At 41.9% G+C, this 113,792-nt stretch overlaps 4 protein-coding genes across 4 annotated transcripts; all 4 read right to left on the bottom strand.

The window, feature by feature from the left end:
• Nucleotides 1–1,634: 1,634 nt before the first annotated feature.
• LOC134506890 (cytochrome P450 2K6-like) lies at nucleotides 1,635–26,549 on the bottom strand. The gene is made up of 9 exons (XM_063317274.1): nucleotides 26,252–26,549; nucleotides 14,906–15,068; nucleotides 13,433–13,582; nucleotides 11,460–11,620; nucleotides 10,531–10,704; nucleotides 6,325–6,469; nucleotides 5,261–5,445; nucleotides 4,820–4,961; nucleotides 1,635–2,708 (listed from the first exon to the last, which is right to left on the bottom strand). The coding sequence occupies exons 1-9, from the start codon at nucleotides 26,432–26,434 to the stop codon at nucleotides 2,521–2,523; spliced, it is 1,491 nt and encodes a 496-aa protein (XP_063173344.1). The 5' UTR covers nucleotides 26,435–26,549; the 3' UTR covers nucleotides 1,635–2,520.
• A 4,842-nt stretch (nucleotides 26,550–31,391) lies between these two features.
• On the bottom strand, nucleotides 31,392–48,492 carry LOC134496091 (cytochrome P450 2C15-like). The gene is made up of 9 exons (XM_063301881.1): nucleotides 48,030–48,492; nucleotides 46,235–46,384; nucleotides 44,312–44,433; nucleotides 37,943–38,047; nucleotides 37,303–37,476; nucleotides 36,785–36,932; nucleotides 34,242–34,426; nucleotides 33,704–33,845; nucleotides 31,392–31,920 (listed from the first exon to the last, which is right to left on the bottom strand). Exons 1-9 carry the CDS (start codon nucleotides 48,220–48,222, stop codon nucleotides 31,736–31,738), a joined length of 1,404 nt encoding a protein of 467 aa, XP_063157951.1. The 5' UTR covers nucleotides 48,223–48,492; the 3' UTR covers nucleotides 31,392–31,735.
• A 4,713-nt stretch (nucleotides 48,493–53,205) lies between these two features.
• LOC134506899 (cytochrome P450 2K6-like) lies at nucleotides 53,206–78,290 on the bottom strand. Its single transcript, XM_063317286.1, has 9 exons — nucleotides 77,819–78,290; nucleotides 66,483–66,645; nucleotides 65,011–65,160; nucleotides 63,004–63,164; nucleotides 62,075–62,248; nucleotides 57,885–58,029; nucleotides 56,822–57,006; nucleotides 56,381–56,522; nucleotides 53,206–54,280 (listed from the first exon to the last, which is right to left on the bottom strand). The coding sequence occupies exons 1-9, from the start codon at nucleotides 77,999–78,001 to the stop codon at nucleotides 54,093–54,095; spliced, it is 1,491 nt and encodes a 496-aa protein (XP_063173356.1). The 5' UTR covers nucleotides 78,002–78,290; the 3' UTR covers nucleotides 53,206–54,092.
• A 3,646-nt stretch (nucleotides 78,291–81,936) lies between these two features.
• Nucleotides 81,937–84,717, bottom strand: LOC134496005 (cytochrome P450 2K1-like; the record flags this gene model as incomplete). The annotated part of the gene is made up of 3 exons (XM_063301771.1): nucleotides 81,937–82,333; nucleotides 84,150–84,291; nucleotides 84,688–84,717. Coding segments are annotated over 3 exons (357 nt in total), but the record flags the coding sequence as incomplete, so codon positions are not given.
• Between the last annotated feature and the right edge of the window lie 29,075 nt (nucleotides 84,718–113,792).

Below are 113,792 nucleotides of genomic sequence, written 5' to 3'. Positions count from 1 at the left end.
ATGAGAAATGAAGAGTACTATATATCCATTAAACCTTTTATACAAATATACAGCTTTTTGTCTCTATGTACGCATGTATTCTTACCCAGAACCCAGGAATATGATTATTTCATAAATTGAAATTTTCTCTTAATTAGCTTTTTCCTCTATTACGCCTTCTGCAAGTACAAAGAAAAACTAGAGAAGAATACAATGAACCAAAACAAAGATTTACACAGTAAAATTAGCTAAAAATTCAAAAGGATGTTAATATAAGTCTGCAATTTGAAAATGTGTGTCAGTATGAATATGTCATTATTTAAAAGGGGTTATTATGCAGTAATTAACATCTAGTATAGCTCAAATCTTGAATTATACATTGCCATCATTCCTGCCTGGTCTAAGATGTTTGCCCTGTGCAAAGCCAGTATACTGAGTATACTTCTGGGGAATACAGACGTTAGTCATCATTGATAAAAAGAGAGAGCCACCTGAAAGGAAAAACTTGCTTTTAAGGTAGGTTTCATGCTCTTATTAATCATGGTCCAATATTATTGGGCTTTGTAACATTGCTACCAAACATGGGGAAAAATTAATCATCATCCTTTATTATTGTATTTCCAGCAATGCAATAGAGAATGAATTGTCTCTTTTGGCAACCAACACTGGAGTAATATACCATCAGTGGAAGATCTTATACCAGTCTTCTCTGAATATAGCCTGACTGTAAATTTGATGATTTCCTTCCATTTCTATTCTTATATATTACTTGTTCTCTTAACATTCTGCACCAATTAATCATACCGTCTTTGACTTGTTCACTTTCTGAATGATGTGATCTGATTTTTGTGTAATACTTTGTTCAAGTCCTGTCAGGTCTCTACATATTGCACCTGGGTTTTGTAATTCCTTTTGGACTCTGCTACTGAATTGTAGGTATTGCCACCAACGAGGGGATTCTGGCCACTCAGAAGAGAGAGCTTTGAAGGATTTCTTCCTTGTCTTATTAACAATGAAGTCTTGTAGCCCATATAAATTATAATTATAATCCCTCGCCTGATCCTTTGTGTTTGTATATGAAAGTAAATATTTCACATTGAGGTAAGAGGTGATAGAGCTGGCCTGATATTTTTTCTATGTTTGTGTAATCTATTTAAGACACCCTTTATTATTGAACGATCCTTTATCGGTTGTATTTTTCTACATGTAGCAAATCAAAGGTATTTGTGCAAGTTCCCTGGAAGTCCTGCTCCGTTCAGAGAGACAATCCAGCCGTAAGGTGTTCTAATCCGTCTCTTATCCCAGTTAACACAACTGGCCACCCGTCCACCTCATTCTTTCACCTGTTATAAATCTTTAGACCTTTTACCTCTGGGTCTTTTACTAGACAGTATAAAATCAGTTGTGTATCTCTGCCAGTGATTTAGTGTGGATTCTTCTGTCTTACTGGGATCCTCTGGAGCAAAAACTCAAGCCTTGGCAAGATGTTCATCCCAACTGGGACAGTTACAGCTTTGTCCATCTTGAAATATCTGCCATTCTGTTTCTCCAGATGAGGAAATAATTGTTCTTAAATAAATCTTTTTTTTTTACTTTTTGTGAAATAAATTCCCAGTAATGTTTGCTATTGGTACTGCTTTTTTATTTCAGATAAGTTCTGTGCCATCGTGCATTTTTATTGGTACAAGAAATCAATTTGGTTAATTATTCTTTCTGCACAAGGGCAGAAATCTAGTATTTATTTTAGTCTATCTCTCATTTCAACACGTGGATCCCGTATGTTTTAGGAGAAAGCATACGTGGCCAATTCGACTTAAAGACTATGCCAATTTATGCTTGATGAAGAGACAATACAGGTAGAAATCTGGAGGCTAAGCAGTCTAGAATCTGGACTTTTTCTGTTGTTGTTCTTGTTAAAACAACAACACTGGTAACTTGTAATGAACAAATACATTATTTATTTATTTATTTATTTATTTTCTACCCCCCTTTATTATTTTTATAAATAACTCAAGGTGGTGAACATACCTAATACGCCTTCCTCCTCCTATTTTCCCCACAACAGCAACCCTGTGAGATGAGCTGGGCTGAGAGAGAGTGACTGGCCCAAGGTCACCCAGCTGGCTTTCATGCCTGAGGTGGGACTAGAACTCTCAGTCTCCTGGCTTCTGGCCCAGCACCTTGACCACTAGACCAAACTGGCTCTCCTTTATATGTATGTCGAACTATTGTAGAAAAATCTATATTGCTTAAAAATGAATGGAAATAATTAAAAGAAAAAAAGAAAAAGAAAAGAAAATTGAGGGGGCGAAAAAATAGTAAAAGATAAAAGGAAACAAATGGCTCAAAAAGAAAATAAATCAGTAGTAAGAGTACAAAGTACTTCACACGTCATGACTTCCCTCCTTTTTTCATTCTCAGAATCAAGATTTATGTGCATGCAAATCACTACAGTTCAGTTTCAATCAACCTATTAAGCCAAGACCATACAGAATCTCTTGTCCAAGGCTGAGAAATGGTCTGTTATGAATGTCTTGTGTCTTATGAACGTGACATGGCACAGGTCCTGTAGGGCATAGGAGGGGTTGTAAACCCAACCGCAGGGGTCAGGTCCAGGTCATCTTTAGATGTTCCAGGGGGTGGCTGGAAGGTAAATCTCTGCAGGAGGCTGGCAAAGAAGAGGAAGAGCTCCATTTTGGCAAGGGTCTCACCAGCGCATACTCTCCGACCTGGAAGGAAGCATACGTGTCAAAAAAGATGTTTTTATTGGTTTCTTAAACTATTTTCTATAACTTCCCAAAGTCCTATGGCCATGGAGAGATTAGCAAAAAGAAAAGTTATGACAGAACACTCTTATGCACACAAGCTAAAATGCAACAATAAAATAGAAATGGACCTTTTCAGAATCATGCAAATCTTAAAAGAAGGATGAACCTTCATCAGGACCCGTCTACACTGATGCCCTTAAAATCAGGTTGGTTCAGAATCCCACTCTAGGTAGAGATACTCACTACCACTACAGGTACACCTCTATTTAACAGATCATTTGCAGGGGAACAGGGGACTTCTTTTAAATCTTGGTTTAAAATCTTTTGCTTGTCAGAATGATCTCCTGATCCATGGGCTGGATGATTAATCTTGAAGTTTTTGGGGAAAAAAATGCATCTAGCAAGATCATCTGTCACCATGCGATGAGGTATCATCAGTATGCTGATGATACCCAATTGTATATCTCCATCCCGGGTGAAGTACGTGATGCTGTGACTACCCCCTCCGAGTGTCTGGGGGCTGTGGGGGCCTGGATGGGGAACAACAGGCTTCAACTGAACCCTGGCAAGACCAAGTGGCTGTGGGTTAATGGTTCTTCTGTATCCGGAACATTAACATCTCTGGTTCTGGATGGGGTTGCACTGCCCCAGACAGACCCGGTGCGTAACTTAGGGGTCCTCCTGGACTCATGGCTCCTGCTCAAAGAGCAGGTGGCAGCTGTGTCCAGGATAGCCTTTGTGCAGCTGTGTGCTGTGCACCAGTTACTTCCCTTCCTGGATCAGGAGGCCCTTCGAACAATCACCCATACCCCTGTTATCTCTCACGTAGACTATTGCAATGCATGGGGCTACCCTTAAAAAGTATCCAGAAGCTTCAGCTGGTCCAGAATGCAGCCATGCGAGCTGTTTTTGGTGCCCCTAGAAGGGCTCATGTAACACCGTTGCTGCGCAAGCTGCATTGGGTACCAGTTTGCTTCTGGGTCCAGTTCAAGGTGTTGGTTATTACCTTTAAAGCCCTACATGGCATGGGGCCAGGTTACCTGAGGGACCGCCTCTTCCCCATTACATCAACCCGTCCCACCCAATCGTGCAGAGAGGGCATGCTGCGGACCCCGTCTCTGAGACAACTTCATTTGGTGGGGTCCAGGAAGTGGGCCTTCTCTGCAGTAGCTCCTGCTCTGCTGCCCCCGGAGGTGAGATTGGCCCCATCGGTCCTGGCCTTTCAGAGGAGTCTGAAGACCTGCTTCTGCCGCCTCGCTTGGGGCGGAGAGGGGAATAGATCTACATGTGGATGGCTGCTATAGACCACTCCTCCCACACTCGGACTGTTTTAGATTCTTTTGCCACTTGGACTTTTTATCTTTACTCTTATTTATGTTATTTATTATTGTAATTTTATACTTTATAATTTATGATCGTTGTTTTAATTGATTGTTGTAAACCACCCAGAGTCCCCCAATGGGAGGGGATGGGCGGGGACAAATTAGATAAATATAAATAAATAAATAAATAATCTATGTTTTCTACTATTCATGCACATTTTTTTTCTCCAATGAATAAACTAGAGCATTTTCAAGAGTGCCTTCATGTTCTCAGCTAATATTTTGAACCCCTCATTTTGATAAAGATTGACTTCAGATATCTACTGGCTGAAGAACCTTGAAAAAGTAATGAGATAAAGAATGCTAGGAACTGTAGTATATGACTGCCATAATGTCCTCCAAACTCTTGGACATCTGCAGTATGACTGGTATTCATCGCTGAAGTTCATAAGTGTTTCCATAACCTATCAAAGAGACCTTTCTAGAGCATTTTTCTGCTGCTGCTGCTGCTGTTTTATGCTCAGATGTCTGACTGTTTTTGGAAGCTGGATGCCAGAACAGTGAGGTCTCGTTGGCATTGCTACCTTTGTGGCAGCATCAGATATTCTTATGTCTAAAATGGAAGTTTATTAAATCATGTCTTTATTGCCACTTTTTCACATGTTCCATTCTCTCTTGTGAAAGTTGCTTTCCAAAATGGAAAGGGTTGCCTATTACTGGACACATGCACACACATACAGAGCATATTACCTGCGGAGAAAGGCAGGAATGCCTCTTTTTTCACAAATTTCCCTTCAGCATCAAGGAAATGCTCAGGATAGAATTCCTGAGGTTTCTCCCACTGAGATTCGTCATGGAGCACCGATGATAGCAGGGGAACAATCTGCATGCCCTAAACATTGAAAGGGGAAGAAACTATATTAAAAAGGGTGTGTCTGCTGAACACATCGCTATAGACATTATTACAAAGAACTTCTAAAGGTGGTATTGCAAATGTGTGAGTTTTCAGACAATGAGAGGTAAATACTAGGCACGGGGAAACAGACAAGTTCAAAAAAACCTGGGAAATAGATAACCAGTTAGACCCAGCACTTGATAACTCGTAAAACCGCATTTTACTTACTGAAAAGTGTTTATACCGCACTAAGAAAGATTGGCACCTGAACCATGCAGTTACTTCAGACTGATCACCTTGGGAATGAAGAAGCCTTTGAAAGTTACGTCCATGGTGGTTGCATGTGGCAAATTGGTTGGAACAATGTCAGCAAACCTTTGAACTTCATGAATCACCGCATCGGTGTAAGGCATTCTGGCTCGGTCTTCCGTCCTTGGCTGACGAACCCCAATCTCTTTTGCAATTTCTTCTTGGACTTTACCTGGGAGAACAAAACAACATTTGTGTTTCAAGATGATTGTTTGAATTTTGTTTTAAATGGAAGTTTATGCAAACATTTCAAATGTTGAAAGATACAGTAATCATCAACTGAGATCCCTGGACATTTTGGAGAACTGGCTCTAAAACATGAAGGACTTTGGTTGGACGTTAGAGAAGCACAATATATATCTCTGAAGAAAATATTATAAAGATACAGAAAATATTATTGACAATTTTTAAAAATGATAAGGATCCTATTTGGAGGTTTAAACTTGCTTAAGTACATTGAGAAATATTTCATCTGCAAGGTTAGAAGATAAGTCTGGAAAGCCAAATACATTTCTGGTGCACACCTAGTAATACAAAGCTATGATCTTTTATGTGAGCATTTTCCCCTTCTTTTTCCTTCTTTTTCCTTCTTTTATGAACATTTGTATCCAGGGAAGAGATGGACTAAGGATTGACTATCAGTTTATATGTTCAAGCCCTAGAAAGAATGAAATGTTGGGTGGAGCACCTAGAGATGAGTCAAGGTCTGATCGTGGTTGGAATTCATTCTTTTTAACAGGAAAGTCTCTTCAGTCTTGGCTCATATTAGGGTATGATCTGCTATTCCTCTAAGAAATAGCAATGGGGGTGATGACAGCATAAATTGAAATGGCTGAAATGTGTATGTTTGTGAACCCTTAATCCAGAAATATCTTATACCTCTCTTTGCATACTCTCACATCCATGAGTTCCTTAAAATACAAACAGGAAGGACTATGTGTTCCTGCTTCCCATTTTCCCCTGGTTCAACGAACACTCGCATCTACCACAAATCTTCTTTTAATTACTTTTATTTTTTTGATTGGAAGCCAATAAAACGAAACATGCGTACTTTGGATTTCCGGGTACTTCATCATCAGGAGGATGGCCCAGCGCAGAGTGTTTGAACTCGTTTCTGTACCGGCAGCAAATAAGTTTGCCACCACAGCTTTAAGATTTTCATTATGGAAATATCCATTAGTTACCTTCTTATTCTCCTGAAATGCATTTAAAAAAAAGAAAAGAACGATCAAGGAAACTCAGTATACTCATATAACCTAAATTCTAGAAGGCTAGGAGGACGCTTTATCCATGGACCATACAGTGGCCTCCAGATTTGGGGACATCATTTACCTTTTACAAAATGGTAAAGGACTATTGAAGGTGTAGTCCAAAAAGTAGTGAGAGAGACTGTGCTTCAGACATTTACAGGAAAGTAAAGGAAAGGTTGAATATCTAGAAATGTCATCTATATTAAGACAGGAATATTGGTGGCTATATAGAGAATAATATTGGCACAGTGCACTATATACTGCCATATATTAACTTCCTTTCTTGTTTGTTTGTTGCATTTTAATTTCACCCTTTTCTCTAAAAGAAAAGCCAATAGAGCCTGATAAGACAGTCTCTGTCATCAGTCTAAAATACATGATAGACAAAATAAAGGAAGAAAGAAAAGAAGGGGACCATTTCCGAAGGATTTAGACTTTAGAATTATAGCTGGGGTGGAAAAAGACTGCCAGGAAACTATGGGTTCCTGTATTGATTTGTTTAATTTGTTGTTGTTAGGATTATTATGATCATTAAATTGACAACCAAACTTTATATTAATCAAAGCAAATATTTGTAGCTCAGGGTTGAACTGTGGAGTCCTTGGTGCTCTCTGAGCCTTGTTGTTTTCTTGCAGACATTTCATTGCCAGACTAGGCAACATCTTCAGTGCAAAGAGGGAGTGGGCCTTGGTCTCAGTGTATGTACCGTGGCTTGCCCTGCTTGTTTTGGTGGGGGTGTTGTTCTCTCCTTGGGAGCTCTTTGATTGGGCTGTTTGCTGCTTGGTTGATTGCCTGAGTTAATAGTTCCTTGATTAGGGTGTATGGTGCTGTTTGATGGTTCATCTGGTCTTAAGCCTAGTGTTGATTTTTGCATATCTGGGTGTTGATTGCTGGCAAGGGAGTGTACCGGTCTTTTGGCTTTTCTATTGTCTCTTTTGCCTAGTCTGGCAATGAAATGTCTGCAAGAAAACAACAAGGCTCAGAGAGCACCAAGGACTCCACAAACTTTACATTTATTTATACACTGATAGTGGTTTGCAACAAGACGAGAAATGAAACAAAAGATAAAGATTCTGAATGTGTCATTATACTGCATAGTCCTCCAAGATAGTGAATTGGGAGGCAGCTGTATATTGGCTTGCCAGGTAGACATTAGATTAGACATTCTAGTTTGCACAATATGCTTGGAGAATACATGCAGTAAAACTGGCTGTGGCTGTGTTTATGGGATAGTGGTCAGAACTGAGGAAATTAGTGACAGATACCAGAGAGATGAAGCAGTAAATGCAGGGGTTTTGAACTTGTGAGATGCAGGGCAACATTTACCTCCACTGTGGCATGGCTGGTAAACTAATTTTTCTTTATCTTATAAAATCAGTATGTGAAAACTTTGATTGGCCCAAGCCATGATGGACAATATTCAACAGATACTCAATAGTCAATATCTGTTGATGACCACGGCTTATGCAATATTGCAACTTGGAATATAGGAGGCATAAATGGTAGGGATCATGAATTAATCCACAAAAAGAAACTAAGTGAAACTTCGTGAAACTAATAGAAACGGAAAGATGTAAGACATCTCAATGGAAGTTTGATCTCGTGAAGTGATGAATACATGCAGGAAAGCAGAGGTGTAAAATTAACTATGAATGAATAGGTTAAACTGTATATCAGAATGTTTGAATTATTCTTATCTAGATTCTTGCATACTGTGCTGCCCGTGAATGGTGATAATAGAAAAACCATCATGAGTTTTGGGGCAAATTGTGAATGTGATCCTGGGGAAAACGTTATTCTTTCATCTAACATGAATGAAGGGGTGTGAACAAGAAAGTGGTTTCTGAAAAGAAATGAGAACTGCAGTTGTTTGCTGAGTCCTGTATCTGCATAGACAAAGTTGTGTTTGTTTTGAACATACGCCATTTATGAAGATTGAGAAAATTAGTGACAGATGAAACAGAAAAGACAGAGATTTTCTCTTCCACAGTTCCGCCAGGGTGACACCTCTGAGATACTGAATTCCAAACCAGCCTAATACTAGTATTCAGCTGTAGACTTCATGGATTTTTCTCAAATGGGCAAGGACCATCATCCTATTTCTCCTCCACACTAACTCTCAAATTTTGTCAGGCCTACACCCACGTCAGCAGTGCGTATGTCCATGTGGGGATGGCTCTGGGGAGTTCCTAAGCCCCGTGTTCCTTTCTTGTTCTCTTTACAGGGAATCTCAGAAGACATTCATCTATCCCATCTTAAAGAAATACCCTGGGAGACAGCGTGATGCTTATGTGTCACTTATTCTATCTGACCAAGACTCTGATGGATCGTTTCAGGCTGCCCAATCCTCTGTTTGTTCTATTCGTTCCACCTATGACTGAAGATTAGCACTACTCTTGGTGATCACCATTGTTCTTTGTATGATTGTTATTAAACTATTTTTTTTCTTATGTAATTTTATTGCATTTTATGCCTACTTTTTAGTCCTATCAATAATTTTAGATATACAGTATGTGCTTCTATGCAGTGTTTTCTGGCCTAAGATTTATTGTTGTTGTCAGCCCAGGCTTCAACAATATTTCCACAGACACTGCTATTTTTCAGGGGGTTCCTATAATAAACCATTTTTCTATTCAAGCCACAACATGAGGTTCATTAGTCTGCTCGGGTTAGATTCCAGTTCCTCAAGAATATACACACATTGCTTCATCTAACACATTGGAAGGCACACCAAGTGTTCCTTCTGAGCTGTCTCAGCTACCCTTGTGCAGAGCAAACATTCAAACTCAGCAGATTGTCATCACAGAATCACAGTATTGTAGAATCAGAAGGGATCACAAGGACCATCTTTTCCAACCCTTTGCAGTATGCGGGAATATCAATTAAACTATCCAGGAGAGGTTGCTATTCAGCCTCTTCTTAAAAACCTCAAGAGATGGAGAACTCACAAGCTGCATAGGTAGATTATTCCACTCTTGTACAGATCTTACCATCTTTTCCCCATATTTAAACCACACTTAGATAGCTGCACCTTATATCTGAAATTTCTAGTCCTAGTTTCTGCAGCTGTGAAAAATTGTTCTCATCCACCTTCTGTGTAGCTTCTTCTGATGTACCTGAGTGTAGCTATCCTGCCTCCCCTAAGTCTTCCTCTCTCCAGATTGAACATCCCAACTTCCTTCAGCCTATCCTCATAGGACAAATACTCAAGTCCCCGAATCATCTTTGTTGCCCTCTGCTGAACCCTCTTCTAGCTTATCATTAGCCTTTTGAAAATGGGGTGCCAGAACTGAACACACTATTCTTTCAGATGAAATGTCTAGTCAGTGAGATAGAACTCCTGTGGACTTCAGCCTATAGATTTCATTCATGATCTACCTCTCTCTCCCAGACCTCCACAATAAATGCCAGGCCAGTGATTTCACTCAGAATTAAGTCCCAGACAACTGATGTTTTACCTACAGCTAATTTGTCATGAAAAAGAAGGACCTTTAGGTTGGAGGGCACATCTTGATTTTCTTAGGCTATAGCCAGAAAAAGAAGGGAGACCCACCAATAGTTACCCTGCTTCCCCTGCAACAGCCAGCTTGCAGTTTCTTACCATCTCTCCCCCAGCCTGAAGATTTTAATATTTAGTTCAGACCATGCTCCATTCTACATTCTCCCCCATTTTCCTGACACACCTGATTAGAGTCAACCAAATGGTTTTACAGAAAAATAAATGGATTGGCCCATTGAAGACATGACCAGAATGGGCTGTATATTGATGGCATTTTTCATGCAAAAAAACAGTCTGTCTGTAATTTTAGTAGCTGCAGGCTCTGAAACAAATAATCAAGAAGGAAAAATTAGAAAGTGCTGAAATTTGGTTACCACTCCCAAGCGCACACTTTTCTAAAGCAAGGATTTCCACCGACTGCATGTAATTTACAAGCAGGAACATTTTTTTTAAAAAGCATGTAAAAAAAACACCTGTACTTCCTGAGATATGTAAAATAATCCATCACCTCTCTTTGCCGAACAAGAAATGAATCGATAAAGCTCCTCTGGTCATTTTCATCAAGATCTTTGAGATATTCTATGAAGGTGGCCTGGATGAAAGCATGGAACTCCTTTCTGTTATTCATTACTTTTTTATGAGAACCCAGTAGGAACCCCAGCAATGGAAACATGTTATATAGCTGAAAGAATGGTGAAAGAAAACATATATTAAGGAAGTTCAATACTCTGAACCCATTTCTCAGGTGGACATCTCAAAGCATTTTTATCAAAATAATGTTCCATTCATCTATAAACAATAAGCCACGATCGTAAGCAAAAACACATGATTGAGGGAGCTATGGAGAGTCAAGATTTCTATTTCACAAGGCCCAAATCCCATGGATTAAATCCTCACACAATTCTTGGGAGAGGGAGTGCTCATCTTCCATCATACCATTGAATGAGCTCCTCCTGCTCACATCCCGTTGATTCCCAAACAAGCAATGGAAGTGATCAGTCTAAGAAACCAAGCGCAAGTCTGAGTCAAGAGAGCTACTTAGTACATTCAGAGTTGTGGAGTAGAGGGAGAGGGAGGGAAGGACACTGGAAATGGCATTTTCAGTAGAAGGCTGCCAACCCTACAATTTGAGTGCATTGGCAAGTAACACGGACCTTTGCCTTTAGAAGGAAGGGAGAGACAGTGATGAAGCATGCATCCTGGTGTCACAACATGAAAAAGTGACTTGTATACTTAAATCAGATTTCTGGATGCAAGTACATACTGTAAGAGTGGAATTTGAATCCTGATATCATCATGTTCATATTGTCATTTGAACAAAATCTTGCTATGGATAACTATGACAAGCAATATGCTCTTTTTTTGCAATAAAGCATAAATGACACACACCATGCCTATATTTCATGCTTTTTCCCTTCAAATGAAATATTAGATTACCAATATATTTCGGCTTCCTGAAAGCTGAATATTTTCCCTTATTAGCTTCAGTAGTCGTAGAAATGTGGCATCTTCATAGTCATAGCGCTTCCCAAGAAGAATAGAAACTATGATGTTGGAAACAGCAGCTGTCATAACTGTTGTGACCTCAAATGGTTTTCCTGGGCAACAAACAATAAATCAAAACAGAAGTGTGAATGAATGCCACTGCATTTAGACTCAAAAACAGTTTACATAGAGGGAGCATTTATCATAAAAAACTTATAGCCAGTGCTGGCTAAGTTGAAAGTATTTAGGTTAAGAAATGTGAAACAGTATTTGAATGGGAACTGTTCGTCACAGAGTCACAATTGCAATTTTATTGATCATACATCAGTAATGAATTCTTTGCAAATGAGGAAGTCCTTGAGGGCAAGTGCTGGATATTGTTGTTGTTCAGTCATTAAGTCATGTCCGACTCTTCATGACCCCATGGACCATAGCATGCCAGGCCTTCCTGTCCTCCGCTGTCTCCCAGAGTTTACTCAAATTCATGCTCATTGCATCGGTGATGCTATCTAACCATCTCATCCTCTGCAGGCCCCTTCTCCTTTTGCCTTCACTCTTTCCCAGCATCAGGGTCTTTTCCAGTGGGTCCTCTCTTCACAGTTGGTGGCCAGAGTCTTTGAGCGTCAGCTTCAGTATCTGTCCTTCCAGTGAACAGTCAGGGTTGATTTCCTGTAGGATTGCCTGATTTGACCTCCTTGCAGTCCAAGGGACTCTTAAGGTTCTTCTCCAGCACCACAGTTTGAAAGCATCAATTCTTTGGTGCTCAGCCTTCCTTATGGTCCAGCTCCCACAGCCATACATACAGAAGGAAATGACAACCCACTTCAGTATCCTTGCCAAGAAAACCCCATGGACAGTATTAAAAGGCTAAGATCTCGATACTTCTTCATTAAATGATTGCCATTTTAAACAGCAAATGGCTGCTGAGTTTCTGAAATATTTTAATTCAGATTATTGTAGGGTACTGGATGGGAAGTGTGGGCTCATACTGTATTGGATGGTTTTTTATATAGGCTGGAGTTTGGCATGAGAGGCATGTCATTTTGGAAGAGACTCTGGAGCCTACCTGGTTTTGTTTGGCACACGCTGGTGGAGGGCTTGATTGCCCCAAGTCATGCTCTGGGCACAATCAGCTGGACTACTAGACTCGTGCTTCCTTTTGAGCCATTGGCTATGAGGGGAGAGGGCCAAGGTGGCTAAGGCCTTGGATTGGATTGCACCCATGTGACCTTTCTCCTCCTGTGCATCCTGTCCCTCTCCATGTTTCACAGAAGAGCTGAGGGACATGAAATGGGATAAGGGATGTCTAGTGCAGTGCTGGAGGTCAACAAGGAGCAAACCTGACCAAAAACAAGTCAGAGCTGCTATTAAGGCCTACTTCATGGTGATAAGTGCAGTGAAGCATCAATATTTCTCCACCTTTTTTCTGTGCAACAGCAACCCTGGGTAGAAGGGATTCTGGGGTCCACCTTCAGGGCTGAAGGGAGGAATTTGCAGAGCACCTGTCAGATAAAGTAGCTCAGATTTGCTCTAAGTTTTATACTAGCCTTGGTAGAGTTCCTGTGGAGATGCCTGGGGCATAGTCTTGCCTTGTTATCTGGGAACAGTTTGAGCCTCTTGGACCTGAGGAAGTGGAGAGGGTCCTTGTGATTGTGAGCTCAACCACCTGCTCATTAGGTCCGTGTCCCTCCTGGCTGCCTAAGGCTGCCCAGGAGTTGATGTGTGGTTGGGTTCCAATGGTGGTGAATTCTTCCTTGAGAGAGGAGATTGTTCCTCTGCCCCTTAAAGAGGAATGATGGGTTTAAGAATTGTTGGAGAGAAGGTTCTGCAAAATCAGTCCTTGTTCATCTGATGAAGTTATTTCAAATTCTGCATCTGTCCTGAAAGGTACTCTGGTAGAGCATTAGGAGGAAATGCTAACCCACCTGCATAGGTCTTAACTGTTTTTGTTAAGACACTACACTCTTCAATGATTTTGTCTTCAATGGTCCTCCTGCCCATTCCGTAGTCCCGTAATGTGGATAATGTAAACCGTCGCATCACTTTCCAGTTCTCACCCTGACCAAAAACAATGCCTTAAATGAAGAGGTAAAGACAAGAGGTCAAATTTAATATCCTTTTGTATCAGCAAAATTCCACTGTTATAATCCATATAATCTATTTTGAAGTTATTTCCAGAATTGTTAAATTATCAGAAATTAAGGATGTAGAAAGCAGTTTGTTCCTATGTGATCTTTACACCAAACATTTATTGATCTCTTTCCAAGAGAACTGGCAATGCAGTGGATATGCTCTGAGCAATTGATTAATAAGATCTGAAGGTGAGTTAAAAGTGGTAGGTAAGGAAAAAAAAATATGATGGTTATAATGAGTAAGCATTGCAGCTGAATGTGTAAAATACCCAGGTGTCTCTTGCCAGGAGAGGTGGCAAGAGATTATCTAAATGGGGCTTGGGAGAAAACAGCCCATCCTTCCTTACACAGACCAGCCACTTCCCACACTCACTAGAGGCTCTACAAATTTTCAATTTCCATAGAGGTTGGACCAATTGTTTATCAGGGAAGAGAAACTAGCAAAAACATTGCACAAAGGAAAGGTAAGTATAACTACATATATGACAGGAAAAATACAGAAAAATGCATACACAATACTGGGACTCCCCACACCCAAAGTTTCAAAGAAGCAGAATCAAACCTGTTGGGCATGTGCATGGAAGTGGGTGGGTGGGATGTATGATCACTTTTACTACCATATTGCCATCTCTTTTTATTTCCCAGCTTCCTCCATTAGCACTTGGGGATCAATAAATATTCTCCTCTATCCTGTTTGGACTTGCAGAAGCTGTGATGGTCCTTTGAGGGGAAAATTTCTACATAATAGATTTGCCTCTATTTGGCAACCACTTTTAGACTATTTGCTTGTGTCAGAAAAAAATGAAGTTCCGATTTTGGGTTTGATCATTAAATGGTTTCATTTGGTACAATAGAAATAATGTTATTTATTTATTCTATGGCACATTCACATCACAGTTCAATGGAATAAAAACACAGGAGATAAAATAGAAAATACAAAATGTCGAATATAAAATTATAGACATATGTCTATATGTCTATAGAAATAATGTTACTAAGTTTTAACTAATGGTAAGAGATTATATTTGTAAATGCATTTATATCTTTATTGGATGAGGTTGGAAGTCAATTTCTATTTCTGTTTTCTCCCTGACTTTACACTTTTATAGCTTTTCTTTTTTCTTTAGTTCTGTACTCTATCTTTTATATATTCTACATTTTGTATTTTAACTATACTCTGAAAATTAATAAAGTTCTTTAAAAAAAATAATACTGATCACGCATCAGAAATGATTGTAAACTACAATCCAGAATTAAATAACTCACCAAAGCCTTTTGATAGATCATCAAATATTGGGACGAAGGGCCTCCCTGCAAAAGCATCTGCCTGGTCCACTAGAGCCTCTTTGACCGTCTCATAGCCAGTCAGCACCACCATTTCCTGGAATCCCAGTTTGAGACGGAAGACAGGACCGTATTCTTTTGACAACTGGAATTCAGCAGAAGGAAAACGAGAGGCCATTTTGATCAATAATTAATAACTGATCATATGCAGGATTTTGTTTAACATATCACGTCTCACATTTCCAAGGCTGAGATCATGTTATTTTCTTATTCTGTTTTATGGCATATTGCAATGCTGTTATTTTTTATTATGTTTTTAACTTTTCTTTTCATTTCATTTACACAGTATATTTATAAATATAAATGAAAAGAACCCTTGGGTCAGAGCTTTCCAAACTGTGTGCCGCAACATGTTAGTGTGTCAGCTGCAGTGCGCAGGTGTGTCATGTGGCCGAGGGATCATACAGGTACTGCACATGCGCAGTAATCATAATTGGGTCAAAACAGCAGATTCCACGTGACTTCCGGTGACGCGGCCACACCTGCAGTGAGTTAGTGTGTCACCAACACGAAGAGTTTGAAAAGCTCTGCCTTAGGTAATAAAAGGCTCCTTGCACACCAGATCACCACGTGAGACTGATAAATGTTTCTCATAAATTCTCCAGAAGTCAACTGCAGAGAACTTTGTGTGAGATGAAGCCTGCACCAGAGATACACTTGTATTCCAGGATCTTGCGAAGCTGCCTTGCAGCCTTCAGTGCCGGACATACAGTGGAAGTTTAGCTAAAAGAGAAGCTGAGCCTCTGCCACGTCGTTGAAGGGATCACACAGAGACTTTCCAATTGTGCCCGTAGTAGTTTTGTTTTGTAAGAATTTTAACAGATTTAGAACAAAGATAAAAACTACACAGAAGGAAAAAAAAACTCCTATGGCCTCTGGTGGAGACTTTACTGGCGGAAGGACGATCTTAGCTGGGCTCCTTGGCTAGGATTGACAGGGTGACATTTATCTGGTGGCTCAGGCAAATTTCTGAGCCCTGAAATATTCTCTGGGAAGGAGAATTCAGGGAATTGCTCCTCAAGTCTTCTGGACAGCTGCAGCTCACTGGAGGATCGTAAAACTGTGATCTAACGATGAGTGGAAGGCTGAGAGGCAGGAGAAACATCTTGTCCAAGCCGCATCTGAAGCCCTTTTAAAGGGACATTAATTCCGGCCACCCCATGTCTCAAATCACTTTAGTGCTTTATGATTCTTGGATCTCAAGAGGCTATCCCTGATACAGAAATACTACCTCCACTTGGTAGAGTTCCATTACTTTGGGGATCTATTTTCTTCATGTGTTTTACCTACTTTAATGGATTGTAATTCAAGCAATAAATCTGAAAGTTATACTGTTTTACTGAAACTTTTTTTTAAAAGGGAATAAAATTGTTCTCTATTTCTTATTTTTTTATGCAAGAGATTTTCTGGTTAAATAAGAGACTTTGTTAGATTTGAGACTGAAGCTGTTTTTAGACTGTGTGGCAAGTTTTGTTGTGGCTAGCTTTCAAAGCTGTGACTGGATACTGTTTCAAAAGACTGATATTGAAAGACTTTAGTTGCAACCCAAGGCTTGTGATTGGATAATCCCCTCTCTCTATCTCTTACCTTGCAGTTTTGTCTTTTATAATTACTACGGTGAGACACTAGAGGGAGATAAAGTATTAAAGTTTAAAGTACTGGAACTTTTTAAAAGATTCAGCCACTGGAATTACACAATTTTTATATATCTTTTATATATATATAAAAGAAAGGGAGGGAAGAAGAGGAAATTATGACTACGAGGAAGCAAACAAAACATGATCCTGGTGAATTGGACTTTTTAAAAGTGATGTTTCAGGATTTTACATTAAAAACTACACAATCTATTGCCCAATCTTTTGAAGAATTAGAGAAGAAGTGGGGGGGGGGAAGGAGGATAAAAGATCTGATGAATTTGAAAAAAGACTTGAGTCGAAGTTGGAAAAGTTGGAAATGAAATGGGAAGGAGGAGTTAAAAAGTTTGATAATAGAATAAATGCATTGGAAAGGGAACGGGAGAAGGGACTTGGTAACATTTCAGTATGGGAAATTAAGAGATAAGGAGTTTTGTTTAAGATTCAGATGAATCCCTGAAGCAAGAGAGGACAATCTTTAAGATAAGATTATACAGGCTTTGGCAGTTTTAACTGATTGAGAGGGAGATAAAATGACAGAGGAAATGGGAGAAGTTTCTTGGATTAACTCAAGATATGCAGACCGTAGCAATAAGCCGAGAGATGTTCTGGTTCAATTTGCTAGGAGAAAAACAAGGGATTTGGTTCTTCAAGCTCACTTCGATTCTCAACTCAGTACTGAGAACGTGGATAGAACTGTGTGGAAGCAAATTCCTGTGAGAATACTAAGGAAGAGGAAAGGATACACTTTTTTGACAGATGGCCTGAAAAAGAACAAGATGCCTTCTTGCTGGGAGGAACGGGAAGGGGTGAGTTTTGCTTTTCAACAACAAACATGTAGATTAACTTCGACCCTGAAGGCCAAGGCATTTCGGACCAAATACGGAACTGCCTGGATCAGGGGCTATCTGGATTGCGACATACGGATTTTACAACAGAAGTTGAAGAGATGGCTGCAACATCTCAAGACTGTGGTGAGTTATATTCATGAAAAATGGCTTTAAACTGTCTTACATGGAATAGAAATGGGGTAAATGCTCCTCAAAAGGGAAAAAAGTTGTTCACTATTTTAACAAATTGAAATGTGATGTGATGTGCTTACAAGAAACACACGTAAGGAAAAAGGATATAAAAGATTTGATAAACAAGAATTTGGGACAAGAATTTATTTCAGCAAACGTAAAGAAAATTAATGGACTTGTATTATAAATCAAACCATATTTGCAACCACACTTATTATTAACTGATTAACATGATAGATATGTAGTTGCTGAAACTGAACTTTAGAGACTAAAATCTATTATTGTGGGAATATATGCACCACATGAAGATAGGAGTAAATTTTTTATCCAACTTTTGAATGATTTGTCAGCTTTTTCATATCAAAGTTGGTGTTTAATGGGGGGTTGGAATGGAGTTACTTCCCCATCAATGGATAGAACATCTGAAAAACAAATTAAATTTAAACAAGGGAGACTACCAAAACCTTTTTTTGATTTGATGGATAATTTGTCCTTAGTGGACTCATGGAGATATAAAAATGGTTTGGCAAAAGATTATACTTTCTACTAAGAGAGACATAAATCTTTTTTCTAGAATTGACATGATTTGGGTTTCAAAAGACTTAGTGAATAGAATTTCTAAAGTGGATATATTGCCAAAGACTTTTTCTGATCAAAACCCTGTTAGTATGATAATAACAAGAATTTCTAGGTCATACAGATGGAGGTTGAATGAATCTATCTTACAAAAAGAAAACGTTGTAGAAGATTGTAAGAAGAAATTAAAGGATTTTTTTGAAATCAATCTCGGTAATGAAACAGACTTGAAGACTGTGTGGGATTCCAGTAAAGCGGTTATGAGGGGACACTTTATCTATCATAATTGTAACCTTAAGAAAAAAATCTCAACAAAAGTTACAGATGGTTCTGGAGCAGATTAAATTGAAAGAAATTGAGTTACAGAAAAAACCATCAGATAATAATATTGTCTATTAACTTAAATTATTACATCAGCAAGTGTCCATGTTGACTGTGAAAGAAATTGAAATAAAGTTGAAACAGAGACATTTGAATTTGCTAATCAACCAGGAAGATGGTTAGCATGCAAATTAAAGAAAGAAAAAGAAAATGATATTAAAGATTCAAGAAGGAGACATGGAATTTTTGGATGATGAAAAGATTAAAAAAGCATTTCATTGTTTTTGTTTTTGTTTCCAATTTATATAAAAACCAAGAAGCATTCTGGAAAAGATAAATGAATATTTTAATAGACAAGATTTACCTAAACTTACACAGTCACAGAAATTAATTTTGAATAGTCCCATAACTACCTTTAAAATAGTTGAAGCTATAAAAAGAACAAAATTTCTTTTTGGGAAATTTTGTTCTTTTTATAAATTGAGAAAAGCAGCAGGACATAATAGTTTATCTGCATTGTATTATAGATGTTTTAAAGATCAGATTCCTTTACCTTTTAAAAGACTGGTGAATTCTATTTTGTTGGGTTCTTCAGTGCCAGATTCATGGAAAGAAGCTAACGTTGCTTTAATACCCAAGGAAGGACAAGATCCTTGCTCAGTCAAAAATTATAGACCAATATCATTGTTGAATGAATAATGATTATAAAATATTTGCATCAATACTAGTGGAAAGAACGAAAAAGGTTTTACAAGAACTTATTCATCACTATCAATGTGGATTCTTACCAAAAAGACAGTTAAGAGAAAATGTAAGAGTGTTCTCGGATATTATAGAATATCTACAATATCATAACGAACGTCAAGCAGCTCTTATCTTCCTAGATGCAGAAAAAGCCTTTAATAGTTTGAACTGGAGCTTTATGTTTAAAGTTTTGGAAATCATGGACTTTGCGGAATATTTTATGCAAGGAATTAAGGCAATTTACACACCACAAAAGGCAAATATTATTGTGAATGATGAATTAACTGAACCATGTCAGATACAGAAAAGAACAAGACAAGGATGTCCTCTATCACCTCTGCTATTTATCTTAGTACTGGAAGTTTTAAACAGAGACATTAGAAGTGACAAACGAATAAAGGGACTAAAAATTAAACAAGAGGAATTTAAATTAAGAGCTTTTGCTGATAATTTCGTCTTGGTATTACAGGATCCCTTGGATACTGCAGAACATCTGATGAAGAAACTGAAAGAATTCAGGTCATTGGCGGGTCTTAAAGTAAATAAAAAAAACCAAACCCAAAATGTTAATTAAAAATATGACCTTGTCCAATCAAGAATTACTGATGGGTAAGATGAGTTTTAAGACTGAAAAAAAGGTTAGATATCTGGAGGTGATCCTGTCAACTAGGAATAGTATGTTATTTCAGAATATTCATTTGTTTATTTATTTATCAAATTCGTCACTGCCCATCTCCTCCCATCAGAGGGACTCTGGGTGATTTAATTAGGTTTATAATTATGTGAAAATTTGGAAGTATGTGAAAAAATATTTGATAAGATGGGGGAAATTACAATTGTCTCTCATGGGAAAAATATCTGTGACTAAATGAATGTTTGCCTAGGATGTTGCTTCTTTTTCAGACCTTACCTATTTTGTCGACAGCTTTACCATTTCAAGAATGGCAGAGAGATGTTTCAAGATTTATTTGGCAAGGCAAGAAACCAAGAATTAAATAAAAATCGTTGCAATATACCAAAGAACAAGGAGATTTGGGTCTGCCTAATTTGAAATTGTATTTTGATGCTTGTTGTTTGTTTTGGATGAAGGAATGGATTACTTTGAAGAACAAGAAATCACTACAGCTTGAAGGACATGAATTAAGATTTGGGTGGCATGCCTACTTATGGTATGATAAAGTTAAAGTTAACTAGGATTTTAAAAATGGTTTTGTTAGGAGTAAATAGGAATAAATGCAAAGTAAGACTGTCTCCTAATATACGGTTATGGTTGTCACCTCAAGAAGAATATGTTAGAAGAGAAAATGCAGGAAGACTAAGTTAGTTAAAATATAAAGACTTGTTAAATTTTAAAGATGGGGAACCAAATCTTATAACAAGGGAAAGGTTAGAGTTGGAAGGTTGTACATGTCATTGGTTCACCTATGCACAATTGTTAGAACATTTTAAAGTGGATAAAAATAATTATAAATTTGTTAATGAAATAACTCAGTTTGAATTGGAACTTTCTATAAATGATGAATGTCATGAGTACTGATGGTGAGCAGGAGGGGGCCCCTATCCAGGGGGGAAAACGCATGCGTAGTACTGAGGAATTAAGCAGCCATTCAAAGAGACACAGATCAGACCCGCCTTGACTTTTGGGGTTTATCTGTCTGGGTTTTTCCCATGCTTCTTCAGTTTGTTAGGATTTTCTGTCGAATGTAGCAGTAATAAAGCACTAGAGACCTATTCCCTGTCTCAGCGTGGTTCCTGACTGTTAGGACAATGAACATGTTATTACTAAAATGTACAAAATCTTGTTATAGATTAATCTGGAAGATGAACAGGTTAAAGAAAGTATGATTAAATGGGTTAAGAACTTCAGATATAATATTAAGTTGGAGCAGTGGGAAAATATGTGGAATAAAGGTTTGAAATTCACTTTGAATTACAATTTAAAAGAGAATTTTATAAGATGATGTATCGTTGGTATTTAACTCCCCATAAGTTGTCAAAAATGTATAATGGTGTAACTAATGTTTGTTGGAAATGTTTACAGGGTGAAGGAGCCTTTTATCATCTCTGGTGGACTTGTGAGAAGGCTAAAAAGTTCTGGGATCAAATATGTATTACTATTCAAAAGATTCTTAAAGTTAATAGACAAAAAACTTCAGAACTGTTTCTTCTGGGCTTGATGGAGAAGGAGTTAGAGAAACAACATGGAGTTTTGCTTTTATACATGATTACAGCTGCAAGACTTTTATATGCACAATGATGGAAAGATTCGCAAATACCTACGGCTGAAGATTGGATTGTTAAATTAATGGATTTGGCTCAAATGGCTAAATTAACAGCAATAATTAAACAGCACTCTGTTTCTGGATTTATATCTATTTGGCAACCACTTTTAGAATACTTGCTTGTGGGAGAAAAAAATGAAATTTTGTTCTTGGGTTTTAGTGATTAACTGGTTTGTCTTATTAGAAATAATGTTTCTTTGGTTTAAGCAATGGGGAGAGATTAGATTTGTAAACATATTTATATCTGTATTGGAGAAAGTTGGAAGTCATTTTCCGTTTCTGTTTTCTGTCTGTTGACAGTTTTATAGTTTTTTTCTTTTTTCTTTAGTTCTATTCTCTATCTTTTCTATTTATTTATTTATTTATTTATTTATCTATCTAATTTGTCCTCGCCCATCGCCTCCCGTCAGGGTACTCTGGGCCGTTTACAACAATCGATTAAAAACAACAACCATAAAATACACAGTATAAAAATACAATAATAAATAATATAAATAAAGGTAAAAATAAAGAATCCAGGTGGCGAAGAATCTAAAACAGTCCAAGTGTGGGAGGAGTGGTCTATAGCAACCATCCCCATGTAGATCTATTCCCCTCTCCACCCCAAGCGAGGTGGCAGAAGCAGGTCTTCAGACTCCTCCAAAAGTCCAGGAGCAATGGGGCCAATCTCACCTTCCGGGGGCAGCATGTTCCACAAGGCGGGAGCTACTACAGAGAATGCCCACTTCCTGGACCCTGCCAGATGAAATTCTCTTACAGACGGGGTCCACAGCATGCCCTCTCTGCACGATTGGGTGGGACGGGTTGATGTAATGGGGAAGAGGCGGTCCCTCAGGTAACCTGGCCCCATGCCATGTAGGGCTTTAAAGGTAATAACCAACACCTTGAATTGGACCCAGAAGCAAACTGGTACCCAATGCAGCTTGCGCAGCAGCAGTGTTACATGTGCCCTTCTGGGGGCACCAAAAACAGCTTGCGCAGCTGCATTCTGGACCAGCTGAAGCTTCCGGATACTTTTCAAGGGTAGCCCCATGTAGAGCACATTGCAATAGTCTATATGAGAGATAACAAGTGTATGAGTAACTGTTCGAAGGGCCTCCCGATGCAGGAAGGGGCATAACTGGTGCACAGCATGTAGCTGCACAAAGGCTATCCTGGCCACGGTTGCCACCTGCTCTTTGAGCAGGAGCCATGAGTCCAGGAGGACCCCTAAGTTATGCACCGGGTCTGTCTGGGGCAGTGCAACCTCATCCAGAACAAGAGATGTTAATGTCCCGGATATGGAAGAACCATTAACCCACAGCCACTCGGTCTTGCCAGGGTTCAGTTGAAGCCTGTTGTTCCCCATCCAAGCCCCCACAGCCCCCAGACACTCGGAGAGGATAGTCACAGCATCACTTACTTCATCCGGGATGGAGATATACAATTGAGTATCATCAGCATACTGATGATACCTCATCCTATGGTGATGGATGATCTCGCCTAGTGGTTTTATGTAGATGTTAAAAAGGGGAGGGGAGAGTACTGATCCCTGTGGCATCCCACAAAGAAGGGGCCGTGGGGCTGATCTCTCCTCCCCTATCAACACTGACTGGGATCAGCCCTGGAGGAAGGAAGTGAACCAGTGTAAAATTACACCACCCACCCACAACTCCCTGAGTCACCCCAAAAGGACACCATGGTCGATGGTATTGAAAGCCACTGAGAGATCAAGGAGAGTGAGGATGGATGCATTGCCTCCATCCCGCTCCCGCCAGAGATCATCCATAAGTGTGACCAATGCCATTTCTGTCCCATAACTGGGCCTGAAACCTGACTGAAAGGGGTCTAGATAATCTGTATCCTCCAGGACTCTCTGGAGCTGTAAAGCCACCACTTTCGGAACCACCTTCCCCAAAAAGGAGAGGTGGGAGACTGGGCGAATATTGTCCAGAACAGTAGGGTCCAGCGATGGCTTCTTGAGGAGGGGGTGCACCAACACCTCTTTAAAGGTTGCCAGAAACACCCTCTCTCATAAGGATGTATTGACCATCGTATGGACTCAACCACATGTCACCTCCCGGGCTGCTTTTACTAGCCAGGAGGGGCACGGGTCTAGATGACATGTGGTGGTGTTTACTGTCTGTAGGATCCTGTCCACTTCCTCAGGTCCAACAGGATCAAACTGCTCCCAGATAACTGGGTAAGCCCGTTCCCCTGGTATCTCTCCAGACCAAGCCTCATGCCTGGAGTCCAACTTGGAGCGGATCTCAGCGATTTTGTCCTGCAGATGCTCAGTAAATTCCTCTGCACAGCCCTGTAGATGGGTCACTGAGCCTACCTTCCCCAAAAGGGATCGAGTGATCTTAAACAGGGCCATCAGGCGGCATTCTGTGGATGCAATAAGAGCAGAGAAGTATTGACATTTTGCCGCTTTTATCACTACAAGGTAGGCCTTAATAGTGGCTCTTACCTGTATTCAGTCGAATTCAGTCTTTGTCTTCCTCCAGTGGCGCTCTAGGCATCTCTTAACCATCTTCAGAACCCTCAACTCCCCCGTAAACCACAGGGAGTGCCAGGTTCAATGGGACAAGAGGGGGTTCACAGGCGCAATCCTGTCCAAGGCCCCGGCTGCCTCCCTATTCCAGGCTGCAGCTAGGCCCTCCACTGGACCATGCAGCAGATCACCGGGTGTAACCCCCAACTCCCTCTGAAACCCTACTGGGTCCATCAGTCGCCAGGGGCGGACCAATCGAATGGGTCCTGCCTCCCTGTGGAGCGGGGTGGCAGGACAAGAAAACCAAGTCCGGGGTGAGGCCACTGTCTTGAGTCAGGTCCCAAATTATCTGGGAGAGGCCCATGGCTGCCATGGTAGCCATGAACTCCCAAGCTGCCTTGGAGGCACGCCCCAGGGATGGCAGGTTGAAGTCCCCCAGAACTATGAGCCTGGGGAACTCCACCGCCAGCCCGCAGATGGCCTCGAGCAGCTCAGGCAGGGTGGTTTTCACACAGCAGGGAGACTGGTACAGCAGCAACACTCCCAGCTGTTCTCGGGAGCTCAACTTGAAGAACAGGGTCTCACAGCCAGCCACTTGTGCAGCAGGGCCCCTGAAGGCCACAAGAGACTCTCGGATGACAACAGCCACCCCTCCTCCCCTGCCCTGGAATCTTGGCTGGTGCCATACCATAAACCCAGCTGGGCACATTTCCAAAAGGGGCACCCCCCCTTAAGTGCCCACCCAGGTCTCGGTAATACATGCCAGATCTGCCCCCTCCTCAGTGATCAAGTCACATATGATGTGGGCCTTGTTATTAACTGACCTGGCATTAAAAAGCAGCAGCCAGAAACCAGGGCCCCTATGGATCTGCTGACCAGGGCCTGGGTCTGAGCGCAGAGGCCCGGAACATGCCACCGGTAGCAAACACCGGGAGGGTCTTCCCCAAAGATGGCTCGCCCTCCAGCTCCCGCCATAACATCCCCTACCTGTCACCACCTCAATAATGTGCCCCGCCCTACAGCCCCCAGTGACTCCTGATCCTTTAGCCCCCACTCCTGGACCTCGGCAGTCTCTGGCTCTAAGTAGGGCTCCCTCCTTCCATTCATACATCCTTACTCACAGTCAATCTCCCACAGGGCGATGGTAGGCCCTCCGGCGCACCAGCTTCTGCTCTCGGTGCCATCAGAGCCCAACCGTCACCCCCCCATTCGCTATGCCCCCCCTCGAACTCTCTCACTGCTCAACAGGGGGCACTCATTCATTCCTCACCCACCCCCTGTCTCCCACTCAGGGGCTGAGTGCCCTTTTACACCAACACACTCCCAGACTCCCCCTCTCGTCTCTCACCCCACTGCCCTTTTTCAAAAGGGATGCAATTGCAAGAATAAGTAGTAATAATATTAAAATTGGTCCAGTCCAGTCCATCTCCTTTTAGTAAGCAGTTTTCAGTAATAATTACAAGGCATCCTGCAGACTGAAGTGATACAATTCTATACTTTCTACTTTGTATTTTAAATATACTTTAAAAAATAATAAAGCTCTTTTTTAAAAAAAGGATAAAACTACAAAAGAAAAAGAAAAAGAAAGGACTAAAAAGATGTGAAAACACACAAGAAGAAGAAAAAATTAAAGGTTACGGAGAAAGATGACTTCTGACTTTTAACAGCAAGAATATACAACATGCCCATAGGAGTTTTTGAAGAAGATCATGTGAATTCCTTAAGGAAGAACTTAAAATATATTTTCATGCAGGAAGCTGAAAATCCAGCAAGTTACTCCCCTCTGCTTCATATAAAACTGTAAGAGAATCTTGGGCAGGGTGTTCCTTCCTGAAGATATGGTTTTAATGGCTTATTTTTCTGCTTAAAATGTGTAAACATAAGAATCCCTCTAAGTACATATATCAAGTCATTCACTTCAATTGCATTTATATTTCCCCATAGGCTCATTGGGATTTCAAACCATCTCTACAAATCAGAAAAACAATTAGAACAAAATTTACAAACTAAAAGGTTTTCTTGGAATAATCCTTCCCGGACATTTAACTGTATTCAAAATTTACCAGGTAAATCCCCCCCTTTTAAACATTTCCATAGACACTGAAAAGCAGCAGGGAACACAGGAGACTTACCTGCACAAGTTACCAAGATTTTGTGCTATGTCAATAAAGTTTGGCAAAGAACCTCCATGCTTGTTAGTCTCCAGGCTTTACCTGTATCATTGTTCTGTAAGGCCTCTTCAGATCCATCACATGCAGATTTCCCAGAATGGGTATGGTCCTGGGTCCCGGGGGAAGATTTGGGGAGCTGTTATTCCAGGAACTGCCCTTTTTCAAAAGGGATGCAATGGCAAGAAGACATAGTAATAGTGTTAAAACAGGTCCAATCCAATCCATCTCCTTTTAGTAAGCAGTTTTCAGTAATAGTTACAATGAATCTTATAAACTGAAATGATTCAAGCATGTCCTTTAAAGAAATGCATTAGGCATTGCCTGACCACTCTTTCTGCTGAATCACCAGAGTGCTGTGGACAATAAAGTACTTCCAACCTTTTCCCTAGTTTTCTCTCTCCCCACCAGGAATCTGATCTGAACTTGCCTAGGTATGGGCGGGATCTACGAACCTTGTCAAACAAGTTTAAACTTCTTTGAGCTGTGTAACAATCCAACCTTTAGGACAGGTGTTAATAATATTTTACAGAGCCTTTGGGGTAAACGTTTCACTATTCAGTGAAGGAATCCAGCAAATGGAATCAAATTAATCAATACTGGCCCCAAAGAACCACAGAGATGTGCCTTCATGAGTAATTATTTAGCCAATGATTTAGCCAATGTTTTCACACAATGAAAAAGAATTTTCCACGTCTCTGCTGGTAGGAAGAGGGGAGTATTTTCTTTTTTCTGCATGATCTCTTCTTTGGGCCAAACAGGTTTCTGTGACCAACTTCCTCTCTGCTTGTGGCACTGGGGTCTTGGAGGGTGATGTATGCAAATGTATGCAGCCGTGTATGGCCATTTCATTTCCTCCTCCTTCCACGCTGAGGAAACCTGTCAACTGGTCCAAGAATGCAGCAGTGTGGGCAGTATTGTGCATGCCTTCCAATGCCCCTATAACATGCCTGCTCTGCCAGGGGAACTGGTTACAGTTTAGTTTCTGCATGAGGGTCAAGGGGCTTTTGTGACCAATAAGCCCTTACATGGCATAGGTCCCGGTTATTTGAGGGACCGCCTATCGCCTGTGGTATCTGCCTGTCCGATATGAGCCGACGGGGTTGGCCTGTCCCAGCTCCCTAATATCAACCCACGTCATCTTTCAGGCCCCAGGAAGTGCGCCTTCTCTGTCACAGGGCCTGAGATTTGGGTGGCTTCCATGCTAATGGTGCCATACAGGGCCTTAACGACCTGGCAGTTCTCCTTGGCCTTGGGGCAGGGTAGCTGGATCCCCCTGTGAAGTACAGTATATCCATTAATGCTTTCAGTGTTGTTGGCTGGATTATTATTATTATTATTATTATTATTAGTTCTCTATTTATCTTGGGGGTTTTTTAATCTCCTTATTAATATTGTATTTTATTCTGTTTGTTTGTTTATTTATTTATTTATTAAATTTTTCTGCCGCCCATCTTGCTTACAATGGCTCTGGGTGACTTACAAATAATAAAAATGGCAAATCAGTAAAACAATTAAATATAAATACATGAAAATACAAATACAAGATATAAAATATAAACATAGAATATAAAATATAAAATTCAAGATGGGAAGCTTTTAATCCTGGCACCTTCACGGGGGCCAACCACCCCCATGAATAGCTGTCCCCCCTCCTATCCCAGGCCAGGTGGCATAACCATGTTTTCATTCCCTTCTGAAAGGCTGGGAGAATGGGGGCCTGTCTTACCCCCAGGGGATAGCTTGTTCCAAAGGGTGGGTGCCATGGCAGAGAAGGCCCTCCCCCTGGATCCTGCCAATCAGCAATCCGTCATGGTCAGGGTCCGTAACACGCCCTCCCTGCCTGACTGGGTGGGATGGTTCAATGTAACGGGGGTGAAGCAGTCCCTCAGGTAACCTGGCCCCATTCCATGTAGGGCTTTAAAGGTGATGACCAACACCTTGAATTGGGCCCAGAAGCAAACCGGCACTCAAAGCAACTTGTGCAGCAAAGGTGTTATATGTGCCCTTCCAGGGGCTCCTAAAACTGCTCGTGCAGCTGCATTTTGCACCAGCTGTAGCTTCTGGAAACTCTTCAAGTGTAGCCCCATGTAGAGTGCATTGCAGTAGTCTATGCAGGAGATGACCAGGCCATGAGTTACTGTGCGGAGGGACTCCTGATCCAGGAAGGGACATAGCTGGCACACAACATGAAGTTGTGCAAAGGCTTCCCTGGCCACAGCTGCCACCTGCTCTTTGAGCAGGAGCCGTGAGTCCAGGAGAACCCCCAGGTTCCACACTGGATCTGTCTGGGGCAGTGCAACCCCATCCAGAACCGGATACCTGGGAGCTCCCAAACCACAGCCATTCCGTCTTGCCAGGGTTCAGCTGAAGCCTGTTGTTCCCCATCCAAACCTTCACAGCCTTCAGGCACTGCGAAAGGGTGGCAACAGCATCATCTATGTCACCCGGGATGGAGATGTATAATTGAGTATCATCAGCATATTGATGATACCTCACCCCATGGCAACGGATGATCTCATCCAGCGGTTTCAGGTAGATGTTAAGAAGGAGCAGAGAGAGTACTGAACCCTGCGGCACCCCACAAAGGAGGGCCCGGGGCCAGGATTTCTCTCTCTCTATCAACACTGATTGGGACCAGCCCTGGAAGAAGGAGGTGAACCAACGCAACACTACACTACCCACCCCCAACTCCCTGAGCTGACCCAAAAGGATACCATGGTCAATGGTATCGAAAGCCACTGAGAGGTCATGAAGAGCCAGGATGAATGCACTGCCCCCATCCAGCCCTCACCAGAGATCATCCATAAGCTTGACCAAAGCTGTTTCCATCCCATATCCAGGCCTGAAACCTGACTCAAAGGGGTCCAGATAATCCGTTTCATCCAGGATCCTCTGGACCTGCAATGCTACCACTTTCTCAATCCAGTCTCCCACTTTCTAAAAAGGGATGGTGAGAGACTGGATGAAAATTGTCCAGAATGGTAGGGTCCAGTGATGGTTTCTTGAGGAGGGGGTGCACCAGCACCTCTTTAAAGGCTGCCAGAAACACTCCCTCCCCCAAGGATGAATTGACCATCACCTGGACCCACCCACACATCACCTCCTGAGCTGCCTTCACCAGCCAGGAGGGACAGGGATCTAGTTGGCAAGTGATAGCATTTATAGACCCAAGAACCCTTTCCACTTCCTCAGGCCCAACAGGATCAAACTGTTCCCAGATAACTGAGTGAGTACTCTCCCCAGGCATCTTCCCAGGCCCTGCCCTGCACCTGGCATCCAATTTGGAACAAATCCGAGCAATTTTATCCTCCAGATGCCAAGAAAACTCCTCAGCACAGGCCTATAGATGGGTTTCTAGATCCACCTTCCCTAAAAGAGATCGGGTGATCCTAAACAGGGCCATCAGGCGGCATTCTGTGGATGCAATAAGAGCAGAGAAATACTGACATTTCGCCTCTCTTACCTCCACAAGGTAGGCCTTAACAGCCACTCCAGCTTGTGTTTGGTTGAGTTCAGTCCTTGTCTTTCTCCAGCAGCACTCTAGATGTCTCTTGATCCTCTTCAGAACCCTCAGCTCCTCTGTAAACCATGGAGAATGTCGGACTTGATTGACCAAGAGGGCGTGATCCAGTCCACGGCCCTGGCTGCCTCCCTATTCCAGGCAGCAGCCAGGGCCTCTGCTGGACTATGCAGCAGATCCTCAGGTATAACCCCCAGCTTCCTCTGAAACCCTGCTGGGTCCATCAGTCACCAGGAGTAGACCGATCGAATTGGTCCTGCCTCCCTGTGGAGGGAGCAGCATAGGAGAATCTCAAGGTCACCAGGGTGTGATATGACCATGACAAAGGGGACAGATGTAACTCGCCCCTCAGATAACATTGCCATTGCTCCAACAAGAAAACTAAATCCAGTGTGAGGCCACTGCCTCGAGTCGGGTCCCGAATAATCTGAGATAGGCCCATGGCCACCATGGTGGCTGTGAACTCCTGAGCTACCTCTGAGGCATGCCCCAGGTATGGCAGGTTGAAGTCCCCCAGAACCATGAGTCTGGGGAACTCCAGTTCCAGCCCTGAGACAGCCTCCAGCAGCTCAGGCAGGGAGGTAGCTATGCAGCAGGGAGGCTGGTACAATAGCAACAATCCCAACTGTTCTTGGGAACCCAACTTCAAAAACAGGGTCTCACAACCAGCCACTTGCAGAGCAGTGCACCTGAGGGCCAACAGAGACTCCTGGATGACAACAGCCACCCCTCCTCCCCTGCCCTGGGGTCTCAGCTGGTGCCATACCATGAACCCAGCCAGGCACATTTCTGAAAGGGGTACCCCCCACCCTTCAGGGCCCAGGCAGGTCTCGGTAATACATGCCAGATCTTTATTCTGTTTATGTTTATTCTGCAGATTCAGTTTATGTAGAGAGCCACTCAAGAATTATTCTGGCATCGGGCAGCACCTATATCAAGTGAATCAAATTAAATTAAAACAATTAAATATGTTTCACCCTTACTACCCTAAGGTAATCCTTAATACAGGTTCTTAACTGTTCTTAGCCAGATTCACTCCTCATATCTTTTCAGAGGTATTCTAGGAACCTCCGCAATGATGGTTTCATCTCTGAAAACAGGGAGCTCTCTAGGACACACATGCATAGACAGTTCACATGGGAAGAATCCAATTCAAGGCTGACATCATTTGTTCATTCTCACTAGCGACTAAGGCCCCTGAACTTAGAACCAGAGCTTCAGAAATTTCCCCAAGTTCCTCCAGGTCTTTCAAGTGTCTGGGGAGGACCAGCCAAATAGGTCCCATCTCCCTCTGGTGGGAGGAAGCCACAGAAAACTCCAAGGCTAAGAGAATCTGTCCTTGACAAGGGACTAATGCTACATTTCTGAATTCTAGATGGTATTCAAGCAGCAATCCCATCCGACCTGCATGGCCCACCTTTACAGATAGGATCTTATGTCTAGTTATTTGTGGAACAGCTCCCTGGAAGCCACCAGAGTCTCTGGCTGCACACACATCCTGCCCTGGAATATCAACTGACGACTCAGCCTTAAACCCAGGTGGGCACATTTCCAATTTTTTTCTTTAAGAAAGAATAGAATTGATAACTAGGTACAACAAAGGAATACATAAATTTGCACTTGGGACTATTGCATAAAACATGATATTGCTTTTCTAAAAACTACTTAAAATTACTCTTTTTAGGTAAAGCAAAACAGACCAAAAATACTAAACAGAAACAGAAAGTCAAAGAGGAGGAAAAATAGTAAAAGGCAAAGGAAACAAGGGCCCCAAAAGAAAAAGTCAGTAAAAACAATACAAAGCTTTTTGCTTTTAATCATTTCCAGACTATTCTTCCCTATCAGCATCTACATTTTATGTATCTATAGATCATTACAATTCAGCTCCTCAACAAGATCTTAAACTTAGACAATCTGGCATCATGTTGTCAGATTTTGCCAATGTGTCAAAATAAAGCCATTTCAAAGGCTGAGAAAACAGCTTTTCATATTTTTTTTCTGTTGGATCAATGTAAAACAGCACAGGTTTTGTACAGCATGGGAGGGGCTGTAAACCCAACTGCAGGGGTCAGGTTCAGATCATCTTTAGATGTTCCTGGGGGTGGCTGGAAGGTAAATCTCTGCAGCAGGCTGGTAAAGAAGAGGACGAGCTCCATTTTGGCAAGGTTCTCACCTGCACATGCTCTCCAACCTGGAAGGAGGCATAAGTAACAAAAAAAAAAAAAGTGTGATTGGTTTCTTGAACATGTTCACATGGCTTCCCAATGTCCTATGGCCATGGAGAGGTCAGCACACTGAAAAGCAATGGCAGAGCATAGATACAGAATGAAATTAAAAGGCAGTAAAGGAATGCAGATGGATTATTTTTCTATTAGATGGCAGCAGATGTTCTAAATGTGAAAATAATGTCAAAAAGACATAAAATTAATGCCCAACAAATAGAGTAATGCCCCCCTTTTAAATATGTAGGCATCACCTTTCATTAGTTCTTTATATAGGGAACACATGCGGGCAATATCCTCAAGTTGTTTGATTCCAGAGGACGGCAGTTAAAATATTGTAGGGTAAGGTGATAGCCCAGATGTTGATGGAACTGAGATCTGGATGGGGTGAGGAGGTTGATTCTCAGTTAGACATAGCCCAGAATAACTTCATTGGGATGATTTTAGGCCTCCCTAGAGCACCCCTTCTGTACATCTAATTCTCTGCTCTTTGCGGGGAACTTAGTTCTCAGACACAGAATACATTAGAGATAGGCTTCTTGAAAAGGATGCTAATAAACATGCTGCTGGGGTACAATGGCATCAAGATGAAAATATATCCTGGTACCATTATTACGAAACCTCTGAAGCCTCTCCCAGAATCTGATTAGTATTATCAGTGCCCCACTGAGAAAGGCCTTTACGTCCCATTGGCTGCAGACTATGGCTTTGGCTTAGCTTGAAGAGAGATTTCATAAGTGCCCTGTTGAACAGCGTCTCTGTCCCTGTGCTGTCAGTCAAGGGGAGGACATTACTGGCTCTGTCCTCCACTGCCCAGTTTACATTGAAATCAGGGCCAAACTACTGATTGTAGGTGAACTCAAGGGCTTGGACCACAAAATGACTGAATTAGATTCTTGCAGATGTGTTTCAAAAAATTAGTAATCAGGTTGCTACTTTTGCTTTGTTCTCATTTACACTTAAAAGAAATTTTTAACTTTTTAAATTGTAACCCTGGTTTTATCTTGATTTATTTTATTTTATTTTATTTTGCTTTCTTGTATTTTATGCTCTGCTCCATTGTTGTGACCTAAACATAATTCTTTTTACTTATAGAGTCAAGCTAAGAATACCGAAAGCCTGCATCCTCCTGAAGGCCAGAGTCAGCCAGGAAGGCTGCAAGACAAGATTCATCCTGGATTGCCAAAATGCAGATGTGGTGAGGCCAACACAGCAGGAATAACAGAAACTCAGGCACAGAGTTGATGGGTCTCCAGAGTTTGGAAACAACAGACTAATCAGTCAATGAGTGGTGGGTTTTTTTGTTTTTTGTTTAATTGTATGGCATAGCATTTTGGTGATCAAGCTGCTTTTCTTGCTGGGAAATCCTTGTGAGGTCCAGCAGCCAGATGTGTAGATTGTTTAGCTGTGAAAAGTCACATTCCCCTGGGTGCACCTTGAGGAGGCTAGTCTACATTGCACTGAGTTGGGCTGAGAGAAAGTGACTGGCCCAAGGTCACCCAGCCGGCTTTCATGGCTAAGGTGGGACTAGAACTCACAGACTCCTGGTTTCTAGCCCAGCGCCTTAACCACTAGAACAAACTGGCTGACTTCAATGAGTGGTGAAGTCTGGCCACAAATGTTGCCCATTAGGTTTAAACTCTGTAAAATTAAGGCCTATGAAATTGAGCTTTTATCATTTGTTTTCTTTTCAAGTAAGGTGTGAAGGCTTGCCTATTAATGGATGCATGCTCACACAGCAGAGAATCTTACCTGCAGAGAAAGGCAGGAATGCAGCGTTTTTTGCAAATTTTCCCTCAGAGTCAAGAAAATGCTCAGGGTAGAATTCATGAGGTTTCTCCCACTGAGATTCATCATGGAGCACAGATGTCAGCAATGGAGCAATGTGCATGCCCTAAACAACGAAAGGGAAAAAACTGTATGAAAAGGAGTATGTCCATTTAAGAGATTACTATATAAATTATATAATTTATTACAGTGAGTTTTTAAGAGTGTTATTGAGAAGTCAATAGTGGGCCTGGAGAAACACTCAAATTCAAAAATAAAAAAATAAAAAATATTACAACTACATTTTTAAAGGGGTATTGCAAATCCAGATATACTGCTATAAATACAGGGCCTAGAGAAATGGACAGGTTCAAAAAGTTGAAACATGAGGCATATTAATAGAATATCAGCTGGACCCCTGCTCAATAGCTATTAAACTGCATTTTGTTACCAAGAAAATTCTACTTTACATTGTCCAAGAAAGACTAGATCTTGCATAATGCAGTGATTTCAGACTGATCACCTTGGGAATGAAGAAGCCTTTGAAAGTTATGTCCCTGGTGGTTGCATGTGGCACATTGGTTGGAACAATGTCAGCAAACCTGTGAACTTCACGAATCACTGCATCAGTGTAAGGCATTCGGGCCCGGTGGTCTGTCCTTGGCTGTAGATCTCCGATTACCTTTGCAATTTCTTCTTGGACCTTCCCTGGGAGAACAAAACAGTATTATGTATCACCCCTTCAAATAGTCCCTCATGCATTGGTCACTTTATGAACTACAGTAATGGCTGTACATGTGGCTGCCTTGAAGACCACTTGGTGGTTTCAACTGGTCCAGAATGTGGCAGCAGGGGCAGTGGTTTCCATGCCTCATTGTGCCCACATGAGCCCACCAGAGTAGCTGTAGTAGGCTTCTTAGTGCCATTCATATGCTGGTGAGATTGGGCAAGTAGGCTCACTTGGGGTCCATTTATGTCATCTAGTGGGACTCCAGGAAGAGTGCCGTCCCTCTGGAAAGATCCCACCCCCCCAGAGATACAGTTTTCTGCCACTCTGACGAAGTTCAGAAAACTACTGGAAACCAGGTTATTCTCCCGGCCTTGCGGTAGGTTGAGTTTGGAGACCTTGGTTGGGTGGCTTTTGGTTTTTGTTTGTCTTCAGGCCATTGATGAGTCTTTTTTTGCTTTTGCTTTTGCTTTTTTTCTTTTCTTTTTTGTCCTGTTTTTTTTTATCTGTAAGCTACCCAGAACCACCAGGTCTCAAGTAGCCCCAAAATTGCTGACTAAAAACAAAATAATAAATATTTGGAGAACTGGTGCTAAAGTCTGAAGGAACTTGGTCACACATTAGAGAAACAAAACAAATTAATATTTGAGGGAAATATTACAAAGATACAGAAAATATAATTAGTATAATTTTCAAATATAAAATTCAATGGAGTATTTAACTTGCTTAAGTACATACAGAATATTTCATCGGCAGTATTAGAAGATAAGCCCATGAAGCCAAGTATGCTTGTAGTGCATATCTGGTGGTACAAATCTGTGATCTCCTGTGGGGTACTTGTAAGATTTTTTGGGGGGGGGGTTAAATATTTTTTCCCCCACCTTTATTATTTTTATAAATAACTCAAGGCAGGGAACATGCCTAATACTCCTTCCTCCTCCTATTTCCCCCACAACAACAGTCCTGTGAGGTGAGTTGGGCTGAGAAAAGGTCACTGGCCCAAGGTCACCCAGCCGGCTTTCATGCCTAAGGCGGGACTAGAACTCACCGTCTCCTGATTGCTAGCCGGGAGCCGTACCCACTAGGCCAAACTGGCTCTCACATGCTAGAACGTTTTTCTCTTCTTTCTCCTTCTTTTATGAATATTTCCATCCAGCGAAGAGATGAACGAATGATTGACTATCAGCTTACAGCTTCAACCCACAGAGAGAATGAAATGTAAAGTGGAGCACAGGGAGATGTGTCAAAGTCTGATCACAACAGAAATACAGTACTCTTCACAGACAGTCACTTCCCTCTTGCCTCATATTAGTGGGTATAGGGCAACTCCTGCTGCCCCCGGTTTTATTTGTTATTAATTTAATTTCTTCAAAGTTTTGCAAGTTTTTCTGTTATTTCCAATTTTGGATATAGCAGTTTTTTTCTCTTTCTTTTTTGCTGTTATCATCCTCCTTTTCTTCCCTTTTCTGACGTGATATGTCAGAGGTTTCCCTGGTTTGTTTGCATTTCCAAAATATTTTATCTCCTTTTTGAAATGATCTGCCCATGTCACTGAGCAAATCTGCACTTCTGTGAGAGATGGCGCGAGAGCCATAGAGATCCAGCACATGGGAATTCCTGAGTACACTTGGTGTCTTGCCGAAAGAAACATACCTTCTCTTGGTGTTGGATTTCTTGATCTCCAAACATTGGTCAAGGCCACGATATCCATATTCTGAAGAACCTTTCCTGGAAGTTGTCCTCCTTCCTTTCCCTCTAGGATGATGTGCCTAGATCAGATCTCGCACTTTATCCATGTCTCCTAGGATAATCATTTTCTTCTCTCAAATTAACATCCGGAAGAAGCCTCCATAGAATTGTTCCTTATCTGTCTTTGGAGTCTAAATGGATGCCAGTGTTAACATCTTACCTTCTTTTCTTAAGTTTGAGATCAAAGTTCTTCCTTCTTTAACTTTTAATTTTTTAGTACTTCCCAGGAAGGTGATTTAAGATAAATTACTATTCTGTTTTTCTTTCTATTTCCTGATGTTGTATATTGCTGGCCTAGTTTTTTTTTTTCAACAAATTGACATTGACAAAGTTTTGTTTTCTGTGTGTTTCTTGCAGTCAAACAGGATTGGCTTTCAATGTTTTGAGTTTATTAAAATTCACTTTCATTTATGAAGTAAGTTACTCTGTATACATTTACTGAGATCAATGATGTCTTGTCTATTTTGAGGGGAAATTATTCTTGCTTCATCTCTTTTCCCTTCATTCAAGTATCATTGACACCAAAAATCTTTGTTCTCTCATTTTTATATTTTTGGTTGCAAGCCAATCACAAGAAAGTCCTTACTTACTCTGAATTTCTGGGTGCTTCATCATTAGGAGGATGGCCCAGAGCAGACTGTTTGCAGATGTTTCTGTACCAGCACCAAATAGGTCACTTATAAGAGCTTTAAGGTTTTCATTATGGAAATATTTGCCATTTGTCATCTTCATATTCTCCTGAAGTGTATAAAGAAATTTCTAGTAAGGAAACTCAACCTACTCATGTAACCAATATTCTCAAAGGCTAAGAGGACGCTTCATGGGTGAGTACTATCCCCCCCACCCCCAAGAGGTTAGACTTGCCCACCCCTACTGGATTTCTATAAGGGAAACTCTAAGAAACAGTCCAGGCGTAGCTTTAGTAGCTGCAGATTCTGAAATAAAGTAATGAGGAGGAAATGTCTAGAAACTGCTAGAAACTCGTTTCCTTCTACATTTCTGAAGGAAGGTTCTTAACCAACCTGCAGGAAGTTTATATGGAGCCACGTTTTAAAAATATGTAAAATAATCATCAATAATTCCAGGCATGTATAAAATAATCCATTACCTCTCTTTGCCGAACAAGAAATGAATCAATAAAACTCCTCCTGTCATTTTCATCAAGATCTTTGAGACGTTCTATGAAGGTGGTCTGTATGAAATCATGCAACTCCTTTCTGTTATTCATTACTGTTTTATGAGAACCCAAAAGCAACCCCAGCATGGAAAATACATTATATATCTGAAAAAATGATGGAAAAAAAAACCATAAAAGCAATCAGTCTAAGCAACCGAATGCAAGCCCTAGTCAAGGAAACTATTGAGCACAGTTAGAGTTGCAGAGTATTCTCCAAAGATTAAAAAGATGGAAAAGGTATTTTCCGTGAAGGCTCCCACCCCTCCAACCTGAGTGCATTCACGAGAAATGTACAAGGAAGGGAGAGGAAGTGATGAAGCATGCATCATGGAGTCATGATGCTCAGAAGGGATCTGCATGCTCCCACGTGATGTTTCCATGCAACTCCTGTATGTAAGGGTGGACTTTGGATCCTGATAGCATCATGTTCATGTTGCCTTTTGGATGGGATCTTGCTGAGGATGCCCATGAGAAGCAACATGCTTTGCTTTGCTTTGCAATAAAGCTTGAATGCCACACATTCTGCTGTGTTTTTTTCATGACATTCTTTTCAAATGAAAACTTAGCTTACCAACACAACAGGAGTTGCTGAAAGCTGGACGTTTTCCCTCATTAGCTTTAGTAGTCTTAGAAATGTGGCATCTTCATAGTCATAGCATGTGATGGTTGCCTTATTCTACAAAAACACAGACTCACCAGCCAGGGCTAAGGATATCTGGTTTATTGAGAATAGAATGCAGACACTGAGAAAGATGGGAATGAGCACATGGCGTGCGAGGTAGCCGGTAAATACCTGCGGTGCGGACCTGATCCTTCCCCACCCCCCATTGTCCCAAAGTCCTGCCTGACGGCGATTCCGGAGTCTCGATGGGCGATCAGGGGGATTAGTGCTGATTACCTCTGTCCTCTTCCTGTGTCCGGAGCAGGTGTGTCCCCCATGGTAATGCAGAGATGTCAGGGAGATAGGATGATGGCTTCCCGGGTCAGGGCAAAGGTATGGCTCCTTTGTCCCTTATCTGCATTGTCCCTTAGTGCTTATAGGATTAGCACTGATTCCTTCCTCCCCTCTTCCCTTCACCGGGAAGGCATGTTCCCTGTTGTGATGTATGTATACATCGCAACGGGGGACATGACATACTGCCTCCCCCAAAAAAACTTCAAGGCGCTGATTTGGACGGATACGCTGCATGGAAGTGTGCGACTAGCCTTTGCGCTGAGACATCCCGGGCATGCACCCACTCAGGGTGGGGGAAATGTCTCCAGCGGACCAGGTACTGAAGGGTGCCCCATAGCCTTCGGGAATCTAGAACCTCCTTTATTTCAAAGTGCTGCTGCCCATTGATCATGATGGGAAGAGGCGGGGGGGTTGTTATGCCACTTTGAGGAGGTAGCCAGTTTCAGTAAGGCAGAATGGAACACCGGGTGTATGCGTTTCAAGTTGTGTGGCAATTCTAACTTAAAAGTTACCGGGTTGATTATTTCCACGATTGGAAAAGGGCCAATGAACTTGGGGGCTAACTTCTTTGAGGGCTGCGGAGACTTAATGAATTTAGTGGAGAGGTAGACCTTATCTCCCACTTTGAAGTCTGGCTGCGCAGCCCTGTGGTTGTCCGCATAATGCTTGTAGGTTGCTTGGGCTTCGGAGAGAGCCAGCTGAATGATTGGCCAAACGTTGGCTAGCTGAGCAGCCCAGTCATCTGGGGAACAAGGCGAGGTAGCTGGCTGTGGCAACTCCAGGATCAGGACGAAGTCTCGTCCATAGACTACCTGGAAGGGGGTGTGGCCCGTGCTCTGGTGCACTGCATTGTTGTATGCCACCTCAGTGAAGGGGAGTAAGTCTACCCAATCGTCTTGCTGGTAGCTTATGAAGGAGCGCAAAAATTGCTCCAGGGTGGAGTTAAGGATTTCCGTAGAGCCGTCCGTGTGGGGGTGCCAAGCAGTGGACAGTGCCTGCTTGGTGCCAATCAACTTCAAAAATGCTTTCCAGAATTGTGAAGTAAATTGTGTACCCCTATCTGTGACCAAGCGGGAGGGGGTACTGTGTAATTTGTAAATGTGATTTAAAAAGAGGCGTGCCAGCTGTTGAGCGGAGGGAATGGAGGCGCATGGAATAAAATGGGCCTGTTTTGAAAAGTAGTCCTTAACCACCCAGATGACCGTTTTCTGCTGGCTGGGTGGCAAGTCTATGATGAAATCCATCGAGATTTCCTCCCAAGGGCGGGAGGGGCTTGCCATCAGCTGCAATAGTCCCTGGGGCTTACCCGCTTTTCGCTTGGCCATAGCACATGTAGGGCAAGCAGCGACATAATCTTTTACATCCCTCCTAAGTGTGGGCCACCAGAATTGTCGCCTCACCAGATGTAGCGTTTTTACAAAGCCAAAGTGCCCTGCCATTTTGTCATCGTGAGAACGTCTCAGAACCTATGCTCGCAATTGCTCTGGCACATACAGGCTATTTTGTTTCCAGGCCAAATCACTTTCAAAAGAAATATTGTTTTTGTTGGTCTGCAACCATGTATCCGTTTTTAAGGCTTGTACGAACTGCTGTTGCAATTGCGATGAAATTGACATGCGTCTCCCTCCCCTTGCAGGCAGTTGTGCTGGAGTACGCTGCGTTCCAGTTTGGCTGCACGTGACAGCTTGGCAACCCAGCTGTGTGTCGGTCCACACCGTACCTATAATATCTGATGCCTGACTGGCATCCTGGGGCCGCCTAGAGAGAGCGTCAGCTAAGATGTTCTTTTTTCCTGGTATGAACTTCAGCTGAAAATTAAAGCGGCTGAAAAATTGAGCCCAGCAAACCTGCTTGGGGCTGAGGCGTTTCAGGGTGCTGAGCACTTCCAGGTTTTTGTGGTCCGTCCAGACCTCAAAGGGGCAAGTGGCCCCTTCCAGGAGGTGTCGCCATGCCTCTAAGGCAGCTTTGACGGCAAAAGCCTCTTTCTCCCATACATGCCATCTCCGTTCTGTTTCAGAGGACTTGCGGGAGAGGTAAGCGCAGGGCTTCAGCTGATCATTTGGATCCCGCTGAAGTAAGAGCGCCCCAATTGAGAAATCGGAGGCATCTACTTGGACTACAAAGGGCTTGGTGGGGTCGGGGTGTTGTAGAACCAGTTCGGCTGTGAACAGGCTTTTGAGATGATCAAAAGCCCTTTGGCATTCAGGTGTCCAGTTAAGTAGCGCTCCCGGGTTTCTTGCCTTGCGCGTGTCTCCCAAAGCCTTGATGCGGAGTAAATTAGTTAGGGGCAAAACGATTTCCACTAGTCCCTTGATGAACCCCCTGTAAAAATTAGAAAATCCCAGAAAACTTTGTAGTTGCCTCCTAGTGCGCGGGTGCTCCCACGCCAGGATGGCCTGGACTTTCCCAGGGTCCATTTCAATGCCCCTCTCAGAGATTCTGTAACCCAGGTAATCTAGCTGAGATTTATGAAACTCACATTTAGAAAGCTTGGCAAATAGCTCGGCTTTGCGGAGTTTCCTGAGCACCTGCTTAACCAAGTGCTCGTGCTCCTCTTCAATCTCAGAATATATCAATACATCGTCTAAGTACACAAGGACCCCCTTGAACAAGTGTTCGTGCAAGTCCTCGTTAATCAATTGCATAAATACCCCTGGTGCCCCTGCCAAACCAAACGGTAACACTTTATATTGGAATGATCCCAGTGGGCAATTGAAAGCCGTCTTCCACTCATCCCCCTCCCGTATGCGTATGTGGAAATAGGCTTCTCGCAAGTCCAGTTTAGAGAATATTTTCCCCTTTGCCAGATGTGCTAATATGTCTTTGATTAGGGGCAAGGGATATTTGTTCGATATGGAAACCGAATTCAATCCGCGGTAGTCCGTACAGAGTCTTAATGTCCCATCCTTTTTTTCTCTGAACAACACTGGGACTCCAACTGACGAGTTTGCGGGCTCGATGAAGCCTCGTGCTAAGTTCTTGTCCACAAACTCCCGCAATGCTGCCAGTTCTTTCTGGGTCATTGCGTAGATTTTTGGCTTTGGCAATGGTGTGTTGGGGACCAGTTCTATCGCACAGTCGGTCTTTCTGTGGGGTGGGAGTTTGTCTGCTTCGTTCTCCCCGAACACATCTGCAAACTCAGCGTACCTGTCGGGCAAGCCTTCCAGGGCTGCTGCAGCCAGATGGGTGGTTGTAGACGCCACCCTCCCCACCACAGCACGGGGAATTCGGTCCCCTGTAGATGCTTGGTAGAAGCCTTCTGCAAATGTGATCGTCCTGGTTTCCCAATTTATGTATGGGTTCCTTCGTACCAGCCACGGAATGCCTAAGATGATTAAAGGGTGGCCCACTGGTGCCACAACAAATTTCAGTCTCTCCCGGTGGCTGCCTAACTGCAGCGCCAATTCTTCGGTAAATTGGGTGACGGGGTCCCCTCCTGCTGCCAAACCGTCCAATTGCATGAAAACTATGTGGTGCTGAAGTGGAAAGCAGCAGAGATTTAAATTGGCAACCATGTCCGGGTGCATTAGGCACCTAGAACAGCCCGAGTCTATTAGGGCCCAGACTTCAACCGACTTCTCGGTGGACCTTAACTTAACTTTTATGTACAGGGTGGGACAGTTGGCACTCACCCAGATGTTGCTGCGCCCATTCTCCTCCTCCACCTGTCCTCTGGCGCTTCTCAGGGCAGGTGGCTGGCGTTTCCCGCCAGTTCTTCCTGGTTGTTTTCCTCCTCTTCACTGGAGTAGGGTAGTTCTTTAGCTCCGATCTCTCCCCTGGCCGCTGGCATCTTTTTTGGGCCCCACAGGTGGTTTGCCCAGCGTTTTTCCTGGCCTGTCAACTACCTTTGTTTTCGGGCATGCCGCCGCTTTGTGGTCCTCTTTCCTGCATCGAAGGCACTGCCCCTTGGCGAACCGTCGCTCCCTCTCCTCTCTTTGAAGCGTTCAATTAGAATAGACTGCGACCAGTCCCACACCTTTCCAGCCAGTGCTTTAAATTCCATGGCATAATCTGCTACCGATCTTTGCCCTTGGCTGATTCCCCTTAGGAATCTCTTCGCTCTTTCTTTTTCTAAGGTTTCTCTGAAGTGTAGATCTAGTGCCCAGAGGAACTCATCGAATTCATAGAGCTCAGGGGCTTCTGCCTGGCATAGCTGCACATACCAGTCAGCCACCCTTCCTTTAAGTTTGTTAGCAATGGCATTAATTTTGCCCTTTTCAGAGCGGAAATATGGCCCAAAATCTTCCATGTAGTTCTTGGCATTTGTTAGGAAGAAGGATAATGTTGCTGGATCCCCGTCAAATTTGACCCCGAAGTCTTTCACCCCTGCTCCTGGTGGGCTCCAAGCCACATCTGGTTGTCTGGACATACCTCGGGCTGCTGGGGTTCTCCAGTCTTGGTGTGGGGATTCCCCAAGCTGGGCTCCGTACGACGTTGCCTCAGTTTCATGCCGGCTCCAGCCACTTCCCAGCAGTCGCGTCTCCAGGGGGGTGGGGGAAGATGACCTCCTGGCGGATTCCGCGAGGTGAACTCTGCCCGGCGCTGCATCAGCCTCCTGCCATCTCCTTCCTCTCCCTGGCTGTCGCATCTCAAGGGTGAGAGGGGGGGTGATGAACTTCTGGTACCTGGTGTAATGGTTGCCTACTCCAATACACTCAGTCTCACAAGCCCGAGCTTTAAGATAACTGATTTATTAAAGGAATAGTGTGCAGATACAGACAAAGCTGAGAATAAACCAAAAGCGTGCGAAATACAATTCAAATACTGTTGCTTCAGTCCAACTCCGCCCCGTGCCTCAACGTAGCAACCACCCCATCCCAGATGTCAACCATCGTCATACACCGGCCTGGGAAAGTAACCTTGAATAGAGTCACCAACCCAAACATGCATTCCAGAGATTACAGCCTCGCAGGGCTGGAAATTTCCAACAGGGAAACACGGATTAGAAGAGTGACATGTGAAACGTTACGATGTATACAGGACATTGAAATGGAGAACATGACACCTGGTTCCACTTCGCCCCTTCCTTGGGATTCCCATGCCACCGACCATCACAGGAACAGCTGTTCAATTGACTCCAGCCTCGCCTCCATTATACTCAGCCGCTCAGCTGTCTGGGAGCCTTCCCTGGTTCATCCGATCTGGCACCTTCCCTCGGCTCCTTCGACCGTCGAGGACAGCAGGTCCCACGGCTTCCTAGATGCCCCGAGTGTCCCTGGCAGGGATTCCGGCATTTCATCCAGGGTGACCCACTCACCCTGTGACTCTCTGGTGGCTTCAGGTGTCCTGCTCCTTCCGGGCTCCTCCTCCTCTGAGCTTGATCCGGAACCCTCCTGGATCTCATACCGTCTGGGAATAGGGTTCTTACCGATCGCCCGTGCCGTGGAGTCGGGTGCCCCATCGCCGCTCCTCTGGTAGCCACCTCTTCATGGGTTGGGTCTTTCCATTGCCAGCTGTGATCCCTCACAGATGAAATCTGGAATGGTGCTAGCGGAATTTTTTTTTCCGATTCCCGTCTTTATGTGATGGTTGCCTTATTCTACAAAAACACAGACTCACCAGCCAGGGCTAAGGATATCTGGTTTATTGAGAATAGAATGCAGACATGGAGAAAGATGGGAATGAGCATATGGTGTGCGAGGTAGCCAGTAAATACCCGCGGTGCAGACCCGATCCTTCCCCACCCCCCATGGTCCCAAAGTCCTGTCCGACGGCGAATCCGGGGTCCCAATGGGCGATCAGGGGGCGATTCCGGAGTCTCGATGGGCGATCAGGGGGATTAGTGCTGATTACCTCTGTCGTCTTCCTGTGTCCGGAGCAGGTGTGTCCCCGTGGTAATGCAGAGATGTCAGGGAGATAGGATGATGGCTTCCCAGGTCAGGGCAAAGGTATGGCTCCTTGTCCCTTATCTGCATTGTCCCTTAGTGCTTATAGGATTAGCACTGATTCCTTCCTCCCCTCTTCCCTTCACCGGGAAGGCATGTTCCCCGTTGTGATATATGTATACATCACAACGGGGAACATGACATAGCGCTTCCCAAATAGAATAGAAACTATGATGTTGGAAACAGCAGCCGTCATAATTGTTGTGACTCCAAATGATTTTCCTGGGCAACAAATAAATCAAAACAGAAGTGTGAACGAAACCAGGATTAAGTCTTCTCTTCAACACATTTTGACTGAAAGTCAGCTTATACAGTATAAAGGGCGTCTTTATCACAGAAACCTAGAGCTCAACTTTAGCATGTGTAATGAAGCAGAGGGATTTGATGCATGCCACGGAATATCAGAAGAGATTGCATTTTGAGTCTTCTATACTAAAATAAATAGATTGCTTTAAAGTCCCTTTCTGGCATCTTGGCGAAAACTAATGCATGCTCTCCTCAGTGTTAATAGGGACTACTGCATGTGGCATGAGGGCAAGTAAAGCTTGGAATCTCTTTAACCCCTTCTCTGTATCCCTATAAAGCAATATGCACAAGCCTTGATTGACCAAAGCCATAATGGACATGGAGGTAACTGTTTATGGAACATTGGTGATGGCCAAGCAATATGGAATCCGTGACTTGGAATGAAAGAGAAGTAAATTTTAAACCGCTTGAACTAATGAATAAAGGGAAGGAAGGAAAGAAAATTAGATCTATTATATGGGAGGTAGTTATAATAGATCTGAATGCAGATACTTATGGCGGTATCAAACCAGTAGTTACCAACAGGCAGGACAGAGTGATTATGACAAGACTGTGCAGGTGCTTCCCACTCTCAAATCTGTGAACAGAACAGCCAAAACAGCATTCATCTCAGAAGGCTGGAAAGTGCTAGAATTCAAGCCCTGGAATGCAGACACCCACAGTATATATACTGTGACTCCTGTGTAGTGGGAGTAAACTAGATATTGCTTTTTTTCCCAATGATCTCATGCCTCTCTTTACTGCAACTGGCTTACCAGAAAGCAAATAGGTTGATCAGTTGGTAGGTATGTAGGAATGCTCCACAAATGGCAACTCATTTGTCAGTAAGACAAAGAAGCTTTAATTTTCTAGATCACTGTTATATCAGAGGGCATCTCTTTTTTCTTCCTCCTCATGTCAATGAATGGTCAGTTTTATCCATATCATTTCTGGGTTCCAAAAATGCAGAGAACCGTAAATGCCAACGATTATCGCTCTGTGTATCGCTCTGCTGCTATCCCATGGTTATCCAGATTTTTCCAAGCACTGTGTGCTAGGCAGATATGACACTGGAGGGCCTTAGGGACCACGATTGTGGAAAATATGGGACTCCTTCTCCTGCTCTATTGGCTACCTGTGAGGTGTGCTGCTGAATAAGTGCACCAACTGCAGTTTGAGCGATATGATTGTGCTAACGATAACGGGGGATTCCAGATGGACAATGGAAAGGTAATAGTTTCGTAGGAGAACTTCGGTAAAATATGTATCCCTTAATAAATGTGGATTATGTCTTTTTGTTCTCTGGGAAACTGCAATATGATTATCATTGGCCAAGAGCAGGGAGGAGCAGTAACTCCAACACCTTTTCACGCTCAGATGGAGGGCTTGCAGCCCTAACTCCTCCCTGTATTGGGGATCTAGAGGATTCTGAACAGAAAATCAAGCCTAGAACTGTTATTCACAAGGGATCGTTGGACTACTGTACTGTAAATGAACTTTTCAAGTCACATGGAATCCATTTGACACCCAGACATCACATTTCTGTAAATATAGTTAGCATAAATTGGACAAGGAAGCATATTTATAGGAAGAAAAGGATGGGTTGGAGAATTGTTGGAGAGAAGGTACTCCAGAAGCACTCCTTCTTCCCTTGATACAAACTGAGGAATTTGTTTCCCGGTCTGTGTTTGTCCTGGCAGATGCTCCGGTAGAGCATTGGGAGGAAATGCCAACCCACCTGCATAAGTCTCAATCGTCTTTGCTAAGACGCCACACTCTTCAATGATTTTGTCCTCAATGGTCCTCCTGCCCATCCCGTAGTCCCGTAACGTGGCTAATGTGAACCGTCGCATCACTTTCCAGTTCTCACCATGAGCAAAAACAATCCCTGAAGAGAAAAGATAGAGAAAAGGGGTCAGATGGAGATGTGTAATTTTACCAAGAAATGTCCATGATTTTGCATATAATTTTGGTAGACGTTCATCTGAGTATTTTTAGAAAACCAGGAATGAATGATGTACAAAGCAGTTTGTTTCTATATGATCTTTATGCCAAACATTTTTGTACTTCTTTCCAGGAGCCCAGAATTTTGTGGATATTTACTGAGCAAGTGGCTGTAAAGACCTGAGTTTTTTGGTTTTGTTTTTATTGATGCCTCGATGGATTCTGAGTAAGTCCTGCAGTCCCCCATTTAAAATTCCCAGGTCCCTCTTGCAAGGAGAGGGGGGAGGAGATGACCCTGATTGGGATCATCTGTGCCCTGTGACTAACCTGCCTTTTTCCATTAAAACCTGGAAGAGAGGCTGCTTAGACAAGCTAGCTCTTCTTCTTTCTTCTTGTAGCTGTAAGATAAGAAACACCTATTCTGACCCCAGTTGGATAATTATTCCCACCTTTGTGGTAAGGAGTGACCCAATACCTGCTGCACTTAACAGTGTAGCTCATCCTCACTAATAGGTAAGCTTCCCTTGCTGAGGCCTAAACTGAGCTACTCCAGGGGCAGTTTGAAGGGGTCTAAAACTTGCCCAATGAAAACAACCACTTTGTCAGTCGATTCCAAGGAATTGCCTTCTCGCCACTACTTTGGAACTCCTCAGTGGGAGGAATCTCTCTGATGCTGTAAGTATTGGGAATTCATTAATCAATGTGTATTGATGCTGATTATTCTGGTATCTTTCCCGGGGCATACTCTCTTCAGTATCCAATGTGAGGAGAGCAAGCTTCCAGCTGGATGGGAATGATTAACTCAAATGGAAATATAAGGCATTTGCAATAGCCTTGTAGCTGGTTCACACCAGCCTGTTGTAACCCGCATCAGAACATTCCCATGACAACCCATGAATCTGTCGCCAGGATGCCAGAGAAGGACGTCTTCTTCCTGGCATTTGGCACCCTAAGTTGCCACTCCTTCTCACTAAGACAGTTGTTTTCTTTGAAGATAGTAGATATCAGAAGGGTAGGAAGGAACCCAAGACCTATAACATATGAATAGGTATGCCTGCATCATTTCCCCCCTTTTCTGAAATGTATAAATATCAGTGCAATTCGTTTGTTTGCAGGGGTGTCTCTCTAAAACTAATGCATACTCTCCTCAGTGTCAAGAGGGACTGCTGCATGTGGCATGAGGGCAAGTAAGGCTTGGAATCTGTTTAACCCCTTCTCTGTATTCCTATAAAGCAATATGTGTAAGCCTTGATTGACCAAAGCCATAGTGGACATGGAGGTAAATATTTATGGACCACTTGTGATGACCAAGCGATATGGAAGTCTGTGGCTCGGAATGGAAGAGAAGTAAATTTTAAGGAGCTTGAACTAATAATGAAAAGGAAGGAAACTAGATCTATTAAATGGGAGGAGGTTATAATAGATCTGAATGGAGATACTTATGGTGGTATCAAACCAGTAGTTACCAACAGGCAGGACAGAGTGATTATGACAAGACTGTGCAGGTTCTTCCCATTCTCAGATATGTGAACAGAACAGCCAAAATAGCATTCAGAGTTTGGCAAAGAACATCCATGCTTGTTAGTTGCCAGGCTTTACCTGTATCATTGTTCTGTAAAGCCTCTTCAGATCCATCCTGTGCAGATTTCCCAAAATGGGTATGGTCCTGGGTCCCGGGGGAAGATTTGCGGAGCTGTTATTCCAGTGACTGCCCTTTTTCAAAAGGGATGTAATTGCAAGAAGACATAGTAATAGTGTTAAAACAAGTCCAATCCAATCCATTTCTTTTTAGCAGTTTTTAGTAATAATTACGATTAATCCTGCAAACTGAAGCGTTACAAGCATCTATTTCAAAGCATTGCATTAGGCATTGCCTGACCACTCTTTCTCCTGAATCATCAGACCACTCTATATGAGAGAGGACTCTGTTTTCTCTCTCCTCCCCAGGATTTTGATCTGTTTTTGCATACCCGTGGGGTCTATGGAAACGTTGCAAACTGTCTTGTACTTGAGAACTGATCTGTTTATCTAAAGCTACAGCTTATCAACAAATATTTTCTTTTTTTAATAGTAATTTTATTAACCATTATAATTACAACAGTAAAAAGTTAAACAAACTAAAAAAGACAGAAGAATAGAAAGAAAGAATAGAAAGTGCAGAAAAGAAAGGAAAAAGGAAAAATAGAAATAGAAGTAGGAAAAAGAAGAAAAGTAAGAATATAGTGAAGAAAAAGAAAAGATTACATATATATATAAAGATTACATATAGATATATAGATATATATATACACACACACAGAGAGACACATAACCATATACTGGGAAGGCACAATAGAGTGCCAAGAAAATGTCTGTGAAAATGGCATCCCCCAAGGAGTCAGAAAATGACTCGGGGACCTTTCTTCTTTCTTCTTTTCATACATAACCATACAGAAGTCACCTTCCACCTTCATCACAACTAGTATAAACAGCTTCAGCAACTTATCACCTCCTCTTACAGGGCAACAAATGGTCTCTTCTTCCCATATCTGATCTCTTATCGATAAACTAATCCGTAAAGCATTGTCATTTCAGTCCTGGTGTCAGCAAAGTCAGTTAAGGGTTAGCAGAGTTGACAACATATTTACTTTAACCTTGAAATAAACCAGCTTTGTATTCCTTCCTTTCAATTCTAACAATCTTAGTCTTTAGTCCATTCAAATAATGTCCTAGAAATTGATTTCTTTTCACTTTTCCTTTGTCCCTTCTCACAAGATTCTTCAAAGATTCTTCAAAGATTCTTCAAACAAGCCTCCTTTGTAAATCCAATATAGGAAAATTGTCTAGATCACTCTCTTGGTTTATTGTTTGTATATGCCATGTAATTACTGAAAACCTCAGCCGGTTTCCTTTGCCTGTCCAGTGTAGCATCTTTTTCCATGTCATTCCTGTCACCTGTCACCTGTACATTCGTTTTCAGCTCAGCTCGATCTTGTCAGGGAGAGCTTGTTCCTCTTCCATAAAAACTTTTGGAGACAGTCTCTCCCTAAAGGCAGATGTCACTGTTGACGCTGTTAGAACCAGCTGCTGAGTCCATGGTTCAAAAATACCCGTCAATATGCTCAACGTTAGAACAGTTTGCTTCGTTCTGTAATTGTCAGTTGAGTTTCTGTGTTCTTCTCCTTTAATTGTAATCTTTAGTTCCCTCTCATTCCCTCTAGTGTCCAATTTTTAAAGCTTTATCTTATAATGTTTTTTTTAATTCAAAACAAAAGCATTTTACCATGGAAAGGATTCATTATAATTAATTCCAAAACCTTATTTCAAATTTATCTGGACCCTTAGTCCATTTGTAACTTTCTAAAAAAAAAGTTTTGATCACCTTTTTACTGTTTATTCCTTAATTTTTTTTAAAGTACTTAAATCTGTAGTTAGAACTTTTGCTAAGGATTGAAGGAAACTTACCTGGTTCTGTCAAACTTGTTGATCCAAAATTTTCTAATAGCTGAAAAGCAGTTAGCAAGCAATTTCTGAAAATGATTAGAAAAGGAAGTATGAGAACCCAGTGTCCTTAAAGGGACTGACTGTTTGGTTCTCCAGACTTTTCTTTTGAGTTTTATATGTCCGTATGTCCTATCATTTTGTCTTTTGGTTTGCTTTGGCTTGGCTTTTTGTAAGCCACCCAGAGCTGTGATAGTTTGGGGTGGCCTGTAAAATTTGTGAATAAATAAACTCATTCGGATCACTGTGATTGGTAACCTCTCTCAGCTCTTGAGTATAACACACAACCTCAAATTGACCCATTTTCTTAAATTTCTTGCATGTAAGACATTCCGTCTGGATAAGTTGAATACATCATTTCCCAGACCAAGTACATCTGGAACCCTTCACTGTATTGACCCAAATCTCCTTGCTCATGGTTTTCTTTTACTTTGATTTTGATTTTTCCCTTAGAAGTCCTTTAGCAACCCCATTACAGGTAGTCCTCAACTTACAAATATTCATTCATTCATCTCTTGCATACCGACACACACCACCATGCACCCTCCCTGACCATGGATGGGATTGAATGGAACATCAGTCTTGCCCAAGACAGAGGGAGAGACATTCTTCTCTGCTTCAACAGCTAAGGTGAAAGCTTGAAAAGTTTGCTATGCCTATGTCTTCAAAGAGGGTGCATAACTGGGGTGGGCACTGATTTCAGCAGTTCCATAAATATGAAGCTCCCTGGGAATGCGTGGCTAACATATGAGCCCAGGAATGGTTGCAGCTTTAAGAAGGTGACCGTAAGTGTGTTCCATATGCCTTTGCCCACTTCAGAGCTCTTTTTCAGCTTCCAGTCCCAAGTGTATCACATCCATACAGCATTATCTTCCTGGAAAGAACTACACATTGCATTTACAAAAGCTTCCAATCAACTTGGAGGTTTTCACCCAATGGGCAGTCCAAAACCCCCTGCCTATCAGCCAGGTGGACATTAATGTCATTCTTTCCATTTTTGCAGAATGGAATAGTTATGAGACTGAGTACTTTCAGAGGCAGGCTCCCTTTAGTTCCCTCAGGACCTCCTGGAAAATCAGTCCATTCTCATCCTTGTATCTGTAGTTTACTCAGGAAAACCCAGTTATTTCGCTCTCTGGTTGTTAAGGGTTTCCCTCTTGTTCCCAATCCTTCATTCTGCGCCCTGGCTTTGACTGGCACAATGCCAGCTCTACTGAAAACGAGAGAGGTTCTGTAACCCCAAGATCAGGGAACTCTGCCCCAGATCAGTGGTGAGCAACAATATTCACCTGAGGGGCACTTTGCCTCTTGGCAGACCTCTGAGGTCCACATACCAGCAGTGCCTGAGCAAAAGCTAGATCGTGTTACTTCCTTTCTTTGACTGATTCCCACACATTCACCAATACGTTTCGAAATGCCTCATACCTAGGAGTTCTCATTAATAGTTATTGCACCCTTGCAATTCTACACGTGAGGAGGTAGAATGGGATGGACCTTTGCCCCATGCTTGCTGTGTTTATGGTCCCTCTGGCTGTACAGAAGGAGTCTGTGGGCACGTGAAGCCCTGTTGCAGTCACCCTCTGGCAAAGTAGGTTGCGAGATTATGAAACCTACTTATGCTCCCCTCCCTCCTCGTGTTTAGACATGACTCAGAGTAATGAGAAATGAAGAGTACTATATATCCATTAAACCTTTTATACAAATATACAGCTTTTTGTCTCTATGTACGCATGTATTCTTACCCAGAACCCAGGAATATGATTATTTCATAAATTGAAATTTTCTCTTAATTAGCTTTTTCCTCTATTACGCCTTCTGCAAGTACAAAGAAAAACTAGAGAAGAATACAATGAACCAAAACAAAGATTTACACAGTAAAATTAGCTAAAAATTCAAAAGGATGTTAATATAAGTCTGCAATTTGAAAATGTGTGTCAGTATGAATATGTCATTATTTAAAAGGGGTTATTATGCAGTAATTAACATCTAGTATAGCTCAAATCTTGAATTATAAATTGCCATAATTCCTGCCTGATCTAAGATGTTTGCCCTGTGCAAAGCCAGTATACTGAGTATACTTTTGGGGAATACAGACGTTAGTCATCATTGATAAAAAGAGAGAGCCACCTGAAAGGAAAAACTTGCTTTTAAGGTAGGTTTCATGCTCTTATTAATCATGGTCCAATATTATTGGGCTTTGTAACATTGCTACCAAACATGGGGAAAAAATTAATCATCATCCTTTATTATTGTATTTCCAGCAATGCGATAGAGAATGAATTGTCTCTTTTGGCAACCAACACTGGAGTAATATACCATCAGTGGAAGATCTTATACCAGTTTTCTCTGAATATAGCCTGACTGTAAATTTGATGATTTCCTTCCATTTCTATTCTTATATATTACTTGTTCTCTTAACATTCTGCACCAATTAATCATACCGTCTTTGACTTGTTCACTTTCTGAATGATGTGATCTGATTTTTGTGTAATACTTTGTTCAAGTCCTGTCAGGTGTCTAAGTATTCCACCTGGGTTTTGTAATTCCTTTTGGACTCTGCTACTGAATTGTAGGTATTGCAACCAATGAGGGGATTCTGGCCACTCAGAAGAGACAGCTTTAAAGGATTTCTTCCTTGTCTTATTAACAATGAAGTCTTGCAGTCCATACAAATTATAATCCCTCTCCTGATCCTTTGTGTTTGTATATGAAAGTAAATATTTCACATTGAGGTAAGAGGTGATAGAGCTGGCCTGATATTTTTTCTATGTTTGTGTAATCTGTTTAAGACACCCTTTATTATTGAACGATCCTTTATCGGTTGTATTTTTCTACATGTAGCAAATCAAAGGTATTTGTGCAAGTTCCCTGGAAGTCCTGCTCCGTTCAGAGAGACAATCCAGCCGTAAGGTGTTCTAATCCGTCTCTTTTCCCAGTTAACACAACTGGCCACCCGTCCACCTCATTCTTTCACCTGTTATAAATTTTTGGACTTTCTACCTCTGGGTCTTTTACTAGACAGTATAAAATCAGTTGTGTATCTCTGCCAGTGATTTAGTGTGGATTCTTCTGTCTTACTGGGATCCTCTGGAACAAAAACTCAAGCCTTGGCAAGATGTTCATCCCAACTGAGACAGTTACAGCTTTGTCTGTTTTGAAATATCTGCCATTCTATTTCTCCAAAGGTGGGAATAATTGTTCTTAAATAAACCTTTTTTTTTACTTTTTGTGAAATAAATTCCCAGTAATGTTTGCTATTGGTACTGCTTTTTTATTTCAGATAAGTTCTGTGCCATCGTGCATTTTTATTGGTACAAGAAATCAATTTGGTTAATTATTCTTTCTGCACAAGGGCAGAAATCTAGTATTTATTTTAGTCTATCTCTCATTTCAACACGTGGATCCCGTATGTTTTAGGAGAAAGCATACGTGGCCAATTCGACTTAAAGACTATGCCAATTTATGCTTGATGAAGAGACAATACAGGTAGAAATCTGGAGGCTAAGCAGTCTAGAATCTGGACTTTTTCTGTTGTTGTTCTTGTTAAAACAACAACACTGGTAACTTGTAATGAACAAATACATTATTTATTTATTTATTTATTTATTTTCTACCCCCCTTTATTATTTTTATAAATAACCCAAGGTGGTGAACATACCTAATATGCCTTCCTTCTCCTATTTTCCCCACAACAGCAACCCTGTGAGATGAGCTGGGCTGAGAGAGCATGACTGGCCCAAGGTCACCCAGCTGGCTTTCATGCCTGAGGTGGGACTAGAACTCTCGGTCTTCTGGTTTCTAGCCCAGCACCTTGACCACTAGACTAAACTGGCTCTCCTTTATATGTATGTCGAACTATTGTAGAAAAATCTATATTGCTTAAAAATGAATGGAAATAATTAAAAGAAAAAAAGAAAAAGAAAAGAAAATTGAGGGGGCGAAAAAATAGTAAAAGATAAAAGGAAACAAATGGCTCAAAAAGAAAATAAATCAGTAGTAAGAGTACAAAGTACTTCACACGTCATGACTTCCCTCCTTTTTTCATTCTCAGAATCTAGATTTATGTGCATGCAAATCACTACAGTTCAGTTTCAATCAACCTATTAAGCCAAGACCATACAGAATCTCCTTGTCCAAGGCTGAGAAATGGTCTGTTATGAATGTCTTGTGTCTTATGAACGTGGCATGGCACAGGTCCTGTAGGTCATAGGAGGGCTTGTAAGCCCAACCGCAGGGGTCAGGTCCAGGTCATCTTTAGATGTTCCAGGGGGTGGCTGGAAGGTAAATCTCTGCAGGAGCCTGGCAAAGAAGAGGAAGAGCTCCATTTTGGCAAGGGTCTCACCAGCGCATACTCTCCGACCTGGAAGGAAGCATACGTGTCAAAAAAGATGTTTTTATTGGTTTCTTAAACTATTTTCTATAGCTTCCCAAAGTCCTATGGCCATGGAGAGATTAGCAAAAAGAAAAGTTATGACAGAACACTCTTATGCACAGAAGCTAAAATGCAACAATAAAATGGACCTTTTCAGAATCATGCTAATCTTAAAAGAAGGATGAACCTTCATCAGGACCCGTCTACACTGATCCCCTTAAAATCAGGTTGGTTCAGAATCCCACTCTAGGTAGAGATACTCACTACCACTACAGGTACACCTCTATTTAACAGATCATTTGCAGGGGAACAGGGGACTTCTTTTAAATCTTGGTTTAAAATCTTTTGCTTGTCAGAATGATCTCCTGATCCATGGGCTGGATGATTAATCTTGAAGTTTTGGGGGAAAAAAAAGCATCTAGCAAGATCATCTGTCACCATGGGATGAGGTATCATCAGTATGCTAATGATACTCAATTGTATATCTCCATCCCGGGTGAAGTAAGTGATGCTATGACTACCCCCTCTGAGTGTCTGGGGGCTGTGGGGGCCTGGATGGGGAACAACAGGCTTCAACTGAACCCTGGCAAGACCAAGTGGCTGTGGGTTAATGGTTCTTCCGTATCCGGAACATTAACATCTCTCGTTCTGGATGAGGTTGCACTGCCCCAGACAGACCCGGTGCGTAACTTAGGGGTCCTCCTGGACTCATGGCTCCTGCTCAAAGAGCAGGTGGCAGCTGTGTCCAGGATAGCCTTTGTGCAGCTATGTGCTGTGCACCAGTTACTTCCCTTCCTGGATCAGGAGGCCCTTCGAACAATCACTCATACCCCTGTTATCTCTCACGTAGACTATTGCAATGCATGGGGCTACCGTTAAAAAGTATCCAGAAGCTTCAGCTGGTCCAGAATGCAGCCATGCGAGCTGTTTTTGGTGCCCCTAGAAGGGCTCATGTAACACCGTTGCTGTGCAAGCTGCATTGGGTACCAGTTTGCTTCTGGGTCCAATTCAAGGTGTTGGTTATTACCTTTAAAGCCCTACATGGCACGGGGCCAGGTTACCTGAGGGACCACCTCTTCCCCATTACATCAACCCGTCCCACCCAATCGTGCAGGGAGGGCATGCTGTGGACCCCGTCTCTAAGACAACTTCATTTGGTGGGGTCCAGGAAGTGGGCCTTCTCTGCAGTAGCTCCCGCTCTGCTGCCCCCGGAGGTGAGATTGGCCCCATCGGTCCTGGCCTTTCAGAGGAGTCTGAAGACCTGCTTCTGCCACCTCGCTTGGGGCGGAGAGGGGAATAGATCCACATGGGGATGGCTGCTATAGACCACTCCTCCCACACTCGGACTGTTTTAGATTCTTTTGCCACTTGGACTTTTTATCTTTACTCTTATTTATATTATTTATTATTGTAATTTTATACTTTATAATTTATGATCGTTGTTTTAATTGATTGTTATAAACTACCCAGAGTCTCCCAATGGGAGGGGATGGGCAGGGACAAATTAGATAAATATAAATAAATAAATAAATAATCTATGTTTTCTACTATTCATGCACATTTTTTTTCTCCAACGATCAAACTAGAGCATTTTCAAGAGTGCCTTCATGTTCTCAGCTAATATTTTGAACCCCTCATTTTGATAAAGATTGACTTCAGATATTTACTGGCTGAAGAACCTTGAAAAAGTAATGAGATAAAGAATGCTAGGAACTGTAGTAGATGACTGCCATATTGCCCTTCAAACTCTTGGACATCTGCAGTATGACTGGTCTTCATCGCTGAAGTCCATAAGTGCTTCCATAACCTATCAAAGAGACCTTTCTAGAGCATTTTTCTGCTGCTGCTGCTGCTGCTGCTGTTTTAGGCTCAGATGTCTGACTGTCTTTCGAAGCTGGATGCCAGAACAGTGAGGTCTCGTTGGCACTGCTACCTTTGTGGCAGCATCAGATATTCTTACGTCTAAAATGGAAGTTTATGAAATCATGTCTTTATTGCCACTTTTTCACATGTTCCATTCTCTCTTGTGAAAGTTGCTTTCCAAAATGGAAAGGGTGGATGCATGTACACACATACAGAGCATATTACCTGCGGAGAAAGGCAGGAATGCTTCTTTTTTCACAAATTTCCCTTCAGCATCAAGGAAATGCTCAGGATAGAATTCCTGAGGTTTCTCCCACTGAGATTCATCATGGAGCACCGATGATAGCAGGGGAACAATCTGCATGCCCTAAACAACGAAAGGGGAAGAGACTATATTAAAAAGGGTGTGTCTGTTGAACACATCGCTATAGACATTATTACAAAGAACTTTTAAAGGTGGTATTGCAAATGTGTGAGTTTTCAGACAATGAGAGGTAAATACTAGGCATGGGGAAACAGACAAGTTCAACAAAACCTGGGAAATAGATAACCAGTTAGACCCATCGCTTGATAACTCGTAAAACTGCATTTTACTTACTGAAACGTGTTTATACCGCACTAAGAAAGATTGGCACCTGAACCATGCAGTTACTTCAGACTGATCACCTTGGGAATGAAGAAGCCTTTGAAAGTTACGTCCATGGTGGTTGCATGTGGCAAATTGGTTGGAACAATATCAGCAAACCTTTGAACTTCATGAATCACCGCATCGGTGTAAGGCATTTTGGCTCGGTCTTCCATCCGTGGCTGACAAACCCCAATCTCTTTTGCAATTTCTTCTTGGACTTTACCTGGGAGAACAAAACAACATTTGTGTTTCAAGATGATTGTTTGAATTTTGTTTTAAATGGAAGTTTATGAAAACATTTCAAATGTTGAAAGATACAGTAATCATCAACTGAGATCCCTGGACATTTTGGAGAACTGGCTCTAAAACATGAAGGACTTTGGTTGGACGTTAGAGAAGCACAATATGTATCTCTGAAGAAAATATTATAACGATACAGAAAATATTATTGACAATTTTTAAAAGTGATAAGGATCCTATTTGGAGGTTTAAACTTGCTTAAGTACATTGAGAAATATTTCATCTGCAAGGTTAGAAGATATGTCTGGAAAGCCAAATACATTTCTGGTGCACACCTAGTAATACAAAGCTATGATCTTTTATGTGAGCATTTTCCCCTTCTTTTTCCTTCTTTTCCCTTCTTTTATGAACATTTGTATCCAGGGAAGAGATGGACTAAGGATTGACTATCAGTTTATATGTTCAAGCCCTAGAAAGAATGAAATGTTGGGTGGAGCACCTAGAGATGAGTCAAGGTCTGATCGTGGTTGGAATTCATTCTTCTTAACAGGAAAGTCTCTTCAGTCTTGGCTCATATTAGGGTATGATCTGCTATTCCTCTAAGAAATAGCAATGGGGGTGATGACAGCATAAATTGAAATGGCTGAAATGTGTATGTTTGTGAACCCTTAATGCAGAAATATCTTATACCTCTCTTTGCATACTCTCACATCCATGAGTTCCTTAAAATACAAACAGGAAGGACTATGTGTTCCTGCTTCCCATTTTCCCCTGGTTCAAAGAACACTTGCATCTACCACAATCTTCTTTTAATTACTTTTATTTTTTTGATTGGAAGCCAATAAAACGAAACATGCGTACTTTGGATTTCCGGGTACTTCATCATCAGGAGGATGGCCCAGCGCAGAGTGTTTGAACTCGTTTCTGTACCGGCAGCAAATAAGTTTGCCACCACAGCTTTAAGATTTTCATTATGGAAATATCCATTAGTTACCTTCTTATTCTCCTGAAATGCATTTTAAAAAAGAAAAGAACGATCAAGGAAACTCAGTATACTCATATAACCTAAATTCTAGAAGGCTAGGAGGACACTTTATCCATGGACCATACAGTGGCCTCCAGGTTTGGGGACATCATTTACCTTTTACAAAATGGTAAAGGACTATTGAAGGTGTAGTCCAAAAAGTAGTGAGAGAGACTGTGCTTCAGACATTTACAGGAAAGTAAAGTAAAGGTTGAATATCTAGAAATGTCGTCTATATTAAGACAGGAATATTGGTGGCTATATAGAGAATAACATTGACACAGTGCACTATATACTGCCATATTTTAACTTCCTTTCTTGTTTGTTTGTTGCATTTTAATTTCACCCTTTTCTCTAAAAGAAAAGCCAATAGAGCCTGATAAGACAGTCTCTGTCATCAGTCTAAAATACATGATAGACAAAATAAAGGAAGAAAGAAAAGAAGGGGACCATTTCCGAAGGATTTAGACTTTAGAATTATAGCTGGGGTGGAAAAAGACTGCCAGGAAACTATGGGTTCCTGTATTGATTTGTTTAATTTGTTGTTGTTAGGATTATTATGATCATTAAATTGACAACCAAACTTTATATTAATCAAAGCAAATATTTGTAGCTCAGGGTTGAACTGTGGAGTCCTTGGTGCTCTCTGAGCCTTGTTGTTTTCTTGCAGACGTTTCATTGCCAGACTAGGCAACGTCTTCAGTGCGAGGAGGGAGTGGGCCTTGCTCTCAGTGTATGTACCATGGCTTGCCCTGCTTGTGTTGGTGGGGGTGTTGTTCTCTCCTTGGGAGCTCTTTGATTGGGCTGTTTGCTGCTTGGTTGATTGCCTGAGTTAATGGTTCCTTGATTAGGGTGTATGGTGCTGTTTGATGGTTCATCTGGTCTTAAGCCTAGTGTTGATTTTTGCATATCTGGGTGTTGATTGCTGGCAAGGGAGTGTACCGGTCTTCTGGGTTTTCTATTGTCTCTTTTGCCTAGTCTGGCAATGAAATGTCTGCAAGAAAACAACAAGGCTCAGAGAGCACCAAGGACTCCACAAACTTTACATTTATTTATACACTGATAGTGGTTTGCAACAAGACGAGAAATGAAACAAAAGATAAAGATTCTGAATGTGTCATTATACTGCATAGTCCTCCAAGATAGTGAATTGGGAGAAAGCTGTATATTGGCTTGCCAGGTAGACATTAGATTAGACATTCTAGTTTGCACAATATGCTTGGAGAATACATGCAGTAAAACTGGCTGTGGCTGTGTTTATGGGATAGTGGTCAGAACTGAGGAAATTAGTGACAGATACCAGAGAGATGAAGCAGTAAATGCAGGGGTTTTGAACTTGTGAGATGCAGGGCAACATTTACCTCAACTGTGGCATGGCTGGTAAACTAATTTTTCTTTATCTTATAAAATCAGTATGTGAAAACTTTGATTGGCCCAAGCCATGATGGACAATATTCAACAGATACTCAATAGTCAATATCTGTTGATGACCACGGCTTATGCAATATTGCAACTTGGAATATAGGAGGCATAAATGGTAGGGATCATGAATTAATCCACGAAAAGAAACTAAGTGAAACTTTGTGAAACTAATAGAAATGGAAAGATGTAAGACATCTCAATGGAAGTTTGATCTCGTGAAGTGATGAATACATGCAGGAAAGCAGAGGTGTAAAATTAACTATGAATGAATAGGTTAAACTGTATATCAGAATGTTTGAATTATTCTTATCTAGATTCTTGCATACTGTGCTGCCCGTGAATGGTGATAATAGAAAAACCATCATGAGTTTTGGGGCAAATTGTGAATGTGATCCTGGGGAAAACGTTATTCTTTCATCTAACATGAATGAAGGGGTGTGAACAAGAAAGTGGTTTCTGAAAAGAAATGAGAACTGCAGTTGTTTGCTGAGTCCTGTATCTGCATAGACAAAGTTGTGTTTGTTTTGAACATACACCATTTATGAAGATTGAGAAAATTAGTGACAGATGAAACAGAAAAGACAGAGATTTTCTCTTCCACAGTTCTGCCAGGGTGACACCTCTGAGATACTGAATTCCAAACCAGCCTAATACTAGTATTCAGCTGTAGACTTCATGGATTTTTCTCAAATGGGCAAGGACCATCATCCTATTTCTCCTCCACACTAACTCTCAAATTTTGTCAGGCCTACACCCACGTCAGCAGTGCGTATGTCCATGTGGGGATGGCTCTGGGGAGTTCCTAAGCCCTGCGTTCCTTTCTTGTTCTCTTTACAGGGAATCTCAGAAGACATTCATCTATCCCATCTTAAAGAAATACCCTGGGAGACAGCGTGATGCTTATGTGTCACTTATTCTATCTGACCAAGACTCTGATGTTGCCCAATCCTCTGTTTGTTCTATTCGTTCCACCTATGACTGAAGATTAGCACTACTCTTGGTGATCACCATTGTTCTTTGTATGATTGTTATTAAACTATTTTTTTTCTTATGTAATTTTATTGCATTTTATGCCTACTTTTTAGTCCTACCAATAATTTTAGATATACAGTATGTGCTTCTATGCAGTGTTTTCTGGCCTAAGATTTATTGTTGTTGTCAGCCCAGGCTTCAACAATATTTCCACAGACACTGCTATTTTTCAGGGGGTTCCTATAATAAACCATTTTTCTATTCAAGCCACAACATGAGGTTCATTAGTCTGCTCGGGTTAGATTCCAGTTCCTCAAGAATATACACACATTGCTTCATCTAACACATTGGAAGGCACACCAAGTGTTCCTTCTGAGCTGTCTCAGCTACCCTTGTGCAGAGCAAACATTCAAACTCAGCAGATTGTCATCACAGAATCACAGTATTGTAGAATCAGAAGGGATCACAAGGACCATCTTTTCCAACCCTTTGCGGTATGCAGGAATATCAATTAAACTATCCAGGAGAGGTTGCTATTCAGCCTCTTCTTAAAAACCTCCAGAGATGGAGAACTCACAAGCTGCGTAGGTAGATTATTCCACTCTTGTACAGATCTTACCATCTTTTCCCCATATTTAAACTACACTTAGACAGCTGCACCTTATAACTGAAATTTCTAGTCCTAGTTTCTGCAGCTGTGAAAAATTGTTCTCATCCACCTCTGTGTAGCTTCTTCTGATGTACCTGAGTGTAGCTATCCTGCCTCCCCTAAGTCTTCCTCTCTCCAGATTGAACATCCCAACTTCCTTCAGCCTATCCTCATAGGACAAATACTCAAGTCCCCGAATCATCTTTGTTGCCCTCTGCCGAACCCTCTTCTAGCTTATCATTAGCCTTTTGAAAATGGGGTGCCAGAACTGAACACACTATTCGTTCAGATGAAATGTCTAGTCAGTGAGATAGAACTCCTGTGGACTTCAGCCTATAGATTTCATTCATGATCTACCTCTCTCTCCCAGACCTCCACAATAAATGCCAGGCCAGTGATTTCACTCAGAATTAAGTCCCAGACAACTGATGTTTTACCTACAGCTAATTTGTCATGAAAAAGAAGGACCTTTAGGTTGGAGGGCACATCTTGATTTTCTCAGGCTATAGCCAGAAAAAGAAGGGACCCACCAATAGTTACCCTGCTTCCCCTGCAACGGCCAGCTTGCAGTTTCTTACCATCTCTCCCCCAGCCTGAAGATTTTAATATTTAGTTCAGACCATGCTCCATTCTACATTCTCCCCCATTTTCCTGACACACCTGATTAGAGTCAACCAAATGGTTTTACAGAAAAATAAATGGATTGGCCCATTGAAGGCATGACCAGAATGGGCTGTATATTGATGGTATTTTTCATGCAAAAAAACAGTCCGGCTGTAATTTTAGTAGCTGCAGGCTCTGAAACAAATAATCAAGAAGGAAAAATTAGAAAGTGCCAAAATTTGGTTACCACTCCCAAGCGCACACTTTTCTAAAGCAAGGATTTCCACTGACTGCATGTAATTTACAAGCAGGAACATTTTTTTTAAAAAGCATGTAAAAAAAACACCTGTACTTCCTGAGATATGTAAAATAATCCATCACCTCTCTTTGCCGAACTAGAAATGAATCGATAAAGCTCCTCTGGTCATTTTCATCAAGATCTTTGAGATATTCTATGAAGGTGGCCTGGATGAAAGCACGGAACTCCTTTCTGTTATTCATTACTTTTTTATGAGAACCCAGTAGGAACCCCAGCAATGGAAACATGTTATATAGCTGAAAGAATGGTGAAAGAAAACATATATTAAGGAAGTTCAATACTCTGAACCCATTTCTCAGGTGGACATCCCAAAGCATTTTTATCAAAATAATGTTCCATTCATCTATAAACAATAAGCCACGATCGTAAGCAAAAACACATGATTGAGGGAGCTATGGAGAGTCAAGATTTCTATTTCACAAGGTCCAAATCCCATGGATTAAATCCTTACACAATTCTTGGGAGAGGGAGTGCTCATCTTCCATCATACCATTGAATGAGCTCCTCCTGCTCACATCCCGTTGATTCCCAAACAAGCAATGGAAGTGATCAGTCTAAGAAACCAAGCGCAAGTCTGAGTCAAGAGAGCTACTTAGTACATTCAGAGTTGTGGAGTAGAGGGAGAGGGAGGGAAGGACACTGGAAATGGCATTTTCAGTAGAAGGCTGCCAACCCTACAATTTGAGTGCATTGGCAAGTAACACAGACCTTTGCCTTTAGAAGGAAGGGAGAGACAGTGATGAAGCATGCATCCTGGTGTCACAACATGAAAAAGTGACTTGTATACTTAAATCAGATTTCTGGATGCAAGTACATACTGTAAGAGTGGAATTTGAATCCTGATATCATCATGTTCATATTGTCATTTGAACAAAATCTTGCTATGGATAACTATGACAAGCAATATACTCTTTCTTTGCAATAAAGCATAAATGACACACACCATGCCTATATTTCGTGCTTTTTCCCTTCAACTGAAATATTAGATTACCGATATATTTGGGCTTCCTGAAAGCTGAATATTTTCCCTCATTAGCTTCAGTAGTCGTAGAAATGTGGCATCTTCATAGTCATAGCGCTTCCCAAGAAGAATAGAAACTATGATGTTGGAAACAGCAGCTGTCATAACTGTTGTGACCTCAAATGGTTTTCCTGGGCAACAAACAACAAATCAAAACAGAAGTGTGAATGAATGCCACTGCATTTAGACTCAAAAACAGTTTACATAGAGGGAGCATTTATCATAAAAAACTTATAGCCAGTTCTGGCGAAGTTGAAAGTATTTAGGTTAAGAAATGTGAAACAGTATTTGAATGGAAACTGTTCGTCACAGAGTCACAATTTCAATTTTATTGATCATACATCAGTAATGAATTCTTTGCAAATGAGGAAGTCCTTGAGGGCAAGTGCTGGATATTGTTGTTGTTCAGTCATTAAGTCATGTCCGACTCTTCATGACCCCATGGACCATAGCATGCCAGGCCTTCCTGTCCTCCGCTGTCTCCCAGAGTTTACTCAAATTCATGCTCATTGCATCGGTGATGCTATCTAACCATCTCATCCTCTGCAGGCCCCTTCTCCTTTTGCCTTCACTCTTTCCCAGCATCAGGGTCTTTTCCAGTGGGTCCTCTCTTCACAATTGGTGGCCAGAGTCTTTGAGCGTCAGCTTCAGTATCTGTCCTTCCAGTGAACAGTCAGGGTTGATTTCCTGTAGGATTGCCTGATTTGACCTCCTTGCAGTCCAAGGGACTCTTAAGGTTCTTCTCCAGCACCACAGTTTGAAAGCGTCAATTCTTTGGTGCTCAGCCTTCCTTATGGTCCAGCTCCCACAGCCATACATACAGAAGGAAATGACAACCCACTTCAGTACCCTTGCCAAGAAAACCCCATGGACAGTATTAAAAGGCTAAGATCTCGATACCTCTTCATTAAATGATTGCCGTTTTAAACAGCAAATGGCTGCTGAGTTTCAGAAATATTTTAATTCAGATTATTGTAGGGTACTGGATGGGAAGTGTGGGCTCATACTGTATTGGATGGTTTTTTATATAGGCTGGAGTTTGGCATGAGAGGCATGTCATTTTGGAAGAGACTCCGGAGCCTACCTGGTTTTGTTTGGCACACGCTGGTGGAGGGCTTGATTGCCCCAAGTCATGCTCTGGGCACAATCAGCTGGACTACTAGACTCGTGCTTCCTTTTGAGCCATTGGCTATGAGGGGAGAGGGCCAAGGTGGCTAAGGCCTTGGATTGGATTGCACCCATGTGACCTTTCTCCTCCTGTGCATCCTGTCCCTCTCCATGTTTCACAGAAGAGCTGAGGGACATGAAATGGGATAAGGGATGTCTAGTGCAGTGCTGGAGGTCAACAAGGAGCAAACCTGACCAAAAACAAGTCAGAGCTGCTATTAAGGCCTACTTCATGGTGATAAGTGCAGTGAAGCATCAATATTTCTCCACCTTTTTTCTGTGCACCAGCAACCCTGTTTAGGGTGACCCGAGCCCTCCTGGGTAGAAGGGATTCTGGGGTCCACCTTCAGGGCTGAGGGGAGGAATTTGCAGAGCACCTGTCAGATAAAGTAGCTCAGATTTGCTCTAAGTTTTATACCAGCCTTGGTAGAGTTCCTGTGGAGATGCCTGGGGCATAGTCTTGCCTTGTTATCTGGGAACAGTTTGAGCCTCTTGGACCTGAGGAAGTGGAGAGGGTCCTTGTGACTGTGAGCTCAACCACCTGCTCATTAGGTCCGTGTCTCTCCTGGCTGCCTAAGGCTGCCCAGGAGTTGATGTGTGGTTGGGTTCCAATGGTGGTGAATTCTTCCTTGAGAGAGGAGATTGTTCCTCTGCCCCTTAAAGAGGAATGATGGGTTTAAGAATTGTTGGAGAGAAGGTTCTGCAAAATCAGTCCTTGTTCATTTGATGGAATCTGATGAAGTTATTTCAAATTCTGTATCTGTCCTGAAAGGTACTCTGGTAGAGCATTAGGAGGAAATGCTAACCCACCTGCATAGGTCTTAACTGTTTTTGTTAAGACACTACACTCTTCAATGATTTTGTCCTCAATGGTCCTCCTGCCCATTCCGTAGTCCCGTAATGTGGATAATGTAAACCGTCGCATCACTTTCCAGTTCTCACCATGAGCAAAAATAATGCCTTAAATGAAGAGGTAAAGACAAGAGGTCAAATTTAATATCCTTTTGTATCAGCAAAATTCCACTGTTATAATCCATATAATCTATTTTGAAGTTATTTCCAGAATTGTTAAATTATCAAAAATAAAGGATGTAGAAAGCAGTTTGTTCCTATGTGATCTTTACACCAAACATTTATTGATCGCTTTCCAAGAGAACTGGCAATGCAGTGGATATGCTCTGAGCAATTGATTAATAAGTTCTGAAGGTGAGTTAAAAGTGGTAGATAAGAAAAAAAAATACGATGGTTCTAATGAGTAAGCATTGCAGCTGAATGTGTAAAATACCCAGGTGTCTCTTGCCAGGAGAGGTGGCAAGAGATTATCTAAATGGGGCTTGGGAGAAAACAGCCCATCCTTCCTTACACAGACCAGCCACTTCCCACACTCACTAGAGGCTCTACAAACTTTCAATTTCCATAGAGGTTGGACCAATTGTTTATCAGGAAAGAGAAACTAGCAAAAACATTGCACAAAGGAAAGGTAAGTATAACTACATATAAGACAAGAAAAATACAGAAAAATGCATACACAATACTGGGACTCCCCACACCCAAAGTTTCAAAGAAGCAGAATCAAACCTGTTGGACATGTGCATGGAAGTGGGTGGGTGGGATGTATGATCACTTTTACTACCATATTGCCATCTCTTTTTATTTTCCAGCTTCCTCCATTAGCACTTGGGGATCAATAAATATTCTCCTCTATCCTGTTTGGACTTGCAGAAGCTGTGATGGTCCTTTGAGGGGAAAATTTCTACATAATAGATTTGCCTCTATTTGGCAACCACTTTTAGACTATTTGCTTGTGTCAGAAAAAAATGAAGTTTCGATTTTGGGTTTGATCATTAAATGGTTTCATTTGGTACAATAGAAATAATGTTATTTATTTATTCTATGGCACATTCACATCACAGTTCAATGGAATAAAAACACAGGAGATAAAATAGAAAATACAAAATGTCGAATATAAAATTATAGACATATGTCTATATGTCTATAGAAATAATGTTACTAAGTTTTAACTAATGGTAAGAGATTATATTTGTAAATGCATTTATATCTTTATTGGATGAGGTTGGAAGTCAATTTCTATTTCTGTTTTCTCCCTGACTTTACACTTTTATAGCTTTTCTTTTTTCTTTAGTTCTGTACTCTATCTTTTATATATTCTACATTTTGTATTTTAACTATACTCTGAAAATTAATAAAGTTCTTTAAAAAAAATAATACTGATCACGCATCAGAAATGATTGTAAACTACAATCCAGAATTAAATAACTCACCAAAGCCTTTTGATAGATCATCAAATATTGGGACGAAGGGCCTCCCTGCAAAAGCATCTGCCTGGTCCACTAGAGCCTCTTTGACCGTCTCATAGCCAGTCAGCACCACCATTTCCTGGAATCCCAGTTTGAGACGGAAGACAGGACCGTATTCTTTTGACAGCTAGAATTCAGCAGAAGGAAAACGAGAGGCCGTTTTGATCAATAATTAATAACTGATCATATGCAGGATTTTGTTTAACATATCACGTCTCACATTTCCAAGACTGAGATCATGTTATTTTCTTATTCTGTTTTATGGCATATTGCAATGCTGTTATTTTTTATTATGTTTTTAACTTTTCTTTTCATTTCATTTACACAGTATATTTATAAATATAAATGAAAAGAACCCTTGGGTCAGAGCTTTCCAAACTGTGTGCCGCAACATGTTAGTGTGTCAGCTGCAGTGTGCAGGTGTGTCATGTGGCCGAGGGATCATACAGGTACTGCACATGCGCAGTAATCATAATTGGGTCAAAACAGCTGATTCCGCGTGACTTCCGGTGACGCGGCCACACCTGCAGTGAGTTAGTGTGTCACCAACATGAACAGTTTGAAAAGCTCTGCCTTAGGTAATAAAAGGCTCCTTGCACACCAGATCACCACGTCAGACTGATAAATGTTTCTCATAAATTCTCCAGAAGTCAACTGCAGAGAACTTTGTGTGAGATGAAGCCTGCACCAGAGTTACACTTGTATTCCAGGATCTTGCAAAGCTGCCTTGCAGCCTTCAGTGCCGGACATACAGTGGAAGTTTAGCTAAAAGAGAAGCTGAGCCTCTGCCACGTCGTTGAAGGGATCACACAGAGACTTTCCAATTGTGCCCGTAGTAGTTTTGTTTTGTAAGAATTTTAACAGATTTAGAACAAAGATAAAAACTACACAGAAGGAAAAAAAAACTCCTATGGCCTCTGGTGGAGACTTTACTGGCGGAAGGACGATCTTAGCTGGGCTCCTTGGCTAGGATTGACAGGGTGACATTTATCTGGTGGCTCAGGCAAATTTCTGAGCCCTGAAATATTCTCTGGGAAGGAGAATTCAGGGAATTGCTCCTCAAGTCTTCTGGACAGCTGCAGCTCACTGGAGGATCGTAAAACTGTGATCTAACGATGAGTGGAAGGCTGAGAGGCAGGAGAAACATCTTGTCCAAGCCGCATCTGAAGCCCTTTTAAAGGGACATTAATTCCGGCCACCCCATGTCTCAAATCACTTTAGTGCTTTATGATTCTTGGATCTCAAGAGGCTATCCCTGATACAGAAATGCTACCTCCACTTGGTAGAATTCCATTACTTTGGGGGTCTATTTTCTTCATGTGTTTTACCTACTTTAATGGATTATAATTCAAGCAATAAATCTGAAAGTTATACTGTTTTACTGAAACTTTTTTTTAAAAGGGAATAAAATTGTTCCCTATTTCTTATTTTTGTATGCAAGAGATTTTCTGGTTAAATAAGAGACTTTGTTAGATTTGAGACTGAAGCTGTTTTTAGACTGTGTGGCAAGTTTTGTTGTGGCTAGCTTTCAAAGCTGTGACTGGATACTGTTTCAAAAGACTGATATTGAAAGACTTTAGTTGCAACCCAAGGCTTGTGATTGGATAATCCCCTCTCTCTATCTCTTACCTTGCAGTTTTGTCTTTTATAATTACTACGGTGAGACACTAGAGGGAGATAAAGTATTAAAGTTTAAAGTACTGGAACTTTTTAAAAGATTCAGCCACTGGAATTACACAATTTTTATATAACGTTTATATATATATAAAAGAAAGGGAGGGAGGAAGAGGAAATTATGACTACGAGGAAGCAAACAAAACATGATCCTGGTGAATTGGACTTTTTAAAAGTGATGTTTCAGGATTTTACATTAAAAACTACACAATCTATTGCCCAATCTTTTGAAGAATTAGAGAAGAAGTGGGGGGGGGGGGAAGGAGGATAAAAGATCTGATGAATTTGAAAAAAGACTTGAGTCGAAGTTGGAAAAGTTGGAAATGAAATGGGAAGGAGGAGTTAAAAAGTTTGATAATAGAATAAATGCATTGGAAAGGGAACGGGAGAAGGGACTTGGTAACATTTCAGTATGGGAAATTAAGAGATAAGGAGTTTTGTTTAAGATTCAGGTGAATCCCTGAAGCAAGAGAAGACAATCTTCAAGATAAGATTATACAGGCTTTGGCAGTTTTAACTGATTGAGAGGGAGATAAAATGACAGAGGAAATGGGAGAAGTTTTTTGGATTAACTCAAGATATGCAGACCGTAGCAATAAGCCGAGAGATGTTCTGGTTCAATTTGCTAGGAGAAAAACAAGGGATTTGGTTCTTCAAGCTCACTTCGATTCTCAACTCAGTACTGAGAACGTGGATAGAACTGTGTGGAAGCAAATTCCTGTGAGAATACTAAGGAAGAGGAAAGAATACACTTTTTTGACAGATGGCCTGAAAAAGAACAAGATGCCTTCTTGCTGGGAGGAACGGGAAGGGGTGAGTTTTGCTTTTCAACAACAAACATGTAGATTAACTTCGACCCTGAAGGCCAAGGCATTTCGGACCAAATACGGAACTGCCTGGATCAGGGGGTATCTGGATTGCGACATACGGATTTTACAACAGAAGTTGAAGAGATGGCTGCAACATCTCAAGACTGTGGTGAGTTATATTCATGAAAAATGGCTTTAAACTGTCTTACATGGAATAGAAATGGGGTAAATGCTCCTCAAAAGGGAAAAAAGTTGTTCACTATTTTAACAAATTGAAATGTGATGTGATGTGCTTACAAGAAACACACGTAAGGAAAAAGGATATAAAAGATTTGATAAACAAGAATTTGGGACAAGAATTTATTTCAGCAAACTTAAAGAAAATTAATGGACTTGTATTATAAATCAAACCATATTTGCAACCACACTTATTATTAACTGATTAACATGGTAGATATGAAGTTGTTGAAACTGAACTTTAGAGACTAAAATCTATTATTGTGGGAATATATGCACCAAATGAAGATAAGAGTAAATTTTTTATCCAACTTTTGAATGATTTGTCAGCTTTTTCATATCAAAGTTGGTGTTTAATGGGGGGTTGGAATGGAGTTACTTCCCCATCAATTGATAGAACATCTGAAAAACAAATTAAAATTAAACAAGGGAGACTACCAAAACCTTTTTTTGATTTGATGGATAATTTGTCCTTAGTGGACTCATGGAGATATAAAAATGGTTTGGCAAAAGATTATACTTTCTACTAAGAGAGACATAAATCTTTTTTCTAGAATTGACATGATTTGGGTTTCAAAAGACTTAGTGAATAGAATTTCTAAAGTGGATATATTGCCAAAGACTTTTTCTGATCAAAACCCTGTTAGTATGATAATAACAAGAATTTCTAGGTCATACAGATGGAGGTTGAATGAATCTATCTTACAAAAAGAAAACATTGTAGAAGATTGTAAGAAGAAATTAAAGGATTTTTTTGAAATCAATCTCGATAATGAAACAGACTTGAAGACTGTGTGGGATTCCAGTAAAGCGGTTATGAGGGGACACTTTATCTATCATAATTGTAACCTTAAGAAAAAAATCTCAACAAAAGTTACAGATGGTTCTGGAGCAGATTAAATTGAAAGAAATTGAGTTACAGAAAAAACCATCAGATAATAATATTGTCTATTAACTTAAATTATTACATCAGCAAGTGTCCATGTTGACTGTGAAAGAAATTGAAATAAAGTTGAAACAGAGACATTTGAATTTGCTAATCAACCAGGAAGATGGTTAGCATGCAAATTAAAGAAAGAAAAAGAAAATGATATTAAAGATTCAAGAAGGAGACATGGAATTTTTGGATGATGAAAAGATTAAAAAAGCATTTCATTGTTTTTGTTTTTGTTTCCAATTTATATAAAAACCAAGAAGCATTCTGGAAAAGATAAATGAATATTTTAATAGACAAGATTTACCTAAACTTACACAGTCACAGAAATTAATTTTGAATAGTCCCATAACTACCTTTAAAATAGTTGAAGCTATAAAAAGAACAAAATTTCTTTTTGGGAAATTTTGTTCTTTTTATAAATTGAGAAAAGCAGCAGGACATAATAGTTTATCTGCATTGTATTATAGATGTTTTAAAGATCAGATTCCTTTACCTTTTAAAAGACTGGTGAATTCTATTTTGTTGGGTTCTTCAGTGCCGGATTCATGGAAAGAAGCTAACGTTGCTTTAATACCCAAGGAAGGACAAGATCCTTGCTCAGTCAAAAATTATAGACCAATATCATTGTTGAATGAATAATGATTATAAAATATTTGCATCAATACTAGTGGAAAGAACGAAAAAGGTTTTACAAGAACTTATTCATCACTATCAATGTGGATTCTTACCAAAAAGACAGTTAAGAGAAAATGTAAGAGTGTTCTCGGATATTATAGAATATCTACAATATCATAACGAACGTCAAGCAGCTCTTATCTTCCTAGATGCAGAAAAAGCCTTTAATAGTTTGAACTGGAGCTTTATGTTTAAAGTTTTGGAAATCATGGACTTTGCGGAATATTTTATGCAAGGAATTAAGGCAATTTACACACCACAAAAGGCAAATATTATTGTGAATGATGAATTAACTGAACCATGTCAGATACAGAAAGGAACAAGACAAGGATGTCCTCTATCACCTCTGCTATTTATCTTAGTACTGGAAGTTTTAAACAGAGACATTAGAAGTGACAAACGAATAAAGGGACTAAAAATTAAACAAGAGGAATTTAAATTAAGAGCTTTTGCTGATAATTTCGTCTTGGTATTACAGGATCCCTTGGATACTGCAGAACATCTGATGAAGAAACTGAAAGAATTCAGATCATTGGCGGGTCTTAAAGTAAATAAAAAAAACCAAACCCAAAATGTTAATTAAAAATATGACCTTGTCCAATCAAGAATTACTGATGGGTAAGATGAGTTTTGAGACTGAAAAAAAGGTTAGATACCTGGAGGTGATCCTGTCAACTAGGAATAGTATGTTATTTCAGAATATTCATTTGTTTATTTATTTATCAAATTCGTCACTGCCCATCTCCTCCCATCAGAGGGACTCTGGGTGATTTAATTAGGTTTATAATTATGTGAAAATTTGGAAGTATGTGAGATGGGGGAAATTACAATTGTCTCTCATGGGAAAAATATCTGTGACTAAATGAATGTTTGCCTAGGATGTTGCTTCTTTTTCAGACCTTACCTATTTTGTCGACAGCTTTACCATTTCAAGAATGGCAGAGAGATGTTTCAAGATTTATTTGGCAAGGCAAGAAACCAAGAATTAAATAAAAATCGTTGCAATATACCAAAGAACAAGGAGATTTGGGTCTGCCTAATTTGAAATTGTATTTTGATGCTTGTTGTTTGTTTTGGATGAAGGAATGGATTACTTTGAAGAACAAGAAATCACTACAGCTTGAAGGACATGAATTAAGATTTGGGTGGCATGCCTACTTATGGTATGATAAAGTTAAAGTTAACTAGGATTTTAAAAATGGTTTTGTTAGGAGTAAATAGGAATAAATGCAAAGTAAGACTGTCTCCTAATATACGGTTATGGTTGTCACCTCAAGAAGAATATGTTAGAAGAGAAAATGCAGGAAGACTAAGTTAGTTAAAATATAAAGACTTGTTAAATTTTAAAGATGGGGAACCAAATCTTATAACAAGGGAAATGTTAGAGTTGGAAGGTTGTACATGTCATTGGTTCACCTATGCACAATTGTTAGAACATTTTAAAGTGGATAAAAATAATTATAAATTTGTTAATGAAATAACTCAGTTTGAATTGGAACTTTCTATAAATGATGAATGTCATGAGTACTGATGGTGAGCAGGAGGGGGCCCCTATCCAGGGGGGAAAACGCATGCATAGTACTGAGGAATTAAGCAGCCATTCAAAGAGACACAGATCAGACCCGCCTTGACTTTTGGGGTTTATCTGTCTGGGTTTTTCCCATGCTTCTTCAGTTTGTTAGGATTTTCTGTCGAATGTAGCAGTAATAAAGCACTAGAGACCTATTCCCTGTCTCAGCGTGGTTCCTGACTGTTAGGACAATGAACATGTTATTACTAAAATGTACAAAAACTTGTTATAGATTAATCTGGAAGATGAACAGGTTAAAGAAAGTATGATTAAATGGGTTAAGAACTTCAGATATAATATTAAGTTGGAGCAGTGGGAAAATATGTGGAATAAAGGTTTGAAATTCACTTTGAATTGCAATTTAAAAGAGAATTTTATAAGATGATGTATCGTTGGTATTTAACTCCCCATAAGTTGTCAAAAATGTATAATGGTGTAACTAATGTTTGTTGGAAATGTTTACAGGGTGAAGGAGCCTTTTATCATCTCTGGTGGACTTGTGAGAAGGCTAAAAAGTTCTGGGATCAAATATGTATTTATTCAAAAGATTCTTAAAGTTAATAGACAAAAAACTTCAGAACTGTTTCTTCTGGGCTTGATGGAGAAGGAGTTAGAGAAACAACATGGAGTTTTGCTTTTATACATGATTACAGCTGCAAGACTTTTATATGCACAATGATGGAAAGATTCACAAATACCTACGGCTGAAGATTGGATTGTTAAATTAATGGATTTGGCTCAAATGGCTAAATTAACAGCAATAATTAAACAGCACTCTGTTTCTGGATTTATATCTATTTGGCAACCACTTTTAGAATACTTGCTTGTGGGAGAAAAAAATGAAATTTTGTTCTTGGGTTTTAGTGATTAACTGGTTTGTCTTATTAGAAATAATGTTTCTTTGGTTTAAGCAATGGGGAGAGATTAGATTTGTAAACATATTTATATCTGTATTGGAGAAAGTTGGAAGTCATTTTCCGTTTCTGTTTTCTGTCTGTTGACAGTTTTATAGTTCTTTTCTTTTTTCTTTAGTTCTATTCTCTATCTTTTCTATTTATTTATTTATTTATTTATTTATTTATTTATCTAATTTGTCCTTGCCCATCGCCTCCCGTCAGGGTACTCTGGGCCGTTTACAACAATCGATTAAAAACAACAACCATAAAATACACAGTATAAAAATACAATAATAAATAATATAAATAAAGGTAAAAATAAAGAATCCAGGTGGCGAAGAATCTAAAACAGTCCAAGTGTGGGAGGAGTGGTCTATAGCAACCATCCCCATGTAGATCTATTCCCCTCTCCACCCCAAGCGAGGTGGCAGAAGCAGGTCTTCAGACTCCTCCAAAAGGCCAGGAGCAATGGGGCCAATCTCACCTTCCAGGGGCAGCATGTTCCACAAGGCGGGAGCTACTACAGAGAATGCCCACTTCCTGGACCCTGCCAGATGAAATTCTCTTACAGACGGGGTCCACAGCATGCCCTCTCTGCACGATTGGGTGGGACAGGTTGATATAATGGGGAAAAGGCGGTTCCTCAGGTAACCTGGCCCCATGCCATGTAGGGCTTTAAAGGTAATAACCAACACCTTGAATTGGACCCAGAAGCAAACTGGTACCCAATGCAGCTTGCGCAGCAGCAGTGTTACATGTGCCCTTCTGGGGGCACCAAAAACAGCTTGCGCAGCTGCATTCTGGGCCAGCTGAAGCTTCTGGATACTTTTCAAGGGTAGCCCCATGTAGAGCACATTGCAATAGTCTATATGAGAGATAACAAGTGTATGAGTAACTGTTCGAAGGGCCTCCCGATGCAGGAAGGGGCATAACTGGTGCACAGCATGTAGCTGCACAAAGGCTATCCTGGCCACGGTTGCCACCTGCTCTTTGAGCAGGAGCCATGAGTCCAGGAGGACCCCTAAGTTATGCACCGGGTCTGTCTGGGGCAGTGCAACCTCATCCAGAACCAGAGATGTTAATGTCCCGGATATGGAAGAACCATTAACCCACAGCCACTCGGTCTTGCCAGGGTTCAGTTGAAGCCTGTTGTTCCCCATCCAGGCCCCCACAGCCCCCAGACACTCGGAGAGGATAGTCACAGCATCACTTACTTCATCCGGGATGGAGATATACAATTGAGTATCATCAGCATACTGATGATACCTCATCCTATGGTGATGGATGATCTTGCCTAGTGGTTTTATGTAGATGTTAAAAAGGGGAGGGGAGAGTACTGATCCCTGTGGCATCCCACAAAGAAGGGGCCGTGGGGCTGATCTCTCCTCCCCTATCAACACTGACTGGGATCAGCCCTGGAGGAAGGAAGTGAACCAGTGTAAAATTACACCACCCACCCACAACTCCCTGAGTCACCCCAAAAGGACACCATGGTTGATGGTATTGAAAGCCACTGAGAGATCAAGGAGAGTGAGGATGGATGCATTGCCTCCATTCCGCTCCCACCAGAGATCATCCATAAGTGTGACCAATGCCATTTCTGTCCCATAACCGGGCCTGAAACCTGACTGAAAGGGATCTAGATAATCTGTATCCTCCAGGACTCTCTGGAGCTGTAAAGCCACCACTTTCGGAACCACCTTCCCCAAAAAGGGGAGGTGGGAGACTGGGCGAATATTGTCCAGAACAGTAGGGTCCAGCGATGGCTTCTTGAGGAGGGGGTGCACCAACACCTCTTTAAAGGTTGCCAGAAACACCCCCTCTCCTAAGGATGTATTGACCATCGTATGGACTCAACCACATGTCACCTCCCAGGCTGCTTTTACTAGCCAGGAGGGGCACGGGTCTAGATGACATGTGGTGGCGTTTACTGTCTGTAGGATCCTGTCCACTTCCTCAGGTCCAACAGGATCAAACTGCTCCCAGATAACTGGGTAAGCCCATTCCCCTGGTATCTCTCCAGACCAAGCCTCATGCCTGGAGTCCAACTTGGAGCGGATCTCAGCAATTTTGTCCTGCAGATGCTCAGTAAATTCCTCTCCACAGCCCTGTAGATGGGTCACTGAGCCTACCTTCCCCAAAAGGGATCGAGTGATCTTAAACAGGGCCATCAGGCGGCATTCTGTGGATGCAATAAGAGCAGAGAAGTATTGACATTTTGCCGCTTTTATCACTACAAGGTAGGCCTTAATAGTGGCTCTTACCTGTATTCAGTCGAATTCAGTCTTTGTCTTCCTCCAGTGGTGCTCTAGGCATCTCTTAACCATCTTCAGAACCCTCAACTCCTCTGTAAACCACAGGGAGTGCCAGGTTCAATGGGACAAGAGGGGGTGCACAGGCGCAATCCTGTCCAAGGCCCCGGCTGCCTCCCTATTCCAGGCTGCAGCTAGGCCCTCCACTGGACCATGCAGCAGATCACCGGGTGTAACCCCCAACTCCCTCTGAAACCCTTCTGGGTCCATCAGTCGCCAGGGGCGGACCAATCGAATGGGTCCTGCCTCCCTGTGGAGCAGGGTGGCAGGACAAGAAAACCAAGTCCGGGGTGAGGCCACTGTCTTGAGTCAGGTCCCAAATTATCTGGGAGAGGCCCATGGCTGCCATGGTAGCCATGAACTCCCAAGCTGCCTTGGAGGCACGCCCCAGGGATGGCAGGTTGAAGTCCCCCGGAACTATGAGCCTGGGGAACTCCACCACCAGCCCCCAGATGGCCTCGAGCAGCTCAGGCAGGGTGGTTGCCACACAGCAGGGAGACTGGTACAGCAGCAACACTCCCAGCTGTTCTCGGGAGCTCAACTTGAAGAACAGGGTCTCACAGCCAGCCACTTGTGCAGCAGGGCCCCTGAAGGCCACAAGAGACTCTCGGATGACAACAGCCACCCCTCCTCCCCTGCCCTGGAATCTTGGCTGGTGCCATACCATAAACCCAGCTGGGCACATTTCCAAAAGGGGCACCCCCCCTTCAGTGCCCACCCAGGTCTCGGTAATACATGCCAGGTCTGCCCCCTCCTCAGTGATCAAGTCACATATGAGGGGGGCCTTGTTATTAACTGACTTGGCATTAAAAAGCAGCAGCCAGAAACCAGGGCCCCTATGGATCTGCTGACCAGGGCCTGGGTCTGAGCGCAGAGGGCCGGAACATGCCACCGGTAGCAAACACCGGGAGGGTCTTCCCCAAAGATGGCTCGCCCTCCAGCTCCCGCCATAACATCCCCTACCTGTCACCACATCAATAATGTGCCCCGCCCTACAGCCCCCAGTGACTCCTGATCCTTTAGCCCCCAATCCTGGACCTCGGCAGTCTCTGGCTCTAAGTAGGGCTCCCTCCTTCCATTCATACATCCTTACTCACAGTCAATCTCCCACAGGGCGATGGTAGGCCCTCCGGCGCACCAGCTTCTGCTCTCGGTGCCGTCAGAGCCCAACCGTCACCCCCCCATTCGCTATGCCCCCCCTCGAACTCTCTCACTGCTCAACAGGGGGCACTCATTCATTCCTCACCCACCCCCTGTCTCCCACTCAGGGGCTGAGTGCCCTTTTACACCAACACACTCCCAGACTCCCCCTCTCGTCTCTCACCCCACTGCCCTTTTTCAAAAGGGATGCAATTGCAAGAATAAATAGTAATAATATTAAAATTGGTCCAGTCCAATCCATCTCCTTTTAGTAAGCAGTTTTCAGTAATAATTACAAGGCATCCTGCAAACTGAAGTGATACGATTCTATACTTTCTACTTTGTATTTTAACTATACTTTAAAAAATAATAAAGCTCTTTTTTTAAAAAAAGGATAAAACTACAAAAGAAAAAGAAAAAGAAAGGACTAAAAAGATGTGAAAACACACAAGAAGAAGAAAAAATTAAAGGTTACAGAGAAAGATGACTTCTGACTTTTAACAGCAAGAATATACAACATGCCCATAGGAGTTTTTGAAGAAGATCATGTGAATTCCTTAAGGAAGAACTTAAAATATATTTTCATGCAGGAAGCTGAAAATCCAGCAAGTTACTCCCCTCTGCTTCATATAAAACTGTAAGAGAATCTTGGGCAGGGTGTTCCTTCCTGAAGATATGGTTTTAATGGCTTATTTTTCTGCTTAAAATGTGTAAACATAAGAATCCCTCTAAGTACATATATCAAGTCATTCACTTCAATTGCATTTATATTTCCCCATAGGCTCATTGGGATTTCAAACCATCTCTACAAATCAGAAAAACAATTAGAACAAAATTTACAAACTAAAAGGTTTTCTTGGAATAATCCTTCCCGGACATTTAAATGTATTCAAAATTTACCAGGTAAATCCTGACGTTTTAAACATTTCCATAAACATTGGAAAGCACCTGGGAACACATGAGACTTACCTGTGCAAGTTACCAAGATTTTGTGGTATGTCAATAAAGTTTGGCAAAGAACCTCCATGCTTGTTAGTTGCCAGGCTTTACCTGTATCATTGTTCTGTAAGGCCTCTTCAGATCCATCCTGTGCAGATTTCCCAGAATGGGTATGGTCCTGGGTCCCGGGGGAAGATTTGGGGAGCTGTTATTCCAGGAACTGCCCTTTTTCAAAAGGGATGCAATGGCAAGAAGACATAGTAATAATATTAAAACAGGTCCAATCCAATCCATCTCCTTTTAGTAAGCAGTTTTCAGTAATAATTACAATGAATTCTGCAAACGGAAGTGAGACAAGCATGCACTTCAAAGCATTGCATTAGGCATTGCCTGCCCACTCTTTCTCCTGAATCATCACACAGCCCTATTTAAGAGAGGGCCTTCCAGCTTTGCCCTTGTTTTTTCTCTCCTCCCCAGGAATTTGATCTGTTCTTGCTTATGTATGGGTGGGATCTAGGAACATTTGCAATCAAGTTTAAACTTATTTGAGCTGTGTAACAATCCAACTTTTCAGACAGATGTTAATATTTTATAGATCCTTTGTGGTAAATGTTTCACTACTCAGTTAAGGAATCCACAAAATGGATATTGGACCCATGAACAACAGAGACATGCCTTCTTGAGTAATGATTTAGCCAATGATTTAGCCAATGATTTCACACAATGAAAAGAATTTTCCACGTCTCTGCTGGTAGGAAGAGGGGAGTATTTTCTTTTTTCTGCATGATCTCTTCTTTGGGCCAAACAGGTTTCTGTGACCAACTTCCTCTTTATTTGTAGCCCTGAGGTCTTGGAGGGTTATGGAAGACCAACTGTATGTGAGGACTGGAAAGATCTGTTGTAAATGAGAGCTGCCATGCCATCTCGACTGGCAGTTCCCGTGGCATTTGCACAGGTTTGGCACAAAATTGGGGGTGATATATGAGGATTGCCATACATGGCTGAAACTGTGTTCTTTTCATTTCCTCCACCTTCCATGCTGAAGAAACAGGTCTGCTTGTTGCTCCTTCCTTCCTTCCTTCCTTCCTTCCTTCCTTCCTTCCTTCCAACACTGATCCAAGACCATCAACTTTGAGGCTGATGCACAATCTGGGGGTCTTCTTGGATTCACACCTTCATGACTGCTGTGGAGAAGAAGGCCTTTGCCCAAGTTTACTTGATATAATAGTTAACAGAATCTTCAGGAATCAATAGCCTTTGCCTTGCCCAAGTTCACCTGATGTTCCAGTTACATCCATATGTGGACTGAGAGACCCTTGAGACAGTCACTCACACTTGGGGCACTGAGCATCTGGACTACTGCAAAGCACTCTACATGAGGCTGCCCTTGAAGGCCACTCAGAAGCTGCAGCTCTTCTTGAGCTGCACTGGTAGGCTTCTGGGCACAACTCAAAGTGCTGGTTATCACTCATAAAGTCTTTCATAGAACAGGGTCTTGTAATTGAGGAACCACCTATCCCCTGTTGTTTATTTTCTTATCTTGTATCTTATTTTCCAGTATGTCATTACCAGCATGTCTCATGCACTCATGGCCAAACTCCATTAACATCCCAGCTCCAGGTCAAAGCCAGGGCTTCATGGCCTTCCAGAAGGCCAACAGGGTTGGGCCCATCCATATCACCATGGGGGAGATTGTTCCATAAGGCAGTTGCCATGGCAGAGAAGGCATGCTTCCTAGGAAGCACAATGCCTTACAGAGGGTGCCTATTTACATATATTATTCATGGGCACTCTGCCAGATCTTGTAGGATGGGCAGAAACTGTACCTAGGGGAGTGTTATTGCATCTACAGTCGATGAATGATGCTCACTAGGCATGGGAGGGTGGGGGGCGACTTAAAACCCATAGCCACTCAGTCTCGTCACAGTTGAGGTGAAGCTGGTTTTTCTCCATCCCAGACTGCACGGTACAAAGGCCCTGGGACAGCACTTGGATGTATAACTGAGTATCATCTGCATATTGGATGGAAGACCTGGCTGTTCTCCCTGGCCTCGGGGCAGGGTAGCTGGATCCCCTGTAGTGTATCTGTGAATGTTTCCTTGTTGTTGCCTGGGTCTGCTATTTTGTTCTTGACTTTTTTTAAATTTGTTCTCTATTTAGCTTGGTTTTTTTCTTTCCTTATTACTATTGTATTTTATTCTGTTTGTTCTGTTGATTCAGCTTATGTTGTGAGCCACTCAAGAGTGATTCTGGCATCGGGCAGCAGCTATATCAAGTGAATCAAATTAAATTAAAACAATTGAATATGTTTCACCACCCTTACCACCCTAAGGGAATCCTTAATACAGGGTCTTAAGTGTTCTTAGCCAGGCTCACTACTCATACCCTTTCAGCGGCACACACGGCACCTCTGCAATGGTGGTTTCATCTCTGAAAAACAGAGAGCTCTCTGGGATATACATGCACAGAGAGTTTGCATGGGGAGAATCCAATTCAAGGCTGACATCATTTGCTCATTCTCACTGGTGACTAATGTTGGCAGAGTGTTGGAAAGCCTTTGGCCCAGGAGAGATCAGAAAAGTCACACACCAGGCATTTCTATAAAAATAAATGTATTTACAGAAAGCACAAAAACATATTTACAGGCTTGTGCATTTTCACAGGCGCTCAGAGAGGAGAGAGCTCTCTCAGAGAGCTGCTTACTGGCTGCAAGGCTAAAAGAAAACTGAAACTAAAACAAATCCAGGCAAGCTTCCTCCCTTCAAGCAATACAACTATTAACACCTAAACTGAGGACAATTACATTCGACCTCTTCACCCGGCCAGAATGATTAGTTACCATAGTAACCTTAATCTGTAGCAGAAAGCAATATACCAAACAACTAAAGCCTGTGTTGAGCTGTGCACCAGAGCTTCAGAAATTTCCCCAAGTTTCCCCAGGTCTTTCAGGTATCTGGGGAGGACCAGTCAAATAGGTCCCACCTCCCTGCAGTGGGAGGCAGCCACAGAAACCTTGAAGGCTAAGAGGGAGTGATCTATCCTAGACAAGGGGCTAATGCCAATCTTTCTGACTATTTAGACAACATAGCTGCTGCCCTGAGTAAAAAAACAACAGAACTAGTATGTGACCCCGCCCCCCATAGTAAGTGAGACCTTCAAAAGGCCCAAGGTTGCCATAGTGGCTGTAAACGTCTAAGCCATTTCTGACTCAGGAAAGACAGGATGAAATTCCTCAGGAGCTAAGCCTTGGGAACTCCACCAAGCACCTGGCCATGGGTAAAACAGGTCAGGTAAGGAAGGTGCTGCATAGCATGGAAGCTGGTATGCAAGTAGCAATCCCATCTGATCTGTTTGGACCACCTTTTTTTTTCCTGTCAGAAGCACCTACCAAGGCGCTTCTCTATTGAAAGAATTTGCTGGTGACATCACTGTTGCCCAGGGGATGCCTGAGGGGGCTCCTTTCATGTCCCTGTTATTTTCCCACCAAAGTGGTACCTATTTATCTACTTGCATTTGCATGCTTTCAAACTGCTAGGTTAGCAGGAGCTGGGACAAGTTGATGGGAACTCACTGTCACGTGGCTTGCACTCTTGGGTTTCGAACTGCGAAACTGCCAACCTTAATGGTCCTCTGACTCAGTATCTTAACCACTGAGCCACCACAGCCCCAATGGCCGACCTTTACAGATAGGAACTTATGCCTAATTATTTGTGGAACAGCACCCCTGGAAGCCACCAGAGCCTCTGGAATGGCAATGGTTAAACACACATCCTGCCCTGGAATATTAACTAACGACTCAGCCTTAAACCCAGATGGACACATTTCCAATTTTTTTTCTTTAACAAAGAATAGAACTGACAACTAGGTACAACAAACAAATACATAAATTTGCACTTAAGTCTATTGCAGAAAACACAATATTGCTTTTTAAAAAGTACTTAAAATTACTATTTTTAGTTAAAGCAAAAGAGACAAAAAATACTAAACAGAAACAGAAAGGCTGGAGGACCTTGGACCAGTTCCTCTCTCTCACCCTAAGTCACCTCACAGGGTTGTGTTGTGGGGAAAATAGGAGGAGGAAGGAGCATTTGGTATGTTCGCTGCCTTGAGTTATTTATAAAAATAATAAAGGGATAGAAATAAAAAATAAAATAAAGTTGAAGAGGAGGAAAAATAGTAAAAGGCAAAGGAAACAAATGACCCCAAAAGAAAAATTCAGTCATAACAAAACAAAGGTCTTTGCTTTTCATGATTTCCCTACTATTTTTCCCCACCAGAATCTACATTTTATATGTCTATAGATCATTACAATTCAGCTCTTCGACAACATCTGAAACCTGGACAATCTGGCATCATGTTGTCAGAGTTTGCAAATCTGTCAAAAAAAAAAAAGCCATTTCAAAGGCTGAGAAAACATCTTATTGTAATTCTTTCTGTTGGATCAACGTAACCCAGCACAGGTCTTGTATGGCATGGGAGGGATTGTAAGTCCAAGATCAGGGGTCAGGTCCAGGTCATCTTTAGGTGTTCCTGGGGGTGGCTGGAAGGTAAATCTCTGCAGGAGGCTGGTAAAGAAGAGGAAGAGCTCCATTTTGGCAAGGTTCTCACCTGCACATGCTCTCCGACCTGGAAGGAAGCATACGTGGGAGAAAAAAAAGGTTTTATTGGTTTCTTGAACATGTTCACATGGCTTCCCAATGTCCTATGGCCATGGAGAGGTCAGCACACTGAAAAACAATGACAGATCATCGATACAGAAAGAAGTTAAAATGCACTAATGGGATGGAGATGGATTTTTTTTCTGACTACTAGATGGCAGCGGATGTTCTGAATGTGAAAATAATGTCAAAAAGGACATAAAATTAATGCCCAACAAATAGAGTAATGCCCCTCTTTTAAATATGTAGACATCACCTTTCATTAGTTCTTTATATAGGGAACACATGCGGGCAATATCCTCAAGTTGTTTGATTCCAGAGGACGGCAGTTAAAATATTGTAGGGTAAGGTGATAGCCCAGATGTTGATGGAACTGAGATCTGGATGGGGTGAGGAGGTTGATTCTCAGTTAGACATAGCCCAAAATAACTTCATTGGTATGCTTTTAGGCCTCCCTAGAGCACCCCTTCTGTACATCTAATTCTCTGCTCTTTGCGGGGAACTTAGTTCTCAGACACAGAATACATTAGAGATAGGCTTCTTGAAAAGGATGCTAATAAACATGCTGCTGGGGTACAATGGCATCAAGATGAAAATATATCCTGGTATCATTACTACGAAACCTCTGAAGCCTCTCCCAGAATCTAATTAGTATTATCAGTGCCCCACTGAGAAAGGCCTTTACGTCCCATTGGCTGCAGACTATGGCTTTGGCTTAGCTTGAAGAGAGATTTCATAAGTGCCCTGTTGAACAGCGTCTCTGCCCCTGTGCTGTCAGTCAAGGGGAGGACATTACTGGCTCTGTCCTCCACTGCCCAGTTTACATTGAAATCAGGGCCAAACTACTGATTGTAGGTGAACTCAAGGGCTTGGACCACAAAATGACTGAATTAGGTTCTTGCAGATGTGTTTCAAAAAAATAGTAATCAGGTTGCTACTTTTGCTTTGTTCTCATTTAAACTTAAAAGAAATTTTTAACTTTTTAAATTGTAACCCTGATTTTATTTTGATCGAATTTATTTATGTCTAACACTCTTTTTATTATTTTATTTTATTTTATTTTGCTTTATTGTATTTTATGCTCTGCTCCCTTGTTGTGACCTAAACATAATTCTGTTTACTTACAGAGTCAAGCTAAGAATACCAAAAGCCTGCATCCTCCTGAAGGCCAGAGTCAGCCAGGAAGGCTGCAAGACAAGATTCATCCTGGATTGCCAAAATGCAGATGTGGTGAGGCCAACACGGCAGGAATAACAGGAACTCAGGCACAGAGTTGATGGGTCTCCAGAGTTTGGAAACAACAGACTAATCAGTCAATGAGTGGTGGTTTTTTCTGGTTTTTGTTTAATTGTATGGCATAGCATTTTGGTGATCAAGCTGCTTTTCTTGCTGGGAAATCCTTGTGAGGTCCAGCAGCCAGATGTGTAGATTGTTTAGCTGTGAAAAGTCACATTCCCCTGGGTGCACCTTGAGGAGGCTAGTCTACATTGCACTGAGTTGGGCTGAGAGAAAGTGACTGGCCCAAGGTCGCCCAGCCGGCTTTCATGGCTAAGGTGGGACTGGAACTCACAGACGCCTGGTTTCTAGCCCATTGCCTTAACCACTAGAACAAACTGGCTGACTTCAATGAGTGGTGAAGTCTGGCCACAAATGTTGCCCATTAGGTCTAAACTCTGTAAAATTAAGGCCTATGAAATTGAGCTTTTATCATTCGTTTTCTTTTCAAGTAAGGTGTGAAGGCTTGCCTATTAATGGATGCATGCTCACGCAGCAGAGAATCTTACCTGCAGAGAAAGGCAGGAATGCAGCGTTTTTTGCAAATTTTCCCTCAGAGTCAAGAAAATGCTCAGGGTAGAATTCATGAGGTTTCTCCCACTGAGATTCATCATGGAGCACAGATGTCAGCAATGGAGCAATGTGCATGCCCTAAACAACGAAAGGGAAAAAACTGTATGAAAAGGAGTATGTCCATTTAAGAGATTACTATATAAATTATATAATTTATTACAGTGAGTTTTTAAGAGTGTTATTGAGAAGTCAATAGTGGGCCTGGAGAAACACTCAATTTCAAAAATAAAAAAATAAAAAATATTACAACTACATTTTTAAAGGGGTATTGCAAATCCAGATATACTGCTATAAATACAGGGCCTAGAGAAATGGACAGGTTCAAAAAGTTGAAACATGAGGCATATTAATAGAATATCAGCTGGACCCCTGCTCAATAGCTATTAAACTGCATTTTGTTACCATGAAAATTCTACTTTACGTTGTCCAAGAAAGACTAGATCTTGCATAATGCAGTGATTTCAGACTGATCACCTTGGGAATGAAGAAGCCTTTGAAAGTTATGTTCCGTCAGTTGAGCCCGCATGGCCGCGGGTTCAGCTCGTGCCTCCTCGTCCACAGCCCGCGCCGCCGCTGGGGCCGGTTCCGTTGGCGCGTCCTCGGGGGTGGGTTGCCGGCGTCCCTCTGCCGCGGGTCCGCTTCCTCCGCCGTCTGCTGGGTGTCTCCGTCGTCCTCCTCCGTGTTGACCGCCGTTGGGCTGTCGCTCCACGCCCATTGCTGGGGTGCGATGTGGGGCGCGGGGTCCTCCGCTGGTTTCGGAAGTCGTGCTGCTCCCTCCCGCGGTCGGGTTGCCTCCGTCGCCATCTCCCCTTGGGGTTGGAGCTGAGGCTCGGGTCGGGTGGGGTGGGCGTCCATGGCTCCGGGAGTCCGCGGTGCCTCTGGCCTTGGTCGGTCCTCCTCTGTCTCTTGCCGCGCGGCTCGCCCTCCTTGCCCGCGCCGCTCCGGCCTCATCTTGCTGGTCTTCTCGCCGTCTACTCCTCCCGCGGCTCGTTGTCGTCCGGTGGGGCTCGGCGAGGCTGAGTTTATGACTCTCAGCTTTATGTCATGCGCTGCCTGCCTCTGAATAACACTCAGACACTGGTTCGTGGATCAGGCTCTGATTTATTTGCAGGGCAGGTACAGCGTTGGTAGAAAAAAGCTGAGAGTGACAGGAGCGCGCCGGTGCGGGGTTTAAATACCCCGCGCCGGTCAGTGCCCCCTCGCTCGCGGTCATGTCACCCCCCTTTGTCCAATACGTTGCCCTGCCGGTGGGTGAGGGTTTCCGGGATCGCCCATCATCAGGTTTTCCATTCCTCTGCTGATTGCTTTCAGCTGGGCGATCCCCGTTGTATTGGCGCTGATGGCTTGGGTGTGCTCCGTGATCCGTTTAGTTATTGTTTGTTGGCCGTTAGTCGTTGTGGGTTGATGGCTACTTATCTTGCACCCCTTCACCTATTTCCTTGCCATTGTCATGTGTGCCATTGCGCTGATGACTTTAGCTCAACGGCACTCATGACACTCGGCAACTCTTGTTATTTTTTATCTGGGATTTGAACTGATGCCATTTGAAATAAGAATTTTATCTTGGGTAATACATTCATTTTTATTCTCCCCCTCAGTCCAAATTTTAAGCTTTTCCACCTTTCAAGATCTTGTTTTATTTCTTTCCATAATTTGTCGTGATTGTCTTGAAATATGTCTTTGCGGCTAGGTCGTGATTAATGTGAGTTTGACTAATACGATATCCAATTTCATGTGAATTGTAAACTGATACCAGGTCATGTTTAAGGTGAACCAAAATTCAGTTCCTGTGAGGCTCGCGTCTGTGCGGTGGAGGTTACGGGGTTCCTGGTGGGGTTTTAGATGCTGCTATTTGGTTGAGCGAAATACACACAAGGAAGATTCCTTCAGGTGAAACCACTCAAGCTCCAAAAAGAAGAGGCTCATTTTTACATTAGAGGAAAAGTTTGATATTGCTAAACTCTGCAAATGTGATTATAGCAACTCTAAAATAGGATGTGATGTCAGAATGCCTGAATCTACAGGATGCAATATTCTAAAGCGTGCAGGAGAAATAAAAGGAAAAAGGTAAAGTTGCCTCAGCTTTTTGTGGTTTGCAAACATCTAGACGGCTATTATGATTTCATTGCTCTTTATTGAATTGGATTAAGAGTTATTCGATGCTTCTTAAGGTTCGTTTGATTTGTAAGACTTATAAGGTATTCATAAGGTATAATAATAATTGCTTGTTTTTTAGGTTTAATAGGATTAAGATTGCTGTAATATTATTAATTATAAAAGTAGACAATTTATATGTTTTTACAGTTTGATTTTGTTACGGTGGACAGAAATATACAGAATAGTGGTGGGAAGGAAATAATTAAATTAATGTTGTTTTAGGGGGGAGGGAAGTTGATTTAGAATATATATATACACACACACAAACACACACACACACACATACTTTATAAAAGGGGAAGGAGCAATTTCATTAGTGATTTGTATATGTGTTAATGGAAGGATTTATAGAAATAATGATATAGAGTAAGGGTTTGAATATGGAAATTGCTGTATATTCTTCCTGTTGAAAGTCAGAAGTCACCTTTCTATGTAATCTTCAAAAATTCGTTTTCCTTGTGTTCCTCAATTTTTTAGTTTTTTTTCTTTTTCCAGTTTTTTTTCTTTTTTGTAGTTTTTATCTTTGCTTTAAACTCAATAAAATTCTTTTAAAAAAGAAAATGGAAGTCCTAAATATTTCACTGGACCTTTTGTTATCTCACAAACAGTCTCTTTTTCCAAAAAAATTTCTTCCTCAGAAGTTAAATGCTTTGTTGTTATCTTTGTTCCCATTTTGCTGACTTTGCATAATTTCAGATATGCACTTCCTCATGTCAGTTTAAAAACAAAGGTGCGTCTGACTCACGCCATGGTCTTCTCAATTGCCACAGATGCCTGTGAAAGTTGGACATTAAAAAAGGAAGGTAGAAGAAGAATTGATGCATTCGAATTGTGGTGTTGGTGAAGATTATTGAAAATACCATGGACTGCCAGAAGAACAAAATCACTTTTAGAAGAAATACAAGCAGAATGTTCCCTAGAGGCGAAGATAACTAGGCTTAGACTCCCATACTTTGGGCACATCGCCAGGAAAGACCGATCGCTTGAAAACGACATCTTGTTTGGTAAACGCGAGGGCCAGCGGAAAAGAGGAAGACCTTCAATGCGGTGGGTTGATAGAATTACTGCAACAATGGATGCAAACATTGGAACAGTGCGGCACATGGTGCAAGACCAAACAGCATTTCGTTCTGTTATGCATAGGGTCGCCATGAGTTATACACGAATCGACGGCAACGGTCAACAACTTCCTCATATATTCAGCTAATAGAGTAGTGAATGCCTATTCACTAAAATTTATTTTAACCCAAATTCAGTACATGTGGTTTGTTCTCAGTTACTCACAGGCATGCACAGAGTGGTGATATATATATACACACATACACACATACATACACATACATACATACACAAAAACACACATACATACATATACACACACATACATACACACACATACATATACATATACATGCATACATACATACATACACACACAAACACATACACATACAAACACATACATACATACATTTTAATAAGACTTTCTTAAAATTTCAAAAAGACAGATGAAGTACAAAATGTAGAAAAGACTGAAAGAAAGACTAAAAGAAAAAAGACAAACTAAAAAAGTGCAGAAATAATTAGGAAGAAACACAAAAGAAATGACTTTTGAGCTTCTTCAACACAGATACAAAAAATAGATGATACATTAATCTCTTACACTAAATCAAACCTTAATCAACATTATTTCTACAAGCTGTAACAACTTAATTCCCAAAACCCAACATCAAAATTTCATTTTTTTCAGATACAGGCAAAAAGCCCAGAAGCGGTTTCCACATAGAAACAAATCCATCCAGATTATTATCTCTTATAAATTTTGTCAGTTTTGCCAACTCTGCCAGTTCCATTAATTTCACCATCCATTCTTCCACTGTGGGAATTTGTGTATCTTTCCACCTTTGCGCATACAAAAGTCTTGCCTACACAAACTTGTCATATACAAAAACAAAGCCCCATTTTTTCCCCAAGTTGTTTATCCGTCAAACCCAAAAGAAAAAGTTCTGGTTTCAACTGTACATCCATTTTAAAAAATCTTTTGGATTATAGTACATATTTGCTCCCAATATTTCTTAGCCTCCTCACAGGTCCACCAAAGATGCTAGACTGTACCTTCACCTTGGTTGCATTTCCAGCAGACATTTGATATCACTTTGTACATCTTTGACAACTTATCAGGTGGTAAAAGAGTAGCAATGATTCTGAATTGCCACTCTGCACACATCTTCTCATATTGGCGATATCGCTGGTTCATATGCCCCCCAAGCCTAGTGTGCCAAAGTGTAAGAAGGCTACGTTGTGCCTTACAGAGAAAATAGGTGTGCTAGGTAGGCTTTCTTCAGGTATGGGCTATAGTGCTGCTGGCCATGAGTTCAGTGTTAATGAATCAACAAGACAGTACATCCAGAAAAAATGGAGGAAATTCACCAATCTGTATGTGAGGCCCTCCAGAAAGCACCAAAGTAATATCTATAGTGCATGATGAAGCTATGGAAAAGATGGGAAAACAGCTAAATTTGTAGATTCATAAGATGATGACTAATAAAAAGAAAGCATAGCAGAGAGCATTGTTGTGGGGCTGAAAGCCAAAGAAATTTACAGCCACGTTATCCAGGGTCAGGGAAATTTTAAATCCTTTTCAGCTAGTGCTGGCTGGCTCACATGTTTCAAAAGGCGAGACAGCATCACAAATGTTATTTTTAAAAAATATCTTGGGGTTGCATTGACTAATATGAATTGTATGCTGTACCAGGAAAAAAATGTTAAGGTATGGAATGTTATCAAAAACGATTGAATTTCAGTAGTTAAGATGAGCAGGATTTTACAGGATGTTGTTTTTGTTACAGACAAAACTGATATTGACAACTGATGTATCATTTCAACCATGGCAGGAAGATATTTCTGAGCTTGTATGGCAAGGCAAAAAAACAAGAATGAAAAGCAATTGTTGCAAGATGCTAAAGAAAGAGGTGGTTTAGGTTTACCTGATTTAAAATTGTATTTTGCTGCCTGCTGTTTGATATGGATGAAAGATTGGGTGACTCTGAGAAATATGAGGTCATTGGAGTTGGAAGGACACGATTTGGGTTTGGGTGGCATGGTTATTTATGGCACGACAAAGTTAAGGTCAATAGACAGTAGATTTAAAAAATCACTTTATTAGGTATGCCATACTGAGGGTCTGGAATTAGTATAAAGAAAGGTTGTCTCCCAAAATTCCTTTATGGTTGTATGAGGAGTAAAGGATTGAAATTTATATTGAATTATCACCTGAAAGCTAATTTTTAGAAGATGATGTATCACTGGCATTTAACACCTGATCAATTGTCAAAGATGTATAAGGGAGTGTCAAATAAATGTTGGAAATGTAATCAGTGAGAAGGTTCTTTATTTCTTCTTTGGAGGACATGTAAGAAAGCTAGGAAATATCGGGATCAGATATGTACCGCAGTTCAGAGAATTCTCAAGATAAATGTACAGTTGAAACCAGTGGTGTTCCTTTTAGGCTTGATGGATAAACCTATGGAAAGAAAACACGGGACTTTGTTTTTATATATGAAAAGAGCAGCAAGACTATTTTATGCACAGAGGTGGAAGGACGTACAAATACCTCTAATGGAAGAACGGATGGTGAAGTTGACAGAACTGGCCGAGATGGCAAAACTGACTACTTTGATTAAAGGAAAGGTTTTGTCTAGCTATGTTTCTACTTGGACTTTTTGCTTGAAACTGAAAGAAAGGAAACTTTAATTTTGGGATTTGATGACTAGAATCGTTTATGATTATAGAAGCATTGTGTACTATTGTAAATTTTAGAGTAAGAGGTTAATGTATCTTATTTTTTTATCTGTATGTGTACTAAAGGAAGTCAGAAGCTATTCTCTCTCTATTCTTTTTCTTTCCTGCACTCTTAATTTTGCTTTCTTTTTGATCTTTTCTTCTCAACTCTTTTTTTCCCAGTTTTTTAATATTTTATCTGACATTTAATAAAGTTTTATGAGGAAAAAAAAAGTTAAACTGTGTGCCTGGAATTTAATTCCTTCAGAAATTTGGCAAGTTCTTCTGTTATTTCCAATCTTGGGTAAATGGGTTTGTGCTCTCTCGCTCTCTCTCTCTCTCGCTCTCTCTCTCTGCTGTTATCCTCCTTTCTTTCTCTTTTCTGATTTGATATGTCAGAATTTTCGCCTTGTTTGCATTTCCACAATGATTGTGTTTGACAGTTTTTACCTTCCTTTGAAGTAATCTGCCCGTGTCACTGAGCTGACCTGCACTTCTGGGAGAGATGGCGCGAGAGCCACAGAGGTCCAGCACATGGGAATTCCTGAGTACACTTGGTGTCTTGCCGAAAGAAACTTACCGTCTCTTGCTTTGGGGTTTCTTGATCTCCAACACTGGCCAAAGTCCCTGTTTCCATATCATGAACACCCTCCCTTGGAAGCTGTCCTTCTGTCACCTTATTAATGTCTCCTCTGAGAATTATTTCCTCTTTTAATTTATCTTTAATTGTCCTAGTACTTCCCAGGAAGGTGATTCAAGATACATTACTATTCTGTTCTTCTTTGTCTTTCCCGATGCTGTATATTCCTGGCCTCGTTTTCTTTCTTTCAACAAATTGACATTTTCTGTGCATTTCTTACAAACACTATTAGCTTTCAGTGTTCTGAGTTTATTAACATTCACTTTTATTTACAAGGTGAGTTTAGTCTATTTACGTTTAGTGAGATCAAAGTTGTCCTGTCTATTTGGAGGGCACTTATTCTTGCATCATCATTTCCCCCTTTATTCAAGTAACATTCCAGATACCAAAAATTTTCTTTCTGTTACTTTTATATTTTTGGTTGCAAGCCAATGACATGCACATGCTTACCGACTCTGAATTTCCGGGTACTTCATCATTAGGAGGATGGCCCAGCGCAGAGTGTTTGCAGTCGTTTCTGTGCCAGCAGCAAACAAGTCACCTACAGGAGCTTTAAGGTTTTCATTATGGAAATATTCACCATTTGTCATCTTCATATTCTCCTGAAGTGCATAAAGAAAACACTAGCAAGGAAGTTCAACCTACTCAGGAAACCTATGTGGGTGGGAACATCTTCTCCCAGAGATTAGACTAGCCCCAACCCTACTCCAGAAGGAAAACTCTAAAACCCTGGTTTTGTTGCCAAGCCTGGGGCCCAGGATGAGCCCGTATGTTGGTCATGGGGATTGTGTTGCTGGTTTTATTTCGGCTTCTATACTTGTTAGCTATTTACTTTTTTAATGATATTTTAATCTTGTTTTTATTCTCTGTTAGCCACCCAGGTTCGTATGTTTGAGATGTGTGGCCATATAAAAGAACGAATGAAAGAAAGAAAGAAAGAAAGAAAGAAAGAAAGGAAGAAAGGAAGAAAGGAAGAAAGGAAGAAAGGAAGAAAGGAAGAAAGAAAGAAAGAAAGGAAGAAAGGAAGAAAGGAAGAAAGAAAGGAAGAAAGGAAGAAAGGAAGAAAGGAAGAAAGGAAGAAAGAAAGGAAGAAAGGAAGAAAGAAAGAAAGAAAGAAAGAAAGAAAGGAAGAAAGGAAGAAAGAAAGGAAGAAAGGAAGAAAGGAAGAAAGGAAGAAAGAAAGGAAGGAAGAAAGGAAGAAAGAAAGGAAGAAAGGAAGAAAGAAAGAAAGAAAGAAAGAAAGGAAGAAAGGAAGAAAGGAAGAAAGAAAGAAAGAAAGAAAGGAAGAAAGGAAGAAAGAAAGGAAGAAAGGAAGAAAGGAAGAAAGGAAGAAAGAAAGGAAGGAAGAAAGGAAGAAAGGAAGAAAGAAAGAAAGAACAGAAGAAAGAAAGGAAGAAAGGAAGAAAGGAAGAAAGAAAGGAAGAAAGGAAGAAAGGAAGAAAGGAAGAAAGGAAGAAAGGAAGAAAGGAAGAAAGAAAGGAAGAACGGAAGAAAGAAAGGAAGAAAGGAAGAAAGAAAGAAAGAAAGGAAGAAAGGAAGAAAGGAAGAAAGGAAGAAAGGAAGAAAGGAAGAAAGGAAGAAAGGAAAGGAAGAAAGGAAGAAAGGAAGAAAGGAAGAAAGAAAGAAAGGAAGGAAGAAAGGAAGAAAGGAAGAAAGGAAGAAAGGAAGAAAGGAAGAAAGGAAGAAAGGAAGAAAGGAAGAAAGGAAGAAAGAAAGAAAGAAAGAAAGAAAGAAAGGAAGAAAGGAAGAAAGAAAGAAAGAAAGAAAGAAAGAATTTAGTGGTCTGTAGATTTGGGGGGTTCATCTAACTTTTACAAAATGACAAAGGACTATTGAAGTTCTAGTCGCAGAAGAAGTGAGAGACACTGTGCTTCAGACATTTACAGGACAGGAAATAAAAGGGTGAATGTCCGGAAAAGTCATCTATATCAGGGCAACAATACTGGCAGCTATAAAAAGAAAAATGTCCACACAGTGCACTAAATTCTCTACACATTAACTCCCTTATTCCTTCACTTGTTTATTTTTACTTCACTCTTTTCCGAGAGAGAGAGAGAGAGAGAGGTAGGTAGGTAGGTAGGTAGGTAGGTAGGTAGGTAGGTTATGGAGACCAATAGGACAGCCTCTGTCATCAGCCAGCAATCTCAAATCCATACTCTGCTAAATAAATTTCCAAATAAAAAATTAGCAGCATTTCCAAAAGGTTTAGACTTTAGGATTACTAGCTAGGGTGGAAAAGCATTGCCAGGAGAATGCACTGATTTTTGATTTCCATTATTCTTACCCTTGTATATTTAATCCCCATTTTTTCTTTATATAAACACAGTGATTCCAGCAATAAGAGAATGAAGGCAAAATGTAAGCTTTCTTATTGCACCATTATACGCTGCATACCTCCTAGATGGTGAATTGTGGGCAACAGCATGTTGGCTTGCTAAACCAATATAGATTAGAAATCCTAGTTTGCCCAGTATACTTTGAGAATACATGTAGTAAAACTAATTGTTGGTCATACTTGTGGAATGCTGGCAGAATTGAGAAAATGAGAGACAGATATCAGAGAGATGAAAGAGAAAATGCAGAGAGATTTTCTCTTCCACAGAACAGGCAGGGCTTCAGCAATATTACCAACAGCTAGTACTATTTTTCAAGTGTTTCCTATGATAATAAGTCATTTCTCCTTTTTATTGTTATTATATTAATTTTTTCTTATGTAACATTAATTGTATTTGATGCCTACTTTTTAGTCTTATCAATAATTTTAGTTATATGTGCTTCTACATAGTGTTTTCTGGCCTAATAGCCATGATAAAGATTTATTGGTATTGGTCAGCCCAGGCTTCAACAGTATTTCCAAGAGACACTGCTATTTTTCAGAGGTTTCCTATAATAAACTATTTTTCTATTCAAGCCACAACATGAGGTTCATTAGTCTGCTCGGGTTAGCTTCCTATTCTTCAGGAATATACACATTGCTTCTTCTAACACATTGGAAGGCACACCAAGGGAACCTTTTGCGCTGTCTTGGCTACCGTTGTGCAGAGCAAACATTCAAAATATGCAGATCGTCATCACAGAATCACAGTATTGGAGAATCAGAAGGGCTCACAAGGACCATCTTTTCCAACCCTTCGCGGTATGCAGGAATATCAGTTAACCCATCCAGGGGAGGTCACTTGTCAGCCTCTTCTTAAAAACCTCCAGAGATGGAGAACTCACAAGCTGCATAGGTAGATTATTCCACTCTTGTACAGATCTTACCATCTTTTTCTCATATTTAAACTACACTTAGATAGTTGCAACTTATATCTGAAATTTCTAGTCTGAGATTCTGCAGCTGTGAAAAATGGTTCTCATCTACCTTCTGTGTAGCTTCTCGTGATGTACCTGAGTGTAGCCATTGTGCCTCCCCTAAGTTTTCCTCTCTCCAAATTGAACATCCCAACTTCCTTCAACCATGCTCCTAGGGCAAGTACTCAAGTACTTTTTTATTTATCCAATTTGTCACCGCCCATCTCCTCCCACCAGAGGGAAACAAGATTAACTATTGATAATGTGGATATAATTGTTTTGAAAGAGATTCCTGTAAGGATTTTAAGAAACAGAAAAGAAAACGTATTTTTAACGGAGATTTTGAAAAAGAACATTGTTTTTGGATGGAAAAAGATTGGAAGGTCTAAGTTTTATGTTCCAACAGCAAAGATTCAGACTGACCTCCATCTCTAAGGCCAAGGATTTTCTTGCTACATATGGATCTAGTTTGGCTTGAGGTGTAGATGAGAAAGCTGTACCTGGAACTAGACTCCAAGAATCCACTCCACAAGATGTAGACATGGGTGCTAAATCTGTTATTTGATGGAATGTCTGCCTAATCATGGTTTGTACTTATACTTGGAATGTGAATGGAGTGAATGCTTCTCAGAGAAGGAAAAAACAAGATTTTTCATTATTTAAAGACATTCAACCATGATGTGATATGCTTACAAGAGACTCAGATAAGGAAAAACGATATTAAAAATCTGATGAACAAAAATTTGGGACATAAATTCATTTCAGCAGGTTTGAAGAAGATAAATGGACTTGCAATATATGTTAAACCACAATTGAAACCACATTTATTGCTTTCTGATGAACATGGCAGATATGTAGCAGTAGAAGTTGAACTTAATAGACTCAAAGCTATTATTGTAGGGATATATGTACCAAATGTGGATAAAAGTAAATTTTTAGACATCTTCCGAATGCATTGTCATCTTTTTCATATCAAAGTTGGTGTCTATTAGGAGATTGGAGTGGTGTAATTTCCCCACAACTTGACAAGATATCTGAAAAGGAAATGAAGCTTAAACAAGGGAGACTCCCTCGGTCCTTTTTTGATATGATGGACAATTTGGCAATAGTAGATTCCTGGCGACACAATAATGGATTGGTGAGGGAGTATACCTTTTACTCAGAGAGACATAAATCTTTTCCAAGAATTGACATGATGTGGATTTCAAATTACTTAGCCAATAAAATTTGTAAGGATGATAGTTTACCAAAGACTTTCTCCGATCATAATCCAGGAAGTTTGACAATAAAAAGAACATCTATGGTTTTTAGATGGAGATTGAATGAAGCTATTTGACAAAGAGAAGATGTTCTGGGTGATTGTAAGAGGAGATTAAAAGATTTTTTTGACATCAGTTTGGACAAAGGGATTGGCCTAAAAACTGTTTGGGATACCAGTAAGGCAGTCCTGAGAGGTCATTTTATTCATCACAATCGTGATATAAAAAAGAGGTCTCAACAAAAAAATGCAAACCATTGTGGACCAAATTAATGCAAAAGGAATTGAGTTACAGAAACATCCAATGTATCTTACACCAACTTAAGTTATTACACCAACAATTATCCATGTTGACTGTGAGAGAAATGGAGGCAAAATTGAATTATGTTAAACTGAGACCTTTTGAGTTTTCCCAATAAACCAGGAAGATGGTTAGCCTATAAATCAAGAAAGGAAAGAGAAAAGGAAATGATATTACAGGCTGAAGGAACTTTCTATCATTAATGGTGAACTTGTAAAAAAGCTAAGAAATTTTGGAATCAAAATGTATTTTTATTCAAAAGATTCTCACAGTGGATATACAAATGAAACCAGAGCTGTTTCTCTTGAGCTTAAAGGATCAACAGTTTGAGAAGCAATATGGAACTCTATTCCTGCACTGTTATACTGTCGTTTTTCTTGTTTCTTTTTAGTCTTGTATTCTGTCTGTTTTGTATTCTATATTTTGTATTTTAATTATACTTTGAAACAATTAATAACACTTTAATTTTAAAAAAAGTATTTAAATGGTAAATGGTTGGCCCAGAGGCAGAATTGCAATATCTGGCCATTCTCCAGAGATGATTTTTTTGGAGATGGCGATGTCCTTGAAGATAATATACTCGGCATTGGCATTTCAATGCTTCCTCATTAAATGATTGCAGTTGTAAAGATAAAATGGCTACTGTGCTTCAAAAATATGTTAATTTGGATTGTCTTGGGGTATTGGATGGTCAGTTTGTTAATTACATTCTTTATGTTACACATCAACATATTGACTAATGCAGGAGCAAACAGGAGATTTATTTTTATAATTTGGGATGTATATTGAAATAAAACTAAATCTTGTTTATGCTAAAACGTTTCTTTCTATCCTTACCAACCATCCTTCCTTCTACCACAACCATCCATCATTTCATATATTGTCATTCATTCTTCAAACTTCTCACCTCTATCTTTTGGAGCTTCTCCTCAAGTCCATGCAAGCTCAACTTTAGCATGTCAGGGTCAGTCTCGCTTCGCAATAAGACACAGACTCACTTAATGGGTATTAAGGATTTCTGGTTTATTGGAATGATGGCTGACAGAACAAAAAATGGGAACGGGAGTGGTGGTGTGGAGGTGCCCCTTTTATACCCTCTTGTAGTGCCCCGGGCCCCTCCACCCTGCATTGTCCCAATCCCTCTTGATGGGGCCCTTGATGGCTGCCTGGGCGTTTTCCCGGTGCTTTCCTTTGTCCCCTGGATTCGGTTGTGTCCTCCAGGGTACCAGGTGTGGCTTATCTTCGTTCCTCTGACGTCCTTCTTTTCAGCCGTCTATGGGTCCATGGGTGTGGGTGCTTTTGGGTGCTTGTGTTAATCTCTGGTTTAATTATCTCCTTCCTCTATTTCTTAATGATCATGATCTACATTGTGAGGCTCTTTGTGCCTTGCAACGAGGTCATGACATGCTGCCCCCCATAGATGACTTTATGGTGCTGGTTTCTCTGGGTATGCCTCGTGGAACTGTCTAGCTAGTTGTCTTGCCATGACATGTTGTGCCTGGACCCACTCTGGGTGTGGGAAATGTTTCCATTTAATGAGGTATTGCAGCTTACCTCTTTGCTTTCTTGAGTCCAGTATCTCTTTTACTTCAAAATGTTGTTGGTTGTCTATCATTATGGGTGGGGGCGGAGGTTCTTCCGTATGCCATTTAGATGTGCTTGTTGGTTTCAGTTGCACAGTGGAATACTGGGTGGACCCGTCTCAAGTTGTGGGGCAGTTCCAGTTTGAAAGTAACTGGGTTGATTACCTGTGTGATTTTGAAGGGTCCAATGAATTTTGGTGCCAGTTTCTTCGAGGGTTGTGAGGTCTTTATGAATTTAGTGGAGAGGTAGACCCTATCTCCCACTTTGTAGTTCGGTGCCTCCGCCCTGTGGTTGTCCGCATATTTTTTGTACGTGGTTTGTGCGTCTGCTAGGGCCGTTTGGATGATTGGCCAGGTTGTTGCCAGCTGTGCCGCCCAGTCGTCTGGTGAGCAGGGTGGGGTTTCCGGTTGCGGCAGTTCTGGTATCGGTACAAAGTCCCTTCCGTAGACCGCCTTAAATGGGGTGTGGCCAGTGCTCTGGTGTACCGCATTATTATAGGCTACCTCTGCAAAAGGTAGTAGGTCTACCCAGTTGTCCTGTTGGTAATTTATGAATGCTCTCAGGAACTGTTCAAGTGTTGAGTTTAGGATCTCTGTAGATCCGTCTGTGTGTGGATGCCACGCAGTGGACAGTGCTTGCTTGGTTCCAATTAGTTTTAAAAATTCCCGCCAAAACTTTGACGTGAACTGTGTGCCTCTGTCGGTCACCAACCTGTAGGGGGCGCCGTGGATCCTGTATATGTGTGTTAGGAACAAGCGTGCCAGTTGTTGTGCGGAGGGGATGGTTGCGCATGGGATGAAGTGTGCCTGCTTTGAGAAATAGTCTTTTACCACCCATATCACTGTTTTTCTTTGGCTGGGCGGGAGGTCCACAATGAAATCCATGGAAATTTCTTCCCATGGGCGGGAGGGGCTGGCTACTGGCTGTAGCAGCCCTTGGGGTTTCCCCCCTTTCCGTTTGGTGGTGGCACATGTGGGGCAGTTGGCCATGTAGTCTTTCATGTATTTTCTGAGGTTTGGCCACCAAAATTGCCTCCTCGTTAGGTGCAGGGTTTTACGAACCCAAAATGTCCCGCAGTTTTGTCATCGTGCGATCTGTGTAAGATTTCCCCCCGCAGTGATTCTGGCACGTACAAGGCTTTCTCTTTCCAGGCGATGCTGTCCTTGAAAGATACATGGTGTTGGTTGTTTTGCAACCATGTATCTGTTTGTAGTGCTTGTGTGAGTCTTTGTTGCCAGTTTGGTGAAATTGATTGGTGGCTCCGCTCGTTCCCTGTTATTCGTGCTGGCATGCGCTGATTCCTTGTCTGGCTGCGCGTGACAGCTGGGCAGCCCAGCTGTTTCTCAGTCCATACTGTCCCCACGATGTCGGAGGCTTGCGTGTCATCCTGTGGCCGTCAGGAGAGGGCATCCGCCAAGAAGTTCTTCTTGCCCGGTATGAATTTCAGCGTGAAATTGAACCGGCTGAAGAACTGAGCCCAACGCACCTGCTTCGGGCTGAGCCGTTTTGGCGTGCTGAGTGCCTCCAGGTTCTTGTGGTCTGTCCAAACCTCGAAGGGGCAAGCGGCCCCTTCCAGCAGGTGCCTCCACGTTTCCAGAGCTATCTTTACTGTGAACGCCTCCTTTTCCCATACATGCCATCTCCTCTCTGTTTCGGAGAATTTGCGGGAAAGGTAGGCGCAGGGTTTTAGGTGGTTGTCGGAGTCCCTTTGGAGCAGAGTGACTCCGATGGAAAAGTCGGAGGCATCTGCCTGCACCACAAAAGGTTGGTGGGGTCAGGGTGTTGTAGCACTGACTCAGCTGTAAAGAGGTTTTTTAGTCTCTCGAATGCCATTTGACAATCAGCTGTCCAGTTTAGTAGCGCCCCCGGGTTTCTTGATTTGCGCGTGTCCCCCAAGCCTTTAGTCTTGAGCAGGTTAGTTAGGGGCAAAATAGTCTCTGCCAGCCTTGGCGTGAACCCCCTGTAGAAGTTAGTGAATCCGAGGAGGCTTTGAAGTTGTCTCCTTGTGCGTGGGCGCTCCCACGCCAGTATGGCTTGGACCTTGCTTGGGTCCATTTCTATTCCTTTAGCTGAAATCCTATACCCTAGATAGTCAATTTGTTTCTTGTGAAACTCGCACTTGGAGAGCTTGACAAACAGCTCTGCCTTGCGGAGTTTCCTGAGCACTTCTTTTACCAAGCGTTCGTGCTCACGTTCCGTTTCCGTGTAGATCAATACATCATCGAGGTAAACCAACCCCCCCTTAAAAAGGTGGTCACGCAGGACCTCATTAATTAACTGCATAAATACCCCTGGTGCTCCTGCCAGTCCGAATGGGAGCACCTTATATTGAAACGCCCCCAATGGGCAGTTGAAAGCAGTTTTCCACTCATCCCCCTCCCGTATCCGTATGCGGTAATAGGCTTCCCTAATGTCCAGTTTAGAGAATATCCTACCCTTTGCCAGGTGGGACAAGATGTCCTTTATTAAGGGTAGGGGGTATTTATTTGAAATGCTTGCTGTGTTTAATCCACGGTAATCTGTACAGAGCCGCAGTGACCCATCCTTTTTCTCACGAAAGAGGACTGGTGCTCCTACTGGAGAGTTTGCAGGCTCGATAAAACCTCTCGCCAAGTTTTTGTCCACAAAGTCCCTTAATGCTGCCAGCTCCCGCTGGGTCATGGCATATATTTTGGGTTTGGGTAGGGGTACCCCCGGGACCAGTTCAATGGTACAGTCCGTTTTCCTGGGGGGGGGGGAGTTTGTCCGCCTCTTTCTCGCCGAAGACGTTGGCGATGTCCGCGTATTTGGTTGGCAGTCCCTCTGGCATTGCCGTCTCTCTGTGCTCCGCAGTCGTCATTGCCCCCCCATGGCCGCTCGGGGGACCCTGTTCCCTGAAGGTGCTTGGTAACGCCCGTCAGCAAACTTAATCTCTCTGGTTCTCCAGTTGATGACTGGGTTTTGCTGCACGAGCCATGGGATCCCCAGTATGAGTAGGGGTTGCCCCACCGGTGCCACGATGAAAGCCAATTTTTCCTCGTGGCTGCCAAGCCTTAGCGCGGTTTCTCCGGTGTATTGGGTGACCGGGCCCCCTCCCACTGCAGATCCATCGAGCTGCGTGAACACCAATTGGTGCTGAAGTGGATAGCAGCGGAGGTTAAGCGCGGCTGCCAGGTCTGGGTGCATTAGGCTTTTAGAGCAGCCCGAGTCAATTAGTGCCCAGACCTTTTCAGTTTTATCCCCATGGGTGAGGGTGACACGGACGTAGAGGGTGGGGCATTCCTCACTCACCCCTTTGTCGTTGCGCCTGTCACTGTCCTCCACCTGTCCTTCGGCGCCCCTTAGGCCAGGTGGTTGTCATTTCCCGTCGGCTCGTCGGGGTCGCTTCCCTCCTCCTCTGAGCGGTAGGGGAAGTGTCTGCATTGGTACTCCCCCTTCGCTGCTGGTCGCTTTCTTGGTGCTGGGGTTGGTGTGGTTTGTGCCCTCCTTGGGCTCTCTCTGGGTGTCGATTTGGGGCATGCTGCTGCTTTGTGGTCTTCCTTGCCGCACGTGAAGCACTGCCCTTTAGCGAAGCGCCGGTCCCGTTCCTCCTTCTATGGTTGGGGTCTCACCTTCCCCTGCCTTGCAGCTGTGCGTGGGGGTCTCACTGCCTCCGTCTGCTGTGTTTCCCTCTTGGCGTGGAGGAACGTGTCGTGGGCGTCCTCTGCTTCCCCCGCCAGCCGGATCCATTCCGTCAGGGAGTTGGGGTTGTCACGGCAGAGTGCCCACTGGAGAACGCTTAAGTTGAGTCCGTGTTTGAATTTCTCAATCAGAGTCGATTGAGACCAGGTGTCCTTTTCTGGCTAGGGCTTGAAACTCCGTGGCATACTCTGCCACGGAGCGCTGGCTTTGTCTGAGTGTTTTCAGCGCCCTTTTTGCTTTTTCTTGCTCCAGGGGGTCCCTGAAGTGCAGCTCCAGTGCCTGCAGGAATTCTGTGCTGTCCTGCAGTGCCTGGGCGCCTGATTGGCACAGCTGGGCATACCAATCAGCGGCCCGACCTTTTAGCTTTATGGCCAGGGCATTCACTTTGCCCCTTTCAGTTCTGAAACAGGGACCCCATTCCTCGAGGTAGTACCTCGCGTTCGTCAGGAAGAAGGAGAGTTTAGAGGGGTCCCCATCAAACTTTATGCCAAAGTCCTTGGCAGCTGTTCTGGTTTGGCTCCCAGTGCCCTCTGGGGCATGCAGCGGGCTCCATGGGGGCTGATGCGGTTCGGGTTGTCTCCAGTCCTCTTGCGGTGTTTGTGTCTCTCTCTGGGTCTCCTCGCAAGTCTGTCGACCCGTCGCCCAGGGGGGGCGGGACGTTCTCCCTCGGGTGGGCTCCTGGAGCCAGGCTCCACTGTCGCCGCCACCGTACACTGGGTCATCCCTCCACCTCTCGTCTGGGTGTGCCTCCAGTCATCAGGTGGGTTCCTGGGACCGGGCTCCACTGCCGCCGCCGTCGCTGCCACCGAGGTCGTCCTGACGCCTCTTGTCCGGGCGTGCCTCCGATCGGTGGGTGGGCTCCTGGGGTCGGGCTCCACCGTAGTCGCCACCGTCCACTGGGTATCCGCTCTGTCTCTCGTCCCGGTGCGCCTCCGGTCATCGGGTGGGCTCCTTGGGCCAGGCTCCGCCATCGCCGCCGCTGCGCTCACCCCGCCGCCTCTCATCCAGGGGTGCCTCCACGCTGCCGCCGCTGCGGGATCCCTGCGCTGCCGTCAGCTGTTGTAGCATCAGCCGTATCGCCTGCACCCCTTCCTCCAGCGCGTCGAGCCTTGCCGCCGTCTGCGGACTCCCGCTGGGGTGCTCGCCCTCGCCGTTGGCCATCGTGGAGGACAGACCTTCCCTTGGTCCCTCCATGGTGCCAGGCGCTCCCTTGCCTTCGTGCGCCCTGGGTGGCGGTTCGTCAACGAAAACCGGGAACGGGGGTGGTGGTGTGGAGGTGCCCCTTTTATACCCTCTTGTAGTGCCCCGGGCCCCTCCACCCTGCATTGTCCCAATCCCTCTTGATGGGGCCCTTGATGGCTGCTTGGGCGTTTTCCCGGTGCTTTCCTTTGTCCCCTGGATTCAGTTGTGTCCTCCAGGGTACCAGGTGCGGCTTATCTCTGATCGTCCGATGTCCTTCTTTTCAGCTGTCTATGGGTCCATGCGTGTGGGTGCTTTTGGGTGCTTGTGTTAATCCCTGGTTTAATTATCTCCTTCCTCTATTTCTTAATGATCATGATCTACGTTGTGAGGCTCTTTGTGCCTTGCAATGAGGTCATGACATAGCAGGTGTAATGAGGCAGAGGGATTTGATGCATGCCACAGAATATAAGAAGAGATTGCATTTTGAGTCTTCTATACTAAAATACATGAATTGATTGCTTTAGAGTCCTTTGGTGGCATATTGGCTGAAACCGACCCATACTCTCCTCAGTGTTAATAGGGACTGCCGCATGTGGCATTAGGGCAAGTAAGGCTTGAAATCTGTTTAACCCCTTCTCTGTATTCCTATAAAGCAATCTGTGCAAGCCTAGATTGACCAAAGCCATAATGGAGGTAAATATTTATGGACCATTGGTGATGACCAAGCGATATGGAAGTCTGTGACTTAAAATGAAAGAGAAGTAAATTTGAAGGAGCTTGAACTAATGAATAACAGGAAGGAAGGAAAATTAGATCTATTAAATGGGAGGGAGTTATAATGGATCTGAATGCAGATACTTATGGCTGTATCTAACCAATAATTCCCATGAGGCAGGACAGATGGATTATGACAAGACTGTGCAGGTGCTTCCCACTCTCAAATCTGTGAACCAAACAGCCAAAATACCTTTCACTCAGAAGTTTGGAGGGAAAGGACTAGAATTCAAGCCCTGGAATGCAGCCACCTATATAAACTGTGACTGCTTGGCATGACATTAGGTAGATCATCTCTGCTGCTTCAACCATATGACTCTAAGCGGTTCCCAGAAATAAATTGAGACAACAGTGGATGTGAGCAGGTAGGTTTATTGCACATTGTTGATATGAAGAGAATGCATTATAAAGTAAATAAGCCAATTTTGGGTGTGTTTTCCGTGAGTTGAGCATTGATGCTGAATGTGGTAAGAGTGGCTCTTGATAGATTGAAAACATGCCTGAGAATGAATGGAATGTGCAGCAAAGTGTTCAACACTGAGCACAGAGCATCAGATTTGCTGGGGGTGAGAGAATGCTCCTGCCCGCTTGGTTACACGGAATTTCATATGTCAGGAGAAACAGAAAAATAAGACATTTTTCTTGGAATAATCCTTCCAGGATATTTAAACATATTCAAATACCAGGTAAATCCTCACTTTTTAAACATTTCCATAGACACTGAAAAGCAACAGGGAACACATGAGACTTACCCAAACAAGTTAGCAGATTTTGTGCTATGTCAATACATTTTGGCAAAGAAATTTTACTTATTTATTTATTTGTTTGATTGATTGATTTCTATAGCTGCCCATCTCTATAAGTGACTCTGGGTGGTGTACAATGATAAAATCATAAAACAATTACAACAATACAAAATAAATATATATGGTTGCTGAGTAAAACTATTGCCACAGATATTCATATATGCAAGTGTCATGGTCCCTGTTCCAGTGTTCCTGGAAAACATCATAACGGGTTCCCATGCCATGGGGCTGACATGAGTTGCTGTACGGGAGGGGGCTGCTCCTGTTCCTTGTACCAGGCTGCGATGCGAGGAGTGAAGAATGAGGAATGCATGTTTGGCTTATCTCGCCTTGTCAAGGACATTTTCCGCAGACCGGCAGGAACCGTTAGGGGCACCTGCAGGGCATGGAATTGTACTGGCTTTGGAGGGAGGGACTGGAAGCTGTTTGGGGTTTTACTGGGAGGCATCCCACGGTTTTACTATTCTCAGCTTTGCTTGTGATCCTGCCTACTATTTATTATTAAATCAGATATCCATAAAACCCTTGTGTGAGTCTGATAGTGATTTTGAATAGGCAATCATTACAGCAAGAAAGGGGGCTCTTAATACACTCAGGGCCCCAGGCCCAGGCACATAACCAGGGCTTCATTTGAAGACAATCTTACCTTTTATTTGTTCCAGATTCTCAGTATGGCATTCCTAACAAAATGATTTTTTAAATCCTTGTTAACTTTAACTTTATCATACCATAAATAGGCATGCCACCCAAATCTTAATTCATGTCCATCAAGCTGTAGTAATTTCTTGTTCTCCAAAGTAATCCATTCCTTTAGCCAAAGCAAACAACAGGCATCAAAATACAATCTGAAATTAGGCAGGCCCAAACCTCCTCATTCTTTGGCATCTTCTAACAATTGATGTTTAATTCTTGGTTTCTTGCCTTGCCAAATAAATTTTGAAATATCTCTCTGCCATTCTTTAAATGGTAAACCTGTTGACAGAATTGTCAGAGTCTGAAAGAGAAACAACATCCTAGGCCAAACATTCATCTTAATCACAGATATTCTTCCCATGAGAGACAGTTGTAATTTCCCCCGTCTTGTCAAATCTTTTTTCACATCATTCCAAATTTTAACATAATCATTCTGAAATTCTTAGTTGACAAAATTACCCCCAGATACCTGGCCACTTTTTCAATCTGAATACCTGTCTTACCCATCAGTGAGTCTTGATTGGACAGGGTCATGTTTTTAGTTAACATTTTAGTTTTGTGTTTATTTACTTTAAGGCGACCCAAATTCTTTCAGTTTCTTCATCAGATGTTCTGCAGTATCCAAGGGATCCTGTATTACCAAGACTAAATAATCAGCAAAAGCCCTTAATTTCAACTCCTCTTGCTTGATCTTTAAGCCCTTTATTTGTTCATCTCTTCTAATGTCTCTATTAAAAATTTCCAGTACCAACATGAATAACAAAGGTGATGGAGGACATCTTTGTCTTGTTCCTTTCTGTATCTGACATGGTTCAGTTAGTTCATCATTCACAATAATGTTTGCCTTTTGTGGTGTGTGAGTTGCCTTAATTCCTTGCATAAAATTATCAAAGGCTTTTTCTGCATCTAAAAAGATAAGAGCCGTTTGACATTCGTTATGATATTGTAAATATTCTATAACATCCAAAACCACTCTTACATTGTCATTTAAGGGGCTTTGGGGTAAAAATCCACATTGATCATGATGAACAAGCTCTTGTAAAACTTTTTTCATTCTTTCTGCCAACACTGATGCAAATATTTTATAGTCATTATTCAACAGTGATATTGGTCCATAATTTTTAACTAACAAGGATCTTGTCCTTCCTTTGGTATTAAAGCAATGTTAGCTTCTCTCCATGAATCCAGCATTGAAGACCCTTCCAAGATAGAGTTCATCAATGCTTTAAAAGATAACAAAATCTGGTCCTCAAAACATCTGTAATATAACACAGATAAACCATTGGGTCCTGGTGCTTTTCACAACTTCATTTTTTTTTATAGCTTCAAAAGTAGTTATGGGATCATTCAATATTGATTTCCGTGACTGTGTAAGTTTAGGTAAATTTTGTCTGTTCAAATACTCATTTATCTTTTCCAAAGAAACGTCTTCTTTTTTATACAAAGTAGAGAAAAAACTGTGAAATACTTTTTCAATCTTTTTGTTGTCCAGAAGTTCCACATCTCCTTCCTGAATCTTTGATATCATTTTCTTTTTTCTTTCTTTATTTAATTTATATGCTAACCATCTTCCTGGTTTATTAGCAAATTCGAAGTATCTCTTCGAGATACTTAATATATTTCAACATAGTTTCAATTTCTTTCACAGTCAACATTGACACTTGTTGATATAATAGTCTAAGTGGGTATAAAATATTATTGTCTGATGGTTTTTTCTGTAACTCTGTTTCTTTCAGTTTAATCCAATCTAGGACCTTCTGTAACTTTTGTTGAGTTTTTTTCTTAAGAATAGAATTATGATAAATAAAATGTCCCCTCATAACAGCTTTACTAGTATCCCACACAGTCTTCAAGTCTATTTCTTTATCTAGGTTGATTTCAAAAAAGCATTTTAATTTCTTCTTTAACAACTTCATCTTTTTGCATAATAGATTCATTCAGTCTCCATCTATATGATCTACAAGTTCATTTTATTAACATCCTAACAAGGTTATGATCAGAAAAAGTCTTAGGCAATATAACAACTTTGAAAATTTTATTCACCAAATCCTTCAACACCCAAATCATGTCAATTGTGGAAAATTGTTTATGTCTCTCAGAGTAAAAAGTATATTCTTTTGCCAACTCATTTTTGTATCTCCATGAGTCCACTAATGACAAATTATCCATCAAATCAAAAATAAAAAAATAATAAAAAAAGATTTTGGTAATCTCCCATGTTTAATTTTAATGTGTTTTTCAGATGTTCTATCAATTAATGGGGAAGTAACTCCATTCCAATCCCCATTAAACACTAACTTTGATATGAAAAAGCTGACAAATCACTCAAAAGATGTGTAAAGAATTTACTCTTATCTTCATTTGGTGCATATATTCCCACAATAATAGATTTTAGTCTGTAAAGTTCAATTTCAAACGCTACATATCTACCGTGCTCATCAGTTAGTAATAACCGTGGCTTCAAATATGGTTTAATATATAATATAAGTCCATTAATCTTCCTTAAGTTTGCTGAAATAAAATCTTGTCCCAAATTCTTGTTTATTAAATATTTTATATCTTTTTTCTTTACATGTGTTTCTTGTAAGCATATCACCTCGCATTTCAATTTGTTCAAATAATGAAAAACTTTTTTTTCTTTTTTGAGCAGCATTTACCCCGTTTATATTCCACATAAGAAAATTTAAAGCCATCTTTATAAATTTAACTCATCACAGTCTTTAGATGTAGCAGCAATCTCTTCATCTTGAAATGTAAAGTCCCTATGTGGTGATTCAGGTGTTTCCTGATCTAACTTGGCTCTGTGTTTGGTCAAAAATTCCTTACCCTTGAGGATTGAAGTTAATCTAAACCTTATTGTTGGATGGTAAAACTCACCCCTTCCAGTTTCTCCCAACAAAAAGGAATCTTATCTTTCTTCAGAACATCTGCCAAAAAAGTATATTCTTTTCTCTTTCTTAATATTCTTACAGGGATTCGTTTCAATACTGTTATATCCACATTCTCAGTATTGGCTTTAGAGTCAAAATGAGCTTGAAGAACTAAATCTTTGGTTTTCTCCTAGTGAACTGAAACAGTACATCTCTTGGTTTGTTATTAATATGTGCATATCTTGAATTAATCCAAAAAACTTTATCCATTTCCTCTATCATTTTATCTTCTGCCCAATCAATCAAAGCTGCCAAAGCCTGTGTGATTTTATCTTTGAGATGAAATCGTCATGTTCACTGATTTGATGTAGTTTATACATCGTAACGTTTCACATGCCATGGTGCTGACCCGCGTTTCTGTTTGGGAGGGAGCTGCTGTGAAACCTTGTACCAAGCTCTGTATCTGAAATCAATACAATGGAATGTGTTTGGGTTATGTTATCTGTTCAAGGCCTTTTCCCGCAGACCATCAGAAACCGTTAGGAGCACCTGGGATTGTGAACTTGAGAAGATTCTACAGGGGGAGGGATTTCATTTGCACCGAGGGTTTTTAGTTTGAATTTGGTGTGCTTTCATCATTCTCAGCTTTCTCTGTGATTCTGCATACTATTCTTTAATAAATCAGATATCTTTGAATTCCTGCTCATGAGTCTGATGGTGTTTTAGAATAGGCAACCATTACATAAAGCTGAGAATCCCCAAGTTGTACCGTTAGCTCCTACCAAGATCAGTCACTTGTGAGGGAAAATAGTTAATGATGGCTGTGTCAAAATCCATGACCAGGGGACTCGAGGAGATGGCTAGCTTGATGCCCGAGTTGACGGTCAAGAGCGGAGAACTGGATCTCACCCCAGAACCTTCAGAATCCTGAGACCTATCAAGGGAGGAATCGAGCTCCAATTCTGATGCAGAGGAATCTGACAATGGGGAAGAGCCAAAGCAACCAGCACCCAGCGAATTGCTCACAGAGTTGATCAGCTTGGATGAAGCGGGGGAACCCCAACCAGGGGCATCAGGGATGTCCTGGAAGTATCGGTGCCTGTTAACCCCAGACAAAGAATCTACTATGGTGTCAACTGAGAGGAAAGTGGGCACGCAAAGGAGAGAGGACTCTCGAACCCCTGAGAGACTAAGAGTGATGGAAGCCAAAATAGAATCAATGGAGTACATGTTGAGAAACCTGTCTTTGTCACTGGAGGGGCAGGGGAGGCACAGAGGAGATCCCAGCTTCCCACAACCATCCCCCATCCTCCCATCCAGACCGCCAGCGGAGCGGGGCCGGAGAGGGCTCCAGGATGAATCTCCACCCCACAGAGCCCGGCCATCAGTATCTCCACCCCGAAAAGGGAAAGCTACTGTAACCTGGGGCCCAACCACTCAAGTGACTGCTGGTCCCACTCCAACTGGAGGTGGAGTGAGGGACTTTTCTGTCAAGTTTGATGGGGATCCAACAAAGTTATCTTTCTTTTTAACTAATGCTAAAAGTTACATGAGGCAGTTTGGAGCATACTTCCCTTCCGAAGAGGCTAAAATAACTGCCATTGCCACCAAATTGAAGGGTCGAGCGGCTGACCGGTATGTTCAGTTAAGTGATGCTGACTCCCCTACACTTGATTATTTCAACGATTTCATGTGGGCATTAAAGCTACATTTTGAAGATCCTCTGTCCAAGGCAAGAGCTAAGAAGGCACTGAAGGATCTCACCCAGGGCCAAATGTCATAGCTGATTATGCCCTAGAGTTTAAAGCTCTGGCTGGGAAAATCACTGACTAGTCTGAGTCCACTCTAATAGAGCAGTTTAAAGAGGAACTCAACTGGAACGTCCTGCATTGGGTGTTGTGTAGAGACAACCCCGAGTCATTGTACAACTGTATCTGTCTGGCAGGCAAGGCTGAGCACACTCAGCATACCTTCATGCAAACTAGAAAATCTGAAAAACCACCCGCCACCATGAGGGGACCCCGAAGTGCTGCGACCGCTGCCCAGTCAAGCTATAGAGCCTGGGATGAGGAGAGAGATCAGCGCTATGCGAGGGGTCAGTGTCTCTGATGAGGAAAGGAGGGCCATTGAGCAGCTGATTGCCCAAAAGCCAAAGCTGGAGATCGAGCAGGGAAGCCGCCGGCCAAATCACCTCCCTCCTCACGGCGGATGACAGCAGTCAAAGGGACAGCCAATGCTGAGGAAGTAATCTACTTCTTGGGAGAGGCTGAAGACGACTCTAAGGAGCCGGCTGGAAACGCCAGCCACCTGCCATGAAGAGCGCCTGCAGGCAGGTGGAAGAGGATGGGCGCAAAGATGCTATGGTGAGTTCTGACTGTCCCACTTTAGCAGTAAAAGTGAAATTGGGTTCCCACACAAAAACTACAGAGGTATGGGCTTTAATTGACTCTGGGTGTTCCAGGTGTTTAATCCACCCTGATCTGGTTGCTGCTTTGGACCTGCCTAGTTTCCCCCTCCAGCAGCCTTTGATCTTCACACAGTTGGATGGTTCAATGGTGGGGGGGCGGGGGGGGACAACCCATTTCACTGGAACTGTGGCAATGCAAATGGGCAGCCACTGTGAGACTTTGAAATTTGTTGTAGCACCTGCTGGCAATCCCTTGGTAATCCTGGGGATCCCCTGGTTGACCTATCAAAGCCCCTATATAAACTGGGAGCGCAGAACTCTGACTTTTAAAGATGGATTTTACCAAACTCCTACAGCAGAGTTAGTTGCATGTGCAGGGGTTGGAAGGGCAGCGATCACCACGCCACGCCCTAACTTGCCACATTTAGAAGGCTTGCCTGATCAATATCAAGACTTTGCAGACATATTTGGGGAGATGGAAGCAGATCAGTTACCCCCCCCCCCACTGGAAAACTGACTGTGCAATAGAGTTGGTCCCCCGTGCTCAATTGCCCAAGCCAAAAAATTATCCGATGACTCAGAAGGAGCTCGAGGCATTACAGGATTTCATTGACAAAAATCTGTCAAAGGGGTTTATTGAACCTGCTAATTCCCCAGTTGGGGCTCCTGTGTTATTCGGGGAAAAGAAAGATGGCACGCTTCAACTCTGTACAGACTATCACAGGTTAAATTGCATCTCTATTGTCAACAAGTACCCTCTGCCCCTCATGAAGGACATGTTAGCTCATTTGGCAAAGGGCAAGATTTTCTCCAAGCTCGATCTTCGCGAAGCATACTTCCGCATTCTCATAAAAGCTGGGGATGAGTGGAAAACTGCTTTTAATTGCCCACTAGGATTGTTTCAGTACAAAGTCCTCCCTTTTGGGTTGGCAGGGGCACCTGGAGTCTTCATGCAATTGATTAATGAAGTATTACATGATCATTTGTTTAAAGGGGTCCTGGTTTATTTAGATGATGTTCTCATTTACACTGAAACTGAGGAGGAACATAAATGCCTCCTCAGACAGGTGTTATGCAAACTTAGAGATGCCAAACTCTATGCCAAACTCTCCAAATGTGAGTTTCACAAAACCCAACTTGACTATCTGGGCTATCGAGTGTCTGACCGGGGTATACAAATGGACCCTACAAAAATTCAGGCGATTCTAAGTTGGGAACATCCCCGTACCTGGAGGCAATTACAAAGTTTCCTAGGGTTCAGTAATTTCTATCGGCAATTTATCCAGGGGTTCACTGAGATTGCTCTGCCCCTCACTGATTTACTCCATACCAAGGGCTTGGGGGAGACACACAAAGTAAAAAACTCTGGGGCAGTGCTGAATTGTACACCTGAATGCCAGGCAGCATTTGAGAAATTAAAACCCCTTTTCACTGCTGAGCCTATTCTACAGCACCCTGATCTTGAACACCCCTTTGTGGTCCAAGTTGATGCTTCTGACTCCTCTACTGGGGCTATTTTGTTACAAAGGGATTTAGAAAATCACTTAAAACCTTGTGCCTATCTATCCAGGAAATTTTCTGAAACCAAATGTTGTTGGCATGTTTGGGAAAAGGAGGTGTTTGCTGTAAAAGCAGCTTTAGAAACCTGGCGCCATGTCCTTGAACGCGCTAAATGCCCTTTCGAGGTTTGGACCAATCACAGGAATTTGGAAGCCCTCTGCACCCCACGACATCTCAGCCCTAAACAGATTTGCTGGGCTCAGTTTTTCAGCCGCTTTAACTTCCAGTTAAAATTTATTCCGGGGAAGAAAAACTTTCTGGCCAATGCTTTGTCATGTTTACCTCAGGACCTTGACCAGGTGGCAGATGTGGTTGGGACTGTTCTCACTGAACCACAACTGGGCTTGGTTGTGGTCACTTGGAGCCAGACCTGTGCACAGGCAACCCCACCCCCAGCCCAGTCTGGGAAGCGGAAAGTGCAAGTTCCTTGTCAGTTACAGAAGGACTTTCTCCAGGCACTGAAATCTGACACTTGGTTGCTAGCTAAAAGAGACAATGTTTCTTTTGATAACGGTCTGGCGTGGGTGGAACACCACCTTTATGTGCCTGAAACTTTAAGAGCTGATGTTTTGCAGCATTCCCATGATGATAAACTTGCTGGACACTTTGGTTTTGTCAAAACCTTGCATTTCGTTTGCCGTCAATTTTGGTGGCTGACCTTAACATGTGATGTAAAAGACTATGTTGCTTCTTGTCCTGTTTGTGCCATGTCAAAACGAAAAGGGGGGAAACCACAGGGGCTTCTACAGCCTGTGGCCTGCCCATCCCACCCCTGGGATGAGATTTCTATGGATTTCATTGTGGACCTGCCTCCCAGTCAGAAGAAAACTGTCATTTGGGTTGTAAAAGATTTTTTCTCTAAACAAGCTCATTTCATTCCATGTGCATCCATCCCGTCAGCCCCACAATTAGCATGCCTATTTCTCCACCACATCTACCGCCTCCACAGTAGCCCCTCCCGTTTGATCTCTGACCGCGGCACACAGTTTACTTCCCAATTTGGGAAATCATTTCTAAAATTGATTGGCTCCAAACAACACTATCCACATCGCCCCATCCTCAGACTGATGGTTCTACTGAGATTTTAAACTCCACTCTTGAACAGTTTCTAAGAGCATACATTAACTACCATCAGGACGATTGGGTGGACTTATTACCTTTTGCTGAAGTTGCTTACAACAATACTGTGCATCAAAGTACTGGAGAAACCCCTTTTCATGTGGTTTCTGGTCATGACTTTGTTCCCATCCCTGAACTGCCACAGCCCCCTTCCCAAACATGTTCTGCGTCTGACTGGGCTGTTAAACTGTCTGATTCCTGGCCAGTAATTCAACAGGCTTTAGCTGATGCCCAGGCTGCTTACAAATCTCAAGCTGATAAGCATTGCTCTTTACAGCACGACTTCAAAGTTGGGGATCAAGTGTATTTATCTACTAAATTTATCAAATCCCCACAACCCTCTAAAAATCTTGCTCCCAAATTCATTGGTCCTTTCCCTATTGTTGGTCTTGTCAATCCAGTTACTGTTAAATTGGAACTGCCTCACAATTTGAAATGCTTGCACCCTGTTTTTCATTGCAGCTTGCTTAAGCCTGTGCACCACTCTCCGCGTTGGCACCCTCAACCTCCTCCTCCTGCTCCAATTATGATTGACGGCCAACAACACTTTGAAGTCAAGGACATCGCTGATTCTTGCAAGCTTCGAGGCATCCTGCTGTATCTGGTCTGATGGAAAGACTTTCCTCATCCTGAATGGGTGTCTGCCCACCATGTTAATGCTCCTGATTTAGTTAACCGTTTCCACCTTGCTTACCCTTTGAAGCCTGCTGCTTAATGTATTCTTTATTTTGGGGGGGCAGGATGTCATGTTCACTGATTCGATGTAGTTTATACATTGTAACGTTTCACATGCCATGGCGCTGACACGCGTTTCTGTTTGGGAGGGAGCTGCTGTGAAACCTTGTACCAAGCTCTGTCTGTGAAATCAGTACAATGGAATGTGTTTGGGTTATGTTATCTGTTCAAGGCCTTTTCCGGCAGACCATCAGAAACCGTTAGGAGCACCTGGGATTGTGAACTTGAGAAGATTCTATGGGGGGAGGGATCTCATTTGCACCAAGGGTTTTTAGTTTGAATTTGGCACGCTTTCATCATTCTCAGCTTTCTCTGTGATCCTGCATACTATTCTTTAATAAATCAGATATCTTTGAATTCCTGCTCATGAGTCTGATGGTGTTTTAGAATAGGCAACCATTACAAAAATGATGAAATCATTTTCTCTTCCCCTCTCTTATGCATCAACTCTATTATCAACTTTTTAAATTCCTCCCTCCAATTTCATTTCCATTTTTTCCAACTTCTGATCAAATCTTTTTTCAAATTCAGCAAATCTTTTATCTTCCTGCTCTTTCAAGTCTTCAAAAGATTGAGCAATAGATTGCATAGTTTTTAATGTGAACTACTCAAACATAACTTTTGTAAAATCCAATTCACCAGATCCACCAGATCCACACCTTGTTTGCTTCCTTGTAGTCATAATTCCTCTTTTTCTCTTCTTTTCTTACATACATACATACATACAAGTTATATAGAAATTGTGTAGTCTCAAGTCTCCCA

The sequence above is a fragment of the Candoia aspera genome, chromosome 1 (assembly GCF_035149785.1).
Source record: "Candoia aspera isolate rCanAsp1 chromosome 1, rCanAsp1.hap2, whole genome shotgun sequence".
In the NCBI taxonomy this organism is placed as follows: Eukaryota; Metazoa; Chordata; class Lepidosauria; order Squamata; family Boidae; genus Candoia; species Candoia aspera.
The sequence above is the reverse complement of the archived record's forward strand: the minus strand, read 5'-3'. Positions and strand labels throughout refer to the sequence as shown.

Excerpts from the sequence above, each read along its gene's own strand:
- LOC134506890 (XM_063317274.1), bottom strand. The coding sequence starts at position 26,434 with ATGGATTGGATTGGACCTGTTTTAACACTATTACTATGTCTTCTTGCC. Across the intron at positions 11,621-13,432 it reads AACAGTTAAGACCTATGCAG|GAAAACCATTTGAGGTCACA; the intron begins GTGGGTTAGCAT and ends TTTGTTGCCCAG. Across the intron at positions 4,962-5,260 it reads AAGGCTTCTTCATTCCCAAG|GGCATGCAGATTGTTCCCCT; the intron begins GTGATCAGTCTG and ends TTCAATGTTTAG.
- LOC134496091 (XM_063301881.1), bottom strand. The coding sequence starts at position 48,222 with ATGGATTGGATTGGACTTGTTTTAACACTATTACTATGTCTTCTTGCA. Across the intron at positions 46,385-48,029 it reads AATGATACAGGTAAAGCCTG|GGATTGTTTTTGCTCATGGT; the intron begins GCAACTAACAAG and ends TTTTCTCTTCAG. Across the intron at positions 31,921-33,703 it reads ATTCCTGCCTTTCTCTGCAG|GTTGGAGAGCATGTGCAGGT; the intron begins GTAAGATTCTCT and ends GCCTCCTTCCAG.
- LOC134506899 (XM_063317286.1), bottom strand. The coding sequence starts at position 78,001 with ATGGATTGGATTGGACCTGTTTTAATATTATTACTATGTCTTCTTGCC. Across the intron at positions 57,007-57,884 it reads GAAGTACCCGGAAATCCAAA|GTAAAGTCCAAGAAGAAATT; the intron begins GTACGCATGTTT and ends TTGTTCTCCCAG. Across the intron at positions 54,281-56,380 it reads ATTCCTGCCTTTCTCCGCAG|GTCGGAGAGTATGCGCTGGT; the intron begins GTAATATGCTCT and ends GCTTCCTTCCAG.